The sequence below is a fragment of the Phoxinus phoxinus genome (assembly GCF_949152265.1).
Source record: "Phoxinus phoxinus genome assembly, chromosome: 4".
NCBI lineage: Eukaryota > Metazoa > Chordata > Actinopteri > Cypriniformes > Leuciscidae > Phoxinus > Phoxinus phoxinus.
In genome coordinates, this window is record NC_136879.1 from 23,031,510 (window position 1) to 23,175,688 (window position 144,179).

The 144,179-nt window shown below is 41.4% G+C and overlaps 2 protein-coding genes across 2 annotated transcripts; one reads left to right on the top strand and one right to left on the bottom strand.

The window, feature by feature from the left end:
- The first annotated feature begins 19,907 nt into the window (after window positions 1–19,907).
- Window positions 19,908–92,612, top strand: frem2b (FRAS1 related extracellular matrix 2b). Its single transcript, XM_079611218.1, has 24 exons — window positions 19,908–25,013; window positions 27,632–27,721; window positions 59,384–59,530; window positions 64,061–64,291; window positions 68,605–68,730; window positions 68,934–69,185; window positions 76,582–76,731; window positions 77,480–77,689; window positions 77,803–78,000; window positions 78,076–78,240; window positions 78,982–79,164; window positions 80,892–81,022; window positions 81,128–81,283; window positions 81,474–81,777; window positions 82,667–82,798; window positions 83,434–83,765; window positions 85,659–85,851; window positions 86,219–86,323; window positions 86,815–86,942; window positions 87,889–88,023; window positions 88,917–89,043; window positions 89,164–89,351; window positions 90,386–90,532; window positions 90,612–92,612. Exons 1-24 carry the CDS (start codon window positions 19,997–19,999, stop codon window positions 91,101–91,103), a joined length of 9,339 nt encoding a protein of 3,112 aa, XP_079467344.1. The 5' UTR covers window positions 19,908–19,996; the 3' UTR covers window positions 91,104–92,612.
- Window positions 92,613–99,701: 7,089 nt separating this feature from the next.
- LOC306997495 (NXPE family member 3-like) lies at window positions 99,702–112,938 on the bottom strand (the record flags this gene model as incomplete). Its single annotated transcript, XM_079610798.1, has 3 exons — window positions 99,702–100,051; window positions 100,122–100,235; window positions 112,854–112,938. The coding sequence occupies 3 exons, from the start codon at window positions 112,936–112,938 to the stop codon at window positions 99,702–99,704; spliced, it is 549 nt and encodes a 182-aa protein (XP_079466924.1).
- Between the last annotated feature and the right edge of the window lie 31,241 nt (window positions 112,939–144,179).

Sequence of the window (144,179 nt, forward strand, 5' to 3'; positions counted from 1 at the left end):
AGAGTAATACCTCGTAGTAACGTAACTGCATTTTTTTTTTTGTAAAAACGTTATGCATCGGGCTAATGCAAACAAAGACTGATTGTGCTTTTACAATATGAACTCTGGGCTATGCTCGCTAACATAACATTAAATTCTTTATCTTATTTTTTACTACAAACTACAAAGCAGTGGACTATAATCATTATTATAACACGATTTAATTGATAAAAGCATCATTGTACTCCGTGTTAAACAATAAGTATTATCTCTGTAAACACTGCTGGGTCATCTGACCAATCAACGCAGATTAGCGTCGCGCAAAGGAGGGGTTTGGAAAAATGAGTCGTTGAACGAATCATTTGGGAGTCGGTGAGCAAATCAGGTAAAAATAAATGCATATTATACGAAAACAAAAGTGTTTTTTGACATTGCATGCATGTAAAACTGTTGTTGGGGACTCCCTAAACAACATTAGGAACATTTTAAATGTCATAATAGGTGCCCTTTAAAAACCAACCAGCTACGAGGGGAATCACAACATTACAAACTTTGATTTGATGCAAAAAAGTCAGACAAAAGGACTGAGGTACAAGACTGTTTAATGGATTTAGTGAGGGAAAGAACTACAATCCCATGAAGCATTGCAAATGACATGACCAAAATAAAAAAAATGGATAAATATAGAACTATTGATTTAAACATGTTGATCATGTATTAATGAAACAATATATTTTACCTTTACGATATGTTTATTTTATTGGACTGTAATACATCTAAACCTTTGAGAAACTTGTTTTATTCTGTTGATTTTTTTTTTATTAACCACATAAATTAAAATTTAGTCTTAAGGTTTTTAGAAAAAAAAAGATCTTACACATCTTATTTATGTTTATTTTTGAATAGCTAAATCTGAATCTCACCATGAACATAGGCATATAAGCTAGCATGACGTTAAAACAAAAATATTTCGTTTATTGCAAAATATACAAATACTGTGTATTCAATTCTCTGATTTGTGAACTAAGACTTAATTTAAGGGTCTACTGATCTAAGTTCACTGTCATGTGGCGTCCTTTCATAAATTATCTTCAAAACCAATTATAACTGTAAGTGGAAGAACTGATGCTGGTGTCAGGTTTTGCTTGCGATTTACTGATTTTTTTTTCTTTATACAGTAGGCTATGTACACAATGTAAAAGCACAATGTCTGTATGTATGCTGTGTTGTTGGGTGTGTTGATGTGTGAATATGATTGTTGCTGATAGTTTAAAATAAAAATTGAAGAAAATAAATAAATAAAAGATCTTTTCCCCTATGGGGAAGATGGGATTTTTACTTGCGTAACCCAATTGTTGCACTCTAAAGTCATGTCTCTCGTATCACACAACTGTCGTCATTTCGCATCTCAGTAATTGATTGTAGTGAAAATGAGCTCAGAGGACTTCATGGTTAATATAACAGTAATATTGTTGCAGTGTTCATCTTGTTGTTGGGATGATTGTTTTGTACATTTAATGGACTCTTTTTTTTGTCAGAAGCTTTAAAGGGGTGGTTGATTATGATTTCACTTTTCTAACTTTAGTTAGTGTGTAATGTTGCTGTTTGAGCATAAACAACATCTGTAAAGTTACAATGTTCAAAGTTTAAAGCAAAGGGAGATATTTGCTTTTAAATAAATAGCTAACAATAAACGGCTGGTATGGGACTAAGACATTCCTCCTGGGTTAGTGATACTGTATCACCAACCCTAGAATTTACATAAACCCCCTGAACACGATTTATAGATTATCAAGACAGAATATGCGAATCAATGACTAGAAGATAACTACACATAAGCTACATAAATTCATCAACTAACCATTCAGAAATGTCCTGTTGCATTCTACATGTTGGCCCTTCTTGAGTCTCTCCATCATTGACTCCATTGACATCATATGACTCCGGTTTGAACATAAAAGGCTAAAAGTTTTTGAAATTTTCAGTGCACATGTTTTGGGTACACTCTGTGTGTGAGGTAAAATGTCACGAGCTCTTGAAGCTCCGCCCCCTGTGCCAGGAGCCGCAGCTCATTTGTGTTTAAAGGGACAGACACAAAAACGTACTCGGTTACTAACGTAACCTCGGTTCTCTCTAGGAGAGGGAACGAGTACTGCGTCGAAAGAACGCTACGGGAAAGATATTTCTTTGTCGAGATTGAAGCCAAAAATTAATCCTTAATTTTGTAATATTGTAAAACGCTTTTCTGAAGCATACAACCTAGGCGGAGCAATACAGCTCACCCATTGGCTGCTCTGCCAGAAAAGCACAGCCTATGCGAGGCCAGGACGCTGACCAATGAGGACGCTTCGCGCCCTTCTGCGTCACCTCCCGCCCAAACAGGCGTGGCCTAGGCCTATAAATACGAGCATAGCTGTCTAACACGCCGATTTTCGTCAATGAAGCGACGCAGCGTGGACACGCACGGCATGAGACGCAGTACTCGTTCCCTCTCCTAGAGAGAACCGAGGTTACGTTAGTAACCGAGTACGTTCTCTTACGTAGAGTTCTCTCGTACTGCGTCGAAAGAACGCTACGGGAACCCTATGCAAACCGCCGTGCGTGTTCTTGGATCGACACAGACACCTAAGGGCGCGCGCGCCCTGGTATACAAGCGCCTACCCCAAGAAGTATAAGGAGAGCGGCTAAAATAGCATCATCCCTTATAGTAGTGCCTCTTAAGGCATAATAGCATATATATGTAAATATAGATATATATGAGGGGTAATAGCATGCTCATGGGACACATTGTCAGTGAGTGATGCTTAAAACATTGAAGTGACCTGGGCCGCAGCGCGGGGCAGGAGCACTCATACATATTAGACATTGAAGTGACCTGGGCCGCAGCGCGGGGCAGGAGCACTTGTACATATTACCATTGAAGTGACCTGGGCCGCAGTGCGGGGCAGGAACACTTATACATAGTCTTCTAGACCGAGAGCAGTTTAGCCTGCAACGCAGGAACCTCTAGGTTATAGAACCTAATAAATGTAGACGGGGAGGCCCAGCCTGCCGCCATACAGATATCTTGTAACGAGATTCCGCTATACCAAGCCCATGAGGAGGCCATGCCTCTCGTGGAATGTGCTCTGATGCCCAAAGGGCATTACAAGCCTCTAGATGCGTAGGCTAGCGCAATGGCGTCCACTACCCATCGAGACAGACTCTGTTTCGTTGCGGCTCGTCCCTTGGAGCGCCCGCTGAACGAAACGAAGAGCTGCTCCGTCTGTCGAAAAACAGCGGAGCGGGACACGTAAGCTCTTAATGCCCTGACCGGGCAAAGGGAGCTATTTCCGTCCTCTGAGGCCGGCAGGGCCGACAGGGAGATGACCTGAGCCCTGAACGGTGTGTTGAGGGACTTAGGCACGTACCCTTGCTTCGGTTTCAACACGACTATAGAGTCGTTTGGCCCGAACTCCATACAAGAAGCTCTCACTGAGAGCGCTTGCAAGTCTCCCACACGCTTCACTGAAGCGAGAGCCAAAAGAAACACGGTCTTGAGAGACAGGTGTTTCATGTCAACTGAGTGAATAGGCTCGAAAGGGGCCCCTTTCATAGCGTTCAACACTGTAGAAAGGTCCCAAACGGGGACTGAAGGAGGCCTTGGAGGGTTTAACCTCCTGGCGCCTCTCAGGAAGCGGACCACCAGGTCGTTCCTGCCTAGTGAACGGCCAAGCGTTGGATTAACGAACGCTGATATGGCAGCCACATAGACTTTGAGCGTGGATGGGGTTCTTCCCTTATCCAATAGCTCTTGCAAGAAGGAGAGAATCTCCGGTTCTCCACACTGAAGTGGTGACAGACCTTGATCTGAACACCATCCAGAGAACACCGACCATTTGGAAGCGTAGAGCCGTCTAGTAGACGGAGCCCTAGCTTGTTCGATCGTGTCTAACACTCCTCTTGGGAGGTTAGCGGGTACCCGTTTATGGCCCATACGTGTAGGGACCAAAGCTCGGGGTGAGGATGCAAAATCGAGCCCTTGGCCTGTGAGAGGAGGTCTCTCCTCACTGGTATCGGCCACGGGGCAGTACTTTTCAGTCGCATCAAAGCTGGGAACCAGGTCTGATTCGTCCAGAATGGAGCAACTAGCAGTACTGAGCATCCGCTCTCCCTGATACGCTCCAGCACTTGAGGCAGGAGTGAGACAGGAGGAAAAGCATAGAGCGGGCGGCGGGGCCAGACTCTGGCCAGCGCGTTCGTGCTCTTCGAAAAGAATTCTGGGCAATGAGCGTTTTCCTGGTTTGCAAACAGGTCTATTTCCGCTCTGCCGAACGTTTTCCACAGCAGACGCACTGTCTGTGTGTGTAGGGACCACTCTCCAGTGGGAACGTTGTTCCGTGAGAGTCTGTCCGGGCCTACGTTCAAGTGGCCTGGCACGTGCATTGCTCTTAACGAGCGCAGGTTGTGCTGGGCCCACACCAGTATGCGTTCCGCTAACCTGAATAGGTTCCGGGATCTCACGCCACCCTGGCAGTTTATGTAGGCTACTACCGACATGTTGTCCGAGCGGACCAGGACGTGGTGTCCTTTTATCCGGGGACAGAAGCGCCTCAGCGCAAAGTCCACTGCCATCATTTCCAGGCAGTTTATGTGCGGTAGTTCGGCTCGCTCTGACCACTGGCCAAAGAGCGGACTGCCGTCGAGCAGTGCTCCCCAGCCTGAGGTGGACGCGTCCGTGGACACCACCTTCAGGCTCGAGGAAGTCCCCAGGCTTACACCTGACCGGTACCAGTCTGACGCTCTCCATGGTGTCAGGGCTGAAATGCATTCCTGAGTGACCTTGAGGCGATAGCGACCGTGTAGCCATGCTCGGCGCGGTACGCGCGCTCTCAACCAGAACTGTAGTGGGCGCATGCGCAGCAGGCCCAACTGCAGCACTGTTGAGGCTGAGGCCATGAGGCCCAGCATTTTCTGAAATCTCCTGAGTGGCACTATGTGGCCGCTGAGGAAGGATTTCGCCATTTGCAGGGTATTTCGCCTGCGCTGTGATGACAGCTGTGCTGTCATAGACAGTGAGTTCAGATCCAGTCCTAAAAAGGAGATCCTTTGACTGGGAAACAGTGAACTTTTCTCCCAATTGACCCTCAGACCTAAGCACTCGAGGTGATCGAGTATTAGTGTCTTGTGGTGAGCGAGTTCTGACGGCGATTGAGCCAGAATTAGCCAATCGTCCAAATAGTTCAGAATTCGAACGCCCCGGAGTCTCAGGGGTGCCAGCGCCGCGTCCATGCACACTGTAAATGTACGAGGTGCTAGGGATAGGCCGAATGGCAGGACTGTGTACTGATATGCCCGGCCCTCGAAGGCGAATCTCAAAAATCGCCTGTGACGTGACGCAATTTGTATGTGAAAATACGCGTCTTTCAGATCTATTGCCATAAACCAGTCTTCTCGGCGAATTTGCGCGAGGATACTTCTGGTCGTGAGCATTCTGAACTTCCGCTTTGCAAGCGTTTTGTTCAGACGCCTTAGATCTAAAATGGGTCTGAGACCCCCGTCTTTCTTCGGTACCAGGAAATATCTGCTGTACAGGCCCCCTTCGCTCTGAGCTTGAGATAAAGGCTCTATGGCCCCTTTGCTCAATAGCTTCGCTATTTCGGCTCGAAGTAGATGTGCTACTTCTGTTTTTACCGTGGTTTCGACTTTTCCCGTGAAACGGGGAGGGCGTCGATAAAACTGTAGCGAATAGCCTCTTTTTATAGTCTCTAGCACCCATTCTGAAACCCCGGGTAGTCCTTCCCATGCATCTGCACGTGTGACTAGGGGTTGAATGTAATCTGGGCTCTGGTCGCGAAATGGCGGCGACACGAGAGCAACCATGTGCTGTGACATGGACGCCGTGGCGTCTGAGGCGGGGGACATGTTTAACACAGTATGCGTCCCGCGCGCGCTCGACTCTCTGAGTTGAGAGAGAGCACGCGGGGCGAGCCCTACGGGGCTCGTTATGTTTGTGAATAAACGTGGGCGCTTGGTGGCGGGCACATTTATAACACCGGGGACACTGTGTTTGTGTACTGACTGACCGTTCGTTAGTTTCGTTTTTACAGAAACCGCGGAACGTGCAGTGTGTAGTGGTTGTGGGCACTGGACAGTGGGCACGCTCACTACACGTAAAGCACAATCGGTGTGAGCCGATTTTATGTGTGCAAACCCTGTGTTGAACGGGGCTGTGCTTGTGTGAATGAATGGGCACTGGGTGGGCATTGCAGTTACACACATTACACCATCGGCCTTGGCCGGAACACCAGAAATTAAACTCTTTTTTAGATTTATCTGGGTCGCCGTGAAAACGGCGTTTGTGTGCAGGCAAACGGGCTTTACGGCCGGTTTGTTGGCTGCTGAGTACACTGGTACAAACACGGAACTTAGGGCTGTACAAGCGGGAATCTTTGGTGGAAGTCCGGCCGCAGCGGGACCCGAACACCGTCTTTTTCCTAGCAGGGCTAGGATGGCGCCGAGGCCTCGGGCTTGATTGAGATCTTGGGCCGAGGACCACGCGGTGGCGGGCGGCGTCCGGCGGAGCGAGACCGTGGTCTCTCTCGGGCCTGTTGCTGCTGGGCCGGCGCGGCGGGCGCGGGGCGCTGCTGAGTTCGGGCAGGCGGCTGTTTAGGGCGGCCTGTTGCGGAACTGGAGCGCTTTGGCAGGAAATGTCTCATGGCCTGCGAAGTTTTCTGTACCTCGGCGAATCGGTCCGCGAAGTCCTTCACGGAGGATCCGAAGAGGCCAGCCGGTGAAATGGGGGCGTCGAGAAACGCAGAGCGCTCGGATTCCGCCATTTCAGAGAGAGTCAGCCATAAATGTCTCTCAGAAACAGTAGCTGTGGCCATAATCCTGCCGATGGCGTGTGCGGCAGACTTTGTAGCGCGAAGAGCTAGGTCTGTGGCGCTACGCAAGTCCGGAACACTGATCGCGCCCGGGCCTTCCTCGTCTAGCTTGCAGAGGAGGTTGGCCTGGTGGATTTGAAGCACCGCCATGGTGTGCAGCGCCGATGCAGCTTGTCCGGCGGCGGAATACACGCGACCGTTCAGAGCTGAAGACGTGCGGCAAGCTTTGGATGGTAGGACTCCCTTAGCCCGCCGTCCCGCAGAGGGTGGGCAAAGGTGAGTCGCTACCGCCTCCTCGACCGGAGGGAGAGCGTGGTAGCCTCTGTCTCGAGCACCGTCCACTACGGAGAATGCTGGCGAGGCAGAAGTACGTACTCTGGCTGAAAATGGCGCCTTCCATGATTTCGCTACCTCTTCGTGAAGCTCAGGAAGAAACGGTGCGTGTCTGGAGGGGGGCGCAGCGCGGTCTCCAGAGAGGAAGCGTCCATCCAGCCGGTTGAGTGCAGGTTGTTCGGGCGTCGACCAATCGAGGCCGAGGCTCGACACGGCCTGTGTGAGCAGACGCATCAGTTCCGCCTCGATGCTGATCTTCCCTCCTCTGCGCTCTCGAACAGCGGGGGAGGGGAGGTCCACAGAGCTCGCCCAACCCTCGCTCTCCGAAGCGAGAAGCGAACAGCAATCATCATCTCCCTCTGATACAGCTTGCTGGTCGTCATCCATAACGGACAAAGCGGCGTGCTGCGGCTGTTGTCCGTCGGTGAGCGACTCGAGCGAGACGTTGAGAGGAGCTAGCGGCGGCGGCGGCGAGCTCCTCGTGGAGGGAGGTTCCGGGACCCGCTGAGCACGGCGCTTTTTACGGCGCGGCGCTACAGGGGGCGGTTGAGCAGCTTCGGCGAAAGATGCAAGGCGAGTCCGCAGAGTCGCGATTGGCATCATGTCGCAGTGATGGCAGCCGCCATCACCGAGAGCGATAGCTGCATGTTCCTCGCCCAAGCAGGAAACACATAACTCGTGGTGGTCCCCGTCGATGAGCGCGGCTCGGCAGGAGCCGCAGGAAAAGCGAGACATCTTTATAAAGACGCTCGTGCTCTTTTGTGAGGAAAAAGCGTGTGACGCGGTAGGCGAACACACACACAAAACACACACAAAACTGAAAGGATATATCCACGCCGGAGAAGCGCAGCAGGGAACGGCGGCTGAAGGCGGCGAAGACCAGCGGCTTCAGGTAAGGGCTCGTCCTGCTGAGGTGCTTGTATCCAAACGGCTGTGGCGGCTCGAATCAATCCAGCGATGCGTGCAGCTTCGTTGAATTTAAGAAAATCGGCGTGTTAGACAGCTATGCTCGTATTTATAGGCCTAGGCCACGCCTGTTTGGGCGGGAGGTGACGCAGAAGGGCGCGAAGCGTCCTCATTGGTCAGCGTCCTGGCCTCGCATAGGCTGTGCTTTTCTGGCAGAGCAGCCAATGGGTGAGCTGTATTGCTCCGCCTAGGTTGTATGCTTCAGAAAAGCGTTTTACAATATTACAAAATTAAGGATTAATTTTTGGCTTCAATCTCGACAAAGAAATATCTTTCCCGTAGCGTTCTTTCGACGCAGTACGAGAGAACTCTACGTAAGAGAACTGTGTTTTTGCTCACCCTCAAAAAGTGACAACTTTAACATGCTATAAAATTATCTGTGGGGTATTTTGAGCTAAAACTTCACATTCACTCTCTGGGGACATCAAACATTTTACATCTTGTGAAAAGGGCATTGTACCCTTTAAGATAATGTATTACAATTCTAAAATAATTGTAACAAATATTTTTTTTATTTTCATTTTTATTTCTTTATTTCTTTAGTGTTGTAATAAGTGGGATTGTGTAGCTAATTATCATTTGCTATGCCTTATTGATAGATTTCTATTTCGTTTAGTATTGCTGTCTTGTCTTTCTCACATCATAATAGTTTCATCCTTGTAAGGCTGCTGTTGTTAGACAGATAACTCTCTTTACAAGGAAACGTTGACATGTTACCGCTTTGCCATTGTATTTTCCTGCTTACACTGCCTGGTAAGGTTGCCTAAAAAGACAAACAAACCACGTTCATTTTATAAATCAAAACCTCTGACCTGGCCATTGTACCAGTAAAATTCATAGGTACATCTGTAGATAAGTCTGTATTTAGATATTTCTATGTTGAAAATAACAAAGCATTCCTAATGTTTCATAATAAGTGTTAATGTGCAGCATGGCCCCTGTTCCCACATCACGGCACAAAGAGCCAATAAAACTGTTAAACAGACAGTAAACAAAATCAGTTTCATTGAGGACTGATCTGCATCCCACTGATCTGTTCCCTCAATGATCATTCAGATGTCATTACACTACTTGTCTAAAAACAAAATGTAGTCCTTAAGATTACATAAACAAATAGGGCTCAATTTGAAGGACGTCTAAGGCCATTGACCTTTTGATCCAAGTAAACATTCGGTTTCCTGTAAAGTAGAGACCGTTGTTAATTCTGCTGATGTAAATGTCACCATTATGGTATAAAATTGGAAATGTCAAACAGTTTTGGTCATGGTTTGCACTGTATATGCAATTGTTTTCCAGTGATATATGGTTTCTAAAGAAAAACAAAATCAACTCACTAAAATTGAAGTGACAACCTGCACTAATTGCACTGAAGTTCATTCCACCTTTTCAACCATTCAGAATTTCATTACTGATTAAATGTTGATATGCTGATATATACAGTAGATTAGTCATCATCACTGGAGAAGGGAAATGGACAGGATGGGAGTATCCCATGAAAAATGACGATCTGATTCATCTGCTGCTCATTTTGGGCAGTTTGCTTGTGGTCAAATAGTGTTTAGTTTGCCTGAGTTGCTTGTATATACAGAGTCACGGTGAAATGAATTTAGACGGTGGTTGTTTTATAAATTGGACAGTTAACGCTTTCATTACCATTGTTTTTCAGAACAGCAATTTAAAACCAGCAGATGTAAACAGAGCAGATTGAATTATTTCCAATCTGACATGAAATATGAAACTAGAATGAGGTTAAAACTGATGTTTGTATGCCACTTTTATTGTATGCTAACATAATATCCATAACAATCCCATTTGCTGTTTTTAAAGGTGACCAAGTTAAAATTCTATGTATTTATTTTCCTCTTTTGTAATGTTTTGTGATGTATAGGCAGTGGGGAATGTTCCACTTTTTATTAGAGCGCCATCTAGCGGCACATAATTTTTCTAAAATCCCAAATTAAACTCTTTCTTTTTCTTGGTATTGTTTTGAATAAAAGAGAGCTATCCTGGGTGAAGATGATAGCTTGTATGCTTTATGGATTTATTGGATTGCATTTGTTTCATTTCATTAAAACAGATTCATTAGAACAGGGTTTTTCTATAAATAAGAACTTGTAATCGGTTGCATACCTGTGAAGTGGCACAAGGGGGCAGTTCAGACCTATATAGAGTAAAATCAAATTGCACATTCACACCTGACCTGTACAAGGGGGGGAAATGGAGAGGGACTATTTATTATTGCATTTATGTTATAGACATGGGGCCGGTTGCATAAACCTCTAAGACTAGTCTTACAAGTTAGACATCGATTATATTTTACTTTAAAGTGACTGAGCATTAGAGACAAACTAATGTCCCTATTTTTAAAAACAAAGCCTTACAATGCAACAAAATATAAAATGAAAAAGAATGGCAGACATTTGGCCAAAGTGGCAAAAATAAAAATCTTTGTCATTATTTTCTTTGTTATTAAAAGATAAGAACAAAGATACACAATACATATACACAACATATGCAAATTAAATAAACAGTGCTTTATTTTTTCAGCTACAGTAGGTGTATTTAACAGAAGCATTCAAGAAAGAAATTAAATGAAAAAATATAAAAATAAAAATTAGTTCCCCCAAAAATGAAAATTAATTTACTCTCAAGTTGTTTTAAACCCAAATAAATTTTTCTTTCTTTTGTTAAAAATAAAAGGACAGTCAACCAATAAGAATATGACACAAATAGTGGAGCACAAGACATAATCAAATGATGGCAAGGGAAACATGACAAACAGGAAACATGAGCATTTAACAAAACCCAAAACTATATGTGACAATATTATTACAAATTAAAATAACTGTTTTCTATTTTAATATATTAATATAATGTAAATTTTTTATTTATTCCTGTGATGGCAAAGCGGAATATTTAGCATCTATTACTCCAGTCTTTAGTGTCACATGATCCTTCAGAAATGCTGATGTGGTGCTTAAGAAACATTAACAAATCTTATTGACCCCAAACTTTTGAACGGTGGTGTAGATCTAATATCGGCACGGACACCGGCACAACACATCAACATGGACACCGGCACCGAAACGGATATGGACACAGATACTGGCACTGGAACGGGCACCGACATGGACACCGGCACAGGCACACCGACATGAACACCGACACGGGCATCGACATGGACACACTGGCACGGACGGCGGAAAAGGCACAGCGACATGGGCACAGACACCGGATCGGACACCGGCACGGACACCGGCATGGACACTGACATGGACACTGGCATGGACTCCGGCACGAACACCGACACGGACCCCCCGACATGGACACCGGAACAGGCATCGACACGGACATCGACATGGACACACTGGCACGGACGGCGGAAAAGGCACAGCGACATGGGCACAGACACCGGATCGGACACCGGCACGGACACCGGCATGGACACTGACATGGACACTGGCATGGACTCCGGCACGAACACCGACACGGACCCCCCGACATGGACACCGGAACAGGCATCGACACGGACATCGACATGGACACACTGGCACGGACGGCGGAAAAGGCACAGCGACATGGGCACAGACACCGGATCGGACACCGGCACGGACACCGGCATGGACACTGACATGGACACTGGCATGGACTCCGGCACGAACACCGACACGGACCCCCCGACATGGACACCGGAACAGGCATCGACACGGACATCGACATGAACACCGACACGGACACCAACATGGACACTGGCACAGACACCGACATGGAGATGGACACTGGCACTGACACACCGGCACGGACAGTGACATGGACATCGACACGGACATGGACACCGGCACATCAACACGGACACACCGGCATGGACATCGACGCGGACGCGGACACGGACACAGCGACACGGACACACCGGCATGGACATCGACACGGACACAGCGACACGGGCACATGCACGGACACCGACATGGAGACGGGCACCGGCACGGACACTAGCACTGACACAGACACACTGGCAAGGTCACCGGCACAGGCACACCGAGACGGGCACGGACACCAGAACCGACAACGGCACCGACACGGACAAGCCGAAACGCCGGCGCGGACACCGACATGGACACCGGAACAGGCATCGACACGGACATCGACATGGAGCAACGGCATGGACACGGACACCAACATGGACACTGACACGGACCCCCAAAGGACCCCCGAGACGGGCACGGACACCAGAACCGACAACGTCACCGACACAGACAAACCGAAACTCCGGCGCGGACACCGACATGGACACGAGACGTGGACTCCGGAACGGACACCGGCATGGAGACGGACACTGGAACCGGCACGGACACCGGCACACACACCGGCACGGGCATATTGGCACGGCCACGGACACTGACACCGCCATGGACACCGGCATACGGTTACATCACTATTTGGGCGACCCACGTTCTAGTCCCGGCTCGTGGCTGTTTCTTGATCCCATACTGTGCTATCATAATAAAAGACAAAAAATCCCAAAAAATATTATTTAAACTGATGGCAGTTAAGCTCCATTCACACAAAAATTCAAACAGCCTTTTTTTAAGCTACTACTGTACATCAAACCTCTCATAATGGGAGTGGGGGAAGGAATTCCGACAGCAGGTTTGTTTACCGTAGAATTCTGTTCCCCCCATGTTTCTTAGCAGTGAGGTTCAAATATTCATCAAACTGTTTCTGAATCAATGTTCCTGATAGCCTAGTGGTCAGTGCACTGACATTTAGCACTTTTGGGCTTTGGGCGACCCGAGTTCAAGTCCAGACTCGTGGATTTTTCTTGATCACATACTGTCCTATCATAATAAAAGGCAAAATTATTCTTTAAACTGATGCGAGCTAAGCTCCATTCACGCAAAAAAATGTAATCAACCTTTTTTAAGCCACTACATTAACACCTCTCATAATGGGAGTGGGGGAACGGATTCCGACAGCTGGTTTGTTTGCCATCAGATTCTGTTCCCCTCATGTTGTTTAGCAGTGAGGTTCAAATATTCATCAAACTGTTGTTGAATAATTGTCGCTTATAGCCAAGGGGTCACTGCTCTGACATTGAGCACTTTTGGGCTTTGGACCACCATTTGGAACGCCATTTATCAAAAAGCACACCCATTTCCCTAAACTATAAACACTCTTCCCTTGTTTTGACACATGAGTCAAATTTGTTGAACTGTCACTGCAAAACTCTACACACAAATCCCTTACGTAAAAAGTACTTGCCAGTGGTTTAAATGTGAGTTTGTGTTGATTCTGAAACGGTGAATTTGAGTTGAGGGTGTAAGGTGTTCTGAATAGTTCCGTACAACATGAGATACCGGTAATAATGCCGGTTCATCCACTCAACAGAAAAAAATTATAATACAGAAAAAAAATCAATCCCTCGAGGCAGACATTTTGGACTGTATTGTGTCATACCTGCTGTTAAGTCTAGTGGAAAAAGCTTAACTTTTGGAACTTTTGAGAAGCTCAATGAAAGATTAATGTTGCACTTAATTAATGCCAAGCAGGGAACAGTGAAAATATTTTTGTCAACCCCAAAACAAAGAAGCATTAGCTGCCATTGATGTTAACCTTTAGCAGGCAGTTTGACAGGACTCTGAAATAATGAAATTGTAAGAAACCAGAGAGCATTGCTTCTTTGTGCTCTTCGTATTGAAAATGTTGTGAATGTCATACAGTTACAGTATATAATTACATATAGACTCATTTGTAGGATGATACACTTTAAGGAACATATATCAGACACCTTCTTTTTTTAAACGGATGCAGTGTGCAATATTATGTCGAGTGCAGTGTTATTTACTCTTCATTCAAAATGTGTCATTAATTCCAAAAAACACTTACTGTACAGACCTTGGTTACTCTATAAATAAACTTGTTAAGTGAAAGTAAAAATAAATAAATAAAACTTTTACAGAGAAGCAAAAAAACAATGTGAAATAAATCACTTGAAATGAAATATTTATGTGTTAAAAGACCTTGTAATATGAAACATACTTTCTACAGTGTGCAGCTGTAGAGAGTGTGTGAAGACCATGTGCCAGCATGAGGGTCCATCAGGCAGAAATTGTATCATGCTGGGTGTGGATGTATTTGGCCCAAAGCAGGATTAGAACAAATGACCCCTAATGCGCCTTACTGACCACTGAACAGCTGGAGGTCCTGAGACTTATTAACAACTGTTTAAAAGTTTAGGGTCTGAGGGGTTTCTCCTGAGCGAGCTTGTTTAATAACTGAGTAACTTCTGATGTTAATGATCTATGACTAATTTATTTCTAAGCGCCTCCTCCGGCGCAACTTTAATATGAATTTATCTTTCTGCTCATTACTTTTTCAGCATCAGTTATACTCATCTCATGCAAATATAGTTTTAGGCTAAATTTGAAAGTTTTAAAACAAGATATCATGTAGATAAATCACATAAATCACATTGGGTATAATATAATAAAAGTGAACCACTTTGATTATGATAACAGTGTTGATTAGAGACAGATAAAAAACGTTGAAATGTGTGACACGATCATTTAAATATTGGGATCATTTTGATTAACTTGATTATAACAGACTATATTCGGAGCACAACTGTTTTCAACATTGATAATATTAAGAAATGTTTCTAAAACGGCAAGTCAGCATATTAGAATGATTTCTGAAGGATCATGTGACACTGAAAATAAAGTTTTGCCATCACATTAATAAATTACTTAACGGTCATTGTATTTATAAATGTTTCACATTATTACTGTTTAAAAAAAAAACTATTATTGATCAAATAAATGTGGCCTTGGTGAGCATAAGAGAGTTCTTTCAAATACATTTTAAAAAATCTTACCGACCTCAAAGTTTGGAAAGATAGCATCTTTACCTCTAAGTGCATGTAATGGTTGTTTAGACAAGTTGCATTCATATGTAGACGAGCACATGCGTTCTATTTAGCTAAGCCTATGTAGCATCTTTATGGAAAATCACAGAACAACTCATTAAAGTCATTTTAAAACCATTTGATGCAAACGCATATGAACAATATGTCTTGATTGTAGATCTAAAACTATCTTTCATAATTATAGATGTTACTTTCTTTGATTTTTTTTTCCACTCCAAATCAGTTTTCTCAACCCTTACAGACTCGAAGACAAGCCCAGACACCTGCACCGCTGACATATTCTGTTTTGACCTCTGTTTGCCGACCTGAACTCGTCTGCCATAAAATTGCCTTGACATGTTTTTACAACAAGCTTCCCTCTTCTTCCGGATGGAAAGCATGTCCAATCAAAGACAGAGTGCTGTAGTGAACTAAAATAGCAGTAATGAGACACAACCGAGTGCATTTTCAAGCAAAAAATAGACCCGATAAGCTCAGCAATTGTTGCAGTGAAAGGCAGAATGACAACTGTGAGGCTAGGCATGTTGAACGTTGAATTCCAAAAGGACAATTCTGTGATGATCCACATGATGTCATAGCTATTCAATTCTCATGTTAAGTCATTTTGAATTATAGGCTAATGATTTCAAATGTAAGACAAGTTTCTGCTTTAATTCTTCAACGTTTGATTCCAAAACCCAGTTATGAATGATGCAAGGTAATGTTTGTGTGTCATAATTTGTCATAGAAGCACTAGGTTACATCAACAAGACAGAACCTGATGCAGAAATATATAGTAGCCTATTTTCAAACATAAATGTATTTACTCTCACTTTGATTAATTGAATGCATCATTGCTGAATAAAACATTTCTTTCATAAAGAAAACAAAAAATCTGCACCCAATCTTTTGAACAGTATTGTATGTGGCCAAGTCTAAATGTAATGTGCGTTCTGTGTCAGATTGCAGTAAAATTGATCTAAACGCATGAAGTGACCAGGTGGAAGTACACCCTCGGGGAACAAATTCCCTGACCAACATGTCAAGTCTGGGCACATAAACACGTGATATTCTGGAAAAACTATGCATCAAAGAGAAGACGAACCGCTGTATGGTGTCAAAAGTGCGTTACTCATAATAGCAAGGAAGGGTATGCTTAAATCAAGCCTCGAAGAGAACATACAATCCTAAGTGGAAAGTCCCCTGTAGGAAATGCTTTAGAAAATAAATGGATTTGAATTGAAACCCAGGTAATACTGGGTTTATACTCTCTCAATAGAGATGTAGAGAGCTCATGCTGTAATTGTCGAGCAGGATCAGACTGAGGTAATGACAATAATCTGGGCTCATGCGAGAGGATGTAGGAGGTTTCAAAGTCTCTTACACGTTATTTTTCTGTAACATGACTTTATAACCATGTAAAAGCAAAAGATATAAAAGATTAAGAGTGCATTTAATGAAAAAAAAATTATCAAATCGGTTTTAAATGCACATGAAAATATAGGCTGACTAACGCTCAAACTGCTGACTGTTTCACTGCTTTCATCTTTTGTGAACATCTGCAGCTTCCTACACATCCAATAAGACCAAACTAACCATTATGTTAAATACAGGGCAGCAGCCAGGCGATGATCAACACTCGTAGAGCTTTCACTTTAGCCATTTCCCTGAAGTCAGAGTTGGGAAAACCTTTTTCATTCTTCATGCAAGACACATATGAGAAAACACTATGTCCGATTAAGTCTGGTAATATAATGTGTCATACAATTAAGACCCTTCTGATTGTGCATTAGAAATCAAAAATTGCACATAGCTCAAGAACGGGCAATAGGTCCATAAATCAGCACTAGGCACCTCTAATCTGATCTGTCTGATTCACACTGGGGGTGTTGACAGGGCTGAATTCCTCTGTGATAATTTTAAGCCTTTCTGGAAACATCAGCCAAACAGCAGGATGCCAGAAAAGTTGGCTGTGTGATTTTGTGGGACTTTATGTGTAGACGGAGGTTTAGTTGTGCATTTATTATTTTTTCATGGGTGATTTTGCACAAGTCCTGGTTGGATAAATTGTAAAAGTGTATCATATAAAGTGTATGTAGATTTTATATAACCCTTTATATGGTTTATGTCCGCTAAAGAAACCATCTTAACCCTTAAACCTCAGGTCTTTAGAGATGTATTATCCTCATTCATACCCTCCCCCTTATAATTTTTTTAAGTTAGACATTATACCTTCTAATTATTACTCAATCAATTCATTATGAGCAATATTACAAGAAAAAATTATACAATTATAAAATATATTATATTTTCCCTTTCATTTTTTTGATAAATTGTATAGGGTTGCTAACGACCCGAGTTGTGTAACAGTGTAAGTCTATTTTTTTCTGCACAACAATAATTGATTTACATTCATGCATTTAGGGGTTAAATGTAAGCACTTCAAATGGTGATTGTCTATATAATTTACCATGAAAGCATTATTTCGCATTTATTGAATAAAATATAATGCTGTGACTTAAGACCGCTGTTGAGTGTATTATGTTCTCTTCTCTTCCTCTCTCTCCAACACCTGCTCTGTTCTCTCACATCCTTTGGCAGCTGCACAGAAAGATGTGCACGTCTTATCAGTCAATAAAACCCATCGCATGTGTGAAATACAGCTACGGTCCCAAGGAACATTTGACCTAAATAACTGACATGCCTGATTTAGAGTCTTATTGAGGGTATCATAGCTGGAATAGAACAATGCAATATTTGAATGACTGAATATATCACTACAATTTTTTCATGTTTTTTTTTTATGATAAGGACCCAAAATGTAAGAGACCCCATTCTTAAAATATAAAAGCAGCAGAATATTTTAATAAATTAGATCAGACCCATTTGTGAAATATGAGAAATGGCAAGCATTCTATAGTTTTGTAAAGAGGATATTTTTGTAAAGACAACATGTTGCTTTCAAGGTTACAGAATGATTGACTTTTATTTGGCCAAGATATATTTAAATAATATGTGGAAAATATTTATTTTGTATTAAATCAATAGGGTGTCTTTTTCTTTCTTTCACTTATTAGAGAAATGTTAGAATAAAACTCACCTCATCTGAACATATTGCAAAGAACAGAACATTGTTGCAATAAGTGTAGTGGTACTCAGTGAAGCTCAAAAGATCTACTGCAAAATGAAGTTCATGATTTTATTTTTCACCACCAGAGAGAGCTGACACAATGCACAGCAGATGTGATTTATGTTAGAGCAGTATAGAAATGAAAAATATATATATATTATTATTTAGCCTACATCATTTGTTTTATAATTTCGGACTATTTTTCACTTTATTTGCCATATAGCTGTCAAAGCTAACTGCATTGCCTAAAAATTAAGAACACCAAAATTTTCATGTGTGTATTTCTTAACATTCATTGTTTTTTGTTAGTGTTAGTTAATAAAAATAGTTCATTGTTTTTTAGTTCATAGTGTATTAACTTGTGTTAACAAATACAACTTTTGATTTTAATAATGTATTAATAGGCTACATGTTGAAATGAACATCAATTAAGATTAGTAACTGCAGTAGCCTATTGTTCCTTGTTAGTTCATGTTAAAGGATAATTCCGGTATTTAAGACCTTGAGTCTATATTGTAGTTTGTTTTGGATGAACAAGAGTGGTGGACAACATTTTTTTGACAATGGTTCCTCTCTCGAGTTTTTGACTATAATAGAATTGGCCATGGACCCATTTAACATTGGAGTCAATGTGCATGTCCGAAAATGTCATTAAAACAGCCAATAATGTTCGTTTACAAAACTGTTAAACTCACCGAGTGGTTAGTGGTGTTCGTTGATGATTATAAACAATATATCGTCGCAATATATGATTCCAATTCGTTTATTTTGCTATAGTGGAACTATTTTTTCAACAATGAGATTTTACAAAATGACGAATAAAACACGACAGAAACTGTATTTCGCAACACTTTTTGTTTCTGGAACATCAACTAACACCACTAATCACTCGGTGAGTTGCACAGTTTTGAAAAATAATGTTAAAGGTTGTTTTAATGACATTTTCGGACATGCACATTGACTCCAATGTTAAATGGGTCCATGGCCAATTCTTTTATAGTCAAAAACTCGAGAGAGGAACCATTGTCAAAAAAATGTTGTCCACCACTCTTGTTCATCCAAAACAAACTACAATATAGACTCAAGGTCTTAAATACCGGAATTATCCTTTAACTAATGTTGCCTAATATGAAACCGTATTGTAAAGTGTTACCAATTTTTTGTAGAAAAACAGTCATGCATAAATAACATTTTAGATTGCAATTATAGGCTATAGCCTACCAATTAAAATAAAGAATTCAGAAGTGCTGGATTTCATGTCATTGTTATTTCATTTTAAAGCTTATAGCACAGGTTCAAAACTATACATTACATACAGGCTTATTAAACGTTGTAAAATTCTGACAGGTTTTCGTTTCGACAGGAAGTCGTGAAAAAGAAAAACACAGTTTTTGCTCAAAATATACCCAGATGAAAAACTTAAAGTTGGCTACAATAATAATAGATAGTAGGCTAGTTAATTTAAAGGAAGGAATGCTAATACGGCTTGCCATAATACGCCACAACAAGTCATTCTTTCTGAATACATGCTGATCTGTCCCCGCTTGCCTTTGTGTGACAGTGCGTGCGACCAATCAGAGCTCCCCGAACGAATTCCATCGTAAAGTTCAGTCAATAGCGTGAGAGCGGGGCGTGGTTTCCCTCGCACGGCTCCGCGAGGCATGAAGTTTATTCAGAGTGCGAGCTGCTCAGGGAGAATGATGCACCTTTGCGCGGATGCGAATGGGAGATTTTTCTGTTGTGCGCTTTAACTTTTCCCACTTTCTCATCTTGCCACGGATTGTGCCGAACGTGAATGAGTAATTCTGGCTCACATTACAAATGGCTTGGAGTATAACAGAGCAGCGGCAACGTAGAGCGTGTCATGTGCACTTGTTTCTCTTTATATTGACTTTGATTCGCCATGCATCTACACAGGGATTTGAGAGTTTGGGATTAACCTACGGTTTAAGATCTGAACTGTCAGAGGATGCTATTCTTGTTGCCAATAATGGAATACGAGTTCCCTTCGGCAGATCTGTTTATATTGATCCAATCAATGATCTGGTTATCCAAGTTCAGCCCGGAGACAAGTGCACCATAACAGTTCTGGATAATGACCCACTGTCACAGAGACCAGGACAGCTGTCCCCGAAAAAGTTTCCTTGTGAATTTGGTCCCAATGATGTAAAGTACTCGCATTTTGGATCCAGGAGCCCTTCAAAAGACAGAGTAAGACTTCAGCTCAGATATGATACTCAGACTGATACAGTCATCATTCCCTTTATGATGGAAGTGGAGGTGATTTTCACTCAGCTTGAGATTCTCACCAAACACATGCCTGTAGTTGTAGAGAAACTGCTTGGAGTGAGTAATCCTATTGATAAGAAAATCCTGGAGTTTACTTATGATAGAAATGCTCATTTGTGTAAAGTTACATCTCTGGCCAGTGGCAGCTCATTACCCAGGTATGGAAAGCTGGTTGATAATGGAAAATTAGGCAAACCAGTGAACTGTGATGAATTTGTCAGAATGGACATTCGCTATCAGCACACTTTTGCACATCGTTCTCCAAACCGAGATTATATTCCCATGTATTTAGAGTTACAAGACAAAGAAGTGAATGTACTGAAACAAGAGTTTTTCCAAATTGTGGTGCTTATAAAAGAGGGTGAGGAAAACACAGCTCCTAAACCGAGTTTTGTAGCAATGATGATGATGGAAGTCGACCAGTTCGTAATGACAGCTATAACCCACGACATGCTTGCCGCTGAGGATGTGGAATCTAATCCTGATGATTTAATCTTTAACATCACTTCTCCGCTGTCCTTTGAGGATGGCTACATTGTAAGCACAGATGACAGGAATTTGCCCATCACATCTTTTTATCAAGCAGACCTGAAAGATCTTAAAATAGCCTATAAGGCTCCCTCTGTTGATTCAGATGCAGAGAGAATTTTCCAAATTGAATTTGAAGTTGTAGACACTGAGGGGGCTATATCAGACCCTTTTGCGTTCATGATAGTGGTTAAGCCCATGAACACTCTAGCACCGGTTGTGACCCGTAACACTGGACAACTGCTTTATGAGGGTCAGTCCAGGCCACTGTCCAGCTCACAAAACCTACAAATTAGCGATGAGGACAATTTAGACAACGTCCAAATCACTGTTATTAATGGGCTCCGCCATGGAGAGCTCACAGTTCTGGGGTCCAGGCGAAAATTTTTCACCCCAGCAGATCTTGATGTAGGTAGCGTCATCTATCAGCATGATGGCAGCGATACGTACAGCGATAATATCATCTTCAGAATGACAGATGGCAAAAATGAAGTTGAGTTTCTATTTCCCATTACAGTGGTGCCAACTGATGATGAACCTCCCATAATCAATGCCAACACAGGTTTAGTTTTGTTTAAAAAACAAATGATACCCATTTCTCCTTTAATGCTTAGTGCGGCAGATATAGACTCTGAGGATTCAACTATCAAATTCATCATTGTGCCTCCCTCCTCTAATATCGGAGAAGTGATACTTCGTCAATCAGATGCACCAGAGGATCCATCCACATGGAGGTTCAATGCTGAGGACGAGATGTATGAGAAAGTTGTGACCGAGTGGTTCCAGTATGACATCACAGAAGGAAAGCTTTTTTACAGGCATGTCGGACCACATAATACAAAAACCATCATGGACCAGTTTGTTTTCCGTGTGCAAGATGACAATGACCCACCGAACCAATCAGGTGAGAACTCTTTCATCATCAAAGTTCTCCCCATTGATGATATCCCCCCAGAGTTGTACCCCGGGACCACCCTGCAAGTGACCGTCCACGAGTACCAGCTCACCCATTTTCGAAAGAAATTCTTGCGCTACACAGACTTGGACTCGGAAGACAGGGACCTGAAGTACACAATTACCCAGCCACCCACTGACACAGATGAGAACAGCCCTGGCATTCTGGGAAGCATCGTTCTAACTGAGAGTCCAAACTCAGAGGTCACCGAGTTCACTCAGGCACAGATAAACCATCACAAGATAGCCTACAAGCCTCCTGATCTAGAGCTCGGAATAACTCCACATGTGGTGCAGTTCCATTACAAAGTCGAGGACATGTCGGGAAACAGTGTCAATGGAATTTTCACTATATTTTTACAGCCTGTTGACAACAAGCCTCCCCAGATCACCAACACAGGCTTTACCCTGCAAGAACGAGGGGTGCATGTCATCACACGTGCTGAGCTGGACACCACAGATGCAGACACGGACAGCACACAGATTCTGTTTACAATCACCCAGCCTCCAAAGCACGGTCAGGTTAAGTACACATTCACTGATATGACTAAAGGGAATTCATTCAATTTGGACGATATATCTAAAAGCAGAATATCTTACATACATAACGGTGATGAGTCAACCAGTGATTTCTTCCAGCTTGATGTCAGTGACGGTGTCCACGTTGTCACAATCACAGTCAGGATCAATGTAAAACCTATTGATGATGAAGCACCAACCATCAGTCTTCCAGAGGGCACTATCGGTTCTTACATAGATGTTTTGGAGAACGGAGCGACTGAGATCACCACCAATGTCATTCAGGGTCGAGACGAGGACACTGATGACCTCAGGTTGACCTTTATCGTGGAGGAACCCCCAGTGTTTGGTGAAATATTAGTGAATGGTGTGCCGTCCAATAGGTTCACTCAAGCGGACATCATTAGTGGATTGGTAGTGTATACACATAGTAGTGGAGAAATTGGCTTGACAACAAAACTCGACTTCTTTAATTTGACGCTCACTGATATGTCTGATGAATGGACAGTTGGGGGAAATAAAATCAAAGGGGTTCGTGTGCAGGTCACCATCCTGCCATTGGATAGTCAGGCCCCTGAGGTCTTCGTGGGGCCCCGATTCATTGTCGTGGAGGGTGAGAAAAGCGTTATCGAAATTTCGCATATTAGTGCTAATGACATTGACACCCCTAATGATGACCTCCTTTGCACAATTATTGTGCAGCCCACCTCAGGATACGTAGAAAACATCTCCCCTGCACCAGGCTCTGAGAAATCCAGATCAGGGATTGCAATTAGTGCTTTCACCATCAAAGACATTCGGGAAAACCACATTTATTATGTGCAAAGTATTCATAAAGGTGTCGAGCCAGTCGAGGACAGGTTTACTTTCAGGTGTTCAGATGGGATAAATTTTTCAGAGAGACATTTTTTTCCAATCGTGATAATCCCATCCAATGACGAAAAGCCAGAGATCCATATGAGAGAGTTTGTTGTGATGGAAGGCATGAACATTGTGATTGACACTCCAATATTAAATGGCGCTGATGCTGATGTTCCAGCGGGTGAGCTCACGTTTATTATTTCAAAACCTCCGAAACATGGATATATCCTCAATCAGCTAACCTCAGGCACTATTCCTGTCACAAATTTCACTCTTGATCAGATACGAGAGGCTTCAAGTATTGTCTACGAGCATGATGATTCAGAAAACACAGAGGATAGTTTTGAAGTTCTTCTTACTGACGGCAAATTCACAGTGGAGAAAACCGTCATGATTATGGTCATTTTGGTTGACGATGAAACGCCAAGGATGGCGATTAATGATGGCCTTGAAATAGAGATAGGAGAGGTGAAAATAATCAACAATAAAGTTTTAAAAGCAACTGATCTGGATACAGAAGACAGCACTCTGACCTACATCATCCGTTATGGTCCAAATCAAGGGTTTTTACAAAAGCGAACACCATTTGGAACACTTGAAAACATAACCATTGGAATGAATTTCACACAAAACGATGTTGACCAAGATATGATCATGTACATTCACAACGGACAAGAGGGAGTTCGTGACCTTATCAAATTTGATGTTACTGATGGCATTAACCCCTTGATTGACAGGTACTTCTATGTAACTGTGGGTGGAATAGACATGGTGTTCCCTGATGTGATCAGCAAAGGTGTTTCTCTGAAAGAAGGAGGAAGGGTGACTCTAACCACTGACCTGCTCAGCACCAGTGATCTTAACAGCCCTGATGAGCATTTGGTGTTCACCATCACTCGTGCCCCTATACGAGGACACTTAGAGTGCTCTGATGTACCAGGGATGCCCATTAGTTTGTTCACTCAGCTTCAACTAGCTGGGAATAAAATATACTACATCCACACTGCCGATGATGAGGTGAAGATGGACAGCTTCGAGTTTGAGGTGACTGATGGTTACAACCCTGTGTTCCGCACCTTTCGTGTGTCCATTACGGATGTTGACAACAAAAAGCCTGTGGTCACCATTCACGGACTGGTTGTTAATGAAGGCGAAAATAAGTTAATCACTCCTTTTGAGCTGACAGTGGAGGACCGTGATACAGCCGACCAGCTTTTAAAGTTCACAATCACCCAGGTGCCTGTTCATGGCAAGTTGCTGTTTAACAACACCCGACCTGTCACTTTCTTCACCAAGCAGGACCTAAATGAAAACATGATCCGCTACAAGCACGATGGAACCGAGTCTTCTTCTGACAGCTTCTCATTTACGGTCACCGACGGAACTCACACAGACTTTTACGTGTTCCCTGACACTGTTTATGCAACTCGCAAACCCCAGATGATGAAAATCACTATTTTTTCGGTGGACAACGGAGTTCCGCAGGTTGTGACTAATAAGGGTGGCACAACAATAAGAATTCTCCCTACTGGTCACCTTGGGTTCCTAATCACCAGTAAAACATTAAAGGCAGAGGATAGAGACAGCCCTCAAGGAGCAGTGACTTATAAAATTACTGTGGGTGCTGAACATGGCTATCTCATTAACCTGGGAAAAGGCAATGCAACTATCACCACATTTACCCAAGGTAAGTTTTGTGATGTTAATTTAATGCAATAGGTTATATTAATTTAAAACATTTAATGGTAGATAAATGCTTAATGCATCAGAATAGTATGTGAGAGAATACTGGATTAACATTAATGTGAGAATACTATATTAAAGGGATTGTTCATGCAAAAATGAAAAATGCTGTGATCATTTATTTACCCTCATGCCGTCCCAGACCCAAAAGATGTTCTTTCTTCCATACAACACAAAAGGTGAAGTTTTTGAAGAATATCTTAGCTGCTCATTTCCATATAGTAAAAGTGAATCGGGAATGAGGCTGTCAACTCCTTCTAGAACCCCCTATCTTGATGATATATATATATATATATATATATATATATATGCTTAAACCAGCCAAAGTTGTTTTGCCAGCTTGTCTCCTGGCTTGACTTGAAGAAAAATGCCCACAACTCCTCTAAAACCAACAGACCAGCAACCCTGGAAGACTGGCAAATCCTCTCAGGTTGTTTTTTATTGCATAAAAATAGTAGGAGCAGACTTAAATTTAATCAGTTTGTCCCCCAAAAATAAAACCTCACTTTATGAGTAAGTCTATATGGATGAGAAAAATGGTGCATTAGCAATGCTGTGGATTGTCTCATTACCAAACAACATTGACGTCAATGCTTTGAGTTTGATTTGAGAGCTACTGCAGATTGCAGAGGATTTTTAGTGAAAAAGTCTGTTCATCACTACGAAAACACAGTATGCCTATAGTTTCACAGTATAGAGCCCTTTTATTGGGTTTTTTTTTTTTCTTTTTTTTTCTTTCTTTTTTTCAATTTTGGAGCTTGACAGCCTCAAGTTTCTTTCATTTTTATTATTTGGAGAACAGCAGCCTGGATAAGAGGGTTAATAAATGATGACAATTTTCCTTTTTGGGTGAACTGTTATACTGTATACTGTCTTACAATGTTCTGAACCATGTTATGAGGGGTGATTGTCCTGAAAAGCCCTGGAAAAGTGCCCAGAATGAATCAGAAGAATAGCATCAGTATCTATTTTAAGATGTGTTTGGCATCAATTAAGACCAATAATTTACAAGTCTTTTTCCACCAATAGATAGTACAAAGCAAACAGTTATACAACCGTGTTACACAAGTCAACGAGTTACAATAAAGGGCTTTCTGAGCTTTCAGGCGTATCAGGAAAGCCTTAGTATAGTTGTACAAAGTTGTAAATGTCAAAACTAGCAGGGGACATGCTCAACTTGCCACTGTGCTTCCCTGTTCTAAATAAGCTCCTTTTTGAGGATTCTCTTTGAGTATTTCAAGGGAATTTAGCACAGTTGGGGGTGGGGGTGTTGGTGTGGGCTACTGACAGTAAATAAAGTTGCTGCTCCCTTGCGGGCATTTGAAAATGATGGGTTTACATTTTTATGAGCTGACCACTTTGAAGAGAAATGTTTTGACATCAAATATTGAATATAGGCTAGTGCTGTGGATGTAACACCCTCTCAGAGAAAACAAATACATGAAATGCACTCTAAAGTTTGAGCACAAGAGAGGGTGATGGAGAAATTGATAGATGGGTGCCAGCTGGAGACCTGCTGCTCTGTGGCTCCTTTCACTCAGAAGGGAATTGATGTACTATGGCTTTTGTGCCATATCTTTTTTTTTCACTCTAAATTAAAAACAGCCCAGCTGACGAATCTCAGACATAATACAGTCTGGTGCCTGCAACCCTCTGTGCAGGAGAAGATGGACAATATGCCCTTATTTTAAAGTGGTTTTTAACCTGGTTCATATAGACCCTGTCCTAAAGGGAACCCTGCGCCCTCATGGTCCTTTTCACCTTTTCAAAGTCTATACTTTGACATATGGGTTGTTAGCTGTTAGGTAATAGTTCCTGTGGAGTTCACATCATGTGGGCCATTTGGGATGGCTACACTTGTAGGAAAAATGTGCAAAGATTTTACATTTAGGAGTTCTTCTTTGTACCTTTTCTAGCCCTAAAGTGTGTGCAGTGCATTAGTACCTAAGGAGTACATTACATATTATTACATTAAGACAGGAGTAAATGGCAACATATATGCCAATTGTTTAGTTTTTAATATCACACATTACTAATATCAGTCGAAATTAGTCACCTAGCCTCTATAGCTGCCTTTATATTTTTGGGATTTTCAATATACTTGGGGGTCCTTGGCATTAAAAAGTTTGAAAACTCCTGCTTCCTGTACTTATGTATTTTTTAGGTATAGAAAAGACACTTAATGTACAGCTGAAGATATTATATATATATATATATATATATATATATATATATATATATATATATATATATATATATATATATATATATATATATCAATATAATTATTATAAATATATTATTATAATATATATATATCAAATCCTTGCAATATAATATAATTGCTATATATAATTCTGTATATAGAAATGTTTGCATCAGAGTGTGTGATCATTATAAAAATATATTACTGGAATTGATTCTGACATTTAAAAAAAAAAGCATAATACAATGGATCTTGAACTATTTAGTATCTATATAAAGCAATAAAGTGCATCACAACTTAGTTTATTAATATAGTTTAAAAAAGTTACTTATCTGTGTGAATGTTTTCTCCTTCAGCTGACATTGATGACATGCATATATGCTACGTGCTTCGAGATGGAGACAATGCCACAAGCGACGCATTCCACTTTTCCATTGAAGACAATGGTAAGACATTTCAACTTTTATTTATTATTTTTGCCTCAGGATGTTTAAAATATGACTAGAAGTGTGCATTCCTATCTACATCATCCTTCATTTCACAAAGTGCTTGTGAAGGTGTGACTGCAATAGCAATAACTAGAATCTGTACGATTTAGTTCTGTCTGGAATGTCTTTTGATTGACACATTGGCATATTGGGCTGGAAAACGTTGGTTGAGTTTTAATCATTTTATTGAAAAACATTTTTCAGTCTCAGACTCTCACTTATAGGTTGAATGAAATTGTCCAATTATAAGCCCACCAAGTGCACTTAGTACCCAGAATGCAATTAAGGACTTATTGCTTGACTGCCAAATAAAATTAGAGCTCATATGCTAGAAACAAGTGTTCCACTTTGAAGATCATGTGTGCGATGAAAGCTTTCGTCTAAATTTAGCCACCATAATATCATTTGAGTAGGATGACTGTCTGTTTTAATGACTGCCATTGTCAGGCTAATTAGGTAACGCTGAGTAAGTTGTATGATAGTTTTGTTTGAAACTCTGACACATTTTTACAAAGCTAATCCATGCCTTCATTATTTGATTTTCTTGTAAATCCATGGCCCTACCTGTCTTCCCTAATTCATTTTTGTACACACAGCCCACTTGAAAACATTAAAGGCTTCCACTTTTACATATGCAAATGCTGATTGCTTCTTTTAGTGGGCTTTTGAGGACACTTTACGTTTCGAGACCCTCCTGACAGCCTATTCACTATTCTCCTTCACCATGGCTAGAAAGAAACATGCTGTATTGTGATGGTGCAATTTCTCTTCTGAAGAGATGCTCTCACCTCCAACTCCCAATCTTCTGTAGCCACGGTGGAATCATCTGGTGAAAACCAGCGTCATTTCGCTTGGTTCTGTATGGGGAATGTAGATATATGAATATTTTAAGAGGTTGGCAGAAGACTAAATCGGAGCGTTTCGCGTGGCTTACTTCGGATCTGCAGAATGAGTTTGAACTCTTCCTGAGTAGGTTCATTTGCTAATCATTTGCTTTGTATCATTAAAGGGATACTTCACCTCTGGAAAGATGAACGTGTATTTAAAATGGGTCATTTAGGTAGTAGAAATGGGAAATTATTTTTGAATTTGGAGCCTTCTAGACTGAGAAAAGCCAGAAAATGTATTTTTGGCTTATGGGGATGAAAGACAACAATTCCCAGAATGCACTTGCTTCGCTGCCCTACGAGGCCACTCCCAAGCCACGCCTACCGGTAAGAGAGCGCAGTTAAACAATAAGGCTAAGCTATTAGTGAGTCTCTGTGATTAGTCTGCCCAGGATTTTGATATCTCCCAAAATGTCCAGGATTTGGCTTTTGCGTTCTACAGTCGCCATTCATTATGTTTACTGTGGCGAGCAGGACAAGGCTGAGGGCCGGGGGAGAACGGCGCGAGGCCGGTGGCGTGATTACTGATGAGCGGCACCTGTGAGACGCACCGGTCTCGTATCTCTCAGGGAGGAGCGTGGATTTTCTTAGCAATGCTAAAACGCACAACAACCGATCACTTGTTTAGCGTTCATGTAAACACTACATTCAGATTCACCAATCGAAATGAATTCAGTTAGATTGAAACAAAAGGTTTGCATGTAAACAATGAATGGCGACCGCAGAAAGCAAAAGCCGAATCCTGGACATTTTGGACGATCTCGACGGCCGGAAAAAAGGATGTATGGCAACACCTACTACTCAGCTTTCTCCACAGAACAAGAGCCTGTTAGCTTAGCTTCCAAAAAAAGATGGCTGACACTATTTGTACATTCTGTGAGTGAGATCCCACCCTCTATGGGCGGGTTGAAAACATGCGTAAACTGGCTACTACTACTGGCTGTAGTTTTTAGCCTCTGGCCAAAAAATCCTCAGATGAGACAAAATTACGTTTTTTTGAGGGAGGAAAGCATAATTCGAAAATACTACAGGTTTTCTACTGATACAAAGCTTAATTCTAAAGCCTGAAGTATCCCTTTAAAGCAAAAAAGCATAAAAGATGATTATTGACTTATCTTTTTATGAATTTGACATTCTCTGCTGTTGTTCTGCGTGCATGCTAATTAGATTACTCATTTGCTGAGTCAATTGACTGGCACAATTAACTGGCACAATTAACTGGCACAAAGAGCCTTTGTCTATCAGAAGTTGGCACGAGGTGTGTGTGTCTTCTGAAGTTTGGCAATTGTACAATGGGATTCTGCTGAATGTTGTCATACACTCCTTTCAGAAAGGGCTCAAGATGCCCTCATTTTGTCTTATGGCTGTTTGTTTTCCCCTAACATTTTCCTGCTTGTCAAAAGATTGAGGAATTTTGTGCTTCTTCAGTTATAAGCGCTGAGTTTACTATATAAACTCTGAAACATAATCTCATCTCAATAGTGTATATTCACAAATTGCAGGAGAATTTAGTAATTTTCTGAAACATCATGAGCATTTCGACAGCATCACAACAATGTTAATTATGTATTTTGTTTAAGTTCCATTCTGTAGTGGAAATTATGTTAAAGGATAATTCCGGTATTTAACACCTTGAGTCTATATTGTAGTTTGTTTTGGATGAACAAGAGTGGTAGACAACATTTTTTTGACAATGGTTCCTCTCTCGAGTTTTTGACTATAAAAGAATTGGCCATGGACCCATTTAACATTGGAGTCAATGGGCATGTCCGAAAATGTCATTAAAACAGCCAATAATGTTCGTTTACAAAACTATTAAACTCACCGAGTGGTTAGTGGTGTTCGTTGATGATTATAAACAATATATCGTTGCAATATATGATTCCAATCCGTTTATTTTGCTATAGGGGAACTATTTTTTCAGACACTTCACAACCGTGTAACTTCCGCTCAATATTTGAATCTGAAGCGTTAGCACACTCCCGACCACTTGATGGCGATAACCGATGTTTATGTCTCGCGGGACACTCACGGTCACAGTCGAGTTCAACTTCATATTACAAGTAACAATTAATGAAGGTTTTGTTTGTTTATTTCGCTTACTCTCCCGGAGCACAGTTGCTCTGCTCGCTAGCCTTATGAGAAACGGAAGCGAGCAAAAAGTCTACATCGACCAAATGTAAACAGCCCCCTTTCCGTTTCCGGTAGCGCATTTATATTAACCTGATATTAACGAGCACTCAGTCCTTCAACAGAATTCAATGGGATTTTACAAAATAACGAATAAAACACGACAGAAACTGAATTTCGCAACACTTTTTGTTTCTGGAACATCAACAAACATCACTAATCACTCGGTGAGTTGCACAGTTTTGAAAACTAATGTTAAAGGTTGTTTTAATGACATTTTCGGACATGCACATTGACTCCAATGTTAAATGGGTCCATGGCCAATTCTTTTATAGTAAAAAACTCGAGAGAGGAACCATTGTCAAAAAAAATTTGTCTACCACTCTTGTTCATCCAAAACAAACTACAATATAGACTCAAGGTGTTAAATACCGGAATTATCCTTTAATGGAAATTACTCCATTGTCTGCCTAAGGTTAAAGGTAGAGTAGGCAATTTCAGAGAGGTAATAGCTATTCCTTTGAAAGAATAAGATAACACCCTTCCGTCAGAGCGCTCTCTCCAAAGCCATGCCTCCTCCAAAACACATGAATGCTCACATCCAGGGCAGAGTCTGCAAAGCATCACGAGACATGGCCGCAAGTCTTAAAGCACATAACATTACAATAATAGTGGCTGCTGTTTGTTTGTGGTGCTCAGTTAAAATGAAAATATTGTTGCAATTTAAAATTACTGTTTTCCGTTTTAACATATTTTAAAAACAATGTTTTCCTGTGATAGCAAAGCTTAATTTTCAGCATCATTACTCCAGTCTTCAGTGTCACATAATCCTTCAGCATTCGCTCTAATATGCTGATTTGCTGCTCAAGCAACATTTATTATTAATTTTATTAATGTTAAAAACAGTTGTGCTGCTTATTTTTTTTTTTTTTTTTTTGGTAAAACTAGTACATTTATTTCTGGATTTTTTGACGTTTTAAGGAACAGCATTTATTTGAAATCGATATTTTTATTATTTTACATAGGCTAAAGTAAACGTATTAAAAATTTATTAAAGGACAAGTTCGGTATCTTACACTTAAAGCCCTGTTTTCAGATAGTTTCTGATGAAATAGAACGGTTAAGATTGAAATTTGGACACATGCTGCTGGCCCGAGATTTTTTGGTTTCTGTGGAAGCACCCCCCCCCCACCCCCCACCCCCCCTGAAAACAGGGCTTTAAGTGTAAAATACCAAACTTTTCCTTTAAAGTCAATTTATAGTCAACTTTTGATCAATTTTATCCATATGTGCAGTGTGCACCTAATGGTATACGTACACCTCCTTAAATGGACAGAATTTGTCCTCACCTTAATGACACGTCTGTGAAATGGACTTGATAAGATCTAGAGGCTCCCCTAAACCCTTGTGCAGTTCAAGTATGCATTCACATTTGCTTATTGGTGAGTTACTCATGTTCCTCCCCATGAAAGAGAGTGCCTTACATGTTTAAAATGGTACCCACCAGGTGAACCGATGAGCATAAAGACATGTTGTGGGCTTCAAATCTCCAAACCAGCACAGGGCTTTGCTTCAGTGTGGTCATCTTGTCTCCTTAATCATATTGGAGTTTTTTCATTAACCATTCATTAGTGTTAGTCATTAGATGCATCACAATTCCCTACTTATTTGACTTATTTTGAGGCTATTTTCATACCGTGTGTACGCATATTCAGATGCAGGGTCAGTTTTGAGAATTGAATTTTGGAATTGTGTGCTTATGAAACTCTAATACTGGATCACTGATAGCAAGTCCACCAGGCTGCTGATGTTATTTGTAGGCATGAGAGCCACTGTGGCAGCCAAACTAAATTCCCCAGGTACCCCCTGCGGCTGTTTCACAGGCAGTGTATCAGGCAACCACACTGGATTGTGAGTGCTCAGATACAGCTGTATCCTGTCATGTTCCAGCAGCCAAAATCACTCTGCAGGTTGTGCTTGTATAGTAAGAGGGGGGAAAATGGAGATGAATCCAAAAGACTGTTTATTCTTCATCTTAATGCAACAGAAGGGGAGTGAGCTGCAGTACAGCTCAAACAGGTTGTAAAACAGGGCATTTTTGTTGCTTGTAGAGATTGTGTTGGGTTTATATAGGGTTTATTTAGGCTAAGCTGAATAAAGTCGAGAAAATGCTACTAGATGTGTGGTCAGATTAAGCAGTTTGTTTTATGAGGCATTGCTGTGTTTAAAAGTGTATCTGTCTTCTCAGATAAAAACATTTTAATCATAGGCTTGAGCTATTGGGAAATTTAGCCAGTCGTAGTGGAAAAAAACATCAGTATTCTCAGTCAACTCGTCTGAGGGCTTGCTTTCAGAATCATAATCAGATTTCATGTCTATTAGCCAAATAAGTTGCACATATAGGAATTTGGCTCAAAATAACACGGTAAAACATGCCATATCAAGTACTCATAACATGCCATATACATATAGATGCATATACAATACATATGGTGTGTATAAGTGAATAAATCCAGTAAATGCAATGCATTATACCTCAGATGCATACTGTATGTTATTCTTTGAGTGAACTGAATCAAATGTCTTTCTAATTGAATACCTTATATTTACATGTGTATGCCCACTGTTATAGTATCAGCATTTGCTTTAAGAATCATTTTAATTGTTGTTAAAATGTTTTTGTTGCCAATAGCATTTGCCCTTCTCCTATTCTAATGGAGGCCAAATTACATTTATTACAAGTAATTAATTAACATAATTTTATGAGAGGAGTTGAAATTGCCCTTCAAAACGATGCTGTTATTTGCCGGCAGATTCTTCAGTTTAGTTGTCCCTTTGGCTCATGTTCCCAATGATTAATATAATTGTATATAATATAGTCTCCCAAAAGATGATTAAGTTTGCAAACTTTGACACAAATATCAGCAGGTGGTTACAAAAGGATCCAAAGATGGTTTTTGGATGATTCCAGATCTTAGTGGAAGTGGTTACATTGGCAAAACATGCCAGAAATTGTAGGCTAGAAGATGAAGATGCTAATAGATATTATGCTTTAGATGATGAAGAAACACTGAAAAAAAAAACTAAAAAAAATTATTATTATAAAATACAGCAAAATATGCAACACAAACAAACAGCAGACGCCTTTTACAGTTCCTCCTGAAGCAAAACAAAAGCTTAGCTGCGTTCATGCCATGTCATAACCGCAATTACGAGATGGCAACCCGTGACGTTCTACCCGGAGCTGCTTACGTCCTCAAACTCAAATGCCTTTCTATGTCAACAACACTATCATGGCTTACACAAATCTACAGCAGTCAGGTGGTACAAGTAAGAGCTCTGTAAGTTGTTTACATTAATTATTATTGTAATGTTATGTGCTTTGAGACATGAGGTAATTTAACATCCTCTCTCATGACACTTTTGCTGTATACCTTCATGTCTTTTAGAGAAGGCATGGCTTTGGAGATGCTCTGAAGGGGTGGGATCTTACTCTTTCAAGCTAGCTTGCTACTGCTAGCCTTTCTGAAATTGCCAACCCTGCCTTTAACTACAGGGAAATACTATCTCACAGCCCTCAATGCAGAAAAAAATAGAAAGGTGGTTTTGATTTAATAAAAATTAGTTCACTTAAAAAGTTAAAAGGATAAGCACTGTTGTCTTGTTCAATTCCCTCTGTGTGTATACAGTTTTAGTCAACAAGTAATAGATGAACATCTATAGGCTGAAATAGCAGTTACCTGAAGGCACCTCGTGAAAGTTCTTCAACTTTTTTTCAAGTCCCACACTTCACAAACACAATCTAGTGGTTCATTTAATCTTCTTGAGATAGACTACAAAAGCCTGGTTTCCTCCTTTTGGAGAAATAATGCTCTCTTTATCAGACATTCTTAATTTTTTTTTTTTTTTGCATTAGTTTGAATAAAGGCAGCTGCTAAGCTTGAAAAATGGTATTGAGGAAGAATAAATAGGAGACGAAAGTGGCAATAATTGTTATTTGTGAGACCTGTCAGGTTGCTGAATGGAGATTAACAGAGAGTGGAAACTTGTGCTTTTCTTTGGCATGAACCCAGCAAACTCTTTCACCTTTCAACCTAAAGATTCCCCTCGGCAGTGGTCAAGACTGTGTGGATGAAGATACATCATCTGGTTTTTGTTTAGTAGATGACATGGAGGCCTAAGGGCCAGTTTTTGGCATGTTCATTCACTTAATTGTTCTGTGTAGCCACCTTTACTCCTCCCTTTCATTTTCTCCTTTGCTTCTTCTCCTCCGCCCCTGGAAATTGAGCTTACCTGAGCACACACAAGTTCTAGCACTGCCTGTGGGTTGTTTGTGGAGCTTTAGAGAAGCTGTCTGCCTCCAACCTCTAATCCACTCACTCAGTCAGTGGAGGAGACGTCCCCACTGACAGATTCCCGCCTGCACCTTGCTCTTTGTTTTCAATTCCTGCCTTTTCTTTCTTTCTCTCTCTCTCCCTCTCTCTCTTACCGTCTTGTTGTCTCTCTCTCACACCGTCTTGTTGTCTCTCTCTCACTTAACCATCTTTTTTTTCACCTCCTGTGTCCAGGGAGTCCAGGGATGCTTGTTTTCTCTGTTTGTGTAAGAGGAAAATGCCCATAAAGTATGAATTAATACTGCAACTTTGTTGTTTATTTTATTATAAGAGCTGCGGTGCATTGATTAGAATTTTTTATTTTTTTGTCTGTTCTTAATGTAGTTGTATCTATCCGCTCACTAAATTCATGCTATTTTAAATGTGAGCAGCCAGTGAAGATGTTTTAATAATTATTTTTCAAGACAAAGAAGTATAGGTTACAATCCTACAATGCAAAAAGTTTGCATGGGTGCTTCCTCAATTATTTTATTACTTTACTTTTAACTTTTACAGCAGGAATGGTGAACATCTGGCTACACAAGGCCTTTTGAGAATGCAATTTTGTAAGTATAAAAATAGCATTGATTCTCTTTACTGTCATATATATATATATACATACAATAAGTTCAATTAAAATAATACACAATAACTATAACTATTCAATTCAATTCAATTCAAATTTATTTGTATAGCGTTTTTCACAAAACATATTGTTTCAAAGCAGCTTTACAGAAAATGCATTTCAGAAATGTACATAGAAAAAATACAGTTAGTTAATCATGTATTAATTTAGGGCATAACATATCGCCGGCGTTGAGTCGTCTCTTCACAGGCGTCGAGTCGTCTCTTCACAGGCGTTGGGGCATCATATCAGGAAGGCTATTCCAGAGTTTAGTAGCTAAATGTGAAAACGCCCTCCCTCCTTTAGTGGACTTAGATATCCTTGGTACGACCAGAAGCCTCGAATTTAGCGATCTTAAAGAGCGTGATGGATTGTAGGGCGATAGAAGATCCCTTACACAGGAGCTAAACATGTTATATGATCATATTTTTTTTGACCTAGTAAGAACTCTAGCAGCTGCATTTTGACTGAGGATGCAGTCTCGAGGTCATGAATGCATGAACTAAATTTTCTACATCAGAAACAGATAGCATGTTACGTAGCTTAGCAATGTTTCTAAGGTGGAAAAAGGCTGTTTTTGTAACATTTGAAATATGATTTTCAAAAGACAAGTTGCGGTCTAGTATAACACCCAGGTCTTTTTCTGTACAGGATAAAGTAACAGAACATCCTTCTAAATGAAGGTTGTATTGTAAGAGGTTCTGTGTGCAGTTTTTTGGACCAATCAGTAATACCTCCGTTTTATCTGAATTTAATAGAAGAAAATTATACGTCATCCAGTATTTTATATCTTTAACACACTCTGTCAATTTAGATAATTTAGTGTTTTCATCTGGTCGTGATGAAATATATAATTGAGTGTCATCAGCATAACAGTGAAACTAATTCCATATTTTCTTATAATATTACCAAGTGGCAGCATATACATTGAGAATAGCAGAGGGCCTAATACAGATCCTTGCGGCACTCCATAATTTACTGACGTTATCTTCGATTTTTCCCCATTTAAATAGACAAAATGGTAACGGTCTGATATGTACGATCTAAACCAGCTTAATGCCTGTCCCTGAACACCAGTGTAATTTTGAAGTCGATCTAAGAGTATTTTATGATCTATAGTGTCGAACACAGCACTACGATCGAGTAAAACTAGTATTGAGATACAGCCTTGGTCAGAAGCTAAAAGTAAATAATTTGTAATTTTAACCAGCTGTGCTGTGCTATGATGTGGCCTGAATCCTGACTGAAAATTTTCATAGATATCGTTTTCTGGCAAGAAAGAGCACAGTTGAGTGGACACAACTTTTTCTAGTATTTTAGACATAAATGGAAGATTTGAAATGGGTCTGTAATTTGCTAGGTTATTTGGATCTAATTGTGGTTCCTTAATGAGAGGTTTTATAACTGCCAGCTTGAACGTTTTTGTAACATGACCTTAAGATAGAGACGAGTTAATAATATTGAGAAGAGGTCTATTGAGAACTATAATGAACGTGTTTTTTTGTTTGTTTTTGTTTTTTACAAATTGGCATGCGTGGCAGCGTTAAAGAATTGTTTAGGTTACGTTGACTTCCAAAACCCGCACAAGCATTGGTCGCTCAACCCAAAACTTTTGTGTTCATTCATAACCATTGACATTGAGGGGGTCTCTTTCCAGCTCATCTCTGAAACACCACCTCGCTCCAATCTCAGGTTAGCAAAATGATTATGTTTCACCACATGCCATGAAGTGCTATGAAGACAACAAGCTCATACATGCACCGGTCAGGTCAGAGAGTCTCTTACAGGCTTTATTCTTCATCTTCACAACGGATGTGCATAGATCAGCATATTTTTTCCACTCTCTCATCTGTTCACATTCCATTATTAATGAAAATACCACCTTTGGCTTTGCAGAATGGTGCGTTAGCAGTGGTAGAGATCCTCCAGCGATTAGAGCAAAGTCGTTCATAATTACAGGATAAGCGCAATCATAAATCTCTGCAGCCTATTTTGGGCCGTAGACAAAAACATGTGCTATTCAGCGCATTCGTTGACGGCAGGCCGTGTAAGTAGTGATTTTGACATTATAGACACATATCTGGTTGTGGAGTATAGACCATATACAGGTAACATCTGCTGCCCACAAGTGTGTCATTATTATTTTCCTGGATCGGCACATCGGTGTTTCACAGGAAAATGTGAAGTGGTTTGATTTTAATATCCCTTTCATTTTCATGTCCACTGTTTGGAAATATAGACTTATATAAGAAAGTAAATACCGTAAAGAAGTAACAAGCACTACACTGGTTGATTTAACAAGCGCTCTCTCATCCTCCTCTGCACACTTCTTCTGCACAGCAGTAACTTCAGTACTCTAGAGTGGGAGTTATGTTTCTTAGCAGTGGAGCTTGCTTACAAATACATGAGGCCAGCAGGTCATGAAAGCATTGCTTGAACTCCACTGCCATACTTATTTGTTATTTTGCCTCTCCGTGAATTTAATACTTTAACACTGGGGGATATAGCGCATCTCAAGTAGGAACCTTGACAAATAGTGTAACTGTTCAATATAATGTTGATTCTGAGTTAGTGCTGGACGGTTTGACCAAAAATCCATTTCACAGTATTTTTCTAAAAAATACTTCCGGTTTCACGGTATATGACGGTATTTTTTATCTCAAGCATGACTAGGTATTAACCACATTTTCTACTGATTGAGAGAGGGAATAATGCAGTAGATTGACTTAAAATGCCCTATTTTACAGGTTTGCAAGGCTGTTTACAAAGAGGTGCCAGTAGGAGTGGCAGAAATAGCGTTTTCCCCGGTAATGACTGTAAACACAGCAGCGTGGCACTCATAAACTCTTTTTTATCGGGAAAGATAAAGAAAGATTAAATTGAAATAACATCGAAACTTTTCTAAAGACCGTCAGTTCACTTCAGATACATTCATATAAAAATGCAGTTTGACTTTGAAACGTGCAGTGCTCATGTTTATTCAATGATATCAATGCCAACCACAAATAGATTTTCCAAAAGGCTGTGTTGATATTGTAGCTAAACCAATGTTTAGGAAACACTGTAATATAATTTGACAGCAATTATAGTTTAACTTATCCATCTTCACCGTCACGCTTAGTAACACATAGCCTACTTATTTGTGTGTATCTTGACATTGTTAAGCACTTTGGTCAACTGTGTTTTTAAATGTGCTATACAAATACATTTGAACTTGAACTTGAATTTGAACATACAGCTGTGCCCTCACCACAGTGCAACAGGAAAGGGACCCTCAAACAGTGTCGCGTCGCACCGCATTCCGAACGTTGTTAAAGCGTTGTTAAAAATTCATATCATAACAAAAATAAACACTGGTATTTGGTATAACCCGGTATACAGCCCAGCACTATTGTAAATTAGAGATTTTGCTGCTGATAGTCCTGGTAATGTTAATGACACAATATATTGGCACCATATCAGGCATTTCCAGTAATTAGAGGATTTTTTTTTTTTTTTTTTTTTCAAATTAGCGGTAATTGCTGATATTGGATATAAAGCTCTGTCATGAAACTCTAGATGGTGCAGGTCCTTATCTCAATCCTCTTGCAATCACACAATCAATTCTCTATAGGGAACAGCTGATTGGTTCCTGCTGTATCAGTAGCCAACGAGCTCGCTGCTTAACCTTCATATACTTAGTCAGCATTTTCTGTAGCAGTTGTAGGGCGTTTTCAGACATCCTCCACCTCCCCCGGCTCCACCTGTATAGATCTGCTACGGGTAATTCGTGTATGCTATATTGTGGAGCAACAGCATGTCTTACTTGCTCACAGCAGCGTGTCGTGTATGTATTGGCAGTAGCAAGGTTTCTGTCCGGGTTCACGTGCCCGACACACATTCTCCCCATTCTGTCCAGGCTTGCCCCGCCGGATTATTTTAGTGTCGTCATTCCCTCCCTCAGGATGTTGCTCTTGCAGTAAAGGATTTGAAGACGAGTTTTTACCAGGCTGCACATTCCATTCCAAAAGTTTACAGAAAACCAGCTATTAAACTGGTTCAGTTTTTCCATGCCAGTGCACCTCAAGAACTGTTTTGCCTCGGGAATTGGCTATTGAAGTATGGAGTAGGGCAGGGTTTAAAAAAAAAAAAAAATCAATATCTTCTTATGTTTTATGCACTCTAAAATGTGGTAACCTCTAACCTGCAGTTGTTACCTTAACGTGCGATTTCGACTTGATTCAACCCATCAAACTGTATTTATTACATATTTATTTTTAATGCATACATTATAACTTTTTAAAACGTATTAAAGCATATTATCATCCAATTAATATCTGCTAAATCGCAACTACACACACACACACACACACACACACACACACACACACACACAATGAACTAAATGTTTTTCTCCAAAACACGTTGGCCACAATTATTGGCACCCCTAGAATTTTTTGAGTACAATATCTCTGAAGTGTATTCGCATTAATATTTACCCTTTATTTTAACACGCCATGAAATTGTCCAGCTATGACTTCTTGTTTCACAGGAGTTTAAATATGAAGAAACGCAAAGGCCAAATTCCCTTAATCATTCATCACAATGAGTAAAACCAAAGAATATAGTTCTGATGTGCAGCAAAAGATTGTTGAGCTTCACAAAATAGAAAGTAGCTAATATCCATTTCCTACCCATTTAATACCCTGAAAATATCCATTTCCACAATCAGGGCAATAATTAAGAAGTTGCAATCAACTAAAGATGTTACAAATCTGCCTGGAAGAGGAAATGTGTCTCTATCATCCTAATGCAGTGAGGAGGAGAGTTTGAGTAGCCCAATAGCCTAGCTTTCACACCTGATAGCTTTTAACCATATATTCACTCTGTCAACTCACCTAACATTCCTTGACAGTTTTCAGCATCCCTCCACCACCCCGACTCCTCACTCTTGGCTTATTCTTTCAGTCAGGAATACGGGGGGAGTACTCTGGGTTCGGGCCGAATACCGAGCCTAGAGCCCTCTCCTCGGACAGCACGCCACATACGCATTTATTCTATCTGACTTATTTATAAGTTTGAACTCGTGAACTGATAGTCTTTTAATTTTCTCTGTGTCAGTGAAGAAAGTAAACATAGGCCCAACTGATATTTGTATGATTTTATGAATTATTTTCTTAGACAAGTTCATTTACTCAAGGCTGCTAGGAAAGCTGTAGCCTAATGTATTGCCAATAGGAACTTTCTACAAGCTTTGGAATTTGAAAACGTCTTTTTAAAAATGTTAACAGTAATTTTAAATAATACAAATTATAGGCTACGTTTACCGCAGTTGGTTGAATTGGCAGACGTTCCCTTAGGCATCATGCACTGTGGAAACACTTCAAAGCATTCTCAGGTATGCAGTATTAACGCACGGTTGTTTTGAATTAATCTTTCATGTCGATATACAATGGTTACATAATGTTAAAACTAATCCTGCTATTGATATCTTTGTAAGACTGCCGACCCTGTAGAACAGTGGCAAGGGAAAACAAACCTAAAACTAACTTTACCACACTCAACCACCGTGAGTGTATTCATGCATTCTGGCGTTCAGCGGGGAGGGGAGGAAGGACTTTGTCTGCATGCGTGAACCGGCGTAGATGCACTCAAATCAGACAGGATAACCGTGACTGAGAACATAACGTCGGAAAGCGTGTTTGCCTATCATCAATACCATCGCGCTATCATTGATATTAATTCATCTATTTATTTATTAATTTATCTGAGGTGCCGGAACGCCGATCCGTTCCGTCCCACTTTAACCCCTGTGCGTGTCTCACAGTCACAAATAAAGCCACAATAAGCTCATGGATCAAACTTGTTAATCATCTTCATGGAGGAAACTCTGCCCAATAAGAGGACAGTTGTACTCGCATGTGACTTGCATAAATCCATTTTGGTATGCTTTGAAAGGTTGCCTTGTGAAAGTTACCCGAACCAAGAAGAAAATGCATTGTGCAATGCATGCAACAAATCAATTCCCTGTTTCGGAACAAAATAAACTATAGGTGTGAAAACGCCCTAAAAAATTGCTTTTTTTGGGTGCAAACAGGGATAAAAAGTTGGTTAAATCCCCACGGTTAAATATCCCACTGGATCTTTAATGTTGTGGGGCTATTTTTTAGCTGGAGGTCCTGGACATCTTGTTCAGATACATGGTATCATGGATTCTAGCAAATACCAATAGATAAAAAGTCAAAAATCTGATGGCTTATGCTAGAAATCTTATAATGGTTGGATCTTCTATCAGGACAACGATCCAAAACAAATGTCAAAATCAACACAAATGTGTCACTGAGCCATCTTTGTTCATATTTACCAGGGGTGCCAATAATTCTGACCACAGCTGTGTATATATATATATATATATATATATATATATATATATATATATATATATCCAAACATAATTGGTAACATTTCCAAACATGTTTAGGCTAAGCACTAAAATAGACTATAAAAATCACAGAATGACAACTGTGACACAGTATATGATACATTGTCAAGCCAGTGATACAGTTTTCATGGTGGCAATGTAAGGATGAATGCTCTTCACGGTAAAGCCAATCTTTCATCTTATTTTTTGTGGGCCTCAGTCATGGTTTTCAAAGGTAATATCCTGCAAACAAAAAGACCTTGTTTGCTGTTCTTTCGGATGCCCCAGTGCTGCAGACACGCTGTCACTCTGCATCTGTAAGCCTGGCACTATCACTCAATACATCAGGCTGCATAATTCTTCTCTGGCCTTCGCTTTCTCACCGCCTCCTTCCTGCTTCTGTCTTTGAGGATCTGCTGACAGCGAGGGCCAAGCTGCAGCCTCGCAGTCCCATCCCGCAGGGCCTGGGTGTCTTGACTTGAATCTGACAAGCTTTCCTCCACCACCCCACCACCCCTCTCCCTCTATCTTTCTTTTTCTCTCTCTCACCCTCCTACTCACTGACACAGTCTGAAATTGATAGCTCACCTCACCATAGAGCTCCATCAGAACAGTGTACCGTCGTGAGAGCTTGGAGAAAAATGAGATCCCATCCAAATTCTTGATATAAAGATGTAGGCCTAGGTATTTTGTGGTGCTGTCCAGTATGGAATAAAGTGTTTAAAATGTTGGTTTTGGACTGCACGATCTTTGACCGTGGTGTCATTTTTATTTATTTATTTTATTATGAGACTTTTGGATCCCACTATAGCCCACACTAATGCATGCAAGCTGCCTTGTATGTTCTGGCATTGTGCTGATAGTCAGATGCAAGTATCTCAGGGGAGGGAGGTGTGAGCAGCCGGTGCTGTTGAGCATCTCCTCCTGGGAGATAACCCGTGAAGCACTACCCACCTGCCCCCACCTCCACCTCCCCTCGGGATAAGGGAATTTTTAGATCTGTGTAATGACTGGGAGGAAGTACAGGGGGAGATGAAAGATAGAGAAGTGGCTCAACCCCTTGGAGTGGTTATGAGCAACTTCCTAAAGCCCTGAGCCATGTCACGCCATTCTTTCATTCTGTTGCCTCAAATCAATTCTAATTTCTGACTTCTAGCTATTTAATGTTAAGTGGCTCTTCTGAAAAAGCATTCAGTTGAAAAGAAAAGCACAGTTTAGTTTTGTTCTGAATTTTCTTAAAGGAATAGTTTGCCCCAAAAGGAAAATTCTGTCATCATTTACTTGCCCTCGTGTCGTTGCAAATCTGTATGACTTATTTTTTTTTCCTGTTGAACATCATTTTAAATAATTGTACTGTTTTTGTTTTGTTTTGTTTATAATCAAAAGCAACAATAGTTAAAATAATTAATGACTTTATATTCAAATTCTTATAAAGAAACCAAACAATACTTTTGTTTGGTCAAGAAACAGACCAAAATAAGTAAGTAAATTAAAATAATACAAACAAGTAAATGATAATAAAAAATGTTTTGCCTTAGCACTCTTTTGTGTGTTAGTAGAGATGTCTGACCCATTGTTTTGGTCACCATTCAGTTCAGCTGGTCTGAATGATATGTCCATGAATCACACTGATTCTCACGTTCATCTTTCTGACTCCGTGATCCATTTGGTGAGGTTAACAGCTCACGGCAGAGGAAGATGATTGAAAAGTAATCAATATCTGAAAAAGTATTTAAAAGCATGATTTCCTAGTTTTTTGGATGACACCAGTACTCATAGCATGAATGAGGAGCACTGAACGGCTTTATGGACCATGAGGGATAAAGCTAATGAAAGGACAGGCTTTTGCACCAGTAAAGTGAAGCCCCCTTTTTCCTTCATTCAGTCAATTCATTTATTCATTTATTCATTTATTCATGATTAGCCAATAGATGTCATTAACGCTACATGTCTTTAGCACTTGTCTAATCATCAGTCGACGCCTTTGCCCAAGATGTAGCACTTTTCACCGCTGTCCTCGTAACCTTGAGTTTTACAAGCAACTAAAGGGGATTTAGCGCATGTTGCAGACTGTGAAAGAGCCATCAACAAGTACAGCCCAATCCCAGGGGATGAAAGTCAATCTGTCCCGGCTGTGAGTGTAACCTTCGTCCTGTAAATCAATGACACGCATGCTGACCGCCTCTTCAAGCCTCAGGACAGCAGCATGAGCACCTTATTCTGTAAAAGCTGCAATGCATGTCCTATTCACTGCTCTTCATCATAGCACTGTACTTATGCGCAAGCTTCAGCATGCCTTTTTTGCCCTACTAAATAAAGTAAATCACTTGATTTATGTGTTTTTACATGTCGTTGGGACTTTAGTCTGTTTGGAAACTTGTCCAGGGGCCTGAAAATGGCCAGCGTTTAGCAATGTATGTTTACATAGCCATAAAATTGATTTATAATCAGATTCCAGCGACTTGGATTTTTCTCTTACTCCAAAGCATTGAGTTGCAAATACAGTTGTAGGGAAAATTGTGTGAACCCTTTGGATTCATTTATTCTCAATAGCAAATCTGCGAGTGTTTTTATACAGGGTCAGAGCCAATCACCTCCCATCTTGTCTCATTGCTTGACCTGCTGGTTAACTGACCCCTGACTTTAGTTAGATTTTGCAGTCATTGGCTCAGAGATTTATATACTTTTTCCACCCATACTGTGATTTTTTTACATGGTGTGTTGTGTTCATTGAAGACATGAAATTGTTTGTTATTTATTTGGAGCACACTGTTTTTGTCTGTTAGTGACTAAGGAGGGACTGATATTAAAAATGTTTATTCGTTATTAAAGCAGATAATTTTCATGTTCATGCGATGCATACATTTCCATTATGTATACATACATACAGTATATAATTTTAATAATTGATTCATTTTCATGGCTGATAACAATAAATTGTCTACATAAATCAAAAACAAAACACTGAAAACTAATTTCAGTTGTTTTAAATGCTGCATCACAATATTATAATTTACAGCGTGAGAAATGGATATTACTTGTGTTACAGATTACATAGGCCTATACGAATTTTTAAAGATTGTGTTAAGTGAGAGTTTGGTTATGGCTTATTTATTTTGATTTATTTGAATTTCATGGCTGATTTATCCATGTAAATCAACTTTTTCCTGTATCTGATCCTGAAGCATCTTCCTCTTATTCGCAGCACATTTGATTGTCAGTTCTTCCTTTCAGCTGTGTTGCTATTCTGCTTTGCACAGCCTCTTAAGTGAAGATCTCTTAGAAATGGCACTCTAAATACCACTTTTCAGTGAAAAGGTCACTGACTGTCGAGAATGCATCAGCACGCCACTCCAGAACATGGTAGTGGCCTTTCGAGCTTGTGCACCGAGAAAGTTAAGGGCAATGTTCATTTTTAGGCACTCTTTGGGTCTGTGTATGTCACATCTGTCAGACTACTCAGGTATGATGCTCACTATGTCATGTGCTGTACTTGTTATTTCAATAGTGTTCATCTGTATAATGATAATTCATTGCTGATTTGCTAGTTTTACCTGTCTTCTGTATTTATTGTATTTATTTATTTATTTATTTTTGCTTATTTTGTAGTATAAACCACGATGAAACTCTTACACATCCAGGGTTGTTATCTTATACTTTTTTTCTTAATTGTATGTACGGCCACTAGGGTTTTAGACTTCAGTTTGGTCTCGAAACAAAAGTTGTTGGACGTCAGACATGAATGGGGAAGAGTTTCAGGGCAGACAGGGAATAAACTAGGCTTATACTGATTTAACTCGGACTTTGTCAGACCTATTAAAAGTTTTTCTTAGCCTCTGGAGTCAGACTGAAAAGAACATGTTGGGCATTTGGAAACTATGATTAGAGCACTTTGTTTAGAGTTTTTTGTGGTGTGCTTGAACACCAAATAGGTTCATTTAAAGTAAAGCCTCTGTTTGCTGCTCAGTACTCAAGATTCATGTCTTTGCTGATAAGCAGTGGAATGGTTGCATTTAATTAACTGTGATGAAAGAACAGTGTATAAAAGCATAAATATGTGTTTTGACTGCAGACTGCATCAACAGATTAGTGCTAATCAGTGACACTAATGAAACATTTCATTGCATATTACCAATTGACCGTTACATAAAGCAGTGTTGACCAGAGGAACATGTCTGAATACATTACGTTTTAAGCGAATAATTTTTTATACGACTCTCATGCAATGCCGATTGCTTTAATACGGCCCGGTAAGCACGTCTTCCCTTAAAATCTCATAGAAAATGAAGCACTGCGGTATGTACGTACAAGATGTATGTACAAGAAAAATAAATGTGTATAAATAAAAATAATTATTTATATATTATTATTTTTTATATATATAAATATGGATTAATCTATGTGTCCATGGCAATACCGTCCAAATGTGTTGGCTATGTTAGAGCTTGGTACTTTTTTGAAGGTTTCTTATGGTGCATTTATTTGATCAAAAATACAGTAAAACAGTAATATTGTGAAATATTATTACATATTAAAATAACTGTTAATATATTTTAAAATGGCAAATGGCAAAGCTGAATTTTAAGCATCATTATTCCAGTCTTCAGTGACACATGATCCTTCAGAAATCATTATAATATGATGATTTGCTGCTCAAGAAACATTTAATATTATTATCATCAATGATTCTTTGATGAATAGATGTTTTTTGTTTTGTTTTGTTTTTTTGCATTTATTAGAAATGGAAATATAATATAACTTGTAACATGTATTTACTGTCACTTTTGATCAAGTTAATGCATCCTTGCTGAATTAAATTTTCTTTAAAAAAAATCGTACTGATTTTGAACAATACTGTTTTATTGTTCAAACAACCTTTTAAACAATAGTGTGCATTATCTTGTGTTCATGTTTCCCCACTTGTGAAAAGCATAGCTTCCCCCACCCAATTGATTGAAGGCAGTACCTCTCTAACCCAGTATGCTATGCACCATTATTTTTCATCTTTTTCATCTCCTACATGTTATGCAATAGAATCTTGAATCAAATGTTTCTCCTTTTAATCACTCCCACAACACAGACTCTCCCTTTAAAGAAAACTTCAAAATCGTTGTGTTTTTTGAAGTGTTCTGCGTTTTTATCTTACCAAAATGTATTACATCATATGCTGCTTTTCAGTAGCTATAAGTTGAGAAACATCTCCATCGCCAGTCTTTTTCCACTAACTCCCCATGTTACCTTTTTGACAGTTCGAAAGCAGTTGTTTCAGGCAGTGCAAATTGCCAATCTATCTGCTTGAATTTGCAGAAGAGATCCCTATTTTTGAGAAAAGATGTGGCAAGCCACTCAAAAAAAAGTCACAAGTGACTAATACTGTTCAAACATGTCTTTCCAAAAGAGGCAGCTCAGTTGGAAACTCTCCCAGAGGGGAGAATAGGCTCGCCACAAACAACCTGAGAGCTATTAGCATGAAGCTCGACAGTCAGGGGGCCCAGCTTTTACTCGCCGTGTCCTTGCGCTGAAGCCATTCAGCAAACAAGCTGCCATTATTCTGCCTGATGAGCCTGCAAACACTGGGCATTGAGGGGTCAAGAAAAACCACAGTCCCTCTCTCATTGTCACGTCCCTCTCATCCTGAATCATTATATGCTTGTGTTGTTTTTTCCTTTCTGCTTCCAGTGTTTTCACTCTGGCCCTTTTGCCGCCTCCTCTTCAAGTCATTGAGGTTTTCACTGGCCCAACAGTAAGGAGAAACGCACTACTGCTTTTCAAAGTTTGGTGTATAATGCTCCTTTCAGCCAGTTGACATGTTAGTCTAGACTTTGCCAAACTTGTCCACTTGAAATGACATGGTATACCATGCATGACTTAAGTAATAACAAATCTTTTACTTTAGGGTAAAGTTGTCAGTGGCATTGCATATTTACCAATTCAGATTTAAAGGAATAGAGGTTTTTAGAAAATTAAAGAAATTTAAAGAAATTCGTATAACTGTAATTTCTGAAGAAGAAAAACACGTTTAAATGTTTATTTGTCTTACAGGCAGATAGATACAGATATGGATTTCCTTTATTATTTTCAAGTGTTTTTTCAGGTACAAAATTCTTCAATAATACACTATCATTAAAACTGTTGTTAAAAGAAAACATTTCCCAAAATGCATTGTGTTGAATTTCTTTGTATTCCAAAAGGATTACAATTCCTCTTCAGGTCAATAAGAGTTTTTCTTCAAAGAGAATGCTGCACAAATTGCTTTATTTTTTCTATGCCAATCTATTATTGTGGTATGACATATCTCATATAAACTCACCATTAAATATGCACGTGAAACAAAAAAACAAAAAAACAAAAACTGTGGCCTCTACTCAGACACCCTCTTCCTTAATCGATTAGAAGGTAATGGCAACCTGCTAAAATGTCCATGACAAACAAGTGCATTTGGCAAGCCAGCATCAGCTCACACAGTATTTCTGAAACGTTTAATTAATCCCACCTCAGTAGATATGTCCTTTTTGAGGTCTCGGTGGCTGTGCATAATTGCTACTTTCAATATTTAATCGTCAGTGACCTTTATGTGTGCACACTGGAGATGTTGCCATGCTAAAAGACTTTGTTGTTGCTTCCAGTGCCACCATGAATTCCTGATCTTAACATCACAACAAAGGTGGTAATTAAACCTCTCAGTGGGTGGAGAGGACGTTCCTATTGATATAATAGCTGACAAGGACATAAATGAACAAGTCTCTCATCATGAAGCGCCTTTACTGACTGCCTGATAATTCCCTTGTTCTATTTCTGCTGCAGTTTTCCATTAGCCAATCAGTGGATCCACTGTGGCATGCAGCGAGTTATGAATACAATTATGTCCATTTTTCAAAGTCGCAGGGATTGGGAATGCATTTGTGCTATTAATTGCTATTTCTTTCCTTGCCATAGAAAAAGAAAAGGGTTGGATTATCCTGGAGAGGTTATGTTATCTATCCTGAAACTAAAGAAAGAGACTCTCACATTGACTCTCTCCATAGTTGTAGTTGGTCTTTTTTTTAAGGGGGAGGAGAGTTTACATTAGAACAGGCTCAATATTGTGGATTACACCTACTATCGCTTACTTGTATTCAAACACTTGCTTGATCCTCAAGAAACTGTTTCAAAGGAGGCCATTCAATCAAAAAGCAGTGAAAGAAAACACTGTTAAATAATCTTGTGTCCATCCAAGTCTGCGCTCTAATCCTCTTTTTTTTAATGAGCAGCGGTCAAGGATAAGACCCGACCTTGGTGCTTTGGAATGACATTCTGCCTTTCTCTGCCTTTAAAGGAGATCACAGAGAAGGGAGAGAGAAAGTTTCTTCCACTTAGATTATAGTTTTATATGAGGAGAACCTTTAATCAGCTTTGAATTTTTTTTACATTTGAAATGGTGCATCAGCTACATGTTTTAAAAAGGAATAGTTCACTTCAAAATTAAAACCCTCCAGTTGTTTCAACCCTGTATTAAGATCTTTCTTCTGCTTAACATAAAATGAGATATTTTGAAGAATGTTGTTACCAAACAGTTGATGGACCCCATTGTATTTTCATCGTATTTTTTTCCTAATATGGAAGTCAATGGGTCCATCAACTGGTTACCCACATTCTTCAAAATATATTATTTTGTGTTCAGCAGAAGAAATAATTTAATACAGGTTTGAAACAACTTGAGGGTGAGTAAATGATGACATCATTTTTATTTTGAAGTGAACTATTCCTTTAATGTTTAATGAATAAAGCTTGGCCGTATACATGCTACCATTCAACAGTTTGAAGTCTGTAGATGCTTGGTGAGTAATAAAAGAAGTCTCTTCTGCTCACCAAGGCTGGATTTATTTAATTAAAAATACAGTAAAACAGTAAAATGAAAATATTATTGTGATTTAAAATAACTGTTTTCTATTTTCATATATCTTTTCAAATGTATTTTATTCCTGTGATGGCAAATCATTACTCCAGTCTTCAGTGTCACATGATCCTTCAGAAATCATTCTAATAATTTGCTGCTCAGACATTTCTTATTGTTGTTGTTGTTGTTCTTCTTCTTCTTATTATTATTATTATTATTATTAATATTGCAAAATAACTTTTTTAAATAATAATATTGAAATCTAGTTTTGCATATAAATGGTTTGGCACTGGTTTGTGCTTTTGGTCTAGCATTAACTTGTGTGAATGAACTAGTGCTAATAGGATTAGACTCCAAATTACAGGATTTAGTTTTTGTGTGCCAGTGTTTTCCAGGCATATAGAGTGACCTTCATAAAATCCCCCTGCCCAATGTGATAGCAGAGTGCGTGCACAGTGAAGAGCACAATACGAATACGGTGTGCTAAACGAAAGAAATGCCTATTGCACTTTAACATGTTCAAAGAATGTTAAAACACCTTGCATCTCCGGAAAGCTGAGAGGTGAGGGACAACTGTAGACAGGCATTATGAGTGAGAAGCTTTCACTGACAGGTTTGGTGGAAGGCCATATCATTTTATTGACAACGTGAAGTCCCCCGTCACCCTGGACTGTCACAGGATTTGGTGCTCTTAGAAGCTTCTACATCCTTTTAGCTTGTCCTATTTCCATTTGGAAAAGTGCATAGTGAAAGGCATTTTGCAATGAAAAGACAAGCAAGGTATTTTCTGGCACTTCTCAGAGTCCTCTGTCGGTATGTGTGTATGGGGGGTTGGGTTGGCAGGGGACTTAAGCCGGTGTGTGAGGGAACTGACCTCAGCAGTGATTGCAAGTGAAGTCACTAGAGCATGGTGCAACTCCCAAGGTTCAGTTTGACCTTTAGGCGCTAACGCACTTTATTTCTCACTCCCAGTCTCCTTGAGACACACGTAAATGAGCTGCGCTGACTTCAGTGAATTCCAGGCAGCACCTCCTCTCAAGAGTGCGTGGGAATCCTGCTTTTGTGACCCAGGAAGTGAGCTTCAGAATGGTTTCGACAAAAACTCTGTGGAATCAAAAAGAAAAAAGAATGAATGAGAGTGATCTATTTAATGTCTCATTTGTTTCTCTTACACTGGAATGGGTCTCCTTTAAACATTTGTCTTAATGGAAAAGGAAGATCTCAAGGAAAAGATCCTTGTTTATATATATATATATATATATATATATATATATATATATGTATATATATATATATATATATATATATATATATATATATATATATATATATATATATATTAAATAATTGTATATTTTATTTATAAAATTTTCTTCAGTGTTTTGTCCCAAAGACACTCAGCATTCCTGAAAAAAAAAAAAAAAAAAAACTATGTTGACACCCAAGTGCAGAAGGCAGGGATAACTGCAAATGTCATCTGGCTCCAGGTACAAACGGCCAAGAAGGAAAAGAAAGACTTGCATGTGGTTTTCTTAGACATTTGTATTCTTCACCATGGTTTTCTTCACCATGGCAATGGAGTTAATAATTGGGGCATCTCGATGGGTGGTTTGACGTCTGAAGAGCGGGCTGCGGCTTCCTCCAATCAGGGCGTATATGAATGACATAACGACCATAACAACGACTAACATGTGCACTAAACGCCTGCTATACAAACTCCAGGGAGACATCAGATGGGCACCAATTGAGATTAAACCCAGCAAATCCCGCAGAATCTCCATTGTCAAGGGCCAGATGAGAGGTAAAATGAGAGGTTCCACATCAATGACGATCCGATACCAACTATCCTGGAGAAGCCCATCAAAAGTCTTGGTCGATGGTACAACACAGATCTCAAATACGCCAAACAGGTGGAACAACTGAAGCAGGATACCATCAGTGTCCTGAAACAGATCAAAAGCACTGCTCTCCCAGAGAAGCTGAAACTCTGGTGCCTTCAGTTCGGACTGCTGCCCCGGCTCATTTGGCCAATTTCCATCTATGAGGTCACCTTATCCCACGCCAATCGGTTGGAGGGATTGGTGAATGTGCAGGTGAGAAAGCGGTGTCCCAAGTCAAGCAAGGCCGCTGGATGAGGTGGGAAGGTGTGGAGAGGAGGAAGAATCCCTTGGAGTGAGCTGTGGAACACGGAGTCCAATATGCTGAGCTTTACCATCAGAGCCACATATGATGATCCAGCCTGCCTCCAGTGTCTTGCCCCAGCAACCCTGAAACACATACTGGTGGGCTGCAAGACCAGCCTTACGCAAGAAAGATACACTTGGCGCCACAACCAAGTGCTGAAGTGCCTGGCTGCTACACTGGAGAGTAAGAGGGTAACCGTCAACGCCATGCCCCTGGAAGCTCAGACTACCTTTCAGCAACCAACATCCTTCGTCTAGGAAGGAGAGAAACGGTCAACCAATCGATCGCCTCCAGACTCATGCCCACTGAACGCAGCCCGGGACTGGGAAATGCGGGTAGACTTAAGTCAGAGGCTCACCTTCCCACCCGAAATTGCAGCGACCAACCAGCCCAGACCTGGTCCTTTGGTCCAAATCCTGTCGACGTGTCTTTATAGTGGAACTGACAGTCCTGTGGGAGGAAGCCATCGATGAGGCATTTGAAAGGAAAAGGTTGCGATATGCAGATTTGGCTGCCGAAGCAGAGGACCGGTGGCTGGAAGGTAAACGTGCGTCCAGTGGAAGTTGGCTGCAGGGGCTTTGTAGCTAGTTCCACCACAAGGCTACTAAAGGAGGTTGGAATCAGAGGACAGGCTCAGCGGAAGACCATCAAAGACCTTGCAACTGCTGCCGAAAGAAGCCGTCACTGGCTGTGGCTGAAGCGGAAGGAGACTGTATAGGCTGCCAAGTGACCTCATGGAGCCTCCGGTGCGACACACACCCAGGTCTGATCAGCCTGTGGTGGGCCAGCCTCGGGTGAGGGTTTATTGTGATAAAAGGCTGAAACACCCAATAAGGCCGTGGTGCACCAGGTGGTCATCCCCCAATTCAACCCCACCCAAGAGGACATCTCTAACAACAGCGCTTGCTGGTTATCAAGGGATTCTTACATCTATTCTAATAAGCATACATATATATATATATATATATATATATATATATACTACCATTCAAAAGTTTAGGGGTAGTATGTTTTTTATTAATACTTTCAATCATCTTAGATGCATTACATTGATTAAATGGGACAGTATGTAAGTAATGCTTACATACTCAATTCTCAGTTCTCAATAAGGAGCCATCATAATTTACAATAAAATAATAAGCAGCACAACTGTTTTTAACATTGATAATAATATCAACTGTTTCATGAGCATCAAATCATCATATTATAATAATTTCTGAAGGATTATGTGACACTGAAGACTGGAGTAATGATGCTGAAAATACAGCTTTGCATCACAGGAATAAATGACATTTTAAAACATATTCATTTAGAAAACTCTTATTTTAAAAATCTTATCAACCCCAAACCTTTGAAAACCTTTTTGTAATCACGTGAAAATAGTAAAGAAAGCTGATAGGGAAAGTAGAAAAAAAAATAAAAACTGGAATATTGGGTCCTATTTTTTTATTTTTTTTGTATTACTGCAGACTTTCCATTTTGCTCCAAGCAGTTTTTTTATTTAGGCACTGAGAAGTCAGTGTATAGCAGTGATGCCTAACAGGCGGGCTTGTCTGATGGAGGGAGAATGATGGTGGGCACCGTGGGCCCCTCGATCGCTCTCTAAGTGACCAAATAAGGGTAGTCTGCAGACTCAGTGCTTATGGAGGAGACAGGGGGCACAGAGTTGGCACAGCTCAGGCTGAGCGGAGCCTCCGGTCTCATTCATAACAAATCTGTCCATCAAAAGCCGATGTCATGCTTATTATCTTGTGGTGAGAGACAGCTATCTTACTATGTTAGGACTGTAGTGACTGACTACTAAATCTATATTAGCTCTGCCCAGAGCATTAATCAGTGACATCATCATTTTTGTAATGTATAAAATGATGGGCTGGTTCGTGGAATGGAAATTCACCCTATGCATCTTATTGATCTGCCTTCCATTTATTTTACATTTAGACCTATAGTCATTTTTAAATAAAATATTGTCGATCTTCCAGTGAAACAACAGACTTCTTTCTGGTGACATATGCCAGACTTCTCCAATAACTTTGTCCACTTTAAACTTTTTTGACTGCTTGCTCACATTCAGATCTGCTTCCTTCCAATTAACAACCGATAGATAATAACAACCGGTTTCTTTTTCCATAATCCGTTTCACTTGCATGTACATCACAATACGAAAGAATCCACTTTAATCAGGTTGATTTTTGACTTGAATAAAAGCATTAGATAATTTATTTTATTTTATTCCCCAAAATATGCTGAATAACACATATTGCCCATGTGTTTTTTTAAAGGTTATGTATGTGCTTGCTTACAAAATTATGTTTTACAATACAAATTAAGTACATTAATAGTTTGGTTTTCGTAACATATTGCTTGCAGCAAGCAGCATATCATCAAAGAAATTAGAAAAATACATTATTGAAGTTGTTTTTCAAAGCATTGTCTTTTCAAAGGGGGTTCTGAAAATGCATTAGACCGTGACCTAGAAAGCGGGACCTTGAGAAAACATCGGTGTTAACGAAACCCCTGCTCAGCAATCTTAACCTACAGTTATAGATTAACTGTGAAGTTTTCCTTGAACTCTTTGAAGTCGGTTTATCCAGCTGAAACACAACCTCACCTCTAATACCTGAACTGTGGGCCGGATCTAGAACAATGCTAGACCTATCATATGTTAGTTAAACATGACTTATCATATTGCATTTATAATCTGCGTATATGCGCATTAAAATCAAAGCTTTCTGTGGTCTTTCTGTGGGAAACGCATGTGGAAGGGGTTGGAAAATGCTCTTTGAAGGGTTCTTGCAGATAGGGTCAAGTGAATGAACTTGTTGAATTTTCTTGTTTTATCAGAAACTATTGAATGTTTAACTGAATAAACTTCCCATAGCATATGAACTTGCTATTTGATCTCACCCACACACAAAACAAACTCTTATACAGAGGTCATTTTGTGCAACCGAAGGTCCCTTTGATTTCTCAGTTTTTGCACTGAGGAGAATCGTTTAGAGTTGTTACTTTGACTAGTTACTGTATGTTGTCTTTACGGGCCAAATCTCTAGTAACAGAATGAAATTTCACCTCACATCTTTTCTCAAAAGTAAAGTGGATCCTGTTTATTCGCTGTCACAGAGAGCAGGCTTTGTTGAAGTCCAAAAATCTTTGTATTCTGCGTATCTCGAATTCTCTTTCATCAAAAGCGTGTTGACACAGCCAATTATTCTGCAAAATGTCAGACTTTGAAGATGAGGCAGGTACTTCAGCTCAGATCTGAATCTTCTGTCGTTGTTGGTTAATTTCTTCACTCTGACAGGGCTTCATCTTGCAGTTTGAAGACGCTTTCTTCGCTTGTTACTTTTCATAAAAGCAGCTCTCACAAATCCTTCAAATGAAACCGAATCATTGGAAAAGTGTCTGCTAGTTGTTGATCCATATTTGTCAAGTCTAGTATTTGAATAATCAGAGGTGACACACTTGTATAGGGTGTGTGTCTGTGCTGTAGTGGTTTAACATTGTGAATCTTCCTCATTGACCGTGTTAGATATTTGGATTGATGGGATTTTTTTGAGAATTTTAGGTGTAAAAATACATGAAAAGCTCTTAACAGGTGCTACTAAGCTTTACACACATGCACATTTACGTATAAAACATCCAGACTTGTGCGTCTTGCCCTTTGCATGAAAGGGAGACAGAGATAGTTGGACGTGACGGGTTTGTAGAGCGTGACAACTGGACAGAGGAGGAAGGAGAGGAGGAGTGTGCAGGGTGGGTTGCCAAAAGCAAACAAACCACAGTCCACTGATAGCTCAGTACAAAGAAGCCAGAACAGAACAGACCTATGGATTGAAGTCTCTCTCTCTCTCTCTCTCTCCCTCCCTTTCTCACTTCTTCTCTATCTCTTATTCTCTCTTAACACGCCAGCTGGACTGGACTGGACAAACGATCCCAAATGCTGATTGGATGGTTCTATCAGACAGATACATTTTTCTCTTTGTTAGCCTATACGAAGAATGTTTTTTGTGTGTGCAGTGTGTGTAAGACTCACAATTTTCCATTTCCTGTTGAAACAGGACATTAGGTGGTACTTATCACTTTTCATCAAATAAATTTTGGCACATTTCACAACTATGGTAACTTTGGTGTCCTTCTACAGTGTTTTTTTCTACAGGTCTCTTATATATGTTGGACTATATGTAAAATAAAATTAACAGTATGAAAGATGTCTAGTTTTAAAGAGGTGGTAAAATACCATTTTCACAAGATGTAAAATAAATCTCTGATGTCCCCAGAGTGTGTGTGTGAAGTTTTAGCACAAAATACCCCACAGATATTTTTATAAAGCATGTTAAAGTTGTCACTTTTTGAGGATTTGCAAAAACGCACCGTTTTGTGCCTGGCCCTTTAAATGCAAATGAGCTGCACAGAGGGCGGGGTTTCAAGAGCTCACGTGTGTTAGCAGCTGCTACTACCTCACGCAGACACACTAAAATGACAAAGATGGAGAGACTCAAGAAGAAGTGACAACATGTAGAATGCAACAGGACATCTCTGAATGGTTAGTTGATGAATTAATGTTGCTGACGTGGAGAACTATCTTCAAAGGATATTCTGTCATGGTAATATATAACTTAAATCGCTCGTATAGGAACAGTTGTGAGATGCGCATACCTGTCAACAGTTGGGTACTAAAATACGGGAGATCTGAACGGGGGAGTGTTGCTTGGTTAGAAACAAAAAAAATTATGTGATTACTCACGATAAAAAAACCTTGTTTTTTATATATTTTATAATGTCATAATTTCACATTTAATCTCCAAATTAATGTAGAAACAACAAAGACAGTATATTTTAAATATTTGTCTAAAAGGTAGGAAATATACAGAAATTTTATACAGTTATCAAACAGTTTGCACTGCATAAATGTTAAATTATACATAGATTAATCATTATTAAAGTTACAAATGTTCTTTTGTCAAGAGCAGTGAGTGTTTTTCTCTGTTCCCTTTGTTCTGTGATTAACTTTACTGACAGAAAGATTTTTTTGGCTACTGTGTCTTTAAGAGCAGTCACTGCTGACAGAGAGAGACGCACGCGGATCTCACACGCGCATCATTCTCTCACAACTCTTCTTTATGTTCATTTAAAACTATTTAACTAATTTAAGAGTGCTCAGTCTGCTCTTATGAGGATACTCGACAAAACTGACATTTTTGCAGAATTGTGTGTTAGTTCGGTCAACTTCAAGCCGAAAGAGAACTCGATTTTGGCGCTCAATTTGTCTTTGCGTGAATGGTTTAAAAGCATTTGCAAGAATACAAGCGCATCATATAATGTAACGCCAGCCAAAGGATGACAGAAAAAACGGATGCTGCGTTAATTACGTGAAATATTTACCACGGAGTCTTCTCCTCCCACTTCTACCAGTGATCGCTTTATTCAACTTCCCGCGTCGATCTGCGCACGTCAACAGCGCTACTGAGTTGTAGGTTGCCAGGTTGAGCTCACAAATGGGTTGAAATGTGTATGATGTGTTGATTGCGCGAGTAGGATGGGTTTCATACAAGATCTGACAACTGGGCAACCTTGGAATAATATATTGATGTGATTATTCATATAACAACGTTTGGGAACACAAATTACGGGAGTTTCACGGGAGAAAGGACAAAACGGGAGGGGGGCGGGAGATGGGTGTGAAATACGGGAGAGTCCCGGTGAAAACGGGAGTGTTGACAGACAGGTATGACACAGAGTGACTTTCTACTGCATGTGAAAAGACAGATGCTAAAGTTTAAGCTGACTCACAAATATACTCTTATACAACAACTTTTCCTCTTCTCAACATGGACTGTGTGTTCAGGGGGCGGGTTTATGTACATTTTAGGGTTGCTGATGTCACTAACCCGGGAGGAATGTTGTGTAGTCCCTACCATCCGTTTGTTGTAGTCCTTTTCTTTAAAAGCAAATATCTTCCTTTGCTTTGAACTTTGAGCGTTGTAACTTTGCAGATGTTGTTCATTCACACTAACTAAAGTTAGATAAGTGAAATCATACTCACCCCTTTAAATGCATCAAATCTATTCCCCCCTTTAAAATAATAATTTTGGCCATAATCTGTTGATTTGACATTAAATCTAATTCTATTTTAATGTAAACAAGATTTAATCACTGTTTTAAAACTTAGTTATTATAATTTTAAAACAAATTAAAAACATAATAATAATATTTATGTAAAAAAAAAAATATTTTGTATAACAGATGTGTCCCAAATTGTTATGAAAACTTACAGACAAGAACAAAAAGCCAAAAAATGTTTTCCCTTTTATTAAACCATATTGTTTATATCTGGAGTAATATTTAGTTTAACATAGATTGACATACTGTGTGTGTGTGTGTGTATATATATATATATATATATATATATATATATATATATATGTAGTTGTTTTCTATATTTGTGTCCTACATTCTGTGCACAAAATGGTAACCAAAGCTTACAGACAAGATAAAAAACCCCACAAAAATCAAATTTTTATTAAACCACATATTTATATAATGTATTAACATAATTGTATCTGAATTATGCATATTTAGATTAATATAGATGGACTAGACATATTAAATTTGTCCATTATTTGCATTCCTACATTTGTGTGTGTTTGATGTTTGATGTGTGTGCAGATTGTAACTAGTAGGGCTGGCCTCCAGGAGCGAGCCCTCACTTTGAATCGCACTTCAAACGCTGACGATAAAACAGACTAACACAGATAGAAAACAGACAAACCTTTTTTATTTTAATTAGAAACGAAGCAATTAAACCTGCACTTTCCCTCACCGCTGCATCAGAGATTTTGACTGATATGATATCACACTGTTCTTGTTGAGAGATGAATAAGGTGCCCTTTATGAATCCGAGAATTCAGCTCCATTAAACCTCAGTGGGCCATATTAAAGCTATTACTTCAAAGAGAAAGCCTTTGCGTGCTTCTAACAAAAATGTGTTGAGTTTAGGCTTTTACGTTTATACATTGATACAATCAGTGCACAGCAAACAAGTCATACCCTGTAAGATTGATCCTTTCCTAATCATTACTACACCTTTGATACTAATATTTAGCTGATTGTATGTTCAATATGTTTCTTCTGTTTTTCTGTAGGGGGCAACAAGCTGAAGAACCAACATTTCCGGCTAAACTGGGCATGGATATCCTTGGAGAAAGAGTACTACCAGGTTGATGAAGAGGCTAAGTTTCTGGAGGTGGTCTTGAGACGTAGAGGTTACCTTGGCGAGACCTCATTTGTTAGTAAGTGATGTTAAGAGAGTACTTAATTTCCCATCATGCACTACTGATAAGATTCTATGAAGAATTAAGCCTTTTTGTTGTGTGAAATAACCGTGAACTCTAATTTGCTGATAGGAGTCTCTTTATAACATCACTATTTTGGTTCCTTTGAACCTCTGTAGATGTTGCTCCTCATGTCATCAGATTTGGTTACTTGATTTGCATCAAAGCATAGCTACGCTTCCGCCCACATACACAATGATAATACTAGTTTTTCTGACGCGGTTTTAAGTCAGAAATCCTCCCACAGATCTCTTCATTGCTGGTCCCCTAAGGGCAAAGTTGAGTTTCCATAATCATCAGGAAAAAAAACCCCATTAAATCCCTATAAACAGGAACCTCACATGGGGAAGGTCAAATATCAAAGTTTAGTTGTTGGATTACCATAACTGCAAATAGCAGTTGATTAATGGGAGGAGGCCACATAGAGATGCATTTTTGTTGTATTGGTGAGGATATTCTCAGTTGATATTAACATTTGATATGTTATGCAGTAGGGCTGTGAAACGATTAATCGCGATTAATCGCATCCAAAATAAAAGTTTGTGCTTACATAATACATGTGTGTGTACTGTGTATAATTATTTTGTATATATAAATACACACACGTGCATGTAGCCTATATATTTAAGAAAAATTTGTTATTTAAATATAAAATATTTATATTTATATATAATATAAATTATATATAAATCTATATACAGTATACACATGCAAATATTTCTTAAATATTTACAAGCATGTGTGTGTATTTATATATACAAAATAATTATACACAGTACACACACATTTATTATGTAACCACAAACTTTTATTTTGGGTGCGATTAATCGCGATTAACCCTTTGGGGACTAAGCCCTTTTTGGTCCGTTTTCTCTATTTTTACATTTGGGCTTATAAACCATATGTAATGGAGATGGAACACCATGTGTTTGGTATCTATGGATTCAGAAGACCCTAAGCTAACAAAAGCATGCATGTAATGTGTTTATAAAGGAAGTATGAGTGAAAAATGTACAATAATCGAGAGAATTTCAAAAACGAAAATTAGATTTTTGTCATTTATTACTGAAAATCACCCCTCACACAACAATAGTGAACAGTTTTTGAACCAAAAAATATTTGTCAAACCCTTTGCTTGACAGACATTTGTCATTGTTCAATCAAATGTATTAAGAACAATGAAATAAGGAACTTTTTTTACAAACACTCCCAGGCGTGAAAAAGCTGTCTTCTTCGAACTAAATGAGCTTGCTCTGAAGAACAGACACACTCACAACCTGGCAGATTTACTTTGCAGTAATTGTTCCAGAGCTTGTTCTTGTACTGCTTGCCATCATAAAAGTGCTAAAACAATACAATAATAATGCTATTTAAGTTATTCTGTCTCTCTCTTATATAGATCTCTGTGCGCTCTGTAATACTCCGCTCCGTTCGCTATCTGTCTCATTCTCCGTCCACATGAAGCTGTTTGTTTGCACATGTTGAAGGCTAGAGTCCTCTGATTGGCTAGAATACGTCATGGTAACCTTCCTCTGATTGGGTAAAAAAAAAAATCCTCCCAGCGGCAATTTTTCCATTGGTGGAGTTTGCCTAACAACATCGATTTCATTGGCCTTTTTATGCAGTGGTATTGCGCAACAGCGAAGTGTGTGTATAATACAAACGGGATATCACTGTTTTCAGCGGAATCTGAGGAAGACGGCAAAAAAAACCGCACCTCTCTATCATTAATAGTTTTGAAGATAATTGCACATTTGTAAAAGTATGCCTTTTTGGGCGGTACCGCCCAATTCGTCCCCAGAGGGTTAATCGTTTCACAGCCCTATTATGCAGAAAATAATGGACTACAGCTTTACATTACTGCCTACATTGAACCGTAAAACATCAAGTATTTATTGATTTAGTGCATAGCCATGCGATAAGTGGTACATTCAGCTTTTTGGGGGGGTCATGATCACCCTGTTAGGGTTTATTTTGCATTCATTTACCAGCTAACTGTACATTCAGTACTAGGGGTCGCCAAGGCCGATATATCTGCCAATATTTGGCATTTTTTAATGATCTGCATCGGCCGATAAGTTTTTCTTTCTGGCAGATGTACCTTAATTTCACTAACCTTGCAGACTTACTGAAGTCAAATCAGCGGTAAGATCTTCTGATGTGTGCATTTGTAGACTGCATAAAAACGTGTTAATCTGTGCCAGTCCAATGCGAAATGCAGACAAGAGATTTCAGCTGTCATTGGAAACACACTGAATGAATGTTTATCCAATTTTAATCTAAATCTGTTCCTGTAGCCCAAACTGGTAGAGCATGGCCCAGGGTCATGGGTCAAGATCACAATGCAGATTGTTTCAAATCCGCTTTACAATGATAAACGGGTTAATAATGATCAGTGATGCAAACATAATTCAATTCTGCTGTAAAGCAGCTCTAAAAAGAAAAAAAGTGTCATTGTTCAGCTGGTCAGTTCAGTGTTGATTCAGTTATGTTCAATAACTGTGTAAAGTTAAAGTCCGCGTGAACCGGAAGTTGCAACCGACTTTATCTCAGTGTTGTGACATATTTCCGAGAGAAACGGAATACTAAATGAGGAAAAATAGTGGGCATGGCTTTTTTTTCCAACTAGCACCTGATTGGATCTAGAAAAGTAGGTGTTTCATTCAGCCTGTCAACTGTCAGTTGGAGGGACGTGGTTACGGATGTTAAGCAGACACCAAAACCGTCAAACCTACGTCATCAGGGAAGGTCCTCCAATGAAGAGGGGAGGGGCATTTTCAGATTTCAGATCAATTTAGGCAGACAAAGTAAATATGGTCAATTTTGATATCATGTGGACTTTAATTTCAAGTTCAACTCAGCTATAAAGCAGCTCTGTCATCGTGTGTCTAATGTCATCGTCCAGCTCAATTCAGTTCTCATCCCAACAGTCAGTGTCAGTGCAGTCAAATTAATAATACTGCTGAATATTAAGAGTCCCCAACTATGAAGGTCAGAAGTGGCGGGCGGCAAGGAACCCAAACTCCATCAGGTGACAGAAATGGAGTGTTCACCTCTGGCCAAAACAAAACTGGCATGGAAAAAGACTGTAAAAACAAGGGTTAGACCTCTGCACGAGACTTGCAGGATCACACTGACAGACCTCCACAAGCTCTCATCGCACAGATGAATATTCCATCCACATGCTGAGCTTGAGCACCATTCCACAACTCACCTCGGTTCCGGTCCAGGGCCTCTCGGTGAGACGGGCTGCCGTCCTGCTGTTCGTCTGCCACTCGCTGGGCCTGGATCACAGACCTTCCTGTACTGGAGCGAGGAGACGAGGAAGTCTTTGAAATGATGATTTTTATTCAATTATTATTTAGATTTTTCACTCCCTCCCTCAGTTTCTCTTCAAGGGCTGATGTTCTGTGAATAATTGCATTTTATGCTGGCACATGCGCAGGCAGGACATGACAGAACCCCTCCTTTTTATGTGATGTACCTTAATATCAAAGCGCTTCTTTCTAAGTTTGCTTCAAAGTAGTCTTTCTTCTTTCGGCAGCTCAATTTCTCCTCCTTTGCCAAAGCTCATCATTATGCGTCCATCATAACCCTTCTAGTCTGGCCTTTCCCCTGGCAGTTTTCCGCAGAAATTCTTCTTCTTTCTGTGTTTATTTATTTATTTATTTGTGGGTTATATCAATATCTTATTTTGTTGGTGACCTTTGAGATTTCTGTGTTTGAAAGTTAGTGTTCTCCTTGCCACACAGTTGCTCACTAGCTGACAATGCCCACCTGCCACACCTGCCGTGAAGCTCTTGGCATTGTAAAATCCTTTTCAACAACCCAAGTGGACAGAACTCCACCAGCGGGACTATGAGTATCTGATCTTCTGAGGGATGTTGATGGACTAGCCTTCTGAGTCTTAATCTTATTCTCTTTTCAAAGAACGACACACCGCTCTCTTTGAAGCTTTTTATTTCCAAATGGTTGCGTCACACATGCTGCAACTTCTCTACATTGGGCTTTTAACAAAGCTCTGCTGTGATTTATAGAAACACAGGAGATGTGATATAAACAGGAGATTTTGCCAATCCCTTGCAGCAGTCTGTCAAAATGACACTAACAACGTTTTTGTCAAAAGTACATTCGTAAAACATTATGTTCTTAGTACTCCAAAGCACTGGAAAAGACTGTATGTATCTGTTTGTTTATATAGTTCCAGAAAGAATATCTCAGCAAAATTACAGAAACAAAAATAAATAAATAGTAATAAATGATTGTACATAAAAGTTTAAAAAATAAATTGCAGAAATCAAATAATACATACAGTATTATCAATTAATTAGTAAAAACATTATTAATACATAAAAAATAAAATTAATATAAATCTTTAACATTTTCGGACTCTGTTCAATCTAGAGCTTGATCTACCATTTGATCTACTAATCTTATAAAAAATGCTTTATGCTTGATTTAAAGTTGATTTACTCTTACATTCTTAAGGTATCGGCACCAAAGATGGTATGGCTGAAAAGGACAAAGATTTTCGAGGAAAGGCCCAGAAACAAGTCCAGTTTAACCCAGGTCAGACCACTGCTACTTGGAAGGTGCGCATCTTGTCGGACAGCCTGTACGAGCAGTCCGAGACCTTCCAGATTGTCCTGTCGGAGCCTGTCATGGGAGCACTGGAGTTCCCAGAGGCAGCAATGGTGGAAATCGTTGACCCCGGAGATGGTGAGCTCACAAATAAAACCATGGGTTTCAGGTGCTGGGAATGGTTCAAGGTAGCAGCAAAGATCAGTATGGGGGTTCAAAAGCCAGTCTTTTTCAAAAAAAATTCAACTTTAAACAAACTATCTCAAACTTCAGCCAGTCATTAGAAATGTTGATTTAACATGAACTATGTTTGGGTTTACATACGTTATGTGTTTAGTCTCTTACTCAGTCTTAGGAATTCAATCTAAGGACATTTCAACTGTTCAAAAGTTTGGGAATGGTAAGATTTTTAAGTTTCTTATGCTCACCAAGGCTGTATATATACATATGTAGGGGTGTGCCAAAAAAATCGATTCACAGAAGAATCTAGATTCTCATTGGCAACGATTCAGAATCGATCTGAAATGTCCAAGAATCGATTTAATAAATAAATAAAATCAGCTGGCTGTTCGCCTCCATTTTTGTAACGGGACGTGAGCGGCAAATCACTAAAACAAAAAGGAAGCAAATGGATGAGAGGGAGATCTTTCGTTCCTACCATTTGCATGTGTTTTAAGTCCTGTCAGTTTAACAGGGCGCGCTTGACAGGGTATAAGAACGAGCAGAGAGAGAGAGCCGGCCGCGCGCGCGCACTCACCCGAGCGCTGTCTGCTCTCTCTCTCTCCCTCGCGCATATGAATCAAAATCAATTAATACGATGTTGTCGGGAAAAAAACTCTCCAGTGATGAAATGGTTTCTGTGTTGACAAATCTTGTGCGATATCCTAAACTGCCGAATGCATTGCTTGTTTTTTTCTGTTTACATTTCATTGTGAATGCTGCTACGTCAGAGCGGCCAAAGCGTCAACAAGATTCCCCGTACTTTTTGACAAGCGTCCTTGACAGGGCGGCTATAGCTTTTTTGCAGCTCAAGTCGGCGGCGGTGTGAACATACAGTCAGCCGCCAGCTGCAGACCAACGCACACTGCAGTGCTTCACCAAACTCCCTGCCAACTCAGGGCAAAAAAAAAAAAAAAGACTCGGTCTATCGCTGCTTCATCGCCAGGTAGCTTAGGGGTAGGACTATTATTCATTTTGAAAGAAGCACTTTATTTTCATAACTTGTTATTCTTTAAGTTACTGTGTCTGACTGAGAAATATAGATGTTTTTTTGTCTTCACCGGTTGTGTTCTACATGATATTTGTGGTAAACTGCATCTATTTTCAACCATTTTGTATTATGAAGAAGCACTTTTGTTTTGTTCCAACTTATTTTATAGCTAGATACTAATGAGTAGCAATTGAGAACATGTTTTTGATAAAAGGCACTTCACTGAGAATTGAACTTAATAAATGTGAAAAAGACACTTTAAAGTCTCCGTTTGTCATTCTGTATAGCAAAGCAGATGAGAGTAGATCATGATCAGAAACCCGATTAGAAATCATTATGGATAAAATCGAATCGAATCGTTTTGAATCGAAAATCTTTTTGAATCGAAAATCGATTTTGAATCGAATCGTGGCCTCAAGAATCGGAATCGAATCGAATCGTGAGATGGTAAAAGATTCCCACCCCTATACATATATATTTGCTATATTTATTTGATCAAAAATACTGTAAAAAACATTAATACTGTGAAAAATTGGGTATTGTCTGCCCTCAATGTCACATGATCCTTGCTAAATCATTCTAATACATTGAGTTGATGCTCAAGAAACATTTCTTATTATTATCTATGATGAAAACATTTGTGCTGGTTTATATGTTTTGATTTTTCTGGATTCTTTGATAAATAGAAAGTTCAAAAGAACAGCATTTATTTGAAATATATTTTATTGGAACAATGTAAAAGTTTTTATTTTTGTTAAAAACATTTAATCATAAATTATTGCTGAATAAAATAAAGTATTTATTTACAAAATCTTACCCCAAAATATTGAACAGTAGTTTGTATATATATATATATATATAATTTTTTTTCTTATATCAGGCAAATATGGCAAAAAACAAACAAACTGGCAAATCAAATGACAACATTAACATCAACACAAAATGTCATTTGCATCCTATTTTACTGCTGTAAGATTAATTATTGCTGAGTGAAATTCAAATCAAAATGTCAGATTTTGTCAATTAGAAATTAATTGGATTTTTTTTGGTCTGAGGGGATGGGTTGAATAATTAAGAGGGATTGGTGAAAAAAAAAGGAAATAATGTCAGCCAAAAAAAAAAAGTAAAGGCTACTAAGACCATTAATTTTTTGGGGGTGGAATCCCCCACAACAATCAAATGCTCATAATGTGTATTAAGACAGTATACAGGGTCAGTTTATGAAACTTTAATAGTACATTCAATTAATGAAATGAGAAATATTACATTTTATATTTAATTTGCTGAGTGAGTGTTACTTGAAGGCAATACAATCCAACCAAGCAAAGAGTAAGAGAAAAAAATATGGAGAAGGAGTGTCGGTGGAGGCAGACATCACAGCGGTCACCCTTCTGTGCATTTTAATCATAGCATAATATCTCCAGAACGTCTGAATAACATCCTGGTTCCTCCTCTTCAAAACAGAGCAGCCAAGCCTCTGATGGCAGGATCTACGGCTGATTTAGCAGGAGCAAGTCCCTTTGTTCTCTTATCTGACTGAATGAGCTTTCTCCATAGATCTTACACTTGCACTGCTGTTCTTAAGATGGCAAATTTCACACCTGATGTCCCTAAAATATCTTGTGCTCTTTACTGCTATTACACTTACAAAATAACCATAATATTATGTTTTCTTTTTTCTTTTATTCTTTTGACATAATGTTACCATGTTGTGGACATTGTATCATACTGCATAGTTTGATGGTATAGGAGTAAAAGTCTTAGAGAATCTGATTTTAACAGTGTTTTACTCGTACTGAATGTTGGCTCAAGGATACGCTAGTTCTCAAAAGCTAAGAGACATGCCAGTGAAAAACAAGAAACTGATGATTTGTGAGGAGAGCAAACTTATTTTCTAAGGTCGAAATAAAATGGAACACCTCAATATTACAATAAATCAAGGTCGACACAACAGCCTTAAGTGCTAAAAAATCCTTCAAAAAGGTATTTTCAATGTAACGGATAAATAAAATAATTTTAAGTAAAATAAAATAGTCAAAGCCTCATCACCGGTTGCAGCCACGTTTTCATCTCATATATGAAACACCTGAGATTCACAATTACCTGCTAATGCACTCACATTCATGTAATGTAGCCTTTTTGACAAGTTTGGGTGAGTAAGGGCAAAACACACAATACATAGTACATTCGTTGCCCTGTAGATAGCAGTATCGTTTCTTTGGTAGTAGAAATAAACTGCTGCAGAAAAAGTTGTGCGATGAGGAATTGCATCACTCATTACAAATGTATTTTGTATATGTATATATAGAAACTTTGCACCAGCAAACACTCATTTTTAAGTCACATTCATCAAAGATCAAGATTCCGATCTTTTACATTTTTAGTTTAGTGTTTAATTGAAAGGTTAACATTACATTGTCAAGTTGAGCTGGAATGGAGAGATTGATGGAGCAGGGTACATAACACTCATTTGACATTTATAAATTACAGTGATAAGTTATTCCCTTGCACAAGGACATAAAAGCAACTTAATGGCACAGTCTGAAAGGTTAAATCTCATTTAATTATCTTCTGCCTCTAAGTGCAAAGAAAGCTTCAGATTTGAACAAAGCATATAATCACGTTTTTAATGTGGTTTTCTGAAAGAAAACCCAGTTAGTGTCCTTAGAGAGCTGCTCAGCCATATATTGTCCCAATACTCACTGAAAGTCAAGTCTTATACGGATAAAGGGGTTTAATTTAATTGAAATGATGACCGTGACGTTGCCAAAGGTTTTTAACCCATGAATACATGGAGCTTAACACACCATAGTATTAACTTTCTTCTGGGTTTTCTTCGGTGCTACTACTCCTATTCCTGTTATTTTTTTATCCATTCCCAACTGATAAGAGTTGTTATTTGTATCTCTCCCACTACAATCACTTATCATGAAACTCGGGTTTGTTAAATTATCATGCAATTCTGAACCTTTTGACAGCAGTTGTGAGAGATCAATCCCAAATTTAAAATACAGAAACAGAAACTTAAGTTACACACGCATTTTTTAAAAGGTTAGAAACTTTGGTGTTTGTTTGAAGACATACATGTCAAGCTTTGACAGAACTTTAGGTCTGAAACACAACCGAATCCACCTGAACCGATGAAGCTCCTCACAGAATGAGGATTCCAGTAACTCTTTTCTTTCTTTGTCTATAAAGTTGTGCATTTATACTAAATGTGATAGTTTGCTTTTTGCCCTAGAATGCACAGTGTTCATTCCCTTGGCTACATACTCGATTGAGGAAGATATCGGAGAACTTCTGATTCCTGTGCGAAGATCTGGAGATGTCAGTCAAGAGCTCATGGTGGTCTGCTTCACACAACAAGGTGAATTATGATTGGAACTGAATGAAACTTAACTTAAATGTTTTTCCATTCTTTACTAACCAAATCAAACTTCGTGAACTTTTAAACTTATCAGAATTCTTCAACTACATGTTTAAGTGGCGTTTGTCCCTGACTAAACCTGTGAGATTAAATTTGAATGCTCAAAACTTCCCCTAATCTTCCCTTTATCCTCTTCCGTGCAGGTACAGCCAAGGGCACGGTTCCCACCACAGTGCTTTCCTACTCTGACTACATTTCCCGACCCGAGGAACACCACAGTGTGCTGCGTTTCGATAAGGGCGAGACAGAGAGGCACTGCCGCGTGGTCGTCATCGATGACTCCCTCTACGAGGCAGAGGAAAGCTTTAATGTCACCCTAAGCATGCCCATGGGCGGCCGTCTGGGTCAGGAGTTCCCCACCACCAGAGTGACCATCCTGCCCGATGCAGATGATGGTGAGAATCTTCACTGTGTTGGATTGGTTTGGCATGCTTGCTGTTTATATTTCAGTTTCGTAATATTGTTTCACTAAGAGAGCGTTGTTTGAGGTTGATGATCAGAGGCATAAAAAAATATATACAAATGAGCCTGTGGGATAAAGTTCTGCAGTAAATGGAAAATATAATCGCAAGAGTTTGTAACAGTTGCTGGACCTTTTGAGTGGGATTTCAAGTAATCAGTAGTGTTTTGCACTGCTTAAGCAATGCACACAAAGACTGGAGAAATCTTAAATATTTTTTTCAATATTTATGAGCGCTCTGAATTTTTAGGCAGGGCATCTTGTAAAACAAACCATTCTTTTAAATCTTTGGGGCACTTGCAGGCTCAGACGTTTGAAAAAAAAAGCGTCCATATGAGGCAGCAGTCTGGGAAGCTGTCGGAGGCTTTGTTTTAACACAGTCCCGTAGCGATCTAGCGCAGAAATCTGAAGGCAAGATCACACTGAATGTTTAATCTAAATTCATAGGATTTATTGAACACCACAGCAAACCTTGAAACGATTTTCCAGCCATAATTCCTGAAGTATGAAAGCATAGAAGGGTGCAGCCTCACCTTAATGGATTATTTTGTCTGTAGAGAGATCGTTATTATTCCAATATGGTGTTTTGGATTTCTTTCTTTCTTTCTTTTTGGTGCTTCAAAGAGCAACCTGTCTGAACCTTTCAGAGCGAAGCTGTGCTTGGGGAAAAAAAAGTTTTTTGTAATGACATTTTTATGTAATTATAAATAATTGTAATTTAATATAGTTTAACTCATAATAAAATGAAAATTCTGTTATCATTTACTCATCTTCATGTTGCTCAAAACTTATTTTTTTTCCATACAATACAATTATCATTGAATTATCCGACTTTTATAATAAATAAAGCCATTCTAAAGCTATGTGCGAAGAACTGACATTGGGTGAGCAACATGAGAGTGAATAGAAAATGGCATAATTTCCTTTTTTAGATAAACTATCCATTTAGAAAGTAGAAGTTTTTATTGATAAACAAAACGTATATAACAGATCCCGTCGTGTATATTTTTTTCCTTTAAATTCTATTTGATTTAAAATTACATTATGCAACAGATTTACTAAACAGGGCAAATAAGCGTTAGCCTGGTCCTACCAGACTCTCGTACATTTCATTTGTAGTTCTGAAGGAAAATGAAAATTGAGCAGAAGTACGTAGGAGGGCGGAGCCAGGCTAAATAAACTTAAATAAACGAGTGCAATTCCAAAAAAAAACGATAAAGAACACAAACACAGCCGGATCGTTTCCATAATGTCCAACACAATCTACCAAGAGTAGCGCAAATTTGCGTCTGGTTTAAGACACGCTTTTTTGGTCTTTAAATAATGACGCAAACACCTGTAAATTGACTAGCGCAAACCTTAGTAAATCACCTTGCGTGATTCATGTCAATACTCCCCTTTTCATAAATTTTGCATCTGAAAGGGAAACTCCTACAAATGCATATGCAATAAGGTCAGCCGCAAAAATAACCCTGTCCACGCCTTTTCAGCGCACATTTTTCACTGCCTGTCATTAGTAAATCCTGACAGTAGTTTTCTAACACCAAAAGAGGGTTGGCGCTGGCACAAGCTGTTAGTAAATCTGGCCCTAAATGTGCACTAAAAACAAGACTATCCAATATGAAGTAGAAAGCAGTGTTCAGTCGTGTGCACACGTGCGCCTGTGCCCCTGAAAGCACCTTATCGCTCATCTCCAGGCGTAGTTACAGGTGCTGTTCTCTATCATATCTCCCCACGGTGCCTCTTTGTTCAGCAACACCTCCGGGCCTCCCCTCCCCTCACAGCTGCCCGGCTATCTCCTGAGACCGATGCTTATCCTGCACAGGCAGGGTACACTGGAAGTAAAAGATCCAACAAAAACCGCTGATTTTTAATTTCTACCTACGTGAAACTCGGATTCTGTTGGGAAAAAAAGAGCCCTCAAGTTTGTGGGAGGTCTGAAATCTATTTGCATTTACACACACACACTCATGCAGTAGATACAATTTCGGCATATTACATTTATTCAGATTGTGTTTGATGTATAACACCATTTGAAGTAATTTGGTTTATACAAGCAAATCTTTCATTAAAAAATCTCATGGAAAACAAAACAGCAGGGAAATCAGACAATATACAGCCTGCCTTTGCCAAAGCTCCCCTATCTCTGGGCAAATTAATCGTGGATAAGATGATTTTATTGCTATGTATGGGAACATTTTATGGTGTTTAAAGTGTCCTTATTTTTAGAGGACAGAGGTTACATGCCTCAAATTCCCAACAGTTGGTCGTTGTGATGTAATTTAAACCGCTGCGTGTCGAAACACCGTGTTTGAGACTCCAGGGTCAGCTCTGGAGGCGTCAGCACAACTGTGGTGCCACGTTGATGTCTCTGTCAGGATTTTTATGAGGGTCGACTTCAGAGAATATTTGTCAATCTGTAACTCTGTCCAGAATGTCACCAAGCCATTCCAAATGTAAGGAAAGTGAAACATTGACAGGAAGCATTTGGTGGTAGTGTGGGAGATCAAGTGACTGAAATGGTGACCGTTTCATTACAGCTGCTTTGCTGACTTTTAGGTGATAATTGACTGTTTGCAGATAGATGGATGGATGGATGGATGGATGGATGGATGGATATAGATAGATAGATAGATAGATAGATAGATAGATAGATAGATAGATAGATAGATAGATAGATAGATAGATAGATAGATAGATAGATAGATAGATATTTGAGCTAACAAATTTGACTCAGTTTTCAGTTTTAACTCAGCTCTTGATTTTCAAGGTGACGTAAATGACAATTGGAAGTCTCTTGCGCATATCAGTTCGCAGTTTGATCCTGTTTCTTACGGGTGATTTGTCAAGTATAAATACACGGGGTGGAGGACAGCACTGCCTTGTAGAAACTGGCTTTGTTTGCATCTTCATTGTTATTTTGTTTTCCAGTCCAGATTCTTGGCTGATGTCAAGAATTTCAGCAAGAAGTAGAAGAAAAAAAAAAGAAAGAAGGAGCGAAAACATCGCCCGGAGCTACTGTCTGACAGCAGTGCTCGTTCGCCTTTGCAAATGACGCATACACCTGAAACCTGATCGACTGTTTTTAGAAAAGACAGCACCGTGTCAGCTTATTGAGTGCCACCTACTTAGAGTACTCAAAGCACGCACAGACAGCAGCAACACCGGGTAAAAATAGTCTGCTTACACTGGACTTTTTTTTTCTTTGGTATTTTTTTTTATTTAAAAAAAAAAGTGATAGGTGGGTGGATGGATGAATGGATGGATAGATAGACAGATATAATGGCAGACAGAAAGATAGACAGACAGACCTCTCTTACAAGCTTTACCTCTAGTACTACTACTCTATTCTGTCTGTACTGAGTTTCTCACACATGTTTGTTTTACTCTCCAGGTAAAACTTTGTATTGATTTCTGTTGTTTTAGCTTATAGTGAGAAAGGGCTACTTTCATTTTTCTACCTTTACCTTAAGGCCCGTTCACACCAAGGACGATAACTATAAAGATAACGATAAAGATATATTTTCAAAAATCGTTCTCAAATAGAATAGCAGAGTTCACACCACATCTATTAGGATAACGGCACAGATAAACAATATAATTTATATCACTTTCAAAACGATTTTATCCAGCTTAAGATGATAAAAACAATGACAGCCAATCATAATCCATCCTGTGGTAACAAGCTCGAGCATTTAGAGTGACAGACAAGCACGCGGTTAGAATAAACAGAACGATATCGTCCGCTGGTGTAATGTGTGGACGCTAATATAGGTATCTTTATAGTTACTGTTCTTGTTATGAACGGGCCTTTATACAGACCATTTCAGGTTTTACTGTTCTTGTATTTGGTCCTCACAACCCTTCTGTAATGGTATTGGTAACAGAAATCAGCTGGCAACATCTCATGTAGAAAGTCTGTTTGTTGATAATGAGTGTGTTGGGGACGTGTTCTCGCACGCCGCAGTAACTGCCGCTGGATACGGCAAAAATCACCCTCGTAAGCGTAGAGAAAGAACTGCGCGTGAGTTGTTGTAACTGTAAAACAAGAGGATACTTGTACCTAAGGATCGGGCTCACTAATATGCTGCTTGATGTCAGGCAGTGAATGTGTGTTGTTGGGCTAATAAAGCTATGATTATGAACCACTCGGAGGGAGAGATTTGAAGGGAGTATCCGGAGGGAGCAAAATGAGTGTAGGTGTCTGTCTGTCTGGAGCCTATTATTAAGATTCAGTCTTCCGATTCTGTGTCAGCCTGGAGGAGACGAGGCAGATGTCCTGTGGTGATGTCCTGTTGTGAAACTGTTTGTTTATTCCTGATTATTGAAAGAACGATTTGATCAACAACATTTAATGATTCATGGCAAAATTTAAACAATTAAAAATGTTAAATAACCATTCATCAGATGTTTAAATTTAAAAGGAATCTGAATCTCATTGCGTAATCATCAGTTTTTGGACTTTTGAGCATAGAACTTGCGACTGAAATCTTTCATTTGGTCTCCACATTACATGCAGGTCATTTTGTAAACAGTTAAGCAATGTTAACATAAATGGCTTTTGCTTTTTTTTTTTTTTTTTGCGGTTGAAGTAAATGTGACCTGCTTTTTTGCACAAAAATTACCTGTCCTGGTGCTTTTTAAAAAAAGAAAATTACCTTAAATCAATTCAGACTCATTTGAGAGCTCCTGTGGAAAGGTGTACAATGTGTTCTCTCTGAAAAACACTTAGCGCTGTGCTAATGTGTTCTGCCATTTTCTTCCACCCAGAGGTCTTTGCTTTTTATAAATGCTGTCGCTCTGTGGGAATGCTAAGGAAAGTTCAAGCGCACAAACGTGTCTGTGCGTAGATGTGTGAACCGCACACCAGACTCCCAGGGTACATTCTGCCTCTCCCCCCAGGCTAACGCCAAGTGTTTAAATCAGATGTAAACTGTGATATACATAAATATACGTGTTTGTGTGTGTAAAATGTATTACAATTATTTCAAATTTAGTAATAAATAAATAAAGATGCTATCGTCGGCCAATCTAAACAATATTTTAGAAATAGGAAGAAATATTTTATGTTTCAGAAATCATAGTCTTTGAAATGATTGCATTTCCCTGCTTTGTTTCGGCTTTTTCCACCAGGAGGTTTAATTGCAGAGAGTTGAAATGAGGTGAGAAGGAGCTGTGCATTAATGTCTTCTGGTTCTTTCCTTGTGAAAAGATTGTTGGCTGGAGTTACTTTAAAGAGCAGCTTTTGACCAAAGCGGTCACATTTGCAGTGAAGTAAAATGCCAGTTAAGAGTGATTGTCCGAGTGCACTATAGGCTACAAGCCAATAATTCAAGTTTTGGAAAGATAATGCATTAGTGTACCTATAACTGCAGAACCATTAAAGGAAAGAAAACCCTCAGTTGTCCAAATTTAGCCCACTAGCACCATGGCAGACTGCCACATGGGTAACCTGAGCCACCCTGTGAAGATCCTGAGTTTGGGTTTGGGTCGTGTAGGAGCCAATGGCTTGCCTTTCAGTTAATGGACTGTGGTGCTTTGAAGCTCACTGTTTGTACCTTTTACAGATGAACCTTATCTGATTGTGGGAGCAGTGAGACACACACCAAAACGCACCCACACAACAAGCAAAACCAAAGCACTCATTTTATATCACCTTCCGATCGCCCACAGTACTTTATGTCTCTGCAGGGACAGGCTCTGGCAGTGCCAAGGCACATCATGCAATTATATTTAATGTGTCTCCAAGACCTAGATAAAGCTGGAGATAACTGCCTCTCTGTTTTTTCGGAACTCTACATTTTATAATGGGATTTTCACATCATGAACAATTTCCGCCCTTGGACACAAAACTCAAGGCAGTGCCTAAAGGCATATTAGCCCCCCTGTGAGCTTTTACGCAACTTCACACGATTGTTATGTGCGTTTTATTGCAGGTGAAGCATGTCAACTTTTTTTGTGAGATTAAGTTTAGCCTTTGATCATTAATGCAAGTTGTTAATTTAGTAGTTTCAGCCCATTAAAAAGGAAATATGAAACACAAAATTATTACTATTGCTCATACTTAAGCGATAGTAATCGGCTGTATTGCGATGGCAAGTTTGGAATAGAAAAGCACCACTTAAACTAACATAGCCATTAGTCCTAAGTGCCACATGATCCTTCAGAATTCATTCTGAGCATTATTGAGGTCACATTAACTTGCCTTCATGTTATTATGTTAAACCTGTGTGTTTGTCTTCATTCTGAAGGAAATATTTTGCTGAATGTCCAAGCTGCTCTGTTCATTCACAAACTAAACATTCTAAACTAAACTTTCGAACACATCACTAAAAAGACATGCATTCAGATGTCAAACTTAATAATGTGGCATGGAATATTTGTCAGAATTTTCATTTTTCCGTGAACTTTTTCTGTCACTCAAAATTTGACTCTGTTCTAATGTAAGAGTTGGAGCTTGAATAACTCTGTGACCGGTAAAATCATTCTATGATGGGCCCTAACAAAAGCTCAAATGCTGAAGTGGTTCTATTTTAAGCTTTTTAATGGGAAAAAAACCCATCTCCAAACACCCCGCATGACCTCATCAATGCATTCCATCCTAATGCGTCAACAGTTCAGTGCTGGTTTAGGGGTAAAAATGAACCTGCTGGGGGTTTTTTTTCCATCACATCGCCTGTGAGTCCTCCATGCCACACAAGACGAAACCGAGAGGAAAAGAGTCTCGTCACACATGTTGTTTGTTTTCCTTGGGCTTAGATGCGCTTCCTACCGTGGACGTATAGCAGCTTAAACTCCTTCAACACCCTCAATGTCTTACCCTCAATCAGATTCAGTACATGACACTGTGTCTTCCAAGAAAACACATTTGGAAGCTGAGTGTGACATAGACCTTTCACCAGCAGATAGGGTGTTTGTGAGATATGAACAAGGATTTGGCACTGAATTCTAAGATGGGTAAAGTGTTAATTGCAGACAGACAGGTCCATGCTAGCCCGTCTGTCTCCACATCTCCGTACCTTTTGTCAAAGCTGCCTCAGACAGTTCCTCATTCTTAAAGGGATAGTTACCAACCCCCCTTTTTTACTCACCCTCAATACAAACCTGTATGACTTTCTTCTGTGGAAAACAAAATATATTTGGGTTTATTTGTCTATATAATTAAATGTACAGGGGTCCAGTGCTGTTTTGGCCCCCATTGACTTTCATGAAATGAACACAGTTCTCCTAAATATTTTATTTTATGTAATAACATTACTCGTGTGGTGATCATGCTTATATCTAGATTGTTCATTCCATTTAACATCACTTTTTATTTTATTTTCTAACAGCACCAGTATTTTATTTCGGAGAAATGGAGTACCACGTAGATGAGAGTGACGGTTATGTCGAAGTCCGGGTTTGGAGAACAGGAAGTGATCTTTCCAAAACTGGAACGGTCACAGTGCGGTCTCGAAAGACTGACCCGGTTTCAGCCGAAGGTATGTTTCAGACAGACCTGTCCATATGGCAGTTCTTTGTGCAGATGCTTTTATATTTAATTACGGTCAACATGCTTGGTTAATATATTGTTAATACATTGTCGAGCTTGTATTTCGAGAAATCCACACCATGAGACAATAATATGCTGTTACAAGCCCCACAGGCTTTACAACACACACAAAAATAGACAGCGCCAGAAGACGAGAGCCCTACTCACTCTTACTGACAAGGTCTTCAGTGCCTCTATCTACCATGTTCTAGAAATACTCCTTCCATCTTCCTAGCATTATTCCCGCTCATTTGCAGGGTCCGCGTGACACACACACACATTTGATTTGGCACAGGTTTTCCACTGGATGCCCTTTCTGACACAAACAATGCTGACAGCCATGCTTGGGAAGACGTGCAAATTTCCCACAGAAAGGACTCCTGGCTCAGCCGGGGTTCGAACCGAGGACCTTCTTTTCAAGGGAAAAGTAATTCAATTACAGTTAATAGATTATTTAGTAATTAATTACACCCAACATTGCTAACCACAAATATATTCTTTTACCAGTCTAAAATCAGTATACTTTATTTATTTAGCTTTATTCAGGACAAAAAGGTTGGCCATTCCTGTGACAATGAGAGAGGCATTTATTTTCCCACTGTTAATTTACCTGTGAGAGGAAATTGTTCCTTTGTCATTGAACTTTCGTAATTTGTTTCTCCATTGACCCACTAACTTTCTTCAAACCTTTAACACAGCTGGTGTGGACTATGTTGGGATTAGTAAGAACCTGGATTTTTCCCCGGGCGTCAACATGCAGACGTTCAAGGTTACGATCCTGGATGACCTGGGACAGCCGGTGCTTGAGGGGCTAGAGAAGTTTGAGCTGGTTCTCCGTATGCCCATGAACGGCATATTGGGAGAACCAGGAAAAGCTACAATCTACATCAACGACTCCATCTCAGATTGTGAGCGGTCTTATACTAATCCTTAAAAAGGCAAAATAAAGTATGCAAAAACAAGACCAAAACAATTATGATAATCAGGATTTGGGTTTAAATATGAGACTTTTGTTTTTTAGTGCCCAAGGTGCAATTCCGAGATCCTACGTACACGGGTAATGAGAATGATGGACAGATTTCTGTTATTGTGTATCGGAGCGGAGATCTGAACTACAGGTCAAGCGTGCGATGCTACAGCCGTCAAGGCACAGCCCAAGTCATGATGGATTTCATTGAGAGGCCAAACACAGACGTCTCCACCATTGTATTTTTACCAGGTAGTATTAAGTGTGTTTAAGCTATAAAAATTACTTATTCCAAAAGAAAATCCATTGATTTATGTATTTGTGTAGGTGAGGTGGAGAAGCCTTGTGTCCTCATCCTCGTGGATGGCACTGAACATGAGGAAGATGAGGAGCTGAGATTGGTGCTGGGAAGCCCCAAGAGTGAGTCTCCGTTTGGGGCCTCCATAGGGGCTCAGAATGAGACACTCATCAAGATAAAGGATGATGCTGACAGTAAGACTGTTATCTCTTACTTTCCCACATTTCTGTACCCATTTATGTTCACTTGCAATTGCTGTAATCTCTGTCCTAGAAAGTACTTAATTGACCTAAGAGCAGAAAATGTACTGTAAGGCTGTGAGTTTTTAAATTTTTTATTCAGAAATGTAGATTTTAAGGATGTATAGGAGATGTGGAAATAGGAAAACCCTACAAGTCGTTAGTGTAATAGCATGCATTATTTCACAAAATAATATTTTAAACAGGATAAGAATCCTGAGAAAGAATGTAGAATTTAAATTCACTTCTCGGCTAGATTAATTTAAAGATAAATGAATGTTTTTGTCAACATTTATAAGTTCACTTGCAAATAGATTGCTTAAAGGGATACTTTACCCAAACATTTAAATTATGTCATCATTTACTCACCCTAAAGTTGTTCCAAACCTGTATGAATATTTTTTTCTTCTGCTGAACACAAAAGAATATATTTTTAAGACTATGGGTAACTAAACAGTTGATGGGCCCCATTGACTTCCAAAGTATGGGGGAAAATACTATGGAAGTCAATGGGGTCCATCAAATGTTTGGCTACCGACATTCTTCAAAATATCTTCTTTGATGACAGAATTTAAATTTTTGGGTGAACTATCCCTTTAAATCTTTAAAGATTTTTAATCATCAGTCTGGTTAAGCTGATTGGTCGATATTAGTACTGACATTCATCGTAACTTTCCCGCAATCCTCCTTCCCCAGAGGCCATTATCAGGTTTGGAGCAACCAAGTTCAGTGTCAGTGAACCCAGTGAGTCAGGGCAAATCACAGTGGTGAGGATCCCGGTCCATAGGACAGGAGACACGTCCAAAGTGTCAGTGGTTCGGGTCCACACAAAGGACGGCTCAGCTTCCTCTGGAGAAGATTACCATCCCATCTCTGAAGGTGGGTTCAAACGCAACATCATAGCACAGTTTTTTAAGACAACTCACCGGGGAATTTCACAAGAACATGTTTTACCCCAAAATCATCATTTTAAATTTCAAATGATGCTGATCAAAGAAAATTAAGCATTGTAATAACAATAAAAACATTGCCAACCCACATTCACAGTAACCTTATACAAAATAATAAATTGAATAAGATAGAATAAAAAAATAAATTTCATTCATCATAGTAGTATCATGTTATATTTACCTAATGTATGCTGATTTAAAAAAAAAAAAAGTTGCATCTGTTATACTGTATTTACCTAATTTATTCTGATTTAAAACAGCATAAATCAGCATGAATTATGTAAGGGATGATGTACATCCAGCCGGTTGTTCTCTCAGAATAACAGGGTGACGAGGACCCCGACAGGACAATACAATAGTCACAAAATGGCAGCAGCTGCGTTTGTATGAAACGAGAGAGCGTGTCCACGATACTGGATGGCATAATTAAATGAACTGTACACAAAATATTGATTCGACTGTGTTTTAATATTTTATTAGCTCAGCAAACGCAAAACATCCACAAAGAAAAAACGCTCCTAGCGCTGCTGACTTCAGTAACCCGGATGAGTCTGCGTTATCTGTTTCGAACGGTTGTTATCTGGGAATAACATACCACTGGATGGCACTATTGACCAATCAGAATCAAGTATTGCATCCACAGAGCCGTGTAATACAGTGCTATGCATAAGTTTAGACACCCATGCTAAAGTTGCCTAAAAAGAGGAATAAAAAATCTTCTTTTGGAAATTTATCTTAATGCCTTAATTTAAAAAATGAGGAAAACTCTAACCTTTAAGGACACCAATTTTCTTTGTGAATGAATAATGTATCGTAAATAAATAAATGTTCTTCCTTAAAATACAGGGTGCATAAGTTTGGACACCCCTATGTTAAATTCCCATAGAGACAGGCAGATTTTTATTTTTAAAGGCCAGTTACTTCATGGATCCAGGATACTATGCATCCTGATAAAGGTCCCTTGGCCTTTGGAATTAAAATATCCCCACATCATCACATAGCCTTCACCATACCTAGAGATTGGCATGGTTTTATTTCAGTTAGCCTAACAGCTGGTTTGATTTGCATTGAGAGATGATCTTATGGAAAGTACTCCATGCCAATCTCTAGGTATGGTGAAGGCTATGTGATGATGTGGGGATATTTTAATTCCAAAGGCCAAGGGAACTTTATCAGGATGCAGAGTATCCTGGATCCATGAAGTAACTGGCCTTTAAAAATAAAAATCTGCCTGCCTCTATGGGAATTTAACATAGGGGTGTCCAAACTTATGCACCCTGTATTTTAAGGAAGAACATTTATTTTTTTACGATACATTATTCATTCACAAAGAAAATTGGTGTCCTTAAAGGTTGGAGTTTTCCTCATTTTTTAAATTAAGGCATTAAGTTCAATTTCCAAAAGAAGATTTTTTATTCCTCTTTTTAGGCAACTTTAGCATGGGTGTCTAAACTTATGCATAGCACTGTAAGTAAATATAACAATACTACTGTATGAATACAATTATTTTTCAGTTTACCTATTTTATGCTGATTCAAATAGAAAACCAATTGTATTCCTAATAGTATTTGTTATATTAACATAATTTATGTTGATTTAAATATAATAAATACTACCAAGAATATAATTGTTAATATGACAATTTCCCAACTGCAGATGTGGAGTTTAAAGAGGGAGAGACAGAGCACATTGTAGAGGTGGAAATCCTGTATGATGGTGTGCGGGAGATGAGAGAGGCCTTCACGGTCCACCTCAAACCTGATGAGAACATGGTAGCAGAAATTCAGGTACTCCAAAATATGCTTGCCCTGGAATATGGAAACAAAGTATATAATCTTGCTGTCTATTAGACCCACACTGTGTACATTATAGCTTCTCTTCCAAACCTTCAGGTCACCAAAGCCATCATCTACATTGAAGAGGCGAACAGTATGGCTGACGTGACCTTCCCCTCTGTGCCAGTGGTGGTTTCTCTGTTGCAGTACGATGATGCAAGCAGGACGAGGGATACTCAGCCAGTCGCAGGATATCCCGTACTCTGTGTCACGGTAGGTTCACTATATAGGGAAACAATGAACATAAAAGATATCCATCTATCCATCTGTCTGTCTGTCTGTCTGTCTGTCTGTCTGTCTGTCTGTCTGTCTGTCTCCATCATATATATATATATATATATATATATATATATACATACATGCATACATACAGTATGTTAATTTATTTCTATATTTATTATAGTCATGCAACTCCAAGTATCCTGACTTTGACCGGACGGGCTCCATCTGTGTTTCGGAGCACATCAATAACACCCTGACCCGGTACCGCTGGCTGGTCAGTGCCCCTACAGGACCTGACGGTGTGACCAGCCCCATGAAGGAGGTGGATTTTGACACCTTCTTCACCTCCTCCAAAACAATCACATTAGACTCAGTGTATTTCCAGGCAGGCTCGCGTGTGCAGTGTGCAGCCCGGGCTGTCAACTCAAATGGGGATGAAGGCCTGGAGCTCACCAGCCCCATAATTTCCATCAGCCAGGAAGACGGTGAGTTTAGTGCATTACAAAATTACCACCAGTTTTAGACCATTTCTGGGCCAAAAAAAAAGATGAAAAGACAAGCTGCTGTCTGATTACATTTTCTGATAATTGTTTTTTTTCTAGAGCTCTGCATCATTTGATCTTGATATAATTTTAGCCTTGCTAAAGTAGTGTTTATGACTGTAATTTCCTCAGTAAATTTTTTGACAGTAATCTCTATGATAATATTTAAAAGTTTATTTCCATTATTTTTTTCTCCCTAAAGTCCACTTATAATGTTAGTCAAGGTTTCTTGTACCAAAAAAAATGTACATGGTAAAATGTAGTTTCCCATGGCCAGTTTAAAACCTATAGAAGCTTGTTTCTACCACTGAATAAAAAAAGATAAAAGGTAATAAGGACTTAAGAATTAAAAAAGTCAGAATTACACTTTGTTGGGCTGCGTTTAACTCGCAAACTTACTAGAACTTTTCTTTGGGGGAATCACCATCGCCATTTTGAAGTGCACTCAACTTCAGAGGCCTAAAGAATGGAGAGTAAAACAAATTCATAAGTGAACTGAAAAACTTTAAATAATAAAGCATAACCATAGCAGATTCTTAGTGACTAAGGGCTTAGGGCGTTCCACTAGTAGTGGGCACTCGTGCAACGCAAGCAATGACATACATCTAAGTGATGTATGTCATTGCCCTGGCCCTGTCTTAATGTGCATAATTCACACCCACTTATTGTGATCCAATCGGTTTCCAGTAGAAAACATTAAGTCCCGCCTTACAAATTTTCTCATTGAATATCCTATTTCGCTCAGAAATATATGGAAGTAAAATGGGTTGCAAATATTTTTTCATGCCCCTTTAATCTGCTGCTGTTTAATTTTTCTTTCTTTTGGCATCAGGTATGTGCCAGCCTCGGGTTGTTGGCACAGTTGGAGCTGAACCTTTCTCTGCCAGACTGCGCTACACTGGAGCAGAAGATCCAGACCATCCAAACCTCATTAAACTGACTGTTACCATGCCCCATATTGATGGTCAGTACACCTACCGTAGTGGAAGCAGATTTTGCTTATCAGACTGTCCAGCTTATAGGGAATCATATGATAAATCACAATGACTTTTCTTTAAAACGTATGTTAATTTTCATATTTTATCAATTTTCTTCACATCTTTTTTTGCACACTTGTGGTGTGACATTTTCGAAAAGCACAAATACTCTGTGTAGTCTCACAACTAATATATATATAAAAGAATGAATATATATATATAAAAGAATGAATATATAAATATATAATGCTGTTTAAAAGAGTTTGATAAATTTCTGTCAGATCAGATCAGTGTTATTTTAGTATTAAGTACTTTTATAGTTATGATTCATATTGTGAATTATTTTTTATTTTTAGATTTTCCATTTTCATTGTAATTTTAGTTTAGGTTTTAAAACTTTTTATGTTGTTTTGTCATTTTGATTAGTTTTTGAGTTTTTTATATTTCTATTTAGCTTAAAATGATTTTTGTTTCAGTTTTAGTTATTTTAGTACTTCAACTTACAGTTATGTATTTATGCATGCATGCTTTATTCCAATGACAAAAAAATATTTTTAATATTTTAGTTAACAATAACAACAGATACATCTATATTACATCATCTGCCTCATTCCCTTGTTAGGTATGTTACCTGTAGTCTCCACTCGGCCGCTCTCCAACTTTGAACTGACCCTGAGTCCAGACGGCACGCGTGTTGGAAACCATCGCTGCTCAAACCTGCTGGACTTCTCAGAGGTGCGGACACGCTACGGTTTCATCTCCGACGCCACCCGCAATCCAGATGCCATTGGCGGGACTGCGCCCTACCAGTATAGCACGACCCTCAGGGGACAAAATACCCTACGATTCTACCGAAACCTGCATCTGGAGGCATGCTTGTGGGAGTTTGTCAGCTACTATGACATGTCTGAACTGCTCAACGATTGTGGAGGGAACATCGGGACCGATGGACAGGTGAGGAAAGAGAATACAACTATTTAATTACATTTCATCATGCCTTTAGCATCAGGCAAATAAAAAGTCAAATACACTACCGTTCAAAAGTGTTTTTTTTCTAAGAAATTATTTTATTTAGCAAGGATGCATTTAATGTATCAAATTGACAGTAAAGACATAACGATTTCTATAAATAAATGCTCTTCTTTTAAACTTTCCATTTATCAAAGTGTTCTGAAAAAAATATCATGGTTTTCACAAAAATATTAAGCTGCACAACTGTTTTTTTTTTTTTTAAATTGATAACAGTAAGAAATGTTTCTTGAGCAGCAAATCAGCATATTAGAATGATTTCTGAAGGATCATGTGATATGACATTGAAGACTGAAGTAATGATGCTGAAAATGTACAATATTACTGTTTTTACTGTAAGTTTTATCCAATAACTGCAGCCTTTGATTAGAAAAAGAGACATCCTTTGAACGGTAGTGTAAGAATGTATTTTGTGCCCTTAAAAGCGGCTAACATGTCTCTATCTCTGTTTTGTTTTGTTTCAGTGTCAATTCAGGAATGCATTTAACATTTGTTTCAAGTTTTAGACTCCTGCTCTTGATGTATGGATTTCCAGTCTATGCCAAACATATTAAACTTATTTCACAGTGCTGAGATCACATCAAACCGTTATGCTGTGGCTATCCGTTTTAGCTTATTGGCAAAGGCATTTGCTTTATGCACCTCAAGTTTAAGCAGCCCACTATTTGTCTTTTGCCAACAATGAGTCAAAACTGACCTTTAGATCATAAAAAAATCTTCTCTTTTTTTTCTGTTCTTCCTTTTTAACAGCTTGGAAAGGGTAGTCCTTAAAACAAGCTTGGAAGACAACTGTTTACATGCCTGTTTGAGCCAGTCGTTCATCTTCACCATGGACACATGTTGGTTTACTCTGCAGTTAATTAAAGTGGACTAGTGTCGTTAAACAGGGATGGACGGGTGTACAGGCCACATTCAAGTTCAGTGAAGTCGATCTGTGAAGTTATCCAAAACACTTTCTTAAAGAGTTCGCAGTTAGTGGACTATGCTGAAGTGCTTCAAACTAAAGTACTGCAAATCTTTTAGGATACATTTTTCTATTAGAAATGTGTGATTCTGACTGTTAATGTAATTTTAAGAGGGTTTTTTTTCAATTAATTGATCATTTCTTTTCAGGGTAAACTAGTAAATGGGGTAAACTGATGAGGCTTGCAGAGTTAACGTAAAGCCAGAGCAACAGCACCATCTGCTGGTGGCAAATATGTATATACAGTCATTCCAAATGCTTTTTGCCTCTTTTATTTGGCAACCAAAGTAGCCTATATGTAATAATCATGAGGTGGTTAGAATCTCATGTGCTAAATGATTTGAGACTGTCTATCCAGCAAACACAGAATTAACTTATAATGTCATGTTTTTGTTTTGTTTTTCGGGACTAAAAAATAGGTTATTTTTTGAAAGAAAGTTTCAGGGAGGTTTGTGTGACAACCTGTGCAGAACCTATACATAACTCTCTTGCAGTTATTTTTACTGTAGGTTTTATTTTTATAACCATAATTTGACCTTCCCAGAACATTGCAGGACGTTATAAAAAAAAATTTGGACAACAAATCTTCCCATAATGTTGCAGGCAGATTTTTTTGCTGACAAGCTAAAGAGAACCTTTATGGATCTTTAACTGAAAGTGATTTTTATAATCATTAATGAACCAAATGTAAACCTTCTCCAAACCTAAAGGGAACATTCTGTTTACGAAAAGAAAGCGTTCCTGACTAATTAACAGAGAACGTTTGTATGTTAATTCTGGCTAGATTCCCAGGTAGGTTCCAAAAACTGTTATCTGGGTAGTTACTGTAGTATTGACCTTTCTGTCCTGTGTAGGTGCTGAACCTGGTGCAGTCTTATGTGACCCTGCGTGTGCCCCTGCACGTGTCATACGTGTTCCATTCACCCGTTGGCGCTGGTGGTTGGCAGCACTTTGACCTGCAGTCGGAGCTGCGTCTCACTTTTGTTTATGATACTGCCATCTTGTGGAGAGATGGCATTGGTAGTCCACCAGAGGCTGAATTACAAGGCAAGACAGCACAATTTTCTATTTGAATATATTTTAAAATGTAATTTATTCCTGTGAAGCAAAGCTGAATTGTCAGCATCATTACTCCAGTCTTCAGTGTCACGTGATCCTTCAGAAATCATTCTATGCTGGTTTGATGCTCAAGAAACATTTATTTATGTTGAAAACGTTTGTGTTGTTAATGTTTTTTGTTGTTGTTGTGATACTGTGATACATTTTGTGTCAGGATTCCAGCATTCTATTTGAAATAGAATTTATTTGTAACAATGTACAAGTCGTTATTGTCACTTGAAAAAAATCGTACTGATCCAAAACTTTTGAACAGTAGTTTATATGGATTTTTTCATTATGTGAAATTATTTTTTAGGGGCCCTCTATCCTACAAGCATGCGGATAAACGAACAAGGTCGCTTGGTTGTCAACTTCCGTACAGAAGCACGTTTTCGGGGACTCTTTGTTACTGCACATTCAGGTGTGTTATAACATCTTAAGCATATTAAATATACAAAAGGTACACGTAAATGATTTCATCTGGTTCTAATAATTGTTTTTCATTTGCTTTTTTATTATAATTTTTTGGCTCACAGCTTCATGAAAGCAATTATTCAACTGGATGCAACTGTGAAGATAAATCCTATAGTCATAAGTCACAAGAAATTATATATTGAATATAGAAAATGGAACCAGCTCTTGTTACAACTCTATTCTAATAACTGTAATTCAATTAAAATAATTTTTAAGTATCTTTGTAAATAACGGTTGATGCCAAATGTAATGTTTGAGTATTTTCTAATTATTAGAAATTAATATATGAAACAGTTTTGATTTGGGGGTGAATTAAGAGACCTTTCTTGTGAAATGTGTTAATATAATGGGTCAATTCATTGCAACTTGTAACGATGAGGCAGTGTCATGTGATCTTACTTGTGTTCAATCAGAATAATAACATTTCTGTTAACACAGCCTCCCTTATGACTTCCATGGTCATGTGTGCGGACCACCCCGGGCTGACCTTTAACCTTAGCTTGGTGAGAAGTGAGCCAACATACAACCAGCCAATGCAGCAATGGACCTTTATCTCTGATTTTTCTGTAAGTCTTCAGGGTGTCTGATTTTTAAGCATTCAAAGCTAAATCTGCTCTTTATACTATGGTCCCTTATTCTAACGTTCTAAGCTCATGGTCTAGGCTAAAGCTCATATCGCAAGTGCACTTAGGACGTGTCTGAATCCACTTTGTAGTTTAACCTCGGGGAAAATGGTCAGCGCACCAGGCGCATGGTCTAAAAGGGTTTTCTCTATTCTCTTATTGAGTAATGGGTGTGTTTTTGGCTTTACGTGCAATAAACCAATCAGTCTCATCTCCCATTCCCTTTAAATGACAGTTGCGCTCGCGCCATGGCGGATTCGCTATTTGCATGACGGATTTTGATAGTGGAAAGACAGAGCGCGTCTCCAGAGCGCAAACAGATCTGCTTGGTTCATGCGCGCGAGTAGACCTTCTACGGGACATGCCGGATTTCACCATATCTTTATGTACACAACAATCATCTTTTACATTTTAATCCTTTTATTTTTAATATTTGGCATGTTTGTTTGCTGCTGCGCATCCCTGTGTGTTTAATAAGCAGAGTTTACGTGTGTTGTGAACCCGCCTATAGGCGCACATTACTAACGCGCTCTTTAAATAACACAAAAATGTTTTGTGCCATTGACTGGTTTCAGTTGGTCAATGGCGCAGTCTATTTCAGTTTCCTCAAAATAACAATATACCATCAATGCGCCTGCACACAACTTGTTTTTATACCAGCACGCCAATGGGCGCACAGATGAGCGCAAATGCATTTGCTATTTAAACAACGTGGCACAGGACGTGAAAATGATAATTGCGTCGGGCTGAAACTAGCACAAAACACTTGCGTCGCGCATGGCGCTGCATTGTGCAAAGTGTATGATAGGGCCCATAATGTTCATGGTTGTATTTGTCATTGTTGGGTCATTACTGTCTTTCCTGATAAGTGTGAAATACTTTCCTCCAGGTGAGGGATTACTCAGGAACTTACACAGTGAAACTGGTTCCCTGCACGGCTCCTCCCAATGTCGAGTATAGCTTCCGTCCTGTGTGCCATCCCAGAGAGCCAATTACCTTTGATCTGGACATACGCTTCCAACAGGTCAGTACTGAATCACAAGCACTCATCAAAGGGTTCACGTCAGTGGCTGTATAGCCGAGCTCAGAGTTTTCCTGTGTGTGTGTGTGTGTGTCTATGGCACTTAAAGCTTGCAGGGACCACATCATACATACTGTACATCTTTGCAAAGCCTACATTACAGTCTGACAGGTTTAAAAAACAATCAATTCTGAAAAGCAGAACTAAGCACATTCAAAACTGATTAATTGTTGATTCAAACCTTTTTTTGGCGGCTGCCGGGGATGAGTAGAGTGCAGTCTCGACTGTTTTAAAATTGCAGATGTCCTGGTCAGGCCAGTGTGCACATGACGATGAACAGGAGTTGTCCTATAATCGATTTCAATTAAGTCATTCAACTGTGCTCTCACAGTTAGTTATATTTATGAAGAGCCTTTGAGTCGTCTCCCACCACAGGTATAATCCCCATTTTGAGAGTTGGGTTACTTTCCCACTCTTTACTGTAGATACAACTTACTATATATGTATGCCACTTTTGGCATAGCGATCACTTGAATATCCAGCTACAAGTACCGCGCTAAAAACCTGTTACTCATGAATGATCATGTTTGCCTGCTGATCGCTGATTGGCTAAAATTGTTTGCTCGTTGGCGACGTCAACACCAACACTCTGTTGACTCTGCTCAAATTTTGTCCACCCGCCCAAACCAAATTTTACCCTCACAATCAAATTAAAATTTGCATATTTGCAATTTATGTGCAATAAATTGTCTTTTTGGACTTAGTATTTACAGTAATTTTTCATAGTACATCAAACTCTATTTCAAAATCTAGTAAAATTCAAATAATATAATAATACTATAATTTTGTGTAATATGAAGTTTAGTGAAAAATAAAGTGCATGTTATTCCCTTTAGGTGAGTGATCCAGTGCCAGCAGAGTTCAGTCTTAACACACAGATGCTCCTACTTTCAAAGAGGACTCTCTGGTTGTCAGACGGCTCCATGGGCTTTGGTCAGGAGAGTGATACTGCTTTCTCAGAGGGTAAAATGCTAAAAACAACATTTTGTTCATACATGTGATTTGATCCTTTGTCCAAAGTAAAGTTTATGAGAACTGAAGTATGACACCTCTCACTAATTCAGGACTGTTGTATTTCTCTAGGAGATGTCATCTATGGCCGTGTAATGGTAGATCCTGTTCAGAATCTTGGGGACTCGTTCATCTGTAACATCGAGAAGGTGTTCCTTTGCACAGGGGCGGATGGATACATCCCGAAGTACAACCCTGACAACTTTGAGTACGGCTGCTTAGCTGATTCACCATCTCTTTTGTACCGATTCAAGATCATTGTAAGTATAGACACAAACTTTGCACAAACAGTTGGATTTTTTTGTTGTTGTTGAATATTTACTTTTAAAGTCTAAATCAATTGTAATAATAATAATAATAATATAAATTAATATTTACTTTTTAGTAGGTTTTTGAGAAAAACAAAAAACTAAAACTAAAAAACACGCAGTTGCATTAAAGAAATACATACAAACAGCTAATTGTAATTACAATTAATCATATTTAGAAAACAATTAAACATAGTGACATCATGAATTACCGGTAGTTTATATTTTAATTCCATTATATTTTCAGGTTTAAGTTGTGGTCATTTTGTTGTTTTGATTAGCTAAATGTTGCCTTGGCAAGGAACTGAAATAAAAAATATATATTTCAGTTATTATATTACAATTAACATAAATGTTGTTTAACTCTTTCTTTGCCAGCTTTAAAAAACATTGCCATCCAGCACCGGCATTTTTTTTATCATTTTCTCAAAACTTTCATGGCCCCCAGAATCGTGCATTATAATTTTTTATCAACACTTGAACATTCTGAACAAAAAGCTGAGAAAATCACGTTTTTGTCAAAGACTACATCCAGATCGTCTTAAGAACGATGATCAAAACATAGATTGAGTGCATCAACACCTATACCTTCAAGTCCTATACCTTTTACTGGGTCGACATTTAATTTAATATTAGGCGGATTTGATTTGTATGCTGTTTAACGTTTGATGATAGCGTTAGATTACATTTGTGCGCAATGCTTCTTCACTTGTTTTGGGATCTGGAGCTTCTGTACTCTTATAGGAGATGCGTAATTGCGCCCCCTACCATATAACACTGAAAACATGGATTGCCAGAAAATTGCCAATGGTGGGGAAAGAGTTAATAGTTTTAATTAACTATAATAGTTTTAATTAACTATACCGCTCAGGATTGATAATTGTTATTGAGAGCATGGAGAACAACCTTGGTTTTGTGTTGATTTCAGGATCATTTGACAGTATAACATATGTATAACACAAGTTTGAACTTATTCTGCTTTACAGGACAAAGCTCAGCCAGAGACTCAGGCGAGAACATTTGGTAGCATTAGTTTCAATGCTTTCCTCGCTGTAGACGATCCTCAAGCTCTGGTGCTGGTAAGGCAGCCAGGCTCTGATGGCTTTAGAATGGATTCCACAGCTTTGTTTCAGGTGAGATGCACACAACAGCAGGTACATTAAGAAACGTTGCGATCATGTTCTGATGCTAACACTGTAACACTCCTCCCAGGTGTCGGCAGGCAGGGAGTGGTACATTCACACCATCTACACCGTCCGGTCCAGAGACAACGCAAACCGGGGCATTGGGAAAAGGAGCCTTGACTATCATTCTGTGACACACAGCCATTCAATTTCCAAAAGGTCAGCCAGCAGCGTTCCAGATTTGGCTCAGGATATTGGTGCAGAAAATAGTCGTGGCACAAACATCTTGCATATAGCGCTGGACCGCAGCACTCAAAAACAACCCAACCTTCACAAGGAATCCCAAGCGGAGGGTGTTGTTCCCAGAGAACTGAATCACAGGGACTCTAGTGATGACCGGCTTGTCTTGATCATAGGAATCTTGGTAGGTCTTCTCTTCACCATCGTCCTTGTCGTTCTAGTCGTTCTGGTGGTGCGATCTAGGCGGGAGAAGAACGTCACGGAGTCCCCCAAAAGCTCCAACAGCACAGAGCCCATGATGACGCAAGTCCTCGATAGCAACAACAGTTCAGAGGTTTGATTTCCCAACAGTGGACCCCCCCTATTCAAATCACTTTTTGTTTGCAAGTGCCTCTTGATTATTTGCTTGGGCACGCAAAGACACATAGTGACTCGGAGTGGTTGCTCTCTACCTCTCCTCGGGATTTTGACAGTCCGAAAGTGTACTTGAATTTCAGAAGCACTTCTGTTGTGACTGCTTTAATAATAGTTTGAAGTCTGAATCTTTTGCCGAGAGAGTCTTGTGTACTACTGCTACTGTTACTACTGCTTGATGGCATCGATATTCATCCAAATGAAAGTTTTACTTTTATATCCAAAGGTGCTAGATGAAAGAACGGTATTATGGAAAAGGATAATATTGTATAAATACAGGTTGTTTTAAGTCACTGATCATTTTTATTGACTTATTATTATTATGGATGAATGAATTGTACTATATACTGGATGGGTGATCCATCCATAACATAATTTTGTTCTTACGTTTATGTGTGTTGTTTTCCCACTGCTATTATTTCTACTTTGCAAAATAAATATACTGTAGTACAATAACTTCAGTAAAATCAAACTAGCTTTCAAACTAACTTTTGCTATTATCAAGAATGAGATTGTTTTATTTTTTGGCAAAACAACAGAACATTAGTAGTCTATTCCTTTTCTGTATTTTACGTATTTATGGTCAATAAGTTTGCATGATTTTATTTTAATTTTTTATCTACACTTACTGTGTAAAAATGTATTATAGTGTATTATAAGTCAGATAAAATGTTGGGGGAAATGAGCAAATGATTTTGCCTTGTTGCGCTTCTTTGACGTTACATAATAGACCTTTTCACGGCAGCGCCATCTTTGATTTTTAACGGTAATGAAAGCGAGGCTGTGAGGGATAGACATGCATACATTCATCTCTTCAGTTGGTTGTACTGTTATTTAATGTTTTTGGATTTTTCTCTAAACAGAGAGATCTGTTTTTTTTTTTTTTTTTTTTTACAGTGGATACCATTGAAAACATGGTAAACTTTGCAGCCTCGCTTTCATACCTGTCATGGAGCTGCTCTGAATAGGGTCTATCAGCCGTTACTCTGGTGACCACCTGGTTATTGCTCTGTTGCAGGACAGTAGTGATTTTGAGTGAATGCGGGACACGTGTGAGAGAAAAGTTCACTGCTATTTTACCATATAAATATACTGATATTTTTTACATTAGTTGGAAAGCCTATTTGCTATCACTTTGACTCATAACGTTTTAAATAGCCAAATATACTTGACTGGCACACAATTTGCCCAGGTTCGAGTGATACGATGTAATTTAGACTATGGGACCTATTCAGTCTATACTAGTTCTAAATATAATGAACTGAATAAAAGGCTAGTAGGTAAAAATAGCTTTTTATTCTAAAATAAATTCCCTTAAGTAGTGGCAAGTTTATTTTCCTTTATTATAATATGCAATCATTAAATGCATTTTACTGGATTCAGTGCATCTTGAACTTGTATTTGTTGATTTGAATAAAAAAAAGGAACTCATTTCACTGCTAAAACGTTGATCACTTCTTTACTTTCATTTTTAACAACAATGTATATTCACGTCGGCGTCCGACCCCAATGCCTTTCTTCCCGGATGTGCATGAGGAGGTCTCGAGGTCCTGGAAGACACCCTTGTCTTCCCGTGATCGCTCGGCGACCTCCTCCGCCTTTCCTCCCCTTGATCAGGCGGCTGTTTACGGGTACACTGGGGTGCCTATATTTGAACGCTCTGTTGCGATGCAACTGTGTCCTCAGAGTGCTTCTTCCCGTGGCGATCCTAAGCACCCCTCCAAAGCCTGTAGGTTTTCGTCTACTCTGGTGGCGAAGACCTATAGAGGTGCGGGGCAGGCAGCCGCCTCTTTGCATGCCATGGCCACTCTGCAGGTCTAGCAGGCCCTGATGCTCAGGGACATGCACGAGGGGAGGACTGACCAGGGCTCTTCAATGAGCTGCGTGCCGCCACTGACCTTGCTCTCCGGGCGACGAAAGTGACCGCACGCTCCCTGTGCCAGGTGATGTCCACTAGTGTTTGCTCGACGCCCCCATATCCCAGGCTGGCCTCTTCGGTGGAGCGGTTGAAGATTTTGCCCAACAGTTTTCAACTGTCCAGAAGCAGACTGAGGCTATAAAACATATTCTGCCCCGACGGCCCGCTGCTGCCTCCACCCAGCCGTCGGCTCCGAGCAAAATCTCAGCCTGCTCGCCGCCGAGGGGGCCCTCCCGCGGCTCCCGCCCCTCCCGCACGGCCCCAGCAGCAGCCTTCACCCGGGCCGCGTCGTGGAGGAAGTTGCAGGAAGGCGCCACAGCCCTCTCCAGCCCCGCGCCCCGCTAAACGCCAGGCCAAGCAGCGCTCCTGAGATGGACTGCTCAGAGATGGCGACCAGTTCTTTGCAGGAGATGGTAGTAGGACCACTCCTTCCCCCGGTGGAGGGCCGGGGGAGAATCTTTTGTTCTCCACTCCCCGCTGCTCACCCACGGGTGGGCAGCACCCTAATGTGGTTAAAGAAAGAACTGATATCCCCATCTCTGAGCCCCCAGAAGGGGATGACAGTGCGCGCCGCCCACAGGCCTCGCCACTCTCATCCCCTTCTGTTGCCAGAGCACGCCCCCGTGGAACGCTGGTCCTTCCCTGGCCCACTCTGGCAGGACGCGGCTAATGACCGTGCCCCCACACCGGGCCGCTATGCCACCCACGTCCGGGCCGGTCATTCCGCTTCGCTGCACCCCCGGGGGGACGTCTGTCGTTCGCATGACCCCGCTGGCACAGTCCTTGGGAGCCTGGTTAGAGCTTCCCAACCTGTTCCGCTGGCTCGCGCGAACCATCAGGCTCGGCTATGCCATTCAGTTCGCGTGGTCTCCTCCCCGCTTTAGGGGAGTCCGCTTCACTATGGTCGGTGGCAATGCCCCTGTCATGAGAGCGGAGGTCGCCACCCTGCTGGCGAAGGGTGCGATCGAGACTGTCCCTCCAGCCGCAATGAGGTCCGGCTTCTACAGCCCCTACTTTATTGTCCCCAAGAAGACCGGTGGGTTACGGCCAATCCTGGATCTGCGCGTCTTGAACCGTTCCCTTCACAGGCTTCCGTTCAAGATGCTCACAGCGAAGCGCATTTTCGAATGTGTGCAGCCACAGGATTGGTTTGCAGCGATCGACCTGAAGGACGCCTACTTTCATGTCTCCATTCTTACCTAGAATATCAAAATCGACTGCTGGCGGTAGATCCTTTTCCTATTTAGCACCAAAACTTTGGAACAGTCTTCCTAACATTGTCCGGGAAGCAGACACACTCTGTCAGTTCAAATCTAGACTAAAAACACATCTCTTCGGCCTAGCATTCACATAACACATTATAGACTTCTATAATTCAATGTTAGGCTGCATAGTTTAGAACAGCCGGGACCGGGAACACTTCCCATAAATCCTGATGTACTTGGTACATCATAAGAAGGATGGCGTCTACGCTAGTGATGCGCGGGTCGGCTTTTTTTCCAACCCGCGGGTCCGCATTTATGAAATTATTTGGCCCGCCCCAGTCCGCCCCGCACCAGCGTATCTATTTTTACAACCCGCCCCGCCCCGCACCCGCGAACATTAAATAGACATGCATTGTAATGGAAATGAAAACAGCCTTTATTACAGCAACATCGCCATGTTAACAGACAACAACAGACGATTATATATGAATGAAATTTAACATAAATCAGGTCATATGATAAACATTTACAAAGCAGCGTTTGTAATCATAGGCTAAACATTTTTTTTTCCGATTTGTATTGGCCAACAGTTAACAACCTAGTACGCTTCATATAATCAATTAACTTTTTTTTTATTTAACACGCGGAAATGTTCATTTGGCTTTTTTGCCTTCGCTGTGCAAAAAAAGAATGGCATCCACTGTACCGGGGTTTAATCTATTTCTCCTAGACTCCAGCACCCGGCCAGCAGAGCTGAATGTGCGCTCGCTTGATGCGCTTGTGGCCGGGATACAGAGTATCATTTTTGACAGCTTGGAAAGCGCAGGAAAGGCGATTGACTGAGACTGCCAGAAGCTAAGAATGTCCTCTCCGTCCCAGAAGAACTGTCCCTCAATGTAGCGCTGAACCTCGTCTTTCTCGGCGGCAACTTCACTCTCATCCTCCCACTCACTAAACTCATCTCTTTTTCTTTTGACTCGCTCAGCTTCTTCATCTAAAAATAAAATATAACAATATTTAACCTTTAAAACATACATTAGACCACTATAGCTAAAACGCCTATCTATTTTCTGGTGTTACAATACTCACCTCGAGGCATCGGCTCTGGCTCCCTCAGACTTGCTGGAGGTGTAAGCGGCGCACTGTCAAATTCCCTGACAAGTCTTCTGGCCTGGTCGTACACAGCGTTTCTCTCCTCTGCTTGAAACATCTTCAGGGACTTAAAACGGGGACAAAGAAACGTTCCAAGCTTGTGGGTGACGCTGATGGACATTTTCTCGTTTAGCAGCTGCGTTGCCTGTGCCCGAATATAAACCATGTACTCTGGATCACCGTATTTGGGCTCGCAGTGTTTCTTCAGTTTAAAAAACCAAAGCACGACCAGCTGAATAGTTGGATACGTATCACCCTCCAACTCTTCACTCGCAGATCTAAAAGGCAGCAAAAAATCAGTAACTGTGTTTAACACATCCAGCTGAATGCCATCCATTCTGTGGAGCTGATCTTTCTCCTGCAAGGCCTGTTGGATTTCACGATACTGTTTACTGACTGACTGCATCATCGCAACTTTACTGTTCCAACGGGTTTCGCATTCCTGTGTCACGGTGTGTGGGAGTTGTACTACAGTCCCGGATTTTTTCAGGTAGGTCACAAGGCTTTTGCACTTTGCAATGACATCATTCACGTCGCGCATATATGTTGGCGTGTTCTCTTTTACATCAAATGTGTGTTTGAGAACGATGTTAATGACATGGGCTGTGCACGGCACCCACTTGTAGCTGCGAAGGGCAGCTTTTATGTTTGCGCCCTGGTCACTTACAAACATTACTTTTGATATGCTGGCAGGTTCAATACCAAAGTCATGCAGCTCCTTAATAATTTGCTCGTGGATGTTGTGCGCTGTCTTTTTGAGAGTAGAGTCAAATTCAGCTGTGCTTATGACACGGCTCTCCAATTTCCAGTCGTCATTAATGAAGTGACCAGTAAACGCCGTGTATGATCGTTTGTTGAACTCATCAGTCCACATGTCAGTCGTAATGGATATGCCACAATCCAGAGCTTTATTTATCTTCTTTGAGAGGATTTCTTTTTTTTCTTGCGCGGTCGCTTTGGCTCTGTCGCAAACAGTTTGCCTGTGAGGGAGTACACTGCTGGCATCCACACGTCCGTAACGTGAACCAATGTTAATTAGACACTGGGCAACTGTATGAAATCCATCTCCAGATACCATGTCGAAGGGCCGCAGATCTCGACAGCACAATTCAACACAAGCGTCTGTGACCTCGGACTTGACATGTGCTGGTACTACTTTACTTTTGAGGAAAGCGGTAATATTTTGAGACGTGCCACTGTCGTCCTTTTTCTTAGACCCCCCACAAACATGTCTTGACAGGCTGGAAGTGCCCGTTTTGTGGCTCTCGTGTTTGTATATTTTGTCACACGAGTTGCACTTCACGTAGCCGATACTGCTGTTGTCTCCTGCTGCAACTACTTCTGAGAACCGGTCCCAAACATTCGATTTAGCAGCCTGACCTTCTTTTCTTTTAGTGATATAAATTCCAGACCTCAATTTCTCCCTCACCTCGTCTTCCATCTCCACTTTTATTTCTCCTTTTTTTGTAGCTGGCGGTGGGAGCTGTTTGGCGCGCCACTTTTGTGTCGTTACGTGACGCGTGGGCACATCACGCAATATACATTGCTGCGATCTTCATATTGTAACCTTATCAAATAACCTAATAGAATATAAAAATAGATGTTCCAAAATATTTAATATAGGCTGACAATTTTTTATTTTGTTTTTAATGACCCGCCCCAACCCGCCCCGCAAATAAAGTGACAATTTCTTTACCCGCCCCAACCCGACCCGCGGGTAACCCGCGGGGACCGCGGGTTATGAGACGATCCGCGCATCACTAGTCTACGCTATAGTCTCTCTGTCTATCCCGAGTTTTACCGCTGTCAACTGGAACCAGGCCGTATCCAGATCTGATGAAGGACCAGCGCCAGGACATGACGACGCCGCTGACCTGAAGTGTCAACCAGTCTCTCCTCCTCTCCACTCCGACTTCAACCAACCGGAACTGGACTAATACTCTGATTCATTCTGAACTTCTGTCCTGTAATGCTCCTGAATCATAATCATACACTGTTCACTCATTGGCCAGAGGAGAACTGGCCCCCGACTAAGCCTGGGTTCTGCCAAGTTTTTTTTCTCCATTCTGTTTTGGTTCCTTGCCGCTGTTGCCTTGCCTTCTTGCTTAGTTGGGGACATTTAATATTCAACAATATTATAGATCTGCCTTAAAGGTGGACGATGATGAAATTGTTTTTTGTATTATTTTCATGTTATCACTGTGAAGCTGCTTTGATACAATCTGTATTGTAAAAAGCGCTATATAAATAAAGGTGACTTGACTTGACTTCTTCCTCGACACAGACCGTTCTTGCGGTTAGCTTTCGAGGGGCAGGCATACCAGTACGTGGTTCTCCCATTCGGGCTGGCCCTGTCTCCTTGCGTCTTCACGAAGGTCGTCGAGGCAGCCCTTGTGCCGCTACGGCAACACGGGGTTCGCATCCTGAATTATCTCGACCACTGGCTAATCCTAGCTCACTCTCGGGACCAGGTTTGCAAACACAGGGACCTGGTGCTCCGGCACCTAGCCCGTCTGGGCCTTCGGGTCAACTGGGAGAAGAGCAAACTTTGCCCCTTGCAGAGGATCTCTTTTCTCGGTATGGAAAACGACTCGGTCGCCATGTGCGCGCAGCTTACGACCGAGCGCGCGCAGTCACTGCTGACTTGTCTGAGACAAATCGAGGGCAAGAGTGCGTTTCCACTGAAACTTTTTCAGAGGCTCCTGGGGCATATGGCATCTGCAGCCGCGGCAACGGCGCTCGGATTGCTTCATATGAGACCACTTCAGCACTGGCTTCGCGATCGAGTCCCGAGGTGGGCATGGCACCAGGGAACGTTCCGAGTACCAGTTACTCCGACCTGCCGTCAGACCTTCACCCCGTGGACGAACCTCAGCTTTCTACGGGCCAGAGTGCCCTTAGAACGAGTTTCCAGGCATGATGTTGTCTCAACGGATGCCTCCTCCACGGGCTGGGGCGCCATGTGCAATGGACATGCTGCCGGAGGCTCCTGGACATGATCCCACCGCCTATGGCATGTCAATTGCCTCGAGTTGCTGGCAGTACGTCTCGCTCTGCACCGCTTCCATGCGCTGCTCAAGAACCAGCACGTACTAGTCCGATCAGACAATACCGCGACAGTAGCGTACATCAACCGACAAGGTGGTCTGCGCTCCCGCCGTATGTCGCAACTCGCCCGCCACCTCCTCTTATGGAGTCAGAAGCATCTGAGGTCGCTTTGAGCCATTTATATTCCGGGAGACCTGAACTGTGCAGCCGACGAGCTCTCACGGCTTCAGCCTCTTCCTGGAGAATGAAGACTCTATCCCCAGACGGTTCAGCTGATTTGGGATCAGTTCGGGGACACACAGGTAGACCTGTTTGCCTCCCACGACTCATCCCACTGCGCCCAGTTTTACTCCCTGACTGAGGGCAAGCTCGGCACGGACGCACTGGTGCACAGCTGGCCATGGGGCCTCCGCAAGTATGCGTTTCCCCCAGTGAGCCTTCTTGCACAGACCCTGTGCAAGATCAGGGAGGACGAGGAGCAGGTCATATTGGTTGCATCGCACTGGCCCACCCGAACCTGGTTCTCCGAACTTGTACTCCTCGCGACAGCACCTCCCTGGCCTATTCCTCTGAGGAAGGACCTCCTTTCTCAGGGACGGGGCACCCTTTGGCACCGGTAAGTTATTGCTGGAGGAATAACCGAAATACACTACAATACAATGGCAATGCTATCATTGCATCCAAACCTGGAGAAAATGGCTCGTTTCAGATAACAAAACCAGCTACTTTTGAATAAAAAAATAGAAATGGAATGCAGGAAATGTTCCTTTATTTGATCTTAAATTTGATCCAGAATTTAATTATTGTATTAGAAAGTGCAAGAAAACAATGCAATTAATGTTTTATGGGATGTATAGTGTATAGCATTGCCCAATTATCTAATTCTAATGGTCTTTCATGTGATATGTTTTTTGTATTCTATTCTTGCATTTATTTAAAATAAAAAGTTAATCAGACTCTGAAGTATTGCACATAGAAATACAGTAGGCTTGTGCATAACATTAGTTAGGAATTAGGTATAACATTAGACCATTTTTCTTTTTTATCATACCCAATTAATGATAGTAAACTGAAGTTGATGTGAAGCTGAAGTATGAAATATCTGTGATTAACTGTACATCAATAAATCACAACAATCCTGTGCCACAGGTACTGCCATTGATACAGGCTACAGCGTCTGCTTTTGAAGTGTGATGAAGGCCTATAACGTTACCTTATAGCCAGTGTTGACAGTCTTGATTATAACAGTTGTATCAGGTGCCCGCTGTAACAATGCTAGAACAGCTTTGCGAATCCTCAACACTCTATGGGTGAAGAAATCCAGAGGGTACGTGGTTAAATGGGGGCCCAGATTGAACATAATGACTGTGTGGGGTCCTCCAGCCAGGTCATCGATCTCATTACTGATGTAGTGCAGATCAGCAAATGCTGCTTTCCTAGAGCGTAGAGGAACGCCGTGAGCCCTCCAGTGTAAGTCAATGTTGTTATCCACATCCACTGCTATGAGCGGCCCTGACTGATATTGAACATGGAGGTTCATCTGCTTCAGGGCTGAAAAACAGATCCACAATTAATGCATCTAAATAATTGTAATTAACAAATAAGCAACTATTTATCTCACTTGGCATTGCTTTCACAAAGAACTCAAACCACTGTCTCATAGTAGAGTCTCCCATCATGTAGATGTTTTTGTCTTTCAGACACTGTTGTCGTTTGGGTTGTAAAATGGCGGGTGCTACAGACGAAAGACGTCCACACATCATTCAAGTAAAAGCCAGCTGGAACTGGAGTGTGTAAACCAGGGTGACATTTCTCTGTAACATCTGCAGGACGAGTAAATGCAAGTTCTGTGTCAAAGGTACAAGTTTTTAAAAAATTGCCAAAACTGGAGATTTTGTTTGACTTGCATTGTCTAAATGTCAGAAAATGTATTATGTGCAACACATTTCCCAGCATATCCGCCTCCTTGTACTGTATTTTGCTGGGTTAAACCATTGACCAACGTACCAATAGTTTCATTTCCCTCGGAATGAAACATTTTGATGATCCTTTAATTGACATTGAATATGATATGTGTCATGCTCATGATTACCAGTTGAAGTGCCCTGCATATCCACCAGAGTGCACCCCTCTCCAGACCCTTGCTTTCCCACCCTTGACTATCCACAAGTTTCTCCCATAATCCATTGCCTGTACGTACTCATTATGCCAAATTACTTCCAGCTGTTACTGTTGGAGAACTTCCCTTGTCTCATGTAAAAGTCTGAATGCTGTAATGCTAAGCAGAAAATGGGTCACAAGGATAAGAGAATGGAAAAGTAGCCCAAAAAAAAGCACGCTGCACGCTTCGGGTCGTGTGTGTGTGTGTGTTCGCACAGAAAAACATACAGAATAAAGCTCTCTTTCGCGTCTTCACTCTTATTCAGATCTATCCATACAGTATGTCTGCTCTTCTCTTTCTCCCAGACGTTTAAATTTTTTAAACGATTTGAGACATGCATCAAGCGCATGCCATCAGTTCTGACTGGATCACTTCCCCAATCATCCCTCCCTAACATTTCCGTCTAGTTTTTATTCGTTGTCAATGTCAATACATTTTCGTCATAGTGGTCGTCATTTAAAACGGGTTTTATATCGTCTCGTTTTCGTCTGTGTGAAAAAATGAAATTACCACTGCCTAGGTTGCATTTTGGCGACAGCCCTTAAAGTACGCAAAGGCGTGTAGTAACACAAGTGGCATTACGCATTCTTGATTTTTGTACCTGCATAAATTACGCATTCTTGATAGCCTACCTGCGTACCAGCCCAGCAAGCAATAGCCGTTATTTCACCGTCTCGGTTAAATATAGACCCGATAGTCCGGCTATGTGTAACCCAGTTCTAGACAAAATAACATTGAATCTGGTTACATTTAATTTTTTCCAAAATAACTTGCGATAAGTATGATATTCCATCATGTAAGCAAAGTCAACTGTGATTACAAGGTGTTTGGTTTTATTTCTTTGACATGTTCTATGTGTAGGCTGTGTGACACGATCTAGCTCGTAGTCAGACCGGCTAATTGTAGCCCACTTATAGTCAAAACTGATTAATTTTAGTTTTTTTGGGCAGGCAACGCATTCGATGTCCCTTACGAAAAAGAAATGTATTCAAGTGTGCAATTAGTAGGCCTATACTTCTTTTAAACTAAAAATAAGAAAATATACTTTCAGTCTACTTTTTATGTACTTCTCAGAAATATACTTAAAATTGCACTTAAGTGTACTTGACTTATACTGAGAGAAAAGTCCAAGTATAATTGGCCTGTACTTGTACTCAATCTTTTGATCGAGATATACTTAAAAGGATAATTAAGTATTCAAAGTATACTTGGCTTGTAGTTGTTTGAACTCTTTTGATCGACTAGCATAATAAATATACTTTTTTTTTTTACATAGTTTTTCATATACAGTCTTATGAAACTTACCTTCTTTGAAAATATTGATTACAATTTTGACATAAACAGTTATGTTTCTAATTCTGCGTATCTGAATTTTTGTGTAGGCTAGTCCACTGGTAGTGTACATAGGAATTTACTTTAAAGGGCACCTATTATGACATTTAAAATGTTCCTAATGTTGTTTTGGGAGTCCCCCAAAACAGACTCATTTTTCCAAACCCCTCCTTTGCGCGACGCTAATCTGCGATTGGTCAGATGACCCAGCAGTGTTTACAGAGATAATACTTATTGTTTAACACGGAGTACAATGATGCTTTTATCAATTAAATCGTGTTATAATAATGATTATAGTCCACTGCTTTGTAGTTTGTAGTAAAAAACTAAAAATAAGATAAAGAATTTAATGTTATGTTAGCGAGCATAGCCCAGAGTTCATATTGTAAAAGCACAATCAGTCTTTGTTTGCATTAGCCCGATGCATAAACATAACGTTTAAAAAAAAAAAAAAAAAAAAAAAAAAAAAAAGTTACGTTACTACGAGGTATTATTCTATTCTTTAAGACAACTCCGAAAACAACGACAAACACTTCACATATCTCAATACAATTGTCATTGAAGACCAGAAGCTAAACGGTGCTTACACAACAAACAAAATAATTATTAAGCATGCTACATAAAACATAAAAGCAACAATTATTAATAACACTTACAGGTTGTGATACGGAGGAGGAAGCTGATGCAAATACACTTGGAACTGAACCTTCCTTCAATATCAGCCGGCTCGCGAATCCAAGTTTGATTGCATTTAAGTTGGTAAAGCAATCGTCTTCAAAATGGCGCGAACAAAGCACAAGGCTCGGACTATACTTCTGTGGTATAGTTGTATATATGAATTGTAGCCACTTAGTCTCCAAATGCTCCTCCTTGGGCAGATGAAAAAAGTTGGCTTTTGAGTCGCACTTCAGAACACAGCGTCTCGTCGCCATGATATTTTCCCTGGCCTTGGTAAGTGGGCGTATCATATTCAAATAACTTGACAAGTTGACGTCATCTAGTCAGAGAAAAAGCTTCGGTCTTCTAACGATTCATAAAAATGACTCTGAGTCGACTCTTACTTTTGAAAGACAATAACTTTATATGCGGTGCACTTTCATATTTCAAACTTTGCAGGATGTTTTTGTTCACTTAGATCTATGTTACACACTACATGAAAGGTACATTTCAAAATTCCATAATAGGTGCCCTTTAATTCTACTTTACTCTTTCCCCACTATTGACTGAAATTTTCAGCTATCTATGTTTTCACTGTTATACGGTAGGGGGCGCTATGACACATCTTAGTACAGAATCTCCGGATCAAAACAGGAGAAGAAGAAGCTGAAACAAGTGACAGAAGATTGCTCACGCAAATGTAAAATAGCGTGATCATCAAACATTAAACAGCGTGTAAATCAAAACTGCTTAATGTTTCCAAATGAAATGAAGCGTAACACATGAAGAGAAAACGACTGTGAATCTTTGGGGGTGTTGGACTCGATCTACTCCATCTGTGTTTTGATCATCATTCTGAATCTGATCAAGGCGTAGTCTTTGACAAAAATGAGATTTTCTCAACATGTTTGTTTAAAATGTTGCCTTTCTTTATGAAACTTACCAACATTCAAGTGTTGATAAAAAAGAAGCTAATAAAAAAATTTAAACGTAAAGAGCAGTTAACTTTCAAGTATAAAAAATTACATTTGAACAGTATAGGCCTACTGCAAGTGCAAAATAATATATAAATAGTAAACTAAGTAAGCTTGTAGTATAAATCTACTAAACTAGTAGTTTACTGAGAGTGTACTTCAAATTGTACTTTCATAAACTAAAAATGTGCTACAAGTATTAAAATAGTAAACTAGTATACCCATAAGTTCACTTGGAGTACAAATGATAAACGCAATTATGAACTAGTTGTGCACTTAAAGTTTACTGTTACACTTATAGTAGCCTACACTTAAACATATACTGTTATATACTTCAAGTGGGCCAATTTAGTCCCAAGCGGTATTAAAATAGTATACAAGTTTACTACTAGTACATATTGACATTAGTAGCCTATACTTATACATAATAATGTATACTTAAAAATATACTTGAACATTACTTAAGTATACTTCATAAAATGAACTTGAAGTATACTTATTTTTCATCAGGGGTTGGTTGATATCCCATGTTCGCATTGGTAATAATACGATAGACAGTATATAAACTGGACACAGCGACCCCATAGGTTTCAACGGAGAGAAGTGAAGTCAATTAGAAGCACTCACTTCCTGATCGCCAGGCGAACTGCGCAGGCTCAAACTGAGCTTGACGACGTAGATGTGACGTGAGCAACCTGTAGGTCTTCTAGTAGCTGTGCCGAGAGAAATCTGAATCATTCCCTTCCGAATCTCGCAGAGACGGAGAGCGTGAGTATTAGCTGTCCATGAGCTAGCAGCGGGAGCAACTTTATCACTCTCTATGGGCTTCTCCCTTGACTTTATGCCTCCACGTCCTCCCGATTGCTTGCGAGCTTCTCTGCCTGTCCATACGGTAATTTCTCGACTTGTGCGACAGAGTCGCGCGGTTATGACGCAATCGTTAGCCTATTTTTACAAAAACTGCTTCTACGGGGCCATAACGTAAGATACAAGGTAATGGAGCCTTTTATACATTTTCGTGTTTCTTTAGAAATAAACAATGGACAAACGGTGTCTTTAAATGCCTTAGATGTAAAGTTATTCGCTGTCAAAGTGACGCCAAAATGAATGGGAGTCAATGGAAAGCTAACAGCAGGTGGGGGTCCGCTAGCCAATGGCGGCGCCCAGGGATGCTTCAGTGTCTTTCGGAACACTGCCCCCCTGAATAATACAAGGTACAAGCAGAGAATGTCTAATAAGGCGAGAAGGTTCACTCTCACTACACTTCCGGCTTCTGAACTGGTTGCAGTTCCACTCTGATTCCATATGAGGGCGCTCACAGGACGAGTGCAGAATGAATGGTGGTCTATGGAGCTATACCCCTCAAAATCCACTTTTCTCAAGATATAATTTTTTGCCTAGTAATTTGAATGTTGTATTCGAAAGGAGATGCAAAGAAATTGCACATTGCTGGGTGTTAGATTTTTTTAGAGTCACTTATTTGCTTTAAAAAGTATTTCAAAATGTCAATGACGTCATACACATCGTACGAATACTGCTTTACGGCAATCCTTCAGTCACTTTGGTGTTTTCGCGCTCTGCACTTTCTTTTCTCTCGAGGCATCGCCAGCACAGCTGACACAGGTAAACACACGTGCTAGAAGAGTTTCTGCTAGAATACATTCTGTTCCCGCTTCGGATGCCATGATGCCATCAAGCGGTATCTCTGGTCGTAACCAGTCATTCACTGACCAATCAGCGTTCATTAGCAGAATGCTAGCGTATTATGGGCAACAACAACTCAACCTGTAAGAAATCGAAAGGACATAAGTACTCGTTCATTCAATTTTCGACCTATAACCCATGTTGAACTTGCCAAACCTACAGTCAAATCTGAGATTTCTCAACGGCAATTCACCTTTGGCTAAGCCCCGCCCCCCTTAGTTACTGTTGCTACCTCCGACAACTTCATCTGGGCTCTGGTTTGGTATCAACATGGCTTATGCTGTGACAGCTCTTCCTGCTGAAATTTTATCAAACTTTTATAAAGCAGCAAATAAAGGGTCCGATAGAAGTAGGCAGAAGGGGCTCAGTGTGCGTTTGAAGGCTTTATTCAAGAAAAACGGTGAAACGCAAGCAGCAACAAGGCATCCAAATAGAGGCAAAAGCATAACGGTCACAGTCAAAAAATGAACCACCGCATATCCTAATGGAGACGGAGGCTGTGACTAAAAATATCAGGAGAAACACTGTTCATGCAAAGCTGGGTAGGTCTCTATTCACTTCTATAATCGTTATTATTTACAAAGCAAACGGACTACGCGAGTATAAAGTTGTATTTATTAGCAGCGTGTGCTAGCGTATCAACAATTAGGGCAGAGAACCGAAATCATAACCTAAACAGCATAAAACTGTCTAACTAGTAATAACTTAACTTCACACACAGTAAGGTTAAAAGGTAAATGTATCTTAGAGCACAAAAGTGTGCTTGTTGATCCTTGAGGGGTTTCGCTGACTGAGGACGTCCACACAGTTTAATCCAAAGACGACACTTGTCAGTATTTAACTTCGGTTTTGGGAAGGGGAAAAAACGGACACCCCCTCCAACCTCTCTGGGAAACGCGTATCTGTGTTACAAATGCCCCAGGCACAACGTTTAACCATATTTTTTATAAAACGACGACGTAATAGCCTGCCGAGACCAAAAATATGAGTCTCCTGCGTTGAAGTCAATGGAGCGCCGTGAAAAAGTGTCGGAGCCTCTGTGGGAGCTCGTTCTTGGCTGCGCTGTGATTGGTCAATCTACATTCTAGGGCGTGGCTTAGCCAAAGGCGAATTGGGTGAAAGAGACAAATTTAGCCGTCTAGCCCCATAGACTCCCATTCATTTTGCACTCGGGCGATCGCCCCCAGTGGAACTCTGGTGGAACTACAACCAAAAATTCAGATAAACTACTTTAATACAAATTATAAGGGTATACTTATATAAAATTATAAGCCAAATAAAGTTATTATACCTGACCTGAGCACAAGCTCTCATTCTAATCCTGAAAGTCTTAAATACTTATATATATAAGACGGATTTTATACGGATATATATATCCACTAGACGGCTCTATACCTCTAAATGGTCTGTGTTCTCTGGCTGGTGTTCAGCCCGGGGTCTATCACCCCTACACTGCGAGGAAACGGAGATTCTCTCCTTTTTGCAAGAGATGTTGGATAAGGGTAGGACCCCATCCATGCTCAAAGTCTACATGGCGGCTATAGCAGCGTTCGTCAATCCGACGCTTGGCCGTTCACTGGGCAGGAGCGACCTGGTGGTTCGTTTCCTTAAAGGAGCTAGGAGATTGAATCCTCCCAGACCTCCTTCAGTCCTCGTCTGGGACCTTTCTACGGTACTGAATGCAATGAAGGGTGCCCCATTCGAGCCTGTACACTCAGTTGACATGAAGCACTTGTCTTTCAAGACAGTGTTTCTTCTGGCTCTCGCTTCAGTGAAGCGCGTGGGGGATTTGCAGGCGCTCTCGGTGAGAGCGTCATGTATAGAGTTCGGGCCTAGCGACTCTAAAGTCATACTAAAACCGAAGCATGGGTACGTGCCTAAGTCCCTCAACACACCGTTCAGGGCTCAGGTCATCTCCTTGTCGGCTCTGCCGACCTCCGAGGGAAAGGACGATGCTAGCTTCCTTTGCCCGGTCAGGGCATTAATAGCTTACGTGTCTTCCGACAGACGGAGCAGCTCTTCGTTTCGTTCAGTGGGCGTTCTAAGGGACGAGCCGCGTCGAAACAAAGCCTGTCCAGATGGGTAGTGGATGCCATAGCGCTGGCCTACGCATCGGAAGGTTTACCATGCCCATTGGGCTGGCCTACGGATCGGAATGTTTACCATGCTCATTGGGCATCAGAGCACACTCTACGAGGGGCATGGTCTCTTCGTGGGCTTGGTATAGTGGAATCTCGTTGCAAGATATCTGTATGGCGGCAGGCTGGGCCGCCCCGTCTACATTTATAAGGTTCTAGAACCTAGAGGCTCCCGCTTTGCAGGCCAAACTGTTCTCGGTCTAAGAAGACACAACACGGTGTTCCTGCCCCGCCTTGCGGCCCAGACCACCTAACGTTTTAAGCATCACTCACTGACAACTGTGTCCCATGAGCAATGCCATGACCCGCCATATATATTTATTTATTTACATATATATGCTGTTATGTCCTTCGGGGCACTACTATAAAGGGATGATGCTATTCTAGCCGCTCTCCCTGTAACTCTCTGTGAGTTTTTTCCTGTTATCAGGCACTTGTATACCCTGGGCGTGCACGCCCTTGGATGTCTGTGTCGCAGACAATTCTGCAGCCGTGCTCGGATATTTATAGGCCTAGGCCATGCCCGTTTCGGCGGGACGTGACGCAGAGGGCGCGAAGCGTCCTCATTGGGTCAAGCGTCACTGGGGGCCTCGCATAGGCTGCTGCTTTTGCCGCAGAACAGCCAATAGGCGCGCAAGCTGTCCCGCCTAAGGCTGTATGCTGCCGACTCTTTGGGGACGCTCCCTGAGCGTACACCTCTGAAGTATGAATGATACTATCCAATCCTGATTGGTGTTGAGTCGTGACGTAACATGTGACGGCATAACCGGATGCATAAAAGTGTCGCCGGCGCACACACACATTAGCTTTCGCTCTTTAGCAAGCGCTCTCTGTTGTTGTCTGTCTTATTTGGTGTTGTCTTTCTGATCAGTCACTGCATTATGGCGAGTGAGCAATTCATTAGATGTGTGCACCCCTGCCCAAAATATATTACGAGTGGGGACACGCATCAGTTGTGTGTGAATTGTTTGGGAGTGTAACACACACACGGGCAGCTCTCGAGGGTGCTGTCTGTAATCTCTGTGAAACACTCCCTATCAGTACTGCGCTCGCGTTCCCTGTGGTTCAGGTCCCGCATCCGTTGAGGCGGCGCGGTGACTCAGATCGCGGGGTTCGCAAAGGGATCTTGCAGACGAGGATGAGACTGCTGCGGCACCTTCTCATTCTTCATCTGAAGGTTCTAAGGCTCTCGTTCATGGTGCAGAAGCCCGCGCTGCGGCTTCTTCTGCCCGTGACGAGACCTCGATGTTTCAACTATCTGCTTCCGAGGGAGTGGATGTGTTCAGCATCGAGGCGGCCGGATGATCGTGAGTTAAATTCACAAGCTCGCGTTACCCGCGGTTCGGGTCCCGCGTCCGTTGAGGCGGCGCGGCGACTCAGATCGCGGGGTTCGCAATAGGATCTTGTATCGAGTCCATCCCGGCCATGGCGTCTGGGATAAAGCTAGGCCAGGCCATCACTGTAAAGCAATTTCTAAGACTGCTGGGCCTCATGGCAGCTGTGTCCAACATAATACCTTTTGGACCTTTTACACATGAGGCCCCTTCAGTGGTGGCTGATAGCCAAGGGGATTTCCCCAAGGGTAAATCTGTTCCGAACAATCAGGGTTACGCGCCGATGCCTTCGTTTCCCTAATTAATATGGAAGAAACCTTGGTTCCTGTCCCAAGGGCCAGTGTTAGCAGCGTCATGTCGTCGGAAAACCGTTTCGACAGGCCTCCTTCACTGGCGTGGGCGCGGTCATGGATGGCCGCTTTGCCAGGAGTCTGTGGCAGAACCATCAACATTTTTGGCATATATTTTGCCTAGAGATGTTGGCTGTGTTCAGGGCTCTGAGGAGCTTCCTCCCAGACATCAATTTATCTGAACCGACAAGGGGGACTCAGATCGCGCCCTCTATCCAGACTGGCGCATCAGATTAATCTATGGTCCCAGGGGAAATGATTATCTATTAGAGCAATATATGTCCCAAAGGTTCAGAATCAGGGAGCAGACATCCTGTCGAGGCAGGGGCTGAGGCCCGGGGAATGGAGACTTCACCCAGATGTGGTGAAGTTGATATGGCAGAGGTTGGACCAATGGAAGTGGATCTGTTTGCGTCTCGAGAGACGTCCCACTGTCCACTTTGGTTCTCCCTCACTCATCCAGCCCCACTGGGGTTGGATGCCATGGTACAGGCCTGGCCAAGGCTTCGCTCTGCTCCCGGGAGTCCTGGAGAGGGTCCGTCAGGAGGGCATCAGTCTTCTTCTGATAGCCCCGTTGTGGCCGGCCCGAGTATGGTTTTCAGACATAATTTCACTTCAGATAGTTCCGCCGTGGCAGATTCCTCTGAGGAGGGATCTGTTGTCTCAGGTGGAGGGCACAATATTCCACCCTCGCCCGGAGCTGTGGAAATTGTGGGTCTGGCCCCTGAGGGAGTCCAGTACCTAGATGCCGGTCTATCAGCTGGGGTGGTCAAAACCATACTTAGCTCTAGGGCTCCGTCTACTAGGAGATTATATGGCCTCAAGTGGTATGTTTTTCCACTTGGAGTAGAGAACATGAGTTAGATCCAGTTAACTGCCCAGTGGCTTCAGTTCTGGAGTTTCTTCAATATCGTTTCTCTGCGGAAGTGAAACCGAGTGATGGGCCTTTGGGGAGGCACCAGCTGGTCATACTATTTCTTCATGGTACATGGAGGATGAGACCGACTGTCAGGTCCAGGGTTCCTTCCTGGGACCTGGCGGTGGTTCTCGAAGGGCTATCCCTGGCTCCCTTCGAACCCCTCCAGTCGGCTTCGCCTAGGACCTCACATTCAAGATAGCCTTTCTCTTAGCTATTTCTTAAAATATTAAGAGAGTGGGAGATCTCCAAGCCCTGGCACTAACGCCAGCTTGCTTGGGGTTTTGCCCCCGGCAGAGTTAAGGCCATCCTGCACCCGAGACCCAGCTATGTGCCTTAAGTGCATTCTAACATGGCTAGGTCCATGGTCCTGCGAGCATTTCATCCTCCACCTCATGTGTCGGCAGAAGAAGAGAGGTTCCTTTGCTCTGCCAGTCAGAGTATTTACCTTGAGAGGTCCTCTTCTTCGAGGAGGTCGGACCTACTGTTAGTGTGTTTTGGGTCACCTAATAAGGGGCTCCCGGCATCCAAACAAACCATAAGTACTGTAGGCCTACAAGGTGCGCAATTTGCCTTCACCTTTGGCCGTAAGGGCTCATTTTAACAGAGGCATGGCATCCTCTAGGGCCCTCCGTTCGGGAGTGCCCCTCCAGGAGATCTGTGAGGCAGCCGGTTGGGCTACCCTGCACACTTTCATCAGGTTTTATTGTCTTCACCTCCTTAGTGCGTCTGGCGCACGAGTGCTCTCGTCCTAGCTTAAGTGCCTGAGATCAGCTTCACTCTAGGACAGGCTTTTTCGGTGCGTGGCCTAGTGGGTATTCGTTCCCCAAAGAGTCGTTTTCAACGACGCAGTGCGAGTTCCCTACGAAAGGGAACGTCTCGGGTTACGACTGTAACCCTTGTTCCCTGAGGAGGGAACGAGACACTGCGTCGTCTTGCCACGCCCCTTAACGCCTGGGAGCGGCTTGCTTCATCGCGAGGCTAATGTGTGTGTGCGCCGACGACACTTTTATGCATCCGGTTATGCCGTCACATGTTACGTCACGACGCAACACCAATCAGGATTGGATTAGTTTCATTCATACTTCAGAGGCGTACGCTTAGGGAGCGTCCTCAAAGAGTCGTTTTCAACGACGCAGTGTCTCGTTCCCTCCTCAGGGAACAAGGGTTACAGTCGTAACCCGAGACGTTTTCAGCATTAGTGATTTATTTTTTAACATGTATCTACTGTAACTAATAATTATCAAAATGAATCGATATTGAATCAAGATGTCAAGCAATAATAAATAAGTAACCTGCCAGCAATTGTAACCATGCAGCTAAACATTGTAACATGTTGTCAGTAAACTTAAAGGATAATTCCGGTATTTAACACCTTGAGTCTATATTGTAGTTCTCTTACGTAGAGTTCTCTCCTACTGCGTCGATTAGCGACGCTACGGGAAAGATATTTATTTGTCGAGATTGAAGCCTAAAAATTAATCCTTAATTTTGTAATATGTAAAACGCTTTTCTGTAGCATACAACCCTAGGCGGAGCAATACCGCTCGCCCATTGGCTGCTCCGCCAGAAAAGCACAGCCTATGCGAGGCCAGAGACGCTGACCAATGAGGGCGCTCCGCGCCCTTCTGCGTCATCTCCCGCCGAAACAGGCGTGGCCTAGGTCTATAAATACCAAGCATAGCTGCTTCAACTCCGATTTTCTTTACTTCACGAAGCTACACGCATCGTAGGACCGGATTCGAGCCACCACAGCCGTCTGATACAGCACCTCAGCAGGACGAGCCCTTACCTGAAGCCGCTGGTCATCGCCGCCTTCAGCCGCCGTTCCCTGCTGCGCTTCTCCGGCGTGGATATATCCTTTATCACTTTGTGTGTGTTTTGTGTGTGTGTTCGCCCGCGGCGTCACACGCTTTTTCTCACAAAGAGCAACGAACGTCTTTTTCAAGATGTCTCGTGTTTCCTGCGGCTCCTGCCGAGCTGCGCTCATCGACGGGGACCACCACGAGCTATGTGTTTCCTGCTTGGGCGAGGATCATGCAGCTATCGCTCTCGGTGATGGCGGCTGCCATCATTGCGACATGATGCCCATCGCGACTCTGCGGACTCGCCTGGCATCATTCACCGAAGCTGCTAACCCACCCCCTGTAGTGCCGCGCCGTAAAAAGCGCCACGCTCAGCGGGTTCCGGAACCCCCCGCCACGAGGAGCTCGCCGCCGCTGCCGCCGCTAGCTCCTCTCTCCGCTTCGCTGGAGTCGCTCTTCGACGAACTAAAGCCGCAGCCCGCCGCTTTGTCTGTCATGGACGACGACCAGCTAGCCGCATCTGAGGGGGATGACGACTGCTGTTCGCTTCTTGCTTCGGAGAGCGAGGGATGGGCGAGCTCTGTGGACCTCCCCTCCCCCGCCGTCCCCGAACGCCGAGGAGGGAAGATTAGCATCGAAGCAGAGCTGATGCGTCTGCTCACACAGGCCGTGTCGAGCCTCGGCCTCGATTGGTCGACGCCCGAACAACCTGCTCTCAACCGGCTGGATGGCTGCTTCCTTTCTGGAGAGCGCGCTGCGCCACCCTCCAGACACGCTCCATTTCTTCCTGAGCTTCACGAAGAGGTAGCGAAATCGTGGAAGGCGCCATTTTCAGCTAGAGTACGTACTTCTGCCTCGCCAGCATTCTCCGTTTTGGACGGTGCTCGAGACAGAGGCTACCATGCTCTCCCTCCGGTCGAGGAGGCTGTAGCGACTCACCTTTGCCCACCCTCTGCGGGACGGCGGGCTAAGGGAGTGCTACCATCCAAAGCTTGCCGCACGTCATCAGCTTTGAACGGTCGCGTGTACGCCGCCGCCGGACAAGCTGCATCGGCGCTGCACACCATGGCGGTCCTCCAGATCCACCAGGCCAACCTCCTCCGCAAGCTAGACGAGGAAGGCCCGGGCGCGATCAGTGTTCCGGACTTGCGTAGCGCCACAGACCTAGCTCTTCGTGCTACAAAGTCCGCCGCACACGCCATTGGGAGGATTATGGCTTCAGCTACTGTTTCCGAGAGACATTTGTGGCTGACTCTCTCTGAAATGGCGGAGTCGGAGCGTTCTGCGTTCCTCGACGCTCCCATTTCACCGACTGGCCTCTTCGGATCTTCCGTGAAGGACTTCGCGGATCGATTCGCTGAGGTGCAGAAGACCTCGCAGGCCATGAGACATTTCCTGCCAAAGCGCTCCAGTTCCGCAACAGGCCGCCCGAAACAGCCGCCTGCCCGAACTCAGCAGCGCCCCGCGCCCGCCGCACCGGCCCAGCAGCAACAGGCCCGAGAGAGACCACGGTCTCGCTCCGCCGGACGCCGCCCGCCACCGCGTGGTCCTCGGCCTAAGATCGTACTCAAGCCCGAGGCCTCGGCGCCATCCTAGCCCTGCTAGGAAAAAGACGGTGTTCAGGTCCCGCTGCGGCCGGACTTCCACCCAAAATCCCCGCTTGTACAGCCCTAAGTTCTGTGTTTGTACCAGTGTACTCAGCAGCCAACAAACCGGCCGTAAAGCCCGTTTGCCTGCACACAAACGCCGTTTTCACGGCGACCCAAATAAATCTAAAAAAGAGTTTATTTTCTGGTGTCCCGGCCAAGGCCGATGGTGTAATGTGTGTAACTGCAATGCCCACCCAGTGCCAATTCATTCACACAGACACAACCCCGTTCAACACAGGGTTTGCACACATAAAATCGACTCAGATCGATTGTGCTTCACATGTAGTAAGCGTGCCCACTGCCAAGTGCCCACAACTACTACACACTGCACGCTCCGCGGTTTCTGTAAAAACGAAACTAACGAACGGTCAGTCAGTACACAAACACAGTGTCCCCGGTGTTATAAATGTGCCCGCCACCAAGCGCCCACGTTTATTCACAAACATAACGAGCCCTACGGGACTCGTCCCGCGCGCTCTCTCTCGACACAGAGAGCTGAGCGCGCGCGGGATGCATACTGTGTTAAACATGCCCCCCGCCTCACACGCCACGGCGTCCATGTCACAGCACACGGTTGCTGCTGGTTCAGATCAGAACCAATACCAAGTACGGTTGAGCGTGCTGCACCGTTACCTTGCTTGCGATGGCGCCTGTGTTTGGCTTTGCCTCTGCGGCTGGTTGTTCGTCCCGACTCATTTTGCTTGTTTTCTGTGCTATGTTGCTACTAAGTTTGTCAACAAATGTTGTGTCCACTGTATGGGTGTACGATCGCCAAACATTGCTGTTAATCCGATCTTCCATGGTGGAGCGTGGTGACGGATTTATCTGGAGTGGGATAGACGAGCTTGGAGCCCCGTTCGCACGTCCGACTGGAACTGCTGTCTGTATGCGGCATGGAGAGGGCCTAATACGACCTACAAGCAAACGGCGGAGTAAGCGAGGAAAAAGGGCAGGGAGGCAGATTCATCTGAAAAAGCTCTTCAAACTGGGGATCTTGGACTGCGAGTCCAGACCTTCATGTATTTGTTCTGTCTTCCCTGATGTCCCCATGGCTCTGGTTCCGTTGCACCGGAGAAACTTTTCGATTGGTCGTGGTGTGTGTTCGGTGCACCTGAGGTCGCTGTCACGAGCCTCTTTCTCTGCTTTGGATGTTCCTGCACCGATCAGGATAGGTCTGATAAATGCTCGTTCAATTGCAAACAAGTCTCTTTTGCTCAGCGATTTATTTTCTTCCAAAAGCATGGACTTCATGTTGCTTACGGAGACTTGGCAACGACATATGGAATATTATCACTTAAATGAGCTCTGTCCTTTGGATTGTAATTTTTTCGGCACGCCAAGGCTCACAGGTCGGGGTGGAGGTCTTGCTGTTGTTTTTAAAAAGCGTTTTATCTGCCAGTCAGTGAGTGCTGACACGTACTCATCTTTTGAACTACAGATGACTAAGGTTGGTCGCTTGAATTCATTTTATTGTATTTTAGTTTATCGGCCACCGGGGCCAGTGGCCTCTTTTCTTATTGATTTTTCTGACTTTCTATCATCCATTATTAAGTTGGATAGAGTGATAATTGTTGGCGATTTTAATATCCATGTGGATGATGATACTTGTAAAAATGCTTCTGAATTTGTAAATATTACTGAATCTTTTAATTTCATTCAGCATGTCTCTGGCCCTACGCACAGCAAAGGACATACGCTCGATCTCGTATTTTCTCATGGTGTAAATATTAACAATGTCTGTATTGAAGATGTACTTGTTAGTGATCACAATTGCATATTATTTGATATTTTTTGTGATGAGGACCCTCTCCCTGTTAAACGAGAGTCCTGCTCACGTTTGATTAACCAGCGTACTGTTGAGAAATTTTCAGCCGCATTCGACTCAAGCTTGGTTCTTGTTTCGAATGACGTGGACTCTTGTGCACAGGCTTTTAATGATCACTGTACTCTGCTGCTGGACAAAGTGGCACCTTTTAAAACTAGAGAAATTTTATCTGTCAATACATCGCCGTGGATGAATGACGCCATTCGTAGCTTAAGGCGTGTCTGTCGGAGAACTGAGCGCTTATGGAAAGCAACTCAGCTACAAGTCCACCGCTTGTATCTTAAAGAGCTCTTTATGGACTTACACGAAATGATTAAAGAGGCTAGAGCCTCTTATTTCACTAATTTGATATCTGCCTGTAAAAAAAATCCTAAAGCTCTCTTTGAAACTATTAACAACATTGTTTCTCCAGTTGCATGTATTGTCCCTGTTTTTTCAAATATTGACTGCAACCACTTTTTGTTTCATTTTGTGGACAAAGTTAGAGCTGTCAGGGCAGGCTTGGTTTCATCAGCAAATCACCATATAGTTAAATATCACAGACCGTCAATATTGGACTCTTTCTGTCCCATTACTCTGAATGATATCATTAAATTAGTGGGCACGATGAGACCTTCTCAAAGCCCTGTTGATATTTTACCTACTACCTTGTTTTTAAAATCCATAAATTATCTCGGCCCATGTTTGGTTTCAATGTTAAACTTATCTCTTCAGCTGGGCCAGGTCCCTAGCTGTTTTAAGCATGCTGTTGTTCAGCCTATCTTGAAAAAAAACAATCTTGATGCAGCTTCATTTAAAAACTATAGGCCTGTTTCTAAATTGCCATTTCTTTCTAAAATTTTAGAAAGGGTTGTTGCGAACCAGCTAAATAATGTTTTGGATTCTCATAATATCTTTGATAAATTTCAGTCGGGGTTTCGTAAAAAACATTCAACTGAGACTGCCCTCCTTAGGGTCTCAAATGATATTTTGATGGCTGCTGATGGGGGTAAATGCTCTGTGCTGGTTCTATTAGATCTCAGTGCAGCGTTTGATACTGTGGATCACTGCACTCTGATTGATAGACTGAAAACAACTGTGGGCATCACTGGATCAGCTCTGGATTGGTTTTCTTCGTATCTGTCAGACAGGAGTTTCTCTGTTTCCGTTGGAACATTTATGTCAGATTCGGCTCCTTTGTCCTGTGGTGTGCCCCAAGGTTCTGTGCTTGGCCCTCTGCTGTTCAGCCTGTACATGCTTCCTCTTGGGAAGATTATTGGTAGCTTTGGAGAAATATCGTACCATTGTTATGCTGACGATATTCAATTATATTTATCTTTTAGCCCTGATAGGCTGGACAAACTGTCCTTGTTGCACAATTGCTTAGCCTCCATTAATAATTGGCTGGCAGACAACTTTCTGCAACTAAATCCAGACAAAACTGAGGTGCTGATTTTTGCCCCAGACAACATTACACCTAGGATTAGGCAGGCCATTGGGGCTTTATCATCCTCGGACTGTAATGTTGTGCGAAATCTGGGTGTCATTTTTGATAAATCTATGTGTTTTAGCAGTCATGTTAAATCTGTGGTTCGTTCGTGTTTCTTCCATCTCAGGAACATTGCTAAGATTAGATCTGTGGTTTCTAAAAAAGAGATGGAGATGCTTGTTCATGCTTTTATTTCTTCTCGTCTTGACTATTGCAATGTACTGTACACTTGTTTAAACAAATCCTCTATGGACAAATTGCAAGTGGTGCAGAATGCGGCTGCAAGACTTTTGAATAAGACCAACAGGAGATCACATATTACACCTATACTTAAGGCTCTGCATTGGCTTCCAATTAGTTTTAGAGTTCAGTTTAAAATTTTAACCATTACTTACAGAGCCTTGCATGATCAAGCGCCCTCTTATATCCAGGAAATACTACATGTATACTCCTCCGGTCGCTCTTTGAGGTCTACTAACCAAGACCTTTTAACTGTTCCTAGAACACGTTTTAAAACAAGAGGTGATCGAGCTTTCTGTGTGGTGGCTCCAAGGCTCTGGAACTCTCTTCCATTAGCTTTGAGAGCTTTGGACTCTGTGGAAACTTTTAAAAAACTCCTTAAGACACATCTTTTTAGACAAGCATTTAGCTAGCAATATAGTTTTGTATTTTTGGTGTACTTATGTATATTTGTATGTTATGTGTATATCTGTTATGTGTATATTTTAATTCTGTGAAGCACTTTGTGACTCTTTTGTCTGTGAAAAGTGCTATAGAAATAAAGATTACTTACTTACTTACTTACTCTCGTGTCGCCGCCATTTCGCGACCAGGGCCCAGATTACATTCAACGCCTAGTCACACGTGCAGATGCATGGGAAAGACTTCCCGGGGTCTCAGAATGGGTGCTAGAGACTATAAAAAGAGGCTATTCGCTACAGTTTCATCGACGCCCTCCCCGTTTCACGGAGAAAGTCGAAACTACGGTGAAAACAGAAGTAGCACATCTACTTCGAGCCGAAATAGCGAAGCTATTGAGCAAAGGGGCCATAGAGCCTTTATCTCAAGCTCAGAGCGAAGGGGGCCTGTACAGCAGATATTTTCTGGTACCGAAAAAAGACGGGGGTCTCAGACCCATTTTAGATCTCAGGCATCTGAACAAAGCGCTGACAAAGCGAAAGTTCAGAATGCTCACGACCAGAGCTATCCTCGCGCAGATTCGCCGAGGAGACTGGTTTATGGCAATAGATCTGAAAGACACGTATTTTCACATACAAATTGCGTCACGTCACAGGCGATTTTTGAGATTCGCCTTCGAGGGCCAGGCATATCAGTACACAGTCCTGCCATTCGGCCTGTCTCTAGCACCTCGTACATTTACAGTGTGCATGGACGCGGCGCTGGCACCCCTGAGACTCCGCGGCATTCGAATTCTGAATTATTTGGACGATTGGCTGATTCTAGCTCAATCACCTTCAGAACTCATCCGCCACAAGACCCTAATTCTCGATCACCTCGAGTGCTTAGGTCTGAGAGTCAATTGGGAGAAAAGTTCACTGTTTCCCAGTCAAAGGATCTCCTTTTTAGGACTGGAACTGAACTCGCTGTCTATGACAGCTCGACTGTCATCACAGCGCAGGCGAAACTCCCTGCGGATGGCGAAATCCTTCCGCAGCGGTCATATAGTGCCGCTCAGGAGATTTCAGAAAATGCTAGGCCTCATGGCCGCAGCATCGACAGTTCTACAGTTGGGCCTGCTGCGCATGCGCCCACTGCAGTTCTGGCTAAAAGCGCGTGTACCGCGCCGAGCATGGGTTCACGGTCGTTGTCGCCTCAAGGTCAATCAGGAATGCGTTTCAGCCCTGACACCATGGAGAGCGTCAGACTGGTACCGGTCAGGTGTAAGCCTGGGGACTTCCTCGAGCCTGAAGGTGGTGTCCACGGACGCGTCCACCTCAGGCTGGGGAGCACTGCTCGAAGGCAGACCGTTCTTTGGCCAATGGGCAGAACGAGTCAAACTACCGCACATAAACTGCCTAGAAATGATGGCAGTGGACTTAGCGCTGAGGCGTTTCCGTCCTCGGATAAAGGGACACCACGTCCTAGTCCGTTCGGACAACACGTCGGTAGTAGCCTATATAAACCGCCAGGGTGGCGTGAGATCCCGAAACCTTTTCAGGATGACGGAACGCATACTGGTATGGGCCCAGCACAACCTGCGCTCGCTGAGAGCGATTCATGTGCCTGGTCGCCTGAATGTAGGACCAGACAGACTCTCACGGAACAACGTTCCAACAGGAGAATGGTCCCTACACACACAGACAGTGCGTCTGATGTGGAAAAAGTTCGGCAGAGCGGAGATAGACCTGTTTGCAAACCAGGAAAACGCTCACTGCCCGGAATTCTTTTCAAAGAGCACGAACGCGCTGGCCAAAGTCTGGCCCCGCCGTCCGCTCTATGCTTTTCCCCCTGTCTCACTCCTGCCTCAAGTGCTCGAGCGAATCAGGAAAAGCGGATGCTCAGTGCTTCTTGTCGCACCATACTGGACGAATCAACCTTGGTTCCCAGTCTTGATGCAGCTCAAGAGTACTGCTCCGTGGCCGATCCCAGTGAGGAAGGACCTTCTCTCGCAGGCCGGGGGCTCGATTTTGCATCCTCACCCGGAGCTATGGTCCCTTCATGTGTGGGCCATAAACGGGTACCCGCTAAACTCCCAAGAGGAGTGTTAGACACGATCGAGCAGGCTAGGGCCCCGTCTACTAGACGGCTCTACGCTTCCAAATGGTCGGTATTCTCTAACTGGTGTTCAGACCAAGGTCTATCACCCCTTCAGTGCGGGGAAACGGAGGTTCTCTCCTTCCTGCAGGAGCTGTTGGATAAGGGTAGGACCCCATCCACGCTCAAAGTCTATGTGGCAGCCATATCAGCGTTCGTCAATCCGACGCTTGGCCATGCACTGGGCAGAAACGACCTGGTGGTACGTTTCCTTAGAGGAGCCAGAAGGTTAAATCCCCCAAGGCCTCCTTCAGTCCCCGTTTGGGACCTTTCTACAGTGTTAAACGCTATGAAAGGGGCCCCTTTCGAGCCTATTCACTCAGTTGACATGAAACACCTGTCTCTCAAGACCGTGTTTCTTTTGGCTCTCGCTTCAGTGAAGCGTATGGGGGATCTGCAAGCGCTCTCAGTAAGAGCCTCTTGTATGGAGTTCGGGCCCAACGACTCGATAGTCGTGTTGAAACCGAAGCATGGGTACGTACCTAAGTCCCTCAACACACCGTTCAGGGCTCAGGTCATCTCCCTGTCGGCTCTGCCGGCCTCTGAGGACGGAAATAGCTTCCTTTGCCCGGTCAGGGCATTAAGAGCTTACGTGTCCCGCTCCGCTGTTTTTCGACAGACGGAGCAGCTCTTCGTTTCGTTCAGTGGGCGCTCTAAGGGACGTGCTGCGACGAAACAGAGCCTATCTCGATGGGTAGTGGATGCCATTGCACTAGCCTACGCATCTAGAGGTTTGGAATGCCCCCTGGGCGTCAGAGCACATTCTACGAGAGGCATGGCCTCTTCGTGGGCTTGGTATAGTGGAATCTCGTTACAAGATATTTGTATGGCGGCAGGCTGGGCCTCCCCGTCTACATTTATAAGGTTCTATAACCTAGAGGTTCCTGCGTTGCAGGCTAAACTGCTCTCGGTCTAAGACCAGGTATAGTGTTCCTGCCCCGCACGGCGGCCCAGGTCACTAAAATGTTTAAGCATCACTCACTGACAATGTGTCCCATGAGCATGCTATTACCCCCCCATATATATCTATATTTACATATATATGTTATTATGCCCTTAGGGGCCCTATTATAAGGGATGATGCTATTCTAGCCGCTCTCCCTATATACTCTTGGTGTAGGCTCTGGCATGCCGGGGCACGTGCGCGTGCCCTTGGGTGTCTGTGTCGGTCCAAGAACACGCACGGCGTCTTACAGGGGTTCCCGTAGCGTCGCTAATCGACGCAGTAGGAGAGAACTCTACGTAAGAGAACGTACTCGGTTACTAACGTAACCTCGGTTCTCTCTAGGAGAGGGAACGAGTACTGCGTCTCATGCCGTGCGTGCCCACGCTGTGTCGCTTCTGTGACGAAAATCGGAGTGGAAGCAGCTATGCTTGGTATTTATAGACCTAGGCCATGCCTGTTTCGGCGGGAGATGACGCAGAAGGGCGCGGAGCGCCCTCATTGGTCAGCGTCTCTGGCCTCGCATAGGCTGTGCTTTTCTGGCGGAGCAGCCAATGGGCGAGCGGTATTGCTCCGCCTAGGGTTGTATGCTACAGAAAAGCGTTTTACATATTACAAAATTAAGGATTAATTTTTAGGCTTCAATCTCGACAAAGAAATATCTTTCCCGTAGCGTCGCTAATCGACGCAGTACTCGTTCCCTCTCCTAGAGAGAACCGAGGTTACGTTAGTAACCGAGTACGTTTGTTTTGGATGAACAAGAGTGGTGGACAACATTTTTTTGACAATGGTTCCTCTCTCGAGTTTTTGACTATAATAGAATTGGCCATGGACCCATTTAACATTGTAGTCAATGGTCATGTCCGAAAATGTAATTAAAACAGCCAATAATGTTCGTTTACAAAACTGTTAAACTCACCGAGTGGTTAGTGGTGTTCGTTGATGATTATAAACAATATATCGTCGCAATATATGATTCCAATCCATTTATTTTGCTATAGTGGAACTATTTTTTCAGACACTTCACAACTGTGTAACTTCCGCTCAATATTTGAATCTGAAGCATTAGCACACTCCCGACCATTTGATGGCGATAACTGATGTTTATGTCTCGCGGGACACTCACGGTCACAGTCGAGTTCATATTACAAGTAACAATTAATGAAGGTTTTGTTTGTTTATTTCGCTTACTCTCCCGGACAGTTGCTCTGCTCGCTAGCCTTATGAGAAACGGAAGCGAGCAAAAAGACTCCATCGACCAAATGTAAACAGCCCCCTTTCCGTTACCGGTAGCGCATTTATATTAACGAGCACTCAGTCCTTCAACAGAATTCAATGGGATTTTAGAAAATGACGAATAAAACACGACAGAAACTGTATTTCGCAACACTTTTTGTTTCTGGAACATCAACTAACATCACTAATCACTCGGTGAGTTGCACAGTTTTGAAAACTAATGTTAAAGGTTGTTTTAATTACATTTTCGGACATGACCATTGACTCCAATGTTAAATGGGTCCATGGCCAATTCTTTTATAGTCAAAAACTCGAGAGAGGAACCATTGTCAAAAAAATTTTGTCCACCACTCTTGTTCATCCAAAACAAACTACATAGACTCAAGGTGTTAAATACCGGAATTATCCTTTAATAAAAATAATCACAATCACAACTTATTGTGATGCAAGTTTTTTTTCTCCCACATACAGAAATTTTCTCTCATCGTTGCCAAAGTCCATCATTGATTATTTTGAACTATAATATTGACTTTTAGAGAGAGAGAGAGAGAGAGAGAGAGAGAGAGAGAGAGAGAGAGAGAGAGAGAGAGAGAGAGAGAGAGAGAGAGAGAGACAGAGAGAGAATAAGCTAACAGAGTAGACTAATATTTGTCATTGTACAAGCACAATAAGATGAAGTTTCATTCAAGATGCCTCCATTCATTCATTCAGGTTTGAAACTTTCAAATTCATTTTATAATACAGCATAAAAATACAAATGATTGGCAATATAAAATTAGCAATTATAAAAAGTATCCGTCAGTATATCAATAATGCCAATAGCTCAGATGTGCATTAAGCCTAGAACTCTTAAAAAAAAAAAAACAGTAGCCTACAGGTGAATAGTCCATAATAATGCAAATAGCTCAGATGTGCATTAAGGAAATAAAGCCAGCAGTTAATTTTTAACAACAGGTTATTTTATTTTACTTTTTATTTGGTCATTCTTTATATTTTTATAATCCTAAATTGATGTTCCATATTTTTTTTATCGTCTTTATATTGCATTTTTAATATTTTATTTGATCATTTTTATGTTTTGATATTTTTGTAAGTAGTCTAAGTTGTTAATGTTCTTTTTCTAAATAAAACCTTTATATTTAATTTGTTTGGATGGATTGTCATTTGAGATTTGAGTGAAAAGAATCCTTTAGCCATCATTTTGTTGTCTGTTACATGTTTATGTAGTCGTTTAATAGCTGTCTAATTGATGACGAGTCTATTCTTGGGCTATGGTTAGACGTCTATTAGATTTTCACTGACAGCCCAAATTCAGCCTTATTTTAGCCTAGACCCATATGCACTGTCTATTAGACGTATATATGTAGTCGTTCAATAGTCGTCTAATTGATGACTAGTCTATTCTTGGGCTATGGTTAGACGTCTTATTATTGGGCTATGGTTAGATGTCTATTAGATTTTCACTGACAGCCCAAATTCAGCCTTGTTTTACCCTAGACGTCTGGGCTGTGTTTTGACGGCTATTACCGGTAGACTTCTTTTAGATGCAAAATTGCTTGCTGGGAGTTATGTGCACCCCTGGGTATAAAACATGAACACTGACTGGCCATTGTAACCTCAGATGACCAGCTGGCTTCTCACTTTGTTGTTTGTACAATAAAGTTAAATCTTCTGACCTGGAACTTCGACTCTGAGAGCTTTTTCGAGACCCGAACCAGTCGAGACCCGAACCATTACTCATTACCTTGTTAAGCCCAGCCTATATAAACCAAGGGGGTAATCCATCCGCCAGAAACCGAAGGTTCCCCGGGGGCCGCCATTGGCTAACAAGCCATCACCTGCTGTTAGCATTCCATTGACTCCCAATTATTTTGGCGTCACTTTGACAGCGAATAACTTTACATCTGAGGCGTCCAAAGACTCCGTTTGTCCATTATTTATTTCTAAAGAAACACGACAATGTATAAAAGGCACCATTACCTTGTATCGTACGTTATGGCCCCGTAGAAGCAGTTTTTGTAAAAATAGGCTAACGATTGCGTCATAACCACTCGACTCTGTCGCACAGTCGAGAAATTACCGTGTAGACAAGCGGATAAGCTCGCAAGCAATCGGGGGGACATGGAGGCATAAAGTCCCGATAAAGTCAAGGGAGAAGCCCAGAGTCCTGCTGCTAGCTCATGAACAGCTAATACTCACACTCTCCGTCTCTGCGAGATTCTGCGAGGGAATGATTCAGTTTTCTCTCGGCACAGCTACTAGAAGACTTACAACTGTCAGACAGGTTGCTCACGTCACATCTATGTCGTCAAGCTCAGTTTGAGCCTGCGCAGTATGGTCAGCCATCAGGAAGTGAGTGCTTCTAATTGACTTCACTTTTCTATGTTGAAGTCTATGGGGTCGCTGTGTCCATTTTATATACTGTCTATGATATAAACCCTGTTCCCTCAGTCATTCATAGTGAAGTCTTCTATGTGTCTTCACTGCATTTCCGAGCCTTATCCTTGTTGCCCATGCCTTAGTTTTGATATTTTGCCTGTGCCATAGAACATCTAGCTTAAAAAAGCTTCATGTTAAGGCTGGCATACTGTTCGGTTCTTTAAGAATCTCCCCACCGAACGGGGCGTCAGGAGAGGACACGTTGTTTTAACTCGTTGTAGTTTTTTATTCGAACTGTTTAATTTTCCACAGACAGTTGTTTTGTCCACAAATAGCAGGTTATAAACCTGTAGAAATAGAAATAGATAGTCACATATGATAAATATATACCAAATATTCTGAAAAATATAAAAATATAAATACAAATATATTATAAATACCAATAGTTTCATATTTCATATAATAAATATTATAATACACTTAGTGTTTAAACTAAATGACTAAAATTACATGCATCTAAACACAGAAATGCAACAATCTCACACACCTCAAATGTACATAAATGTCAATGTTACACATTAAACCAATAGCCCAAAACCACACAAAGCGTTCTCAGTGCATTGGCCCAAAGTGAAAACCAGTGAGTGTAGTTTTAAATAGCCACGCTGAGCATAGTAATCTGTTGCCAATGTAAATCGATTAACTACATTACCCATCCAGCACCGCAAACAGGAAGTAACTCGTGTGAAAGTGAAACGCTCGAATTTCAAACACTTGCTGGAATATAGCCACGGACACTATCGCTGACAACATTAAACATTACATCGCAACAGACCGTAAACAAGGTTTTATCAGCGTGACCAGAGTAACGGTTATTAAGCATGCATACAAACCGCACACATACACAGCGGCAGCGCAAACAGACAAACAAATTAAACCGAAGCTCAATGGATAGTAACAGCAATAAGCTTACCGGTGGCGCATCTCTCCTGACGAGACAACATGCCAAGCCTAGTACTCGCTTCCGCTTATAGCCCGTGCTTATTCATTACTAGATTTAAAACACCTGTTGGGGCTTCAATCAGGTAAGTGAACCTCCCACCTATTATCCGCGTTAAGTTTATGCTGAACACCTGTGACGTAGTGAACGCAACACCTCCCACTTGACCGACTGATCATGTGATTCAAGGCGGTCACAGACAGAACATTACATTACACCACATTATGTATACATTTTTTTTTTTTTTTTTTTTTTTTTTTTTTTTAAGAAGAAGAATAAGACACCATTGTCACTGTTCGAGTACCTTCCCTGACAGATGTGTGGTATTCTGTCAGGTTTGGTCATATGGGGTATGTACTCTTCATTCTTCGTGAATAGTGGTGCAAGTGGGGCCGAAGGCAGCATAGATACGTACCAACCAGCGAGGAAGACAGGGAGAGAGAGAGAAAGAAAAGGAGAGGTATCCTGAGGTAATGCCTTCAGAATCAGTGGCCGAAGAGACGAGGTCTAGGGGTCACTGGTCTTCCACAGGAATAAGGACTATCAGTCTCCTCACGTCTCTCCGTAGGATGACTGACGTCAGCTGCTGAGAGTTCCTCTTAAGTTGCCCAACTATTAGGGAGGAAGGGGGGCCTGCACACGTCTTAATGTCTGCGTCTCTCACAAGTCCTTTCTTGTCAGGGTACACGGCCTGGATCCGTCCGAGCCGGAATTGCCCTCGCAGTGCGTTTTGATCAGCAATCCAAACAATGTCACCGATTGCTACATTTCTATGGGTCCGGTGCCACTTTGGTCGAACAAATAGGTTAGGTCCGGCAAGTTCACTCCACTTCTTCCAGAACATATCCACACCAATCTGGATGGATCTGAGACGGCGCCAGGGATGGGTGCACAAGTCAATTTCTCCTGTATCTCCTCCTTGTCTGGTCCTCCCGAGAAGCAGAGTATTGGGAGTCAAATACTCTATAGAGTCCTCTTGTTCTTGTGCCCTGGCGTCAATCGGCCTTTCATTGGTGAGGTTAGCTGCCTGGTAGAAGAGGGTTTGGAGTTCACCCCAGGTGAGTGAGCTTGTTGTCCCTCCGAGGCTAGTGAGCGCCCTTTTTATGAGCTTAACTGCAGCTTCCGCAGCCCCGTTGCGATGAGGTGCGTCAGCCGGATGAAAGTTCCATGCCCACACTGTCCCATTCTTGGCGGCTTTGTCCTCTATGGATGCTTCCCGTAAGGTAGCCAAGTACCTATGCAAGTCTTGTAGGGCAGGTTTAGCTCCAATGAAATTGGTTCCCCTATCGGACCACAATTTTCTGGGATGACCTCTCAATGCTATAAAGCGAGAGTAAGTTTGGAGAAAGCTTTCAGATGATTGGTCGTCAACGAGGTCCACATGAACTGCCCTTGATGCCATGCAACAGAATACTATGCCCCAGACTTTTTTTCCTGTTCTTTTCTTGACAGCATCCTTGATTTCAAAGGGGCCAAAGAGGTCAAGTGTGGTATACTCAAATGGGTTAGCACGCTGTGAGCGTTCTGGCGGCAGATCACTCATCATCTGCTGGCACATCTTCCCTTTCAGTTTGCGACATGTAATACAGTCGTTCGCAACTTTCTTTACTATTCTCCTTCCTTGCACAATCCATCCTTTTCTTCTGGTGCGCAGAAGCGTGGCAGCAACACCTTCATGGTTCTCGTCATGAGCTTCTCTCGACAGTAGCGTTGCGAGCCATGAACGAAATGGAATTAAAGGAACAGCGGTTCCATCTTCTTTCCAGGACTGGATTCGTCCTCCACAGAGAAGGATTCCTGTGCTCTCGTCCTTGTGGACCACCAAGCGGTTCAGTGTTGAGTCCAGGAACTGACTGCCGTCTTGGGCTGCGAGGACCAGGTCTCTGAAGGCTTGCGCTCTTTCCTCAGTAGACAGGATAGAGCGGTTTGCCTCCCACTTTGAGGAGTCTGGTGCCTGCCGTTTTCTCAGCCAGGTTTCTGCAGCCCGTCGAGTCCAGGCTATGGAACCACACAGTTTGGTCAGAGAACTGAAGCGTTGAGGTTCCACAAGGCGCACTAGTCCATTTGCCCAAGGCCTTCTCTGTCTGACTTCCGCTGGTGTTGCACCCGGGACAGCTGGTGATGTCGGTCTACCCTTGACTCCTTCATGCCTGAGGTCCGCCTTGACGTCTAGCCCATTAAGGCCAGTTCTTTCTTTTGACTGGGCCCTGGTGACCACAGCTGAGAAGGCTTTCCGCTGAAGTTTTCCCACCTCTTCAGCAGCAGAGGGTGTAATCTCACTAGCCATCTTCATAGGCCAGTCGGTCTTGGGCAATTTCAGGAATTCAGGGCCTTGCTGCCATTCTGACCCTTCATTAAGCTCCTCAGGAGTTGCACCTCTGGTAAGTATGTCAGCAATGTTTCGTCTGCCTTCAATCCACCTCCAATCTTCCCCATGTCCGGCTTTCTGGATCTCACCGATTCGATTTGCGAAAAAGGTCTGGAAGCCGTAGCTGTCCTTCTGGATGGCTGTCAGGATTGTTTGGCTGTCCACAAAGTGAATCCATTGCTTTACTTTAATGTGGCAGTGTTTCTCAAAATACCTTTTAAGGCGGGTAGCGAAGACAGCACCACAGAGTTCTGCCTTGATCACATCTCCCTTTTGGTCGAGAGGGGTGAGTTTAGCCTTGGATTCCACCAACTTTATTACAACTTTGTCTCGGGTTTCCCACCGTAGGTAGAGTACGGCTCCATAGGAGGATTCGCTTCCATCTGAGAACGTGATCCCTGTTGGTGGGCCTATGGCTCCAGGCGGCGTGAGGCTTCTCTCAAACCTTACCTGGCCAAGTCTCACGAATTCTTCAAAGAGCGTTATTGCGGCTTCTCGAAGTTTTAGTGAGAGAGGGGCATCCCATGTGTCTTTCGATGGGCTGTCCTTGCCAGCTTCCTGGAATGATTCTCGTACCAACATAACTCCCTTCTGTTTGGCTGGTGAGGCAAGACCTACTGGGTCGTACAATGCGGCAATCTGGCTAAGAAGTATGCGTCGGGTAAGGGGATTTGGTGTTCCTTCCCTGACATCCTCCATGCTCAGATTAAATCCTGTCCTCATTTTCCCTCTTTTCTTAGAGAAGTTGATAGAAGTCAGCAACCGAAGCTTGTCAGTCTCAGGTTCGTAGCCGACCCCAAGTGCTTTGTTCTCCCCATCATGCATTTGGTTGGGCAGTACCAAAGTCCTGGGTACAGTTACTTCGGCAGGGGCTCCCCTCCTCCCACTTTGGCGTGACAGAACCCACGGTTTGAGGAAGAAGCCTCCTGCTTTCAGAATCTCCTCCACCCCTTCGGTGATCCTTTCTAGTGTCTTGAGGTCATTGTGTGAGGTCAGGATGTCATCCACATAGCTGTCCTCAGTCAGAGCTCGCCGTTCTTCAATCATATCAGCAAACTGAGGAAGGTTGGCGGTCTCCTTCATTGCAACTTGGGCAATACATCCTGCAGGTTTATCACCGATATTGACTCTGACAACTACAAACACCTCAATGTCGTCCTCAGGGTTGTCTCTCCAGAGAAACCGGTGGAGGTGAACTTCATTATCTTTCAGCCACACCGAATTGTACATCTTTTTTACGTCACCCAGTGCAGCATGGAGTCCACTCCTGAACCTCAGAAGGACACCTCTGATGGGATTGAGTACATCGGGACCCTTATGAAGGAGATCATTCAGACTTATGCCTCGGAACTCTTGGCTACTATTCCACACAATTCTCACAGGGGTTGAGGAAGAGTGAGGGTTCGGTGCAACCAGATGGCTGATGTACCATTTAGGTCCTCTCCAGTTGTTAATTTCCTCCCTTGTGAGTTTTGCAGCAGCCCCTCTTGAAACCATTTCATGTATTTGTTCTTTGTATGCAGCCTTCCACACAGGTTCCTTCTCCAAACGTTTCTCAGTGTTTCTGAAGGTTGCCTCCACTGCCTGCCGATTGTCTGGCAGCGTTGTGAGGTCTATCTTCCAGGGATAAGCTGTGTCCCAGTGGGGAGAGTTGCTGTGTTTGTCCGCCAGCACGTATGTTAGGCATTCTTTTATCTTTTCCAGGTCCCGCTCTTCCTTGAGGGTCATTTCTTTTCCTCCAGGGGGGCACCTACCACACTTGCAGCCGCCACATTGAGGACTGCACGCAGCTCCGATGCTGTCCCACCTGAACCACTCGAAGACCTCTTTGTTGGCGGTTGTGGTGCTCCGGACAAGCGCATTACCTTCCTCTTCTTGAGGTATGAGGGTCTCTTTATACGCCATCGAGGCTGATCTCATGGTCCTTGCCAGGTGAGTTTCAGAGTGGTACACAGCCAGGTCGACTGTCTCAATGAGATCGGGATGGGTTCCCCCAACAGTCTTTCCCAGCGGACCGTCCCAGAGGACGAGGTCTCCCACAATCCTGATTGGCTGGGGAACAAGACGACCTTCCCGGTGACTGATAAGAAGGTCAATCTTTGTGGGACGAACCAGTTCGTCTCTGGGTACATTGGGGAAGAACTTCCGTAGTTGCTCGGGAGTGACTGATTGAGTCACCTCCGCGATGTTTTCCAGGCCATAGCAGAGAATTCTATGCTCTGCCACTTTTCCCTTGGATGTCTTCACCTTCAGTCGCAGGGAATATCTTTTAGTCAGAACAGTCTTCTTCATCCCCCCGATTCCATGGACTATAAGCCTGATGTTCTCACCGCACAGTCCAAGGCGATCGGCTGTTTCATTGGTGATATAATTGGTGTCAGATGCGAGGTCGATTAGGGAGCCAACAAGGCAACCCGAGTTTGTCGTCACTTCCATCAGCATCATCACCACTGGATGTTCTTGCAGTCTATCTCCAGCCTTGGCGCATACAGTTGATGATATCTTGTTAGAGAACGCATTCTTATATTTCTCTCTTTGTTCTGGAGTAAGCTCTGCCAGAAACTCCTCTTGTTTGTTGGTTAGACCAAGTTTCTTTCCACCAAATTTTATGGTACTCTGCTCCTCACTGCCGCTGTCCCTTTTTGGAGTCAGTGGCTTAGGACACAGAAGGTAATTGTGGTCCGACACACCTCCTTTCCGACAGTCTACTTTTGGGCAGAGGTATCTGGGTGTGCATCCCTTCCCATCCTTGGGGTGGGGCCGCAAACACTTGGAGCACAACCCTAGCTTCTTCACATGGGCCCTTTTTCTGAAGAGATCTTGCTCCCTGAAGACCTTGCATGCAAATAGCTTGCCGGCATGGGAGTCATCTTCACAGACAGTACAGCTGGGATTGTCGTCCTTCTGACCTGCTGTGGATTTAGTAAAAGCCTGCCTCCCTCTCTTATCTGGGTAGTCTGCAGCACCCTTTTCCACAGGGCCTTTGTCTGCAAGGCTTGGCTCCAACTGATCCAACTCTTCCAGAATCTCCTCTTGCTTCTTCAAGAATCCTAGGAGGCAATCAAAATGATACAGTGGAGAGAACCTGTTTGCCGGGTCAGTTTTGTGCATAATCCACTCCTTCTTGAGTGAACTGGGAAGCTTGCTTTCAAGAGATTGAGCAACAACACGGTTCTTCACGGCGTCCTCTTCACCAAGAATCTGGAGGTTACACAGTGCCCTTTCCACAGCCTGGATCAATTCAATGGTTCTTCTTGGATTGTTTCCTTTGACGGAGGGAAGAGACTGGACCTCGTTGGTGATCATTAGGACTATTTTTGCTCTGTTTCCGTATTTGCTATCCAGCAGCCTGAACATATCGTCGGCGGATCCACAGCTAGCTAGGACGAGATCCTTCTTGACTTTTTCGTGGAGACTATTTAATAAGTGGAACTTTTTTATACATTCCACACCTTGTGGGTTACCCAATTCTTCTAGGTCCTCCCACTCAGTCTTCCAGCGGTAATAGTCCCTCATGTCACCAGAGAAAGTGGGTAGCCGCGCTCTTTCAAGGCTGATTTGAGGCTTGAGATTTGAGTTTCCTCCTTTGGTCCTTTCCGGGCTGCTTTGCTGTAAGAGGGGCTGGGTGCTCATGTTTAATGCCCCCGTATACGTTTTGGGCTTCAGCTTGATTTTGGCAGACATGTCAGGGAGAGAAAGGAAAGAAGCATCTTGTATCGGATCACCAACCGCACTGCTATCATCTCCCAGGTTTCTTTCTCTACCCTTTCCCTGGTCTGCTTCGTCCTCCTCCAGTTTGTCAGACAATGCCAGGACCCTCTTCTTTAGTGTCTTGTGGCGTGTCCTGAGATCTAATGCCTTCGGACCAGGAACCAACTCCTTCCACTCTACCAGCATTTCTCCGAGTTCAACGACCTCTCTGTCAAGACCTCTATTTCTTAGCCTGCGGTCCTTGATTGACTTCCGAGAGTTAACTTCCTCTTCCTCTGCCTGAGTGATGGCCGAATCAGCTGTTTTAGCCTGCTTAAAAAACGCCTCCTCTGCGTAGCTGGTCCAAAAAGTTTCCTGGGTGGCTAGCTTTACCTCAAGGAACCTGTTCTCACACTCCGCTGTCTTTACATCAATCTGGTCTGCAGATGCTATGACCTCTTCATCCGTTGACTCCCTCAGGGCTTCAGCATACTCATGTCCCGCATCTGTGACTTTAGAAAAGTCGGTCCTGAAAATCTTCCATTCCCTGAGAACTTCAGTCGGTTCCAAGAGACCCGGTTTGGTGAGAGTGTGAGCCCTTTTGGTGAATGACGCCTGTGCTCTTGATCGCACACTTTTAAGCTTTTCCAAGTCTGCCATTGTTACTCCCTTTGTGTTGACTGGAGAGCGGTGACTGCCAATGTGCATACACGCTCCTTTATCCCTGATCAACGGGCAGTTTGATTAGCGATAAACTTGGGGTCAGTCACAGAAGTGAGAGGCCAGCTGATCTTAGGTTGATTGAGCTTCCTTAATTAAGCAGTCCGTGGCTGTTTTTTCGCTGCATTCAATCCAGTGCAGTGGGCCGCGGTTTATAACTGTTCGGTTCTTTAAGAATCTCCCCACCGAACGGGGCGTCAGGAGAGGACACGTTGTTTTAACTCGTTGTAGTTTTTTATTCGAACTGTTTAATTTTCCACAGACAGTTGTTTTGTCCACAAATAGCAGGTTATAAACCTGTAGAAATAGAAATAGATAGTCACATATGATAAATATATACCAAATATTCTGAAAAATATAAAAATATAAATACAAATATATTATAAATACCAATAGTTTCATATTTCATATAATAAATATTATAATACACTTAGTGTTTAAACTAAATGACTAAAATTACATGCATCTAAACACAGAAATGCAACAATCTCACACACCTCAAATGTACATAAATGTCAATGTTACACATTAAACCAATAGCCCAAAACCACACAAAGCGTTCTCAGTGCATTGGCCCAAAGTGAAAACCAGTGAGTGTAGTTTTAAATAGCCACGCTGAGCATAGTAATCTGTTGCCAATGTAAATCGATTAACTACATTACCCATCCAGCACCGCAAACAGGAAGTAACTCGTGTGAAAGTGAAACGCTCGAATTTCAAACACTTGCTGGAATATAGCCACGGACACTATCGCTGACAACATTAAACATTACATCGCAACAGACCGTAAACAAGGTTTTATCAGCGTGACCAGAGTAACGGTTATTAAGCATGCATACAAACCGCACACATACACAGCGGCAGCGCAAACAGACAAACAAATTAAACCGAAGCTCAATGGATAGTAACAGCAATAAGCTTACCGGTGGCGCATCTCTCCTGACGAGACAACATGCCAAGCCTAGTACTCGCTTCCGCTTATAGCCCGTGCTTATTCATTACTAGATTTAAAACACCTGTTGGGGCTTCAATCAGGTAAGTGAACCTCCCACCTATTATCCGCGTTAAGTTTATGCTGAACACCTGTGACGTAGTGAACGCAACACATACACTACACCACTTTTAAAATTTTAACAGATTTTTAAACAGCAGGCATCATACACTAGCCTGGCTCCGCCCTCCTACGTACTTCCGCTCAATTTACATTTTCCTTCAGTACTACACCTGGGTTTGTGGTATATTCACGCGTTTTCTCCGGTCAATTTAGCGAACAGAGGGAGTGGCTGAGAACGATGACGTTGAGGTCCTGTGTTAATTTGAGTTGAAGTTTCGTCACGACTAAACATTAGCGATTGGTTATGGCAGATCCTGAGTGGCTCACGTGTCAGAGCCCGCCAGAATGGGTGTGGCTTTTGCGTATATAAGGAAGGGCTCGGGGGCTGCTTACCTGGTTTTCATCGACTGAAGCGATACCAGCTCGAGGCGGGCACGGCAAGATACGCAATACTCGTTCCTTCTTCTAGAGAGAACCGAGGTTACGTTAGTAACCGAGTATAGTAACGTTAGTAACCGAGTATAGTAACGTTAGTAACCGAGTATAAAAAGCGGGCAGTGGGCCAGTACATGTACTAGGGCTGGGCGATAAATCGATTTTATCGATTAACTCAAATGTGTAGTGTACGTCGATATGTTTAAATGAAAATCGGTTTTCTCTATAATATCCGCTGGCGCTCCCTTTGGGCTACCGTATTTCAGATCCACGGTCTGTAACGGTTAAAAAGGATTGTGTTTTCAAGGCCTCTAGGACCACCCAAAAATCCCAAATGGGAACCGACAGGTGGCACGGGGGATTCATCATCCTGGCTCCTCTAATGAAGCGGATGACGAATTCATTCCTTCCTATTGCCTGGCCGCGCGTCGACTCCGTGAACGCCGCAATAGCCGCAACGTAAACTTTGAGCATGGAAGGGCATTAGTAGTGTAAGTGATAAATCCTGTTCGACTTTTGTGCTGGTTACTGTATACAGGCCACCAGGGCACAATTCAGATTTTATCAAAGAATTTGCTGATTTTCTATCAGAGTTAGTACTGGGTGCCAATAAAGACCTAATTATTGGTGATTTTAATATACATGTAGATAACGAAAAAGATGCATTGGGATTGGCATTTAGAGATATTCTGAACTCTATTGGAGTTAGACAACACGTGTCAGGTCCTCATTGTCGTAATCATACTTTAGATCTAATATTATCACACTGAATAAATGTTGATGCCGTTGAAATTCTGCAGCAGAGCGATAACATCTCAGATCATTATCTAGTCTCGTGTAAACATTTAGCCAAGGCTGCAAAGCCGACTCCGTGTTACAAAATATGTTAGACCTATCACTTCTGCCACTGAAGATTGCTTTATTAATAATCTTCCTGATCAGTTCCATCATCTCAACATCCCAGATAGCTTAGAAGAACTTGATATTGTGACAGAAACTTTTAACTCTCTCTTTTCCAATACTTTGGGATGCCTCAAGCTACATGACACAAAATAAGTTATTAATATTACAGTTTTACTTAAAGCTCACTTTAGTGGTAATGCATTAGCATGGTTTAAATCATACTTATCTGCAGTGGTGGACTGATTTAAATTATTCCCAAATTGAAATACTTCAGTAAAGTACAGATACGCAAAAAAACTACTTATGTACAGTAACGAATTACATTTACTTCGTTACTGTACTTAAGTAGTTTTTTTGCGTATCTGTACTTTACTGAAGTATTTAAATTTGGGAAGACTTTTACTTTAACTCCACTACATTTCAAAGTCAAATATCTTACTTTTTACTCTACTACATTTTCAAAATCAGTCGTTCCTTTTTATATAGTGGATAAAAACTTAAAGGGATAGTTCACTTTAAAATTAAAATTCTGTCATCATTTACTCACCCTCAAGTTGTTTCAAACCTGTATTAATTTATTTATTCTGCTGAACACAAAGAAAGATATTTTGAAGAATGTCAGTAACCATTGACTTCCATAGTATTTTTTTTCCTACTATGGAAGTCAATGGGTACAGACTACTGTTTGGTTACTGACATTCTTCAAAATATCTTTCTTTGTGTTCAGCAGAAGAAATAAATTAATACAGGTTTGAAACAACTTGAGGGTGAGTAAATGATGACAGAATTTTAATTTTAAAGTGAACTATCCCTTTAACTGGTCAAACGAGCCAACAGTCACAATACAGCGCACGCTTTGATTTGAACTTGCCTTGGCGGTATAGCGCGAACCAGATTGCGACCATACGGTTGCGACAGTGATCTCGCCGCCGCGCAGTGACATGATTCGTGTGCTCTCAATAGTTCCAAACAAATCGCGTTGCCAATGATTTTAAGCGGGGCAGAGAGCAGCAGCTATTATTGCAGCAAATATCGGTCAATATTGATGCATAATGTACATTGCGTTTTACGTTGACACTGAAATTACTTGCATATTATAAGCATTTTTTTTTCTTCTGGGGAGTAGCAGAAACACTGCATTAATAAGTTTTTGTGTTTAATTTTGGAGGGAAATTGGCTGCTTCCATAACGTAGTGTGTGTGTGTGTGTGTGTGTGTGTGTGTGTGTGTGTGTGTGTGTGTGTGTGTGTTTAATGGCGTTGTGCAGGTTTATGTGAGGCAGCTAAAGGCAGCACTTCTACTTTTACTTGAGTAATATTTTACCTTGAGTATCTTTACTTTAACTCAAGTACATGGTATGTGTACTTCGTCCACCACTGCTTATCTGACCGTTATTAGTTTGTAGCAGTAAATGAAGAGATGTCTTATCGATCACAAGTTCAGTAAGGCTCAGTACTAAGACCCCAATCACCAGCCATGTGCTCACACAAAATGAGACATGAAGACGCAGCTAATGAAAACACTCATAAGCCACGTGTTCACACAAATGGTGAGGTGAGGTGTCCATGAGCAAGACACCTAACCCCAGCTGCTCCAGACAAGCTGGATGGAGCCTTGCATGGCTGACACTGCCGTCGGTGTATGAATGAGTGAGTGAATGGGTCAATTTGAGCTGCATAAAATTTAGGTTGAGCAAGCCAACCTTTGATAGGTTATGTTGTGTCAACGTTTGTCCACATTGCTCTCCTACGACGACACAATGTTTCATTGGGCCATCCGTCCCTTTGCAGATGCACGTCGGGGTTGCTCTCGTCATTAAACCGCGGAGACGTAGCCTAATGCCTGAGAAAATCCGATCTACCTGTTTATATGACCGTCGCATTGGCACATATCTGATTTATCTGATTTCCACATATGAACAGAACGAGGCCTGAAACCGATCTCGAAATATGCAAATGCATGCGTTTTTTTCCTGTTTACGCGGTCATAGAACACATCCGATCTGTCACATATGAGCAAAAAATCGGAATTGGGTCACATTTCACAGTTTAAATGACACCTGACTCTCTGGTGGTGCTCAGCAAGACGCAATTTCAATCTCACAGCACGGAGCACGAGCAGTGTAGGCCTACAGGAATATCTGGACCACAGCAAATCAGAGGGAAAAACCCACCCCATCTCTGTCTCTGATTGGTTTAGACCACGATAAGAATAAGCCTTTTGTTGGCCGTGCCGTGGAGAGGCAGCGGATGCGAGGACGTTAGGTGCACCGGTGCGACCTAGGAAATGTTTTTTTGCCGCAACCTTACAAATTTAAAACATCACTCCACACAGGAAAAAAAAAATTTTATCCCCTGAGTTGTGAGTAGAATAGTGTTTCAAAGCAAACATTTGCAGAAATGATGTCCTTTTTAATATTGTTGTATTGAATAGATAACATTATTCTCTCCTTGTTTAGGAACCACATACACCCAACCCTGTGCTGTATACATGGATGTGCCTTGGATGCAGAATCTCTTCTACAAATAATGATGGAAGGGGAGAAGGTCTGTGAAGTTGACGATGTGACCATGGCTCTATTATTGTATGGCAATATACTTCCAATATACCGTACTTATATATTGAACCTTCAAAGTCGAGAAACCCTAACATTCATTTAAAAGTATTTAATGTGCCATAGGGGCAACAGTGCAACCAAGGCAAAAAGTTAGTCTGGAGCCCTGTTCCTCTCACTCTTTGTCCATGCCATGTCCTCTAAAAGTCTGATGTGAGTGGAAAGGTGTCACTTCATTTGGCATACTTTTATCTACCATGCTTGCCGTATTTTGAGTGTCCTTTGGTGTTGGACCTGTTTCCTGCTGAACATGCTATAGCCTACCTGCAAAAAATCATATACGATTTTTTGGTATTTTTTCAACATTAGTCAAATGGGATCTTTTTTTCTTGAATTTGTTTTTAAACATCTCATAGCATAACTCCTTTAAAAATAATAATTTATTCTACATACCATTTTTAAAATAACAAATATAAAATACTATAAAAGGCAGTATGAAACTGCAGGGCTCTTGACATATTCTTACATACCAGTATTGTCTCTTAAGAACATGTGTGTTGTAAAACAAGAATATGGTGTTGAAGGAAAAGATGCACGAGAGACGAGAGATGGCGTATTTTCCCCCGGGTTTAATAAAAAAATGAGTCGTTGAACGAATCATTTGGGAGTCGGTGAGCAAATCAGGTAAAAATAAATGCATATTATACGAAAACAAAAGTGTTTTTTGACATTGCATGAATGTAAAACTGTTGTTGGAGACTCCCTAAACAACATTAGGAACATTTTAAATGTCATAATAGGTACCCTTTAACGAAACTGGTTCTAAAACCTGAAATGCTAGAATTTACACGCAAGCAGAGCCAGCTGACTAATGAGGAAGTCACCCAAACACGACGCATTGGTCATGCACGCATTCACGTTGAGCAAGCAATAAGGCGGCTGAAGGTGATTCTTTCAGACTTTACTTATTCATTTGGTCCCAGAGATTGATAAAACACAAGCAGCATTTGTGCTGCTCTTGTAAATCTAAAAGGGGAGCTTATCTCAAGCAAATATATAAACATTTAACATAACTTAAACTGCGTGTAGCTACTTATTTTGATGTGTTTAAAAATATACATCTTGTTATTAGGGGCCAAGCCTCTATGGGCTTCACCCATAATTCGCGCAAAGCGTCATGGGGCGTAGGAAAAAGGTTGATATTTTAACCTTTTAGACATCCTGCAATTTTGCAAAAAAACGCCTAAAAAAGGCCTACCCAAATTAAATTGCATGCTGTTCTTGAACCCTTTGGAGTATATGCATGCTTTTGGTCTCTTTTGGAAGGGGACACTTTGAGGTTTGTTCCTAAACAGTCAGAATCACTGTATGTCTTACTGCTATTGAGTAATATAACTTTGAACACACTAAAAAAGTGGGGAAAAATTTCCGCCTACATTTATTTTTGTAAACAGATGCCTGCAGATAGCTATAGCTGGGAGGTATAAGCTGGAAAACACAATGGTATCACAGCATGAAGCCTTACCAAACCCAATTTCAAATTTTATAACAATACCTTTGAAAATGAGTGTTTTACACATGTTTATCTAAGGTTATGCCTAGGCGCTCCCCAAAAAAAGCCACTTGGAGACTCCAAATGACCCTTTTTTAGCCATAGACCCATAACATGCTGCTATTCATGAATGCTTTACTCTACAGTCATAATTTTGGCCTCTAATGAAAGGTTACACTTAGAGCTATTATATTCCTGATCCATATTCACTGTCAATAATTGCTAACACATAGTAACTGAGGCATAAACAGTGTTTTTTTTTCCAATTCTTGAAACCAAACTTTCTACAAATAAAGAGACAAAACAAGTTATATTGAACTAAAACACTTAAATATTCAAAAACTCCCACTATATATATAAATAAATAAATATAATATATATATATATATATATATATATATATATATATTTATGTATATATGCACACAACTATTTACATATTATATTTATCAGGAAAAAAAATATTTATCTTCCAGGGGCACATTCCAGGGTCCTCTCCTGATGAGATACTGTCATGTCCCTGTTCAATGACTGGCTCCCAAACTTCATCGGATTCATTTTCAGATGATGGTCTGTGATATAAAACAAAAACAAATAAATAAGTAATTTACAAGACATTTACACTGTTTCCGTATTCACATGCATATAAGCAGAAACATGTACACAACCAGGCTTATAAACCAGTTCATGAGCGCGCGCGCACACACGCACACACACACGCACACACACACACACCTGTGCTTGAGGCCACATAAAAGATAATCCTGCACGAGCGCACACGACAGAACACACCCCCTCTCACACACACACACACACACACACACACACACACACACACACACACACACACACACACACACACGACAGAACACACCCCCTCTGTCTCTCTCACACACACACACACACACACACACACACACACACACACACACACACACACACCTGTACATGAACACACGCATAACGTTACACGGTGCATGAACATGAACACGAACACGAACACACACACACACACACGACACGACACAAGCTGGCAAGTACACTTCAAAACAAACACATAACGTTACCTCAGTAACTTATATGCAGTAAAATATGCTGTATAATATAATAAAAACACTTAACTTACTTGTCGAGAGTGACGTCCCAAAAACATCTCCTCGGCCACCGAGTCAATGGATCCTCCATCGCTCTCTTCATCAGAGACATCATCCTCCGACTCATCACTGTCACGCCTTGTACATTGTTCTATCACTTCTTCTAGTAAGAAGTGTGTTTTGGTGGTTTTCTTTGCCATTTTCACCTGTTACATGTTACTATCACTCCAAAAACGCTTTCGCTCACTCCAATGGTCTTTTTTACGCACGGGCGCACGAGTCACTAGGCTTGTTTGAGATGAGCAAAATCTGCGCAGAACCGATCACCGGTGATCAGCGCGAGATGCATGCCGGTTAGAAATGTGTCCGACTGCGTTCCGCCTGGCTCTGATGTCATGCTGACGTATGTCAAAAATCTCTCGCGAGCGCAAGGCACACCTGTCGGATTCTGCAGTCGCGCGCAGTTGCTCTCCACCGACTGCGCTGATCAAAAGCATGATGGGAAACGACTCGCTGACGACACAGCTTAATGCTCATTGGTTTAAACAACCATGATGTATTGTTCTTTTTTTAAATGTTTGAATTTAAAACTCTGATTTCGTGTTTTTATGTGTATAAATTATGTGTGAGTATTCCCAAACTCTCTGACAGTGCGATCTCTATGGATTATGTGATTATATCATTTATATATATATAAAAAAAAGATATATATATATATATTATATATATATATATATATATATATATATATATATATATAGGCCATATATAAAAACACGTCTGTAGTAAAGAAACAAATGATTGATAAACACGTAGCCTATTTGGAGTGGGATTGAATAAGTGCTTTGGGTGTCTTGTTCATTATATTTATTTTCATATAAAAGCAACAGAACTTAAATTACATCCAGTTGATTAGCAACACTGTGCACGAGCGTGAATTCCGTGAATCCCGCGATATCCATCTTTGATCTCACAGCTGTCAGATCCACTGTGAGAAGAGAGAACTGTCCGGCTTGCCTGCGCTTTTTTCACTCCTCCCCTCACTGCAGCCGCCTACTCTCGCATACAATTCAGGCGAGGCAAGGCGCATCTCAAACAAGCCTACTGTGTTACTTTGCGCATGAACTTCACGCGAGACAGATTGAACCGTCCCAGTAAAGCGTCATGTCATTTTTTAGAGAAATTCATTGGCTATCAGAAAATACAGTCATTTTTATGGATCCATGGGATTGGATAGATTTACTGTCAATCAAAGAGGGGGAGGCAACGTTCTCTATCATTAGGCTTGTTTGAGATGCGCCTTGCCTCGCCTGAAATGTAGTTGAGAGTAGCCGGCTGCAGTGAGGGGAGGAGTGAAAAAAGCGCAGGCAATAAGCCGGACAGTTCTCTCTTCTCTCAGTGGATCTGACACCTGTGAGATCAAAGATGGATATCGCGGGATTCACGGGATTCACGCTCGTGCACAGTGTTGCTAATAAACTGGATGTAATTTAAGTTCTGTTGCTTTTATATGAAAATAAATATAATGAACAAGACACCCAAAGCACTGGTTATTTAATTCCATTCCAAACGTGTTTATCAATCATTTTTTTCTTTAATACAGACGTGTTTTTATAAAAAAAAATGTTATAAAAATTGCATAATCACATAATCCATAAAGAGATCGCACTGTCAGAGAGTTCGGGAATATTCACACATAATTTACACATAAAACATGATATCAGAGTTTTAAAATCAAAATTTTAAAAGAGAACAATACATCACGGTTGTTTAAACCAATGAGCATTAAGCTGTGTCGTCAGCAAGTCGTTTTCCATCATGCTTTTGATCAGCGCAGTCGGTGGAGAGCAACTGCGCGCAACTGCAGAATCCGACACGTGCGCCTTGCGCTCGCGAGAGTTTTTTTACATACGTCGGCATGACATCAGAGCAAGGCGGACCGCAGTCGAACACATTTCTAACCGGCATGCATCTCGCGCTGATCACCGGTGATCGGTTCTGCGCAGATTTTGCTCATCTCAAACAAGCCTATTGGCACTCCTTGCCTATTGACACATCATGACACCTCTATAATTCACGGATTGGCTCAAATGACCTGTCAATCTAAAGTGCAGAGGTCAGCGGCCATTTTGACATAAAAATATCTGTAATAATAACATGTTCAAGGCAGCTTCAGCAAAGAATTTGTCGAAGTGGTGTTAGCTCTGTGTGCTAAACTCGAAATGCTACTATACATTACGTGGATGTTTATTGATATACAAATGTGTTTTGGACTAAATACTTCGCCGAATTGGATTGTATGGACCCTTTACAACGCAACTAAACCATTTTGGTGGAATGTAATGGCTCAGTGGACTAACAGGATGCTTCATATGTGAGTTTTTTCCATTTTTAATTTTTTTATTTTGCTGTAGGTGGTCTGACAAAAACACCGATTGTACCTGCTGTGTTTAGTGTATATTAAAATGGTTTACATCGTTCGAATCACAAGAGTCTAAGCTTTCCAAATATATAAGACATGTTTAGCTTTTAATTTGTTCGTTTTGTATATCGCGAAGATATTGCGCAATAATGCGTGACGTACCGATGACGACCCGTCGGACCGCTATATGGTTTTTAAAGGAATGTAAGTTGCTTTGGATAACAGTATCATCAATCAAATACATAAATCTAAGAAAATGTTATAGTTACTAAGTTTTTCAGTACAACCTATTAAATAGGCTAATTAAAATAGTTATTAATAATTAAAAGAGTTGTCCTGTAATAAACGTAGGCTACTTATGATTGGTGTGCATGGTCTTGGTGGGCATCGCAGTCTTTAGGTTTTCTTGTAATCTTATGAATTTTTGGGAATTATATTAGCTATCATATTTCATTTTGGGGAATTATATTAGCTATCATAGTTTTAGTTAGGTTCATTCAAGTGTCCCCAACAATTTCATTCTCTATTAAAACAACAGGAGTCAATAGAAGAATGTCATATCTTTAGGCTGGAATACACTAAACGACTTTTGCTCAGATTTTTGTCCCGATTTGTGATCTAGGTAACTTAGGTCTGCAGTAGTTGCAGAATGTCCGCGCCAGTCTGCAGATTTTGTGCGTTCAGAGTTGAATTCACAGAAAATCACGTAGTGTATGATGGCCACAGACTCAGCGACTATGATTCCATCCAGTCGGAGGATATGATATTTTGAGCCGATTTAAGAACACATTTTGTAGTGTATGAGTATGACGCGTCACTACTGAAACCGGAAATTATAATACGTTTACCAAGAAAGGAAATCAAGGGCGCGAAATCACAAAGTTTGAGAAGAAAATGGAGACGTACAAGACCACAAAGTAGAGCTCCGCCATAGAGGAAAAACTGATTCAGCAGTGGCAGAAGTACGGTGTCTCTATAATGTGGACTACAACAACTGTTACCACAACAGAGCAGAAAGAAAAAAGCTGGCTGGCGATCGCAATATAGAGCTAAATCAACCACGTACTGATTTGCTTGAGATAGTACCACATTCTGAGGTAAATATTTATCTTTATTCATTCATTATTATGTTCATATCATTATCCAGGGCTCGACATTATCGCTTTTCCGGGATAAGTGGATACAGTAGCTGGTTTTACCAGACTTTGTACATTTCATTTGTACAGAGTCTGGCCTTTTCCATTGACAAGCATTAACTTCTTTGTAGGCGGGTACTCTGTTGAAGTTTAAAACTATTGGATCTGCCCAGAGCCACTCTGGATCTGCCATAACCAATCGCTAACGTTTGGTCGTGACGTATGACGACTCAAACTAGCGCACAACCTCAACGTCATCGTTCTCAGCCACTCCCTCTGTTCACCAATTGGACCGGTAAAAAATTGACCGGAGAAAATCCGCGAATATACCACAAACCCAGACGTTGTACTCAGGGCCGTCGCTGGTGGGGTGAAAGGTGGTGACAATTATAGGGGCCCCCGCTGCCCAGGGGGCCCCACAAAATCCAGCAGTTATACTATAGGGACACTATTGCATGAATAATTATAATATTTATTAGTTGTATGCCTGAGATTTAAAATGAAAACCACAAAAAAACATGCAACTTGGTTAAATATTTTTTCCAAATAGCTGCTTCTCTTACCTCCCTAAAAATGGTTTAGTCCGATCTATTTATTAGTTATTAATAAATACCCCGCCCCAGCTCGTGAAGAGAACCAATCAGAGTTGAGGCGGCATTGCCTGAAGACGTTAATCTGGTGGAACTGACTCACTGGAAAAATGTCGGGAAAAAGAAAATACAAATCTGGTTATCAGAAACGCCACGAAAAGAAGGAGAGGGAGGCCAGGAGTTGGATCCCAGTCAATTAAAACCTTCTTTAACGCAGGTAAGTGTATTGTTCGCTGAGAATCAGAAAACTACCGTCTTCTTTCACTTTTCATTAACGGGCGCGAGCGGCACTACCGACTGAATGATTACGCGATTAAAATCCCTGTCCTTTTCACTATTGTAAATAACTTGACACGAGACACGACGCATTGCATGCATAATATGACCTGCTGGCTGGTGATGTGTTTATTACATCAAGAAACACGAATACAACTGCACTTGAATTAATAAATGTATGAGCTTTATTTAAATATTATTTTACCAGTTCCATATTATCTCTATTAAAATACATAATAA

Bases quoted from the DNA above. Each gene is read 5' to 3' on its own strand.
- frem2b (XM_079611218.1), top strand. From the start codon at position 19,997: ATGGCTTGGAGTATAACAGAGCAGCGGCAACGTAGAGCGTGTCATGTG. The intron at 77,690-77,802 runs GTGAGCGGTCTT...TTTGTTTTTTAG, and splicing joins CAACGACTCCATCTCAGATT to TGCCCAAGGTGCAATTCCGA. The intron at 78,241-78,981 runs GTAAGACTGTTA...CTCCTTCCCCAG, and splicing joins GATAAAGGATGATGCTGACA to AGGCCATTATCAGGTTTGGA.